The 121896-nt window shown below is 39.2% G+C and overlaps 4 protein-coding genes across 4 annotated transcripts; 2 read left to right on the forward strand and 2 right to left on the reverse strand.

Moving 5' to 3' along the window:
• Positions 1–4597: 4597 nt before the first annotated feature.
• LOC140227774 (uncharacterized) lies at positions 4598–12529 on the reverse strand. The gene is made up of 6 exons (XM_072308172.1): positions 12424–12529; positions 10294–10393; positions 9479–9592; positions 8569–8645; positions 7606–7738; positions 4598–6338 (listed from the first exon to the last, which is right to left on the reverse strand). The coding sequence occupies exons 1-6, from the start codon at positions 12527–12529 to the stop codon at positions 5696–5698; spliced, it is 1173 nt and encodes a 390-aa protein (XP_072164273.1). The 3' UTR covers positions 4598–5695.
• A 4876-nt stretch (positions 12530–17405) lies between these two features.
• Positions 17406–22188, forward strand: LOC140227066 (uncharacterized). The gene is made up of 3 exons (XM_072307497.1): positions 17406–17967; positions 18541–18779; positions 21946–22188. Exons 1-3 carry the CDS (start codon positions 17406–17408, stop codon positions 22108–22110), a joined length of 966 nt encoding a protein of 321 aa, XP_072163598.1. The 3' UTR covers positions 22111–22188.
• Positions 22189–33485: 11297 nt separating this feature from the next.
• Positions 33486–110813, reverse strand: LOC140227775 (uncharacterized). Its single transcript, XM_072308173.1, has 16 exons — positions 110446–110813; positions 92322–92485; positions 61309–61431; positions 58046–58185; positions 51691–51928; positions 45852–45991; positions 44595–44805; positions 42043–42250; positions 40978–41258; positions 39647–40156; positions 38279–38452; positions 36611–36806; positions 35977–36093; positions 34636–34725; positions 34068–34119; positions 33486–33554 (listed from the first exon to the last, which is right to left on the reverse strand). The coding sequence occupies exons 1-16, from the start codon at positions 110658–110660 to the stop codon at positions 33486–33488; spliced, it is 2928 nt and encodes a 975-aa protein (XP_072164274.1). The 5' UTR covers positions 110661–110813.
• A 4322-nt stretch (positions 110814–115135) lies between these two features.
• On the forward strand, positions 115136–120046 carry LOC140227978 (oligosaccharyltransferase complex subunit ostc-B-like). The gene is made up of 4 exons (XM_072308361.1): positions 115136–115298; positions 118299–118372; positions 119233–119450; positions 119746–120046. Exons 1-4 carry the CDS (start codon positions 115160–115162, stop codon positions 119762–119764), a joined length of 450 nt encoding a protein of 149 aa, XP_072164462.1. The 5' UTR covers positions 115136–115159; the 3' UTR covers positions 119765–120046.
• Positions 120047–121896: the final 1850 nt, after the last annotated feature.

Here is a 121896-nt window from a genome sequence, read left to right on the forward strand (position 1 = left end):
AGAAAGACTGCCATGTTTTCTGCCACACATGTTTCCATGCACAGATATTTCAGATGTAGACTCTTGTGTTTCTGTTGAAGAATTTAATGATGCATTTTCCCTTAATTAGGTAACTCTCCCAGACTCTATTCCACTTTGTAGAAAGCATAGATCTCACATTACCAATTTTACAGTGAACAGGTATTGTAGTGTTTGTGCAGTAAAGTTACTGCCATCTGTAAAGTGCTTTTCTTTGTATAACTGTTCTGATATCAGACTAGATAGACTAAAACATATCAATGATGACATTGTTGTAAACAAAGGGGATGTTGTATGCAAGCAATGCTATAGCATTGGTAACAAGAAAATATGTCCAAAAAGTTAGTCTAAAACCACTGAAAAAAGTCTCAAAGTTGATCATGGGGCTGTTGAATCAACTTTTGATAAAATATGCAATAGAACAATGCAGGGCATTTGTTCCTGGTGTAAATCAAACCATGGATTTCTTCTTACTGATGCATAGGACCTTTTTATGGACCTATTAAAGGAAGGATGCAAAGATGTTGATGAGTACAATAATCATTTTCGAACGAGTTTATGGTTAATGGGGAAAATACTGGCAAAATTTGGAAATGTGTTGTCAGTTCACACTCCCTGTAGGAAAAAAGGTAGATTTTTATATGTGTCTGATTGCACCATTAATCAGTTGTTGGATGCACTAATAACGCTCATTTCAAACTTGGGACTCTCAGGAAAAAGAGTGATGATGACCAAACAGGTACCGCTGATACCTCTGAAGCAAAATGAAGCTCAGGAAACAAATGTTGATATTGTATTCCGTAGACATATGTTTGAGAGCAATGAAAGATTAGTAAAACAAACATAGAGGAACACAGAATCACGCATCAAATGTCCCATGTCCCTTGATGGGTTTGATTTCAGTCATGCAAAGTTTTCATTTGATCCTCTAATATGGAATATGATATACCTCCTAACCTCAAATCTAGAAGAAAAGAAAGCCTTTAACAATTCTGTGCTTTCTGTGGCAGAGAACATATATCATTCCCTAATGACAGCTTTTTCAAAGGGAAGATTAGGAAGATCAGATGGACTTCTGTGATTTTCTTGTTACAGTTCATCTTGACAGAAACTTCAACATATCCTTTTCATATCATCACTGCAAATTAAGTTCGGAGACATTCGCATTTCTCTATACTGCTACACTAGAGGGAGTTCCACACCCCACTCCCTAAGGCCAATCCATGTGTCTTTTTTTCATTGTGTACGGATAAAGAAAGATTCCCCAAGTGCTTGATCACTCTTTTCAAAGAGAAGCAATTTGGCCCCAACAGTTCCTACCCTTTCTACATTTCTGATGGTTTCTCCAGAAAAGTACAGAAACTGAGAAGGGAGAAGCTCCCAGAACTTCGCAAGATTCGCAGTAAAAGCAAAACAAGTGTATCTCGCCTACCCTGCTATTATCTGTTTCAAACAACCATTCTCAACAAAGGCTGTATAAAAGATAAAGTTTGTTGAAAAGCAGTACTCACTTGAACTAACATTGATTTTTACGTTTTCATCTCCTATGCAAGCACAAGTACTGTTAAAACTGCTGAACTCACAACGAAATCTGACCACGGTCTAAACAGGGGACGCGTCAAAGCTGAGCAGAAACGTGATGCTCAAATCACAACAAAATCTGACCACGGTCTGAAAGGGGGATGCGTCAAAGCTAAGCAGAAATGTGATCCTGAACTAACAACAAAATCTGACCACCGTCTGAACGGGGGATGCATCAAAGCTGAGCAGAAACGTGATGCTCAACTCAACACAAAATCTGACCGCCGTCTGAATGGGGGACGCGTCAAAACTGAGCAGAATCTGATTGCGGTTTGAACTGGGGACAGGTCAAAGCTGAGCAGATCAACAATACTCCCCAAACCTTGGGTTGTGGGGGGATGGGGATTGGACGTCCCAGAAATGCCCCTAGAAACCAAGGACATATACCATCAAAATGGAGTGAGAAAGTCTTGTTGAGCTGGAGTCACTGGAAAACCATTTTACATCATTTGGCTTTTTTAGAATTCTATCACTTGCTACGTGACATTTATAATGTATGCACAACGCATTAAAGACACATTGTTTTTAAATCACATGGCCATTTTACATTTCTACTCACTTTGTGCTTTTCACGGAATAGGCTACCAGACATGACAAAGGCTGAGTAAATACATGTATATGATGGCTATTTGAAAAATCTGATAAAACATGGCGAACTGAATGACAAATTGCAATGTATTACAGGTATCACTCAATTGAATTATAACCTCTTTGTTTAAGAAAAAAAAATAGAGTGAAAGTGAAACTGCTCCAAAATGTGTACAAAATAAGAGATATTTTACATATTCATCTAGATGATACATGTAAACAGGATAATCAAATACAGGATAGTCAAAGGATAAAGGATGCTCAAATGCTTATTGCAAATAGTATGTTTTATTATTGTCAATTGTTAATGTTATATTTTAACAACAAATTGTGTGTTTTATTATTTAGAACAATAGATTGTAAATTAGGAAGTGGAAAGAGAGCCACAAAAAAAAAAAAAACAGTGGAAAGAGAACCACACTTACGTTTATAAACAAAATTGACGCTATTTTATTATGTTTCATATATTGCTTAGAAATGCAAGGTATTACTTGTAATGAAGGGGGAAATGTTGAATGCAAAGTAAATGGCAAGAACATTTTACACCAGGTTGATCAAGCAAATAAGAATATGTTATATCAAACTGATCATTATTGGAGATGCGTTTAATAAGCAAGCATTGAGAATTTGGATTTATTGTATCTGGCTCCATCAGACAGAGTAATCCATCTGTCTGACACTGAGTTGGAGACGCCCACCGAGGCTTATCAATAAACCCTCACTCCTCATTCACAACTTGTTGGAGTCACACTTGTCCTCCTTCTCCCTCTGTCTCGTAACTGCCAAACACTACATGGTGTCAGGAGTTTTCTTAGATTAATGTCGGGATAAAGTCCAAAAGTTAGGGACCACTGCCGTATTAGGTCCTCCAGGACTACTTTCTTTCAAGGGAAATACCGCGAAGAATTGGAAAGAGAGGCTGAGGGTTGAGGGCATATGAATTTTATAAGGCGGCGACAGAATTGACAATGAAGGGAGATGAAGTCTGGTATGCAACGTTCCTCCATGTGGCAGGAGCCACGGCACAGCATCTGATGGCGGTCTGAAAGGGGGACGTGTCAAAGCTGAGCAGAAACGTGATCCTGAACTCACAACAAAATCTGACTGCCATCTGAATGAGGGACGCATCAAATCTGAGCAGAATCTGATTGCGGTCTGAACTGGGGACAGGTCAAAGCTGAGCAGATCAACAATACTCCCCAAACCTTGAGATGTGGGGGGATGGGGATTGGACGTCACAGAAATGCCCCCAGAAACCAAGGACATATACCATCAACCTGGAGCGAGAAAGTCTTGTTGAGCTGGAGTCACTGGAAAACCGTTTTACATCATTTGGCTTTTTTAGAATTCTATCCCCTGCTACGTGACATTTATGATGTATGCACAACGCATTCAAGACACATTGTTTTTAAATCACATGTCTATTTTACATTTCCACTCACTTTGTGCTTTTCATGGAATAGCCTACCAGACATAACAAAGGCTGAGTAAATATATGATGGCTATTTGAAAAATCTGATAAAACATGGCGAACTGAATGACAAATATTACAGGTATCACTCAATTTAATTATAACCTCTTTGTTAAAGAATATAAAAAAAAAATAGAGTGAAAGTGTAACTGCTCCAAAATGTGAACAAAATAAAGAGATATCTTACATATTCATCTAGATGATAAACAGGATACTACTCACAAGAAAAAAGTTGAGTAATTGAATGTAGTTAATATCACATTAGAACTATTGTACCATTCCAGAAGTCATCACAACATGTGTCATAGTAAAGTCGAGACCAGACACTAATTAACTTCATTGACTTTCCATCAACATGCTCAAATGCTTATTGTAAATAGTACTGTATAAGTATGTTCGATCATTGTCAATTGTTAATGTTATATTTCAACAACAAACTGTGTGTTTTATTATTTTAACTTTATAGATTTTTTTTTTCTGTGATGTTTCTTTGTTGTTTTTGTTCCTTGATGTATATTTGATGGAAATTGCGTACTATTTATTGTTTGTAAGGGAATCGGCCTCGATAGGCTTCATACGGCCTTTACTGATCCCTCACGTGCTATGTTTGATTGTATATATTTCTCTTCTGTTTGTTTGTGAACGTGATGTTTTCTTTTTAGCATGTGAAATAAATTTGAATTGAATTTGAATTGAATTGAATTGAATTAAATTAGGAAGTGGAAAGAGAACCAGAAATTAAAAAAAAAAAAACAGTGGAAAGAGAACTACGCTTACGTTTATGAACAAAATTGACGCTATTTTATTAGGTTTTATATATTGCTTAGAAACGCAAGGTAGTACTTGTAATGAAAGGGGAAATGTTGAATGCAAAGTAAATAGCAAGAACATTTTACACCAGGTTGATCAAGCAAATAAGAACACGTTATATCAAACTGATTATTATTGGAGATGCGTTTAATAAGCAAGCACTGAGAATTTTGATTTATTACATCTGGCTCCATAATTGCCAGTAGAATTAGTTATGAATGAGCACAGGTACCAAAAGAAAATTCTTCACTCATGTTCGATTATTTAATATGTCTAATTTCAATATGATGACATCTATGCTTTGTGAGGTCGAATTGTTTAATTGAATACGACTTCTTGTTTATAGTGGATTACTTTTTGTGATAAAAGGGGAAGATGTGATGTACTTATCTGATTCAGCAACACCCCTCTGTAAGTACCACCCACAATAACCCGTCTGTCTGACACTGAGTCGGAGATGCCAACTGAGGCTTATCAATAGACCCTCACTCATCATTCACAACTTGCTGGAGTCACACGTGTCCTCCTTCTCCCTCTGTTTTGTAACCGCTAAAAACTACACCGCGCGCACTCAATAATTCCAAGCGCATAATTTTGGCACTCATTTTTGTAAACAACTTCAACCGATCGGCTTCGAGTACGTATACCCACATGGTGACTGTGACTGTGCGGCTACTCATTCGTCTTTCACAGAAAATGGTTGCCATTTCTGTGCTAAATTCAAGAATCTGTGTGGACCACATCTGTAGACGTTCAAGGTGTTGTATAAAACAGAGTGTATGGTCTTTACTCATGCAATGGAACAAGATTTCGGACTAGTGACACTCACTTTTTGTATACTAGATGTGCCATTTTTCTCTTCTTACAGACCAACATGATTGGATTGTGAATTCAACTCATTACCTGAGACCCAGGTACCAGTAATACTGAGAAATATTGTGTGATATATTATATATGTCGTCCTCTCTAGAAGAGGCAAAACACTCTGGCCCTCAGATGGGACATACTACGGAGGTCCCATGTGTGAGAGAGTCACAACCAATGCATATATAAGGTCTTGCTTCATTCATTCATCGCAAAGAGCAGAGTGCATAACCTGGTGAAGTGGTCTGTCCCAAGTACATACAACTGGATACCCATGGCAGACCAGCTAGCACAGCTGAATGTGGGCTATTCAGCCATCTGTCTAAATTTCCTGCAGAAATATGACACATCTTTACACAGGATTTAAGTTTCTATCCTATTCTTGCATTTCTTCTTCTTTTTTCTTTTTTTGACAATGACTTCTTGACTATCTGTGGCTGTGTGAAAAATATCTGTTTTCTCAGAGTCTTCCATCAAAATTTCATTGCATTCACTGCCTGGTTTGGACTTCTTTGCTTTCTTTTTCTTCCTATTTATTGTGTTTGTAATGCTTTCACCATTTATCATAGTGACTACTTTCAGTTTATTTTGTGCCTCCAGTGACTCTCTCCTTTCTGCATCCGCCATCTCACCTGAGTCACAGCTGAGTCTCTCCTGACCCTTGACCTCTTTCCTCTTTTTCTTCTTCTTCTTCATCTTCTTTGCTTGCTGGGCCTGGGAGTGCTCTGCTTCATTCGAAAATGACTTGTCAACCACCTCGGATTTACCTCTGTCCCTGATTATACTTCCATTCTGCTCTATCTCTGGAGCACCCCGTTTCCTATGGGTGTGGTCAGATCCATGTTCGGAGTCCCCAACACTATCAGTTTCTTCACTGCTGTGACTGCCATTCACCTGGGCGGTCCTTTCACCTGAAATCTCCGCCAACCTGACAGACGTGATCAAGATCTGCTCACCTGAGATGGCTGCCTCCGCAAGTCGCTTGTTCTCAACCTCAGAATCACTGCTGTGTAAAGAGCACAGAGGGGAAAATTTGAACTTGAAAGAAATCCAAGAAACAATATATTTGACAGGAATGGACATGTCATTACACTGTGTATTCCTAAAATTGAAATGACAAATGGCGTAGCAATTCTTTCTCTGTGAGAGGTAGTAATCCTCTACTGCAGGTTTTAACATTTCCACAAAACTCTGTCCATACTTGAGTTACATGTATCATATGTTGTTTCCAACTGCCTAATGGTCAGCAATGCAGTACACATGTGCTTTTTTTTTTTTTTTTTTTAACAACAATCTGAGTCGTGGTTGACTAGTCCAGGGACTAGATTAGTCTACCCTTACGTAGTGTCAGTTAACCCTACAAGGAAGCTACTTGTATCAGAGCAACACACGAAAAGGGTCAAAATCAGTGGACATAAGAGCAAAATCAAGCGCGCTGAGTCACCCTTTATTCTGTTTGGAACAAAACAGGGATTTAAAAGGCCATGACAATCACTGTATCAAAGGGACCATTAGATCAACCTGAAACTTTATTCATGATTATTGTAAACTTTCAAAGCTACTGAGCTGACAGAAATGTTCGCAAGCATTTTAATTTTGCAAATTTTACAAGAGTCATTTGCGAAATTGAGCAACAGTGTATGTGTTTTGAGATACAGGGTCACATACTATTTGATCAGTATCATAATAGACAAGATGAAAAGAGAGATACAAGTGTTGACTGAAACTCAAGACTAGGAAGTCCAATTTGAATATTCCTCCAAAATACATCTGAATATTTAACCCTTTGTGTGTTAGTTTGCAAGCCCTACTTGGTCAATGGCTTGCTAACTTTGCATATTATGCTCACGCACATACTAGTGCACAAGAAGCCAATCTATGAATTGCAATATACCACAGAACATTGAAAGCGCCATAACCATTATATTTTTTGTCATAAAAATTTACACCATAGCGAAGTTTGCATTTTTCTCTACAACTTTGCTGTGCTGTACTGCTAGCACAAATGCTTCCACAAAAAGTTATGTGGCTTTGAGAAACAAAATGTTTTAAACAACCGGAAAACATAATACACTGCACCTCCGGCACCTTTCGGGCGGAGGCATAAAAAGCGCTCATGCCTCGTGGCCTCAGAAATATGTGGCACACATGAGGTATATGTTGAGGCACACGGAGAGTTAAAGAATTATTGCGAGAATTGTTCATGTTTTCCACACAGGGTAATTCTTTAAATACCAAAAAATACACTATCTATCAATATCTCTCTAACTCACCTGTCCTCTGGGTCTTCGGCCGAGAGCTTCCTCCTCCTCTTGCGTCCAATGTAAGGCCTCTTCTGCCTCACTGCTGGAGGAGGGCTGGATGTGTCGGGAGCACAGCAGGATGTGGAGAGCAGCTTAAACACATCTGAATATTCACAGGAAACAACAAGGCTTTCATTGCATCATTTCCAGGGACATTAACATCAACATTTTAAAACAGCTTATCAAAAGATTATTAGGTATCAGGTTCATTACTGCCATGACGGCAAATTTGATGTGAAAAGCACCCAGCAAATGTACAGAAAAGGGCAATGAATATTATGGCTGGGTCACTTCATGTTACCCCTCCATATAGATATACACTCCCTATAGTACAGTACTCTCAACTGTATCAATGTATGGTTTCAAATTTAACACTACATTGCATACATCATCCTAAAATGTAGAAACACAGATCAGAATAGCACATCAACAACACAATAAAGCAGTACAAATGAAGAAATGTGGTCTAGAAATGTGACATTAAGCACACAGAACACTAAGTAAAATATGGATGAGGTTATAAACCAAAATACACAGCTCACAAAAACTATAAAATGCAGAAGCACTTAAAATGGAAGGTGCAGTAGATGTCACAGGCATTATATTCTTCTGAGTGCCATTCATGGGATTAGCAGAGAGGTAGTTCATATACCACACTCATAATCATGAGTACATCTTGTGGAAAATTTGCAAGGCCTTGGTAAGCCCAAAGAGTACTACAGGTCTGGCCTTCATTATAGTGATAATCCCAAGATTCCAGCTCAAGGGTTGTCATACCATGCACAGATAGCTGCAGGCATGGCTATGTTCCTCATCAATGGCACTTAGTTTACACAAAAGAGGAAATAAATTGCATGAAAGATATGTCCAATCTTGTAAATGGCTGAAAAACACAATAATTTTTAAAACTCGTGCTAACCATGAAACACTCACCATCATAGTGGTCCTGTAGGGTTGTGCCAATTTGTACTGATCTCATTGTCTCCTTTGGATCCACTGTTTCAAAGGATCTGTAAAGACACGATACTGTGATAACATACAATCAGATCATATCAATTCTCAGTCAGACTTGCATACTTTTGATATGCTTTATACATGCCAATAATTTGCCAGGCAAAACATCACTGCCCCCCCCCCCCCCCCCAAAAAAAAAAAAGACCAACTTTGAATAAAACTAGACATTCTATCTGTTCTTTGCAAAGCTTCCAAAGTCAATCAAATTCCATCTGTGACTGACAATGGACCTCAGAAAAGCTGAAACCCAATCTTCACTTCAGTCTGACAGTGTGAAAGTAACACTTTTCCTTAAATTCATTATTGGGATTCCTATATATCTGCTCTTGCCAATAATATATCTGAGTCCATCTGAAGACTTCAGCCAATGTTGTCATTTTCCTGGCAATCATCCCAAAACACAGACATACACATATTGATTTAAAACCATATCATATCTGGTACCATAAAGAAAAATGATTAATGAGACCCAAACCTTTATGAAGAAAAAAAAAAAGAGGTTAAGATAAGAGTGATAACACTTAATTGCATTTTTGGGTGTGTCGTTTTAAAATTTGCTTCAGATATGAGAAAAAAAAATGAATGAATTTAATTCCTTCTGTACACTTGTAAATATAATATGACGCTCCCATACATTATAATTTTTTTGAACACTTTTACCATTTCACATCAATACAAAAATCAAACCATGTACAAACACACAAGGCACACAAAGTTAACTGGAAAATCAACAACATAAAAAGAAACAATGAGATGTGTGACATAATAGTATTTGAAGATTCTTCAGTGTGAATTCCAGATATGGTTGGCATCAGGCATATCTACTCACTTATCCAAGAATGATGAGAGTTTCTTGGCCACAAAGCTCCTCATTTCTGGTGTCGCTATGACATTCTTGTGATCCTCATTGAATTGGTCGTGGTAGTCTTCTGCTATTTGCTTCCTGCAGAGGGGTCATGGCATGTCAACAAACTTTTGATTTTCTGACAAGCATTTCATATGATTTGTGCTGCCAATGGCAAGGTACATGACAGAGGCCATTCCATCATCATTATCTGCATTATCCCCAGAGAGAAACAACAATAGATGACACTTAGTAATGCCATGCAAGTTATAAACAGAATGAACATTTAAGTTTAGTAAAATGGCTGCTTTCTCAATGAACAATTACTGGGTCTGTACTGACTAAAACAAAACAAAAACATGACAAAAATATGGCATGACAGATAGCAGACGACAGGGGCTTCGTGTTTGTGAATTTTGCAAGTAAAAAAAACAATACAAATTTAACAACCCACCAAATATCCCCCTCTGGTTACAAGAGCACTACCTGGTAAGTATGAGAGCAACGATGTAATGTGATATCAGCTGCACACATGCCCAGCCTATCTACTATGTGCGCATGCATGCCTATATCCCGAGTGCATGCCAGTAGTATGATATTCACCTGCCTGATCGCAAATTCAACCACCATCCACACTGTCTTACAACTCCCAATTCCTCCAATTCATGACATATTATGCAAGCAAAATATTTGACATCTACAGTACTTTAAGGTAATATCTTTGCTGTAGACAATGGATACCAAACTGTTGCTGGTCTTGACTCTACTTCATGAAACATTACAGTATGGCATGCCATTACCTGATGCTGGGCTTATCAGTGACAACAGTCTTCGTTTTAACACAGGCATTTTGTCCCGACGAGAGTAGTGTAGATTTTTGCTGGGCCTGCCCATTTTGACCTGAAAGTCAAAATGTATTGAAGGTGAGATAGAATTGCACACTGCTGATCTGATTTATAAGCATCATTTGTGGTGTGTCTCCAGAATGAAATCTTAAAAAGCTTCAAATATTCAGGGTGAAGAATGTTCTCCATCTTGGAATGGACAAAAGAAGGGCATACTTTCATCAAAATGACTGAATGCCTACATAAAATCAATTAAATCAACTATCTCTTTGACTAAAAGTTAAAGTTTGGCAACTTCAAATGAAGTCTGTACTCGGACTGTGATTTTGTCACTGGTCACTAAAAATTATCCTCTTTATGACATTTGACAGGTCCCAGACATTTATTTTATTAATTTGTTTAGATGTTGGTTTTATTCATTCATTTACCCTCAATGACACAAGCCAATTAAACTTGATATTATCAAGAAGACAGATTATTGCAATGTGCTATGCCGACCTTGAAAGTGACATAACAATTAACTCTACTTGATTGCAGTCACCTAAAAAGGAAGAAGACGTTTAATATCACACATTCTACAATCAAGAAAATTAGATACGAGATGAAAATGTTACTCAAAAGGTATCAAAGAATTATATTTCACACACAGCACAGATGCATACCAGATGCGAGAAGCAAATAAACTCAGCACTGTAAACAAAAAATGACATAGGACCTAGTAATATTGAATTTAATAGATCTACTGTAGATACAACTACTGTATACGCCGAATATTTTGTGAGGTTTTTATTTTCGCAAATTTTGCAAGTTGGGTGCTATTCGCAAAATTAAAGACACGCGAAAATATCGACTCTGGTTTGTCTGATCCCGATGTGGATGTGACGTAGGCATACATTTCTCCATTCAGTACAGGACTCCATGATCGCGAATTTAACCACTCGCGAAATCATCGGTTATTCCTGATTTGCGAAAATTTAGACTAGGGAAATATATGGCGTATACAGTAAATGATGATATTTTCGCACAATATATTTTTTGCACTGAGCGGCTCAAAAAGATGTTCGCACCAAGCAATTGCTTATTTGTATGTTTTCATCTAATTCACAGAAATGACAGAGTATGATTTGACATCACCCTGCATGAAATTTAACGGAAAACACTGCCCGATCCATTCTAATGCACGGCTCGCATACCGCACACAAAACTACTTTTGTCCTGCATACAAACATGCACTCAAACGAATACCACTATCATACCGTACTTTGGTACATGCTCACACACAGACACACTCATACCACAGGGAAGCACTACTGACAAAGTACATGATTCAACCTGCTCAAAAATCGTGAAGATATCATCACATTAAAATCTCAGGTTTCAGAATTTGTGCTAACCAAAAGAAGTGCAAAATACATGAAAATTAATGTGAATATAGGCCTACTGTAGAATTTCTGCATCTTCACAAGAACATCTACAAAAGTATGTAAACTTTAGATCTCTATAAAATGTCTACTAGCTACTAAAATTACAGAATTTAGAAATTTGTATCACGCTTGAATTTATATTTTATATCAATCATAACTCATGAGATGACATGTGCACGTACGAATGCAAATTAACTGTATCGGCCTCAACAATATCACAAATATAATTGTTTGCTTACTCTACTAGGTGCCTACTAGATGTAGATCTAGACACTGCTAGTCTACTGTCTCTAACTAACGTTAGCTCTCACTCACTCTCCCTGGGGCAGAATAATCTTTTATTTAAGGCTTTGATAGAAGAATGGCCATGGAATTCCTCCAGGAAACTGGCTCCAGTATACAGTAAATTACTGCAACATCAGACTGCTCTAATGTCTAGCTAGATACGTATCGTATACGCAAGCACTAGACTCTAGATTCTAGACAGAGATTCTATACAAAACTGCTACTGACACAAATTTGAACATACGGGGCTTAGGCGTTGCATTTGGTCTATGTCCATTAAGTTTGGCTGGGTTTCTGTAGAACTGACAAGACAAAAAAAAAGTTTTAACAGCCTACAAACATCGATACATTTAAGGGTTTGTTCTCTTGGTCTTACTGAATGAATCATGGTTCCAAATAGCCGAAGACAGCCGTTCACTTTCGGCTTCGTCCTCCGATGAAGAACTCGTGTCTTGTTTCATCCTCCTCATGTGCGCTGCCATGTTTGAGCGTACCACAGAACTCTGTGGTGCGTAGGGTTGGACCTACTACTAATCGACCGCCTAATGTTTATTTGCTTGATAAGAATATTTAACAAAGAAATTCACCTAAAAAACTTGACCTACGTGATTGAGAAAATCCAGCTCTATCAAATGCCGTTGTTCCCTTTTCGATTCGAAGTTTCAGTGCAGAAATATCGCCGACGAACTTGCGTGGCCTCGTTTCAGCTCCCCGCGGTAAATCGCGTTTTTAGGATCGACCGCTGATTTTGCATTGACAATGCACGCAAACCGAGTTGTATTGAACACCGTGTTGTACGAAGCTTTTTAGAAGCCTTTTAGAAACTTCCATAGACATTACATTGTGCTGTCATTACGATTCGGTGAAAATATTCATTCGAAATTTTGTCCTTGATTAAAACCATTAATGAACAGTGAATTATCGCGTTTTCCCACACCATCCTAATCTACATTCAAAGCCAATCCATTTTTATGTGCTTTGCGCGCAGAGAAGTGCGTACTAAGTGTTCAGTGCGCGAATTATACGCGGTCGGTTTCAATAAGGGTGGTCGATATGTAGTAGGGCTACTATACGTACAACAGTAAAAACTTTCCGCTAGTCTGCATGCAGACCAGAACGTGAATGACTCCTTAATTTTGATATTATCGGGTGTTTTGAGTGAAAATTGGTCATTATGCCCATAGGATACAAATTACATGTAATCACAATACTTACGAGTACAAAATTATCCTTTTTTAGAGCTATAGATAGTGTTCCAGTAGCTGACCTTCATCACGCGCATCCGTCTTAATTAATGGGTCTAAAATAGCTAGACTATCATGACAAATGAATTTTATGGAATGCCAAATGTTTCGAGAGAGAGCGAGAGACAGAAGGAAAGAGGAGGGAGAGAGCGTCTATCTCTTCATTACAGTTGTATTTTTCTTTTATACTAAATAAATGAAAAACAGCAACTACATACATGTCTCTTTTGTACCTACTCCAATGACACCTCAAATCATCGAAATGATAATCAATCTGTCTAAATTATCAATCAAACCAATCCCTTGAGGGCCCGTTGCATAAAAGTTACAATTATGGTAACTTTGCCATCCAATGGTAACTTCCATGGAATTCTTGATTTTGATTGGCTGTTGAGTATTGTTGCCATGGTAGTTACCACTGTCTTGTAAGGCCTTTCCCATCATATATCTCATCATATACCAGTACCACTTTTCCCTATCTTCGAGGGCCCTCTGTGGATATCCATCTTACTCTCGAAATTGAAATTCAGAACATCAATTTTGACGGAGCTTTGCATTTTTGAATATAGACAAAATAACAATAATCATGAAATAATCGTGCAGATGGTGACCCGCTGTATAACTTGGTAAAATTAGAAATGTGCAAATAATTTCTTTTATTTTGCATTATCACTTAGTGATATCCCTCTACAATATCAAATCAACCATTAAGGGAAATTTGTTTATAACTTGCTTTAAGGATTGACTTCTAACCCCAATAATGCATGAATTAAGCATTGCGAAAGTGTTTCTGATTATCAGGTTAAAGAAAAATCTTTCCATTGGATACTAGATACAGAATTTTAGAATTTATAGTACAGTGCTATAATTGCAATGAGAAATAAGAATGTTTTCAGAATTCAATTTAAAAAAAGTCAAAATGAACGAGGATAATGAAATCAGCAGTTTCATGTAAGAATGTATGATTGGATGTCAAGGAAGCAGAACAAACTAAAATAAAGTATGTTAAGCAAGTGGTATGGTACAATGTGATGGATATTTCCTTAATACAGATCAGTGAAAATATAATTTTATGAGCTTCCTATGTCATCATCGGCCTAGTTTGTTCACCAGAAGGGTTTGGGGAGTTTCAGAGTATTGGTTTATTTGACCGAAAGATCAGTCTGTATCTGGTCGTCGGCAGAGACTCCAACCCCAAGCACCTTCTGATCTGGAGATTCTCCTGCCTGAAACCCCTAGCAAACGGGAGACTCCAACTTGATATGCACAAAGCGCACATTACACAAGTGCGAAGTTCCTTGCGGCGGGGTCCAGGGCCCACATAAGGGCCCTCGAGAAGCTTGAGGGTTCTAGATGCTCTCTCATGCTATCTAGGGCTTATTTTTCAACATACGATGACACTTAGTAAGAAATCATTTCAAGCGGGAGACACAGAGCCACGGCGGGAGAAATTGAATCTCAAGTGGGAGAACGGGAGATTTTGCAAAAAAAAAAAGGGGGGGGGGGGCTTTCGGCGGGAGATCTCCCGTCGAAAGTGGGAGAGTTGGAGTATCTGCGTCGGAAATATGTTCCGCGGAGACTGCGTCTGGTTTACGGACCCCCTCCTATGTCTCCGGAGGCAGATCAATAACGTCAACAACAACAAAAAATAAATAAATAAAAGACGTTGATCCTCCGGACAGACGGATCTTTCTGTCTATTGGTTTATCTGCTCAAGGACCATAGTAAATTCCACAAATCTATACATGGCACCATCAATTTAAGTACTGCATGATGTGAAAGTATGAAAATTGTCTGGAATTTCCATTTTATATTGTACCAAAGCTATGCAGTTTTGACATCATTATGGTCTCCTGTAATATACATTTTGGATACCTTCGCTTTCCATAGCTCAGTGAATCCACCTGGGTACACAGGAGAAAGCACGATCACTTGTCTCCGTCAATCCACCTGCCAAAGTAGCAATTCATTATGGCATGAGCAACGATGAGTAGAGTATTCTGTGCACGACAGGCCGTGATGAATAGTGACAGCAATTTGTAGCGTAGAAGGAGCACAGTGTATACCGTTGCGCCGTTGGCTGAATATGAAGAGAGCAGTTTCGGCTTCAACACCGGGATCGAACGGGGATTGCAAGGGACGCACTGCGGGACAGAAAGTAATAGGGCGTACCGACCGTGTACCGCTGTAAACTCATGAACTGCATGCTGCAAGGTGCGACTGCAACTAGTAAAAGGCAAGCTACCGCACCGACAATAATTTTGGTGACTTTTACTATCTGGTAGCTGCTGAAACAGGTTAGGCTCCTCTGAAAAGATGAAGCAGATTATATTGTGCATTTATATTCGCATAAAATCGCCCCGCCCCGCCCATCTCCGACTGATGATCCCGTTTATTTTTCTTGTTGCGTAACAAATAAGTAATTTAGGCCTTCTGGTGGCACCTGCGCCTGCAAGGATATGCAGGTGGTGCAGTGGTGATAGAAAAAAAAAGAAGAAGAAGAGAGAGACTTATTGACAATTCTGTTCCAATGTTGTAAATGTAGGTGATTGAATGAGTAGCTATGTACATGTAGCGGATGGGCATGTTGAATTTGTATGTGATTGTGATCAAGGTTTAGATCTACAGCAATGTTATCACATATGCACATCCGTACATTGTAGGGCAAGACTTCCTTATCCAACCCCCCCCCCCCCTTCCAGGCCCGCCCAACTCATATCCAACCACTTGCCAAATGTTGGTTTCCCAAGGAGCATGTTCGTAAACTGGCAAGATTTATTGTTTGTTTGATAAATTGAATACTACATCATGATCTGGGTATTATGCAACTTTATATTTCCACAGGAAGCCATTTAAAACGTGTTTTCAACAGAGTGGATATGACATTGAAAGTGTCATCTGTTTTTTCATTGCTGTGCTCTTACATGTTTCTTTTTTTATAGATGAGTAAAGGAATGAAAAAAAAAAAAGAAAATAGACATCACTTGGAAACTTTGTATACACATGTGTGAAGTGTACCAGTAGAAGGGTGTTGATGTGTATTCTCTCTCTTGTACTTGGTACTTGGTACTTGGTTGAGATCCCCCTGAATACTCCTACTGGAGTTTTGACTGGAGGTGCCGGAGGGTGGACATTTAAGCAATTATTCCATTAAGTAACATCTCCTTAAATTTAACTGAATCAGTTTGTGTGATTGCGGAAGTAGGAAGTTCATTCCATACTTTAATTGTGCGGGGAAAAAAATGAGTTCCTGTGAACTTCCAGTCTGGAGGATGGTATTTCAAACTGGTGAGAATGTCCGCATCTTCTTCTGATGAGCTTGGGTTTTAGTGTGTGATAATCAAATCTGTTATTTAACATTTTCTGAAAGCAAGTCAGACGATGTGCTTCTTGTCTTGCTTGGAGTGACTTCCATCCAAGAGAGTTCAGGGGTTGAGTGATGCTAGACTTCTTGCTGTAAGTGTTGGTGACAAAACGTGCAGCGTTTTTTTCTCAAAAAAAAAAGAGTTAAGAAAAAGGGATTGTCAAATAAAGTCTTATATTTTTATGCTGGTTTCTCTCACCCCACTTCCATGTGACATCAAAAGTGTGACTGAATAAATCATCATTCTGTCATTCTATTCTATTTGTTGATATCCAGCATCAGCAATGAAATGACAACTTCAAGGCGACCTAGTTTTGCTTGCAATGCGGAGGAACAGCAGACAGCTCAGCTGGTGAGAGTGAAGTTTGTTTCATGGAGATTCAGAGAGTGATGGGAGCTTAATGCAAGTTGTTCTGCAGTCATGAAGCAAACTGGCTGACCAGCACATGATGGGATCATGTACATCCATATCAGTCTGGCACTTCTTTTACAATGAACCTATCTCAACATCTGAAAGCTCTGCACTGATGCCTCTATTAATCATGAAATGGAATCAATACTGATTTGTTTCAGCTGAAAAGGAAATGAGACTGTAATGGTTCATCTCAGTAGAACATTGGCAATCTGCCAGGAAACCAGCTTCTGACTGGAGAGGACACATTCATATAATTCAACATAAAGTTAAATTAACTGATTCTTTTTCTTCTTTTTTTTTTTCATGTGTTAGGGTTTGAATTAACACAACAAAAAATGGAACAGATCATTGTTGATTTGTCAGGGAGAATCAACCTGTGGACCTACCTGTCCATGGTTAGTTGGGTGACCATGAACATTTGTCTAACTAATGTCAACAAATGGCTGTTTATGAGCTACGGCTTCCCATATCCACTTTTCATCACATCCTTGCACATGCTGTGCACGGCAGCATTTGGCTTCATCGTCATCCGCTTCACCCCTCTCGGAGCCGTGTACGGCGAGGGCAACGAACGGCTCAAACTGCCCCCGCACCTCACGCCAAAGATTCTCATCCTAAGCGTAGTGTCAACAGTCAGCATCGCATGCGGCAATATCGCCCTGAAGCACCTCTATGTGTCCTTTGTCAAGATGATACTGGCCATGACGCCGCTCGCGACGGTGGTGATCTCCAAAGTGCTGCTGGGAAGACAGTTTGATATCTTCACGTACCTCTCCATGCTGCCGCTTTGCTTTGGGTCCTTCTTGTGCACCGTTGGCGAGGTGAACTTCAGCATCTTTGGATTTGTTGCAGCCTTCACAGCCACATTATTACGGGCCGGCAGATGTGTCCTGCAAGGTATGGAGTGTCGACAGCCTGAATGTCGAGTTCATCAAAGCTAGCAGCTCTTAATTTCTCCCCACACCATTCCTACAGTGTAAAATGTGTGCAAATTTCAGGAGTGCGTTATATTATCGAAGTTTTGTTCATTTCTTTGTGTAAATTGAAAGCCATTTTAATGTAACTTTCAGTACAAATGTTTGGAAAGACCACTGTAAAGCAAGAAACTTTCATAGCATGAAATTTTCACAAATAGGAGCTGACAGTTTTTTTCACAGCATGAGACTTCGTGAATTGCCACTGGCGTTCAATGCAGATAGTGAAGACAAGAACTTTCATGTGCATTTTAATTTTGTGAATCTTGGCTCCCTCAAAATTCGCGATATCAAAATGCACACAAAAATGTATGGTTTTGTAGTATCTGGTAAGGTAGTTATTGTACTAATGGATAATGTGTCAATAACTTTGTCATGCAACTCTCGTTTCTATTTCCTACATGCTACTGTTTTTCAATCACTTATCCCCAAACTGATAAATGTGAAAACTCCAGTGCACTTTTACATGGATTTTTTTTTTTGGACATTCCTACAGGTGTTCTGCTGAAAGAGGAGCGCATAGACTCGGTACGTCTTCTCTACCACATCTGTATTCCTAGCTTCTTGCAGCTGGGAGTGGCGTCGCTCCTCTTTGAGGAGGGAGCGCTGTGGGACGAGCGGCTGAGATCCAGTGCCTTCCTCTGGGGCGTCATCTCACTCAGCTGTGCCTGCGCCGTGGGCTACAACATCCTGGCATTCCTGGTCACCTACTACACCTCACCTGTAACACTGCAGGTTGGCTCCAACTTGGTTTTTAACTTCTGTTCCAGTCCTGTGTTGCCTGAAGAATATATATGGTATCTCAAGAAATTTCACTTAGTTGAAATTGACTCAAAAATCAGAAAAAAGAAGTGGTTAAAAGTTTCATTTTGACTGAAATAATAAGGTATAAGAATTTTAAGTTTCATATGGTTTTATGTAACAGGCAGTGTTGATCACAATCACTGTACAGGCAGGTGATAGTGTCATCGCCTCAAAAGTGTAAAATTGGCTTCCACACAAATTTTCACTGCAGTATTTGAAATGGATTTAAACAGAAATTAATAATCAATTTGTTTTGATAACAGGGGTGATTTTAAATGAATGGTTGTTTTTTTTCCTTTTGATTGGAAAATCATTGACAAAAACTTTAACGAATGTATGAAGCAGTGCAAGAACTGTGAAGCAGTGACATCTATCATCCTTTCATTTTATCTGAATTATATATGACTGATATCAATATTCCCTGAAAACATTTGAAAATTTGGTATTCCATAATCATCATTACCTCACCCAGTTTGATGAAACTTCAGTTTTAGTTTCATATTGCTGTATTCTCTAAAGTCAATTTACCTGGAGAATTACTCCTTTTTCAGACGACCAATGAAAATGCAGAAAATTACTTTTTAAAGGGATGGTACAGTATTGGTGGAGATGAGAATTGGGCTTTTAACTTTTTGCGAGATACCAAGAAAACACTTATGATATAGTACAAAGCATACCATTTTAAGAGGAATTCAAAGTTTATTTCATGAAAATCGGGTTTGGATTGGCTGAGACATCCAAAAACAAAGTAAAACAAAGTGATCGTATTAAAGTGTGGGTCCCACACTTTAGTAGAATCGCTCTTTTTTGGATATCTCAGCCATTTCAAAACCAATTTTCATCAAATAAACGTTGAATACCTCATAGAATTACATGCTCTTTCATATTTCATAAGAGGTTTCTCATTATCTCACCAAAAATGTTAGAAACCTGAAATTAGGTCTCAACCAAAACTATACGATCCCTTTAAGATATTGTACTTCTGTGCTTGTTATGGGTCACCACAAAGAAAAAAAGGCATCATATCTGTCACAGCCGGTGAAAGCGTGTGATGGCTTGTTGGTCCAGTGTTGACTCAGACAAAGTAGCACAAAACGCAGTGATTCCGGGAATTAAGTTTAATTCCGGTGTTCCAAATTTGGATGCAAATATGGTGGTGGTAAAAAAAAAAAAAAAAACACAAACACACAGACACATACGCACATACACACACACACACAGTTCAGTCAATGCTTATCATGACACCTCAACTTCCACTTTTAACTTTGCTTAAATGCCGGCTTCATGTATCCCAATCTCCTAACTATTCATCATGTAGTGAAAACCAAGCAACTACTTTACAATAAGGCCATAATTGCATAAACTTTACTCTGGTTACCAACATAGGTTTACACCTGCTTCTTTAACACAACAATAACAAAAACTCATCGGTGTTAAACTATCCGTGGGCACAGTTTACAATTGGGGTTAGATTAAAGTCCAAACTATTTCTTTCAGGAATAAACAAAACCTGATATTGCCATGCTGAAGTTGTCTCCGTGGTCATCAAAAGTGAAATAGTTCGTGACATTCGCTGTGAAGATAGAGTGCAAGCCCTCGTCGAGGCGACGGTTTCCAACACGTAGTGTATGGCAGGTTCCTTCCCTGTCCGAAGTGGCCCGAGATTACATTCTCACGAGCTAGAGTTCCCTTAATCGGGTTGTCTAGATACACCCGCAGTTGACCCACGTTAATGCCTTCTACAGGAACGAAATCACCATGGCATTAAAACTATACCTACACATTGACCCTCTATACTAGACTAGCTATACCATTCCATATCAGTAAACACATATCCAAAATGGTTTAACAGTACAGCTATCACTTTGATGCCAACTGAAGAAAGTTAAATATTTTCACATGCTTATAATCTATAGAGAAATAACTTCTCTGCATTTCACATTATCACACAGTATTACAATACCCAATTCAAGCTGTAACAAATGGCATGTGCTATAATGAGAGGCAGTTCACATAAAATATCTTGTCACGTTTACCAGAATCACTTCTCCTTAGCAGAGTACAGCTTCAAATGATAACTCTGATATTTTACGACAAAAGGGAAATATATTAAAATTATTCACTTACAGTTTGACTGGTGACTAGAAGCTGCTGTTACCTGACTTCATCTCATCGGCTCAGGCAGTTACCAGCAGACTCTGCTGTCTAACTGCTGCAGCTGCTACTCCAAAATAATGGTCTTGCCTCTCCAAGATCTCGGCTCAAGTGACAAAATTTTACTACTGCTACTGTTACACCCTACTCAAAAATCTGAAGCTACCACTGACAAACAAAAGGGAGTTATCTTCACCTGGATAGGAACATGCCTGTGCAGAGAAATCAGGCCTAGCAACAACACATTACTGAAATACTGAAGTGCCAGGCTGTCAGTGAAAAGCAGCACTGTGCTGGGGGAGTCAAGTAGTGACATAGAATAGTGCTAATCATTCACCACTCTATGTGCTTTAGGCTGCGTTCACATAGAAGTATTCGGTATTCGCTATTCGCTATTCGGGCCCCGAATACACCATCACCCGCACCGTCAACTCACCATCCCATGCAGTGAGGATTTCTTCCTCCTACATCCTAGCAAATCTTATTAACAATTTCTAAACTGCATCAGAATGTCAGTCTACATGCTTATTTTTGCTAAAGGGCAAATCCAGACCAAAATTGTCATTATTTCATAAACGAGAGATGGTATACGCTGCAAGAAAATCAAACAAGTTCGATTCCCACTTTGCTATACTTTTCGCAGCTATTCGGTACTTTCGAATAGTGCCCTCCTATGTGAACCGGTGTGAGGAAATCCTATCGTTCGATTCAAGCTATTCGTGTGCCCTCGAAAAACGAGCCCGAATACCCGAATAGTATACTTCTATGTGAACGCAGCCTTACAGAGACAATAAAAACATATACTGACTTCATGAAAATGACCTCAGTGGCTACGCATTATGAATACGAACAAAGATCAGGGAAAAATTACTTGTAACAAACAACATTGTGATAGAGAATATTTGGTAAAGAGTGGTATGACTGTTCTTTCCTCCTGAACCAGGTGCTGGGCAACGTCAGCATTGTCCTGACCGTGGGGTTATCGCTGGTCATCTTCCAGAACGAGGTGTCCACTTTGAGCATCTTCGGCATCGGCTTCATCCTCCTCGGGAGCATCATGTACCAGGAGGCGGGCATCGCCCGGAGGTTCTTCCAGCGGTTTCTATGACAACCAATGTCTCTGTATGTGTATGTGTGTGTATCTGTAGCATATCTTGTCACATATTCTTCCTAATATCATCATTGAAAGCTTTGGTAAGAAATTGATTATTGATGATGTGTTCTATCAGTCATTATTTATGGAGTTTTGTACCGTTTTTGTGTGCAGTAGTGAAGTTGTATCTCATCTGTGATAGGAATTGTGTATCCTTGGGTTCATTAATGCATCCTCAAATTACTAGCCTGTGGGCAGCTGTTTCTTGTCCATACCTCATGTACATCAGCACAGGAAATGGACTTAGATTAATCTCAGCTAATGCATCCTATGTCTGTTGTATCTGCTAAAAACAGACTGAACTCAAGAGTGGTACGAGTATAAAGATCAAAGAAGCTGAAAATATAAGTTATGAAATCAGTCTGTGGTCTATTCTAGAGACAGGATGTTTGGTCACAGGCATGTATTGAACTTCCAATTCTGTCTATGTGACCTGCTTTGATAGTAGGCTGTGTTGTTGAAACACACTTAATACTAAAGAGATCTCCAACACGACACTGTTTTCTCATGTGCTCAATCTTTCATACAGTCCAGACTTTCATCTTGCACAGGTGGTAGTATCACATAATTCTTGATACATAGACAATGATAACATCCAATACCTAACTCATCTTAAGTCGTCATGATGGTCATATTTACACAACTTCCAAACAGAGATTGTGTGTGTAAAGGTATGCATGTATTCCAGTTCTTGCCTTGTACATGTACACATGTATATATTGTTTTGTTTTATTTGTCTTTTGGCAAGATTAATGGCTGATTTTCTGGCAATTTAAATTTGTGTGTATTTACTGATAATGCAGTATTTATGTACCATATTCACCCTGAAGGCCCTCAAAATAGGGGGAATGGTGAACATATGGTATTAGCAAAATTTGTTCCCTCAAAAACAGTCTTTGTGTGTGAGAGATCATCCTAATCATGGTGTATTCAGGTAGCACAAGTGCAAAGACAGTATTCTGGCAGCATGTAAGCTGGTATATCAACATATCCCTGAACATTAGAGGCCTATGATAGTAAGCCACTTTCCAGCTCTCACCAAGATTTTGAGCACTGTGTGGTGTACTTGCATACGGCAATAATACACTCACCTTTATGACTTACACTGAATTAACCTTGCATGTAATAATAGCCAGACCTTCAGATGTACCTGCAGGTATCACAAGTACCAACACATATACACCTTTTTTTTTTTTTTTTGTAATCCTAGTAAATGTCCAGGCTATGAGAGTACAGATGATACACAGATGTGGTTGATACAACAACAAAATTGGAAGTGATTTTATGACTGCTACAAGGATATTTTGCTCTGTATTAAGATACTAGTAGGGACTACGTTGTTAGTAATATTTTTCACAGTGCTGACTAAAATGACCTATCACATGTCCCTCTTTGCACAGAAACACTTACTGGAATCTCAGTGAACAATAGAAAGACAAGAACTTTTTATCAACAACTGAATTCATTTCCCTTTTTTAAACATGGCATGTGTACTGGGTGTGGTTAGTGCTACCCCAATGTTATGTACACTGTTGATGACTCAATTTATTATTATGCTACTCAAACTTCAGTAACATCAGTACTACTAACACAAATTCATTTAGGGTGCTTTGACATTTACCATTGATGCTAATCATGTGCATTATTCATGAAAGCATGATTGTAAGTATTTCTTATGTTCTGTGCACAAACGTTTTAGAAAACAGTACTGCCTATTTATGCCAAACGGTTATCTGAAAACCTAGATCAGGCTTACACTATTTAGGAATGGGAGTGTGCATGTCCCTAATTAGTGGACATTGGTGAAATGAAGCGAGTCAGTTATTGTCATGAAGTGTGGTTCTTTCAACTCTGTCAGATTTTGCGGGAGTGCTAATGTCCGAATCAATTTTAATCCACCACCAAGACATTGGCACAAAGGCTTCCGGGGGTTCTGACCTAAGGTGCTTTTTTGTTGTTGTCCGCAATCTACAATATGAGTGAAGTCTCTGCTTAACAGTATTCATAAACATTGCCGCCACCTCCATGATAATATGATCCACATCTTTACCACCACTGTTTTGTTTGTTTATTTTTTAATTTTCTATATGATCCTTACAACTGGAGTAGTTGAAAAGGAAAGTGTGGCTTATCAAAAGTGGAATTGGGAATGAAAGATTCAATCCTGTAACATTCCATCATTGGACATGTTTTGTATTGTTTTTGTATTTATTTATTTATCTATTTATTTATTTATCTATTTATTTATCTATCTATCTATCTATTTTGCACATGTAAGGCTGTAGTTGTTATGTTAATTACTCCATCTCTGTTGGAGGAGGCAAAGTGATGTTTGCCAGGGACATATGATATCACATCTGTAATACTAATGAGGATATATGCTCAATTTGTTAATCTAGAGTCATGACACAATCTATCTAATATAATATTAATACAGAGTAAAGTGAATTGAAGTGCAACCCCTGGTTCATTCTAGATCAAATGCCAAGTTAATGTATTCTCTATCACTGCAAATAACAGCCATTGTGCACAAACAAAGATTTCTACAAGTATCGCAAGCGGTTGATAATCTTTTAGTCTTATAAATGTTCTTTGTGGACAAGCACCAAGGCACACTGCAGAAACTTGTGTATGTTAATCTGTACAGTTTCTGTCCTGGTTCTTCCAGTAACTCCACCCCTGTGTTGAACCAGTGCATATACCCCTCCTACCCTAGCTTTGTCCATCAATCATGAATGGGTTACAATTTGATTTTCTTACTTTGACAAATCATGATTGACATTGTCACATTCAAATACATTTCATAAAGACTGGATTACTGTAAGTCGCAATAGTTGTGAAATCGGGAATACAGTTTAGTTATTTTTGTGCTTTTTTTGTTACATGGACATGGGTGTCTGCAATCTTGGATGTCAATCTTAATTTTTGTGTGAGCAGTGTAGAATAGGATTAGCATGTGGGCTGTGGAGGATGTTTTCTTGTATTCATCTGGCATCTACTGTATATTCCATATATTTTAGTAAGTCGAATATTTTGTGAATTGGGACTTCCTGACAATTTTGAGTGGTTTAATAAATTTATGATCATGGGGGCCAGCAATGGATGGAGAAATAGGAAAGTGCGTGCATTGATTCACACAGTATTTATAAGGCGTGCCAAGATTTGGGCTTACTACTAAACCGTATTATCATGCATCGTGGTCTTGTACTTTGTACAGTCTACCAATATGTGCATGTGTGCACTTGGCATTTATTTCCGGACCAGACTAGATATTTCACGTTTTAAAATTCACGAATAGCACCAGACTCGTGGAATTCCTGATACTAAAATTCCTGCTAAATATATGGTGTATACAGTATGCCAATTAGCACACATATGATGGGTATAGGCAGTGTGCTGTACAGAAGGAATTATACAGTCGGCATACATCCTATGTATAGTGGTATTTTGTGCAATAGATGATATATTTAGGATAGCAATGCATGCTGTTTGGTCTTTTCACACAAAGAAAACTTTAAAGACTGCAATTCCACTCATTAAGACTTGAGGTTCACATTGTGTCACTTCCTTTTGTCACAAATAAAATCTCCAGTCTCCATGTTATTCATTCATTCAGTCAGTCATTTACTAGTAGTTATTTTCATAGCATAATTATGCACCATTATTGTGCATTGTGTGTCACTACTAATTTTTGTACCGTCAACCTCTCAGGGTAAGAAAATGTGAAGAGAACTTTGAAGTTCTTGAAGGTGGAAATTGGGCAACTTCTGGTGTGCTGTATCTGGGTTATCAAAATGTGCAATGTGTGAATATTGTGGTACAGAACATTGTTACTTTACTTGGAATGAAAATCAATATCACTTACCTACGTTTTATGATTTTATCAGCAAGAAAGAAAATATATTCAGTTTCTTTTAATTTTCCTGAAAAACAGTTTATGTACACCAATTTTGCTGTGTACATGATCTTACAAATCAGGATAAAAATGTAAACAATCCCTTAACTGTCTTTTCTAATTTACTTGTTTTTCTAGTGTACACATGTATGTGCTGTCAGAGAATAAAAAAGGGATAATGTAGGTATCTTATAACTGTTTATATTGCTAGCTGTTGTACTTTTAGTGTCTAATGATGGTCTGTTTGTGTGTGGATTAATGCTGGAAATGTGCAATAAATGTTTTTTGCATACTATCTGGACGTCCCAAGTGTCATGTTGATATATCTTCAAGTGTGGCATGTTATTATGCTGGATTACTCTGTATCAGCTTGTGTGAGAGTGTTTATGTGTTTGTGCATATGTCAGTGTGTGTGTGTGTGTGTGCGTGTGTGTGAGTTTGTGCATGCGTGACGTGTGTGTATGTGTGTGTTGTGGCAGGTCATGCGCCGCTGCTTTGTTGTGGAGATATGACTTGTGAGCTCACACTAAAACTGCAGTTTTCTTCATTTTTTGTTTTAAAAGATTATGTACATCTAGGTGGAAATGTACATGACATTGTAAACATGGGAAAAGAAGGTTGCAAAACCTAGCAGGAGTAGCCATTCTTTTTTCTTTTTTGCATAAACAAATAACAAGGGTACTGTACAATATTGTAAGAAGTGCTACCCCTGTCAACTCAGGACTACACTGATAGTGATATGGAACAGACCTTGCACACATTGAGCAAAGATAGTTCGAAAAAAGAGATGTACAATGTACCACACAATTACAATTCACCCATCCATCATCTCATGATATCAAACTGTACTCTCCCTAGCATACTATGCATGTCAGTATTTGTGAATGTGTGTTTGTGTGTGTGTGTAAAATGTGCCCTTGTTTATAACTGAAATACTGTATCTTGAAATAAATTACTACTTCTAGTCTAAATCGCATTGATTTATATGAAGCATTCCATTGCAAGTCTAACATACATTTTGTTTTTACATCCCCCCCCCCCATTTATATTACCAACACCACTCGCCAAAATCTCACTCCGACCAATTCTCTGTCTACTACAGGCAAAGGACAGACACAGGGGCAAATGTGTTTTGAAAAGAATGATAAAACGGTTTACTCTCTCTTTCTCTCTTCAGTTTGTACACACAGACTCTATATACAGGGGGCTCAAGAGAGCATGCCGTTACACAGGACACGTGGAGGATACAAATGTGTTGGTGCAGGACACACAGCCCCATGCACCTGTTTCACACTGGTGTGTGGAAGCCTCCACACTTGCAATGCAAATTTTACACAAAAATATGACAAACACAAGAAAAACAAACAATCAAACCTCTGTTAACCTTAATGCACTCATACATTATACATATAATTGAGAAATATTTCATAGTGATGATGATAATAATAAAAAATAAAACAAACACTCCATATCCACACAGAGATCTTATTAATTTCAAGCATCATCATCATCATCATCGTAATCATAATCTTCACTTGGAGCGTCTTGTGTTGCATTCACATTATGATACACTGAAAGCTGCAACACGTTTGCATAATATTCTTTGTACAGGACAGTGACTTCGCTCCATACTCTCACATTGGCAGGTCGCTGAGATTCAAAGACTTAACAAAGCTTTGGCAAAGTTAGCACTCTTGAATGTTTTTGGAGAAAAAAAAAGGAGAGAAAGGAGTTGGAAAAAAAAAACCAAAACCCAACATATTAATCACTCCCAAACAGTCTAGGAGTGAATTTTCCACTGGAAGGCAGAGAGAACTGTGACTCAATTCCATGCATTATCAAAAAAAACAACAACCTCTAGGTACACTAAATCCTTCACACTTTTAGACTTGAAATTACAACAGGCTCTACACAAACTCATGTGACACATTCCTCCCACTTTTCTCCTTCCTAATTTGGATGACATTTAATCAATTGACCTTGACAGCATCAAGAAATGGATTGGTCAATTTGGCCATCAATAAAAAAATAAATAATAATAATAGAAGTAAAAATCTAATAGATAGTACATCCCCTGAACGTCATTGGCGGCCTCTCTCAGCCTGGAGATGTAATCCTCATTCAGTCCACAGGACATCCAAGCGGCAAATCATCCTCTTTACTGACACTACAATTCAGTATTAAAAAAAAAAAGGAATAAAAAAAAAATCTGTAAAGACAGCCACACAATAATTTGGTGTTTGCATATCAGTATGCACACAAAGTCTCAATAAATATCAATATGCGGTGTCTTTGACCACTGTGGGAATTCCCCTCTCCCATTACACTCACTAAAAATATGTGCACATGAGACAAAAATCATGTCTGACTGGAGTGTCAACCGTTACCGGAGAACAAACAAACAAACAAAAACAAATGGGGGGAATTCACCTCAGATCTCTGTTTTATGTTCTCAGAGGTTAGGTCCAAACTGCACGAGACCTGCATCAAATCTGGTACAAATTTAAACATCTTTACAAGGATGTGCCTCAGTCGGTAAGAAACATACCATGGTACATCTACATACAGAAGCATAAGCATGCTCTACAGCATGCTTTCATCTCAATCTTGCCAGGAATCCACAGCACTACCATCATGCAGTGTGACTAATTCACATCATTACAGAAGAGATTACATGCAATTTTGACCACAAAAATATCATAAACACAACATCTTACCAGCACAACTACCAGTTACTGATCGGCTACCTGCGCTTTTGTTCCGATTAAATACACACGTGAGGAAAAAGGTCCTGATAAGAAGCTTACAGTGAGTACACAAAGTGCAATGATGATTACTCTGTCGCAGAATTTCTCACGTCGCGGACACGACAGGAACGATTTGCATCTGAATACTACCATGTTTAAGTTCGAGCTGGTCTTAGGAATTCCATGCTCCAGTACTAGTACACATTACACACTCTGTCACATTGTACAAGGCATAATCTTTACAACCCCAAAAAAATAAAAAATACAATGCCTCAAAAACTGTGGTGCAGAAGCAAAAAAAAAAAATAAAAAAAGTGAACAAACCCCAACAAAATAAATATGACATACACAACATTAAAGTTAGAGCACAAGAGAAATCACTAATGATCACAAACTCCCATATGCCAGAATATCAGAGGCAATGGTATAAACCACTCTCTTACAGTCTATAGGTGTTAGTCCAATTTTCCAAAATATTTTACACAAAACAAAGCACAGAAAGCAGCAAAACAGGATTTCTTTTCTTTGCGCGTACTCAGACAGTCTACTATTGCATGAACAACTCACATCTACGCATGCTGTTCTGTGTTATGACACACAGAGCCTGCCAAAAGACTAAGATAGCATATTTTTTTAACACCAATACATACGCACACACACACACAAACATACACAGATTACACCTTTCATAACTTTTGAATGTGCCTCTGGACATGCATGCAAGGTTCAGTGCTCTGCTGGCTATGAAGTTGAAACACAGTGGGCATTTGGTTGGTCACGATATTCGGCCGTCTATTTCAGCCGCAAACTGGAAGGGGGTGCAGGGAGAGCACTCTTTGCTATCTGGGCAGTAAGTAACCAAACAAAGGACATCACAATCGTCAAAAAGTCTTTGCTCCGCAGGAGGGAATGTTTGACAGAAAGACACTACATGTTGTCGCTTTTTTTTTCCTGCTTTACAGCGGCAAACTCTACACTACCCTCCAGGACACATGCCCAGGTTTGGCTCCATGGAAAAGAAAGGTAGGAAAGGCGTGTCCATAGGCAAGCAGCAAGAGAGAAAGCTGGAGTCGGATTGGTTACTAAAGCCGTGTGTTGTCAATGGTCAGTACAAAATACACTTCAGTAGGATACTGTCTGCATCAGGCTCTCATTTCCTTCAATTCAAACACAGAAAACAATGATACTGAGATATGATATCATTATTATTGAAGGACATACACGATATTTGGCCTGATTTCATCCTCCTATTTTCGAGGCTCGTTCCATCATTTTTGGTGTTCCATCACTTTCTTGCACAGTGTCCATTGCAAGTCTAGTCTCAAACCCTCTGTCCATGCTTATGAGAGGGGTGAATGAATGTGGTATGAAGAAAACAATGAGGGTTCATCCTCTGTGAAACCAATGACATTCCTGCCATTCAGGATCGGGTCTGAATACCAAGACTAAACATGACTGTCTTTCAGTGGATACACACACACACTGACCATGGGCTGTAAATCCTACATCACTACACACAGACCCCATGCCATTCCGTTCTATCCCTATACACATCCCTGCATACACTTCTAATTTAATACCTTTCTTTGTGAAGCAGATCCCCCTGCCTACAGACAAGAATGAATTTTCATGACTTCTGCATTGACACCTCTCTCCTCCCCACCCCCATCATTAGGAAAAAAAAAAAAACATAATTGCAATTCCATAGTGCATCCATTTCCCCCTTTTATTATATTCTCAAAGATTCATGGCTCACCTAAATTTCATCTCATGCTCTAAACAAAAAAACAAAAAAAGAAAGAAAGAAAAATACAGGTACACCAAAAGAGACAATATTGCACTTATACTTCATCATGCTCTAACACAGCACGACGGTTCGTAACAAAATTTCCAACAATAAACTGAAGTCTTGGGTCCCTCCACCATCCTCGTTCCAAATGCTAATATTATCAGTTCATTCATTTTCTTCCTCCTCGTTCCTGTCACATCACTACAGCATGCATAGCATGTGCTTTTCTCAATGATGTCCAGAAATTCCCGTGCCATGACGCTCGCCCCTTCCTGAGAGAGAGAGAAAAAAGAGGGAAGTGACCACTGGTTCAGACCTCACGCAGACTTCGATCTCAACAGAAGAATGCAAACGGCCCAGGCAAGCATGAGGCTATAAGTGGCACCCTTGTCTACCATATTTTATGCATTACGTCTCTTCAGAAAATGTTGACATATTTCTCCTGCACTGCAGCTCAAAGGGTGCCAAGTTGCAGGTGCAAGGAAACGCATGGTATGAGCAAAAACACCCTTGCACCTGCCAACAAGATGCCCTGAACTTCACACTCATTATCATGGAACGGTAAAGTGGTCTATCCCTCCTTTTCCAATCTCGTGACTTTTCTAAACCTTTCCAGAATCCCTCTGTGTTTTTGTCCTTGTAATTCCTACCAGAGAACCAAGACTTCATATTCTCTCCTGTGAAAGACTCCAGAAGACACGATTATAACCATCTATGAGTCTATCACATCAGTGGAACTTCATTTAATTTACTTCGACTGTGACTCCCTGTCGTCAGTTAGGCTAAAATGGAAGCTCAAGGTGGCCAAGAGGAGAGGGTAGCCTGCTTTCGTGACATGCCTAAAATGCCAAATTTTGCTCTTTTTAATCAACTCTACTCAGAACAACACACATATCACCATACCTTTTACGAAAAAGCAGACCCTGTGTACAATGCAAACAATGCAAAACTAAAGTTTAACAAATATTCTACAGTATGTTCTACATGTGTTACACCGACACCTGATAGCGCAATATAGTAATCATGGACCACGTCAGCTCATTCCAACGCATTTTCCTCTAAACTTTGGACTAATCACTTGCAACAAAGATGAAAGCAACAGCTGTTTTACATTTCTCCACAATCCAGCTACAAAAAACACAATACAGCAAAACATCTATTTTCCCCCAACATACACTACCAAGAAAAAAAAAGGGAGAAAATTAATCAAACCAACAAATCTTGCAAGCACATACATAAATCTGAGGCATTGTTCTCCACTAATCCAAATGGCCGACAATAATGCTTCTGCCATAGAAGAGAAAATGTCCTTGCAAACATGTTTATGGTGGTGACTTCGTCAGGGCAAGTCCCCACATTCTGACATTGTTTGGCTTCAGCATTCTTCTACACATCTTGACATATCTTCATTGAAATCTATAATACATGCACACTGGCATACAGAGCCTATTCACAATGTTTTCTAGAATTCCATAATGATAACTATCTCTCACAGTTACAACAATATACCATTGAAATACCGTGTCAGCAAGTAAAAATATATGCCTCAATTAGCATCAACTATCTCATTGAGACCGACAATCTGTGCAAATGCCATTTCCTGATAGACTTTTCTTGTTTTTTTCTCTACACGATATGATACAACAATGCATTACGAAAAAAGAAAAGAAAACATGTCAAGAAAACAAATGAAACGTATCTACAAACACATCTTACATTCACGGAATGTGATGAGTACACGTACCTTGCCAATTTACAAACGCGGCTATTAGCACATCCCTGATAGTTCAATGAAATCCCAACCCTAGTGCGTGACAGTTAAATCACTCTCATCTTTTGCCCACAAACATGCAAAGAACAACAAATCCCTCACACAGTTACACACTAGATACTTCTACATAAATGGTACACCGCGTGCATAATAGGTAGTTATAAGGTATTCACAAGTTATAAATATATCATTTTTTTCTCTTTTTTTTTTCCATTTTGTGTTACTCGTATATGTCACAGTTGCATCTGAGGTTTTCTTTTTACTAATGGAGATAATACCACATGTCACTCCATCTCGTTAAAAAATACATTGGCGACACACAGAGCACTTGCTCTGTGTTACTCTGTTCTGCATCTTTGCAAACAGGCCAATACACACAGCCACACATACACACACACACACACACACACACAGGACCACATAGACACACATCTACTGTCTTCACTGCGCCAATGCTCCAGACTTCATCTGTTTGTTACTGGGGGGCATCTCATAATCAATTCACTGCACGTTCACACACGTTTTTTTAAGAGAATAATCCAATATTATCCCTGAGTAATACTCTTTCTTAATTTTCTTCTTCTTTTTTTTTTTGTAATCTCTCTTATCTGAAATGATTTATCGAACGGAGAGAAGGAAGATCAATGAAAGAAAAATAAAAAGAATGTCAACGAGGGATACGGGCAGCACCTTGGCTGCTTCAATTTCATCTCAATATATATATAGATACGAAGGTATCTCGATGGCTGTTAAAAGTCTAACACTTTCTCTTGCAGTGAGAAAGAGTCACATGAGTTTCACAATGGCCGCAAACAGACGGTCCGACTTTTACCGTCCATTTCTGCTGTGGCGGCACAAGTCGAACAGCAGAGTGGGGTGACTGGCCTGGATACATGACCCCAAAGACTCTCTGGCTGACATGGGCAATCATCTCTCATGAAACGTTTTATCTCTTCTATTGTTTTCCTTCAGGCATGCATCACATCTCCTCTCGCAGGTTTGGTATTTCGCTTTTACTCCGTGATATTTCTTGTGTTTGGCGATGCCATGATTTTGGTCCTTGTAAGGGCTCCCTTCTTCCATTCTCAGTGCAAGCTGCTTCGGTTTTCGCAGCGACGCCGCGGCCTTTCATACGGAACCCTCGCTGGGCATTCCCCTGGTGGCAGCTAGCATGGCCCGAACCTTAGCCCGCAAGCCCTGCAGTCATATTGGGAAAGGAGTGCCACAATTGACATGATGATATACGGTCAGAAAATACTTTGGCTATAGATGCCAAAGCTCACACTAACCAAACACTGCACTCTTTCACTAGGCATCACTAGGCCTTCACTAGTTGTAGAAAAAATGCCAAGCTAAGTTGCTTTGATGTAAAAATTGTATGACAAATTTATATCTTTTTTTCTTTCAAATGACCAATGGCTACATTATTGTAGAAGCATGACTTTCCCCATTCAAAACAGCGACAGAACTTACACCTTACTAGCAAATCCAGTAGGGAACACTGCTTGATAGTCAATAACCACATAAAATGCAAGATACACGTGACAGGAATAAATCGCAAGAAATGCTTTCATTGTACTCTGGCATTTGACAATTTATCAATCAGAATGGGCAGGCTTGTGCCTTTGAGCAGAATATGCGAACTTGGCCCAACTGACTCAGGCATGCGAACCTGACACATAAAATAATTAAAGCTATGTAGATACTCACACTGGTACTTGTCTTGGACTCGCTCTTTAATTCCAGTCCACTAGGTTGAATACTAATGTATAAATCAGAAAAGATAGAAGGCACGTAAATGAGACAGTGACATGGACTAAAAAGAAATCTTAAGGAGTTGTAACAACGTTTTAATCACATCAAACCACATAGATCATGCAGCCAATACAAAGTTTGTATTCACACTCCAGTTCTCACCAAGTCTAGGAAAAGCACTGTACACTGTGTGCTGTGAACCAGTACATGTACATGTGCACATCATTTTCATGTCACAATCAGAATTAATATTTTCTTGTACTGATAAATTTGCAAATAGCACCTGACTCACAAAATTTATGAAAATAAAACCCCTTGAATTACATGGCAAATACAGGAAGACATAGTCCAGAGCTTCAATCACTGAACTTTGGTTTTCCATAATACAGGTACACAAGATAAGAAAAACCATGAAAAGGGTCTGCTGACAGAGGGAGAGGCTTTACGGCTATGAGTGGTAGATTGGTGAATATTCCGAGACACACATGGTCTGTGATAAGAGAAGAATTTGCTCGGAGCTCACCTTCCAAGCCTTACTCCCGGCTCCCTGCTTGGTGATGAGACAGACATCTCCCTCTCATGGTATACCTCCATCATAGGGGGTGAAGCAGAGCTACACAGCCAGGAGGCAGAAATTCAGGAAGATATATATATTCTAAAGTGCTGGTAATATCTTACGCAGTATGAGAACAGACATCCAAAATAGCAAGCATTAGGTTTTGTCCTTTTCATCAGAGCTTTAAAAAAAAAACAAAACAAAAAAAAACTTAATACATCATAAGACATTAAAAAGAATAAGTGTCCTGTTCTCTCCTGTAATCATACACATCTTAAAGTGAACCAGTAGTATTATTAACCCTAAAAAGACTGGGGAGGGGGGCCTTTTAGGCCCCCCCTCGACATTTCGCGCGATTACTCTGCAACACGCAATGCTCTCGCCGCGATGCTCTATGACTTTTTTCTTTCGAGTTTCCCGCACATTTTGACACCAAATTTGTGACGCCCGGGGGTACGGTTCTGAAGTTACATAACTTTTTGTACATGCACGTGCGGCCGAAAATGGCTCAAAAATGTGATTTTGTGTAGAAAGTCAATGCAAATTGAGTTTTTTCACATGGTTCATATAAATATGCTTATTTTTACTCTCAATGGCTAAAATTAATTTGTTTAGGAGTATTATGCTTCAAAATGTGTCTGCCACAAATTTTGTTAAAAAAACAACAAAAACAAAAGGTCGAAAAAACAAAGAAATACATAAGAAATTCATAAAACAATAAAATAAATAAGAAATTAATTTTGATACCGAATTTTTTTTCAAGTACATTTGCTAAGAATGCCACAAAGAATAATTAGAGCTTTATTTACTGATTTAGATCAAAGAGTCTGATTTCTCGCATAAATTAGCGTAATTAATCAAAATAAAATAGAAAAAGACTATTTTGTAAAATTTAAATATATGATCTTGTAGATTACATCGCACACTACCATTGTGCAAATTTCCGCGGCAATCGCGCGATCCACGGCCGAGATCTTAAAGGGGGGCCCTTTAGGCCCCCCCCCCCCCAGTCTTTCGAGCTACCAAAATAGCCCAGTCTTTTTAGGGTTAAAGGTGAAACAGTTTCTATATGCCCCACCAAACTTGTCAATTTTTGCTCTAAAATGGACACATATGCATAGTAGGTGTGTGAAATAACGATGATAAAATAATTTCAGCTGGATAATACACTTTAGGTATGGCAACAGTATGGCACTCTGAGACCATCATCTGAACTTTGTTGGTACATAATGTTTTATGATGGATTACAAATCATGCCATAGCAGTATGCATCAATCTTCTGCATGAGAGTGAATCTGGCAAGCTCACCTTGCTCTGCCCATTATTGCTGAGGTGCTGGGGACAATGGTGGAGATGGGAGCGGGGGACATCTTTCTGGATCTCCTTGGCGACGGTGAGCGGGATCTGGAGCGTCTCTTCCTACGTCTGCACAAATACACACAGAGGAAAACTGAAACCTTCACAAACTTTTCATCTACACATGCGTGCAAAGGCCTCAGCCTTCTTCACCACTCACTACTTAGTATGGCCTGTTATTCACAAAGTTCACTCATCCATCCAGACCTTAGAATTAGTTGTCTCATCTTTAATCCTCTCTGAATGTAGGAAAAATTCTGATATTCATTTCTTTCCTTCCTTTCAAACTATAGTACCACACTACAGTAAGAATTGTGGCTGGTACATTATACTCATATGAATACTTTCATCCAATTAACTTCGGCGACCTTAACTTGTTTTCAAGTCTGCAGACAAGATTATTCTTTCATAACACCATAATACCTTCAAAAAAACATTTGCATGCAGTCATTCTGGGGGCAAGTTTAGTAGAGCACAAAATTCTTGAAAATGTCCACATCATAGACTATACCATGGTAGCAGAAAACATTTATATACAACATTCTTGTTTAAAGACTAGCACACATCATGTGTAGAGTGCCCTCACCTCTCCACTGCCCCTCGATTGACTGCTGTCTGGTAAGATTTGGGCACTGGGGGCGCCCTCTTGCCGCCACGGCTGTCGCCGTACATGGCGCTACGTGACACACCAGCGCTCTGAGCCTGCTCGCCTCTGTTTGAGCCCGACGGTGACCTCGGTCTTCCCAGCAGCCTGCTTCTCTCAAAATCATCTCGCTCAGAGTCTGTCAGAAATGTCAGTGAGATATTAAGTCCGAAAACATGACTCAAAACAGAGTAGGTCAGAATTCAGTGATAAAGCTGTACACAACAATGTGTATGACCTGCATTTTGCAGGAAAAAACCCTCTCTTCATCTCACAACTGACCGCAGGGCAAACTGCTTAGAATTCATAATATGCACGTTGGGCTAATAATCCTGTGACATTTACATTTACTTCGCTTTTAAGCATGCAGGCCCTATGCTAAGTATGCAGAGATTACAACTACGACAGACCTGACCACATCATGGCAAGCAGAGGAGTGTAACCTGCCCTACATATGAACAATGCGAGAGATATGGAGGCTCTCTCACAGCATGAGTTTGCATCCCCCCTCCACTTCAACCCCTAACATCAGAAGCAAAGTTTCCTTTCCTTTCCTTTCTCTTTCCCATTCTCTTTTCCTGTCTTCCACGGGTCATTTCATTTCTTGCGATTGTCTGCTCATGCTGCTGGTAAATCCAACTGAAAATACACTGTGACTCTTCAATGCAGTCGCTACATTGCCTGTGATGTTTCTTACCCAACTACGATAAGTTTATGGCCCAATACTATTAGTCTGATAGACACTTAAGTCCAGAAATCTGCCAAACAAAATGATTTGATCGGAAAACAAAACTATACACACACAAAAAAAAATTGTACAGATATCGAATTCTGATTCCTTACTTTCTCCTGTTATGCCCTTAAAATGTTTTACAAATTTGAAACTTCTTTCTTTTTTAAGGGGGTTGATTATTAAAGAGGTCTGAATAGACTGAGTGCATTTAAAGTCAAGAGGTCAGGGTCAAAGTCTGACATTTTATGATTATAGCCCAAATTGATGTAATATCTGGAAAAAGTGACCAATCTTGGGAAGGAGAACATACTAACAGGCTTGAAATCTTAGAATATGGAGAAATATCTAACAAAATCAAATCAAATTTGGCAAATATGAAACAATGGAATGTTGAATCCCAAATATGATTTGGAAAGATCTAATAAGGCCAGGATTTACAGTCGAGATAAGACTGAAAAAAAATCCACCCTTTATGCAACCACTTCAGAAGTATAGAACTTGGAGCCATCAAACCTTGATCCACAGACAGTTCTCAGCACTATGGTCAGATCAAATTCTGGTTAGAAGATTGTGATGGTTAGTGTTCAGGAAGCCTACCTTGTATTAAAAGTATTGCAGTATTCTGAGAGCTGAAAAGGAGTATTATTGGTGTAAAAACAATATTTTTAGCTTTCCTGCAACAGACATGACTTGTGTAGCAATGGATTTTGTTGAAGGTTCTTTCAATGACACTAGTATTTTTTTTTGGGGGGGGGGGGTGGGGAGAAGGAAGCAGTACAAAGTACTGTAAAGAAGTAACAATTGGCATCTATGTTTGTGCAGTAGACATTTAGATCAGTATAGGTGTAGGACAGACCGGTGCAGTGAGATGGACGTACCTGTCACTCCACTCTCTTGAGCTGCTGCAGCCGCCTGCGGCCGATCCTTGACCTGATTGAGGAAGAGAGCCAGCTTCTTGCGCCTCTCCACCTGCAGGCTGCGCTCCTGGGAGGCGCTGGCCAGCTTCTTCCTGGCAGCCGCTGCCAGCCGGTCTTCCAGACAAGGTTGACTCCCTGGGACCACCATGGTAGGGTAAGGTAGGGTAAGGTAGGATAAGGTAGGGTAGGGTAGGGTAGGGGAGGGTAGGAGAGGGGAGGGGAGGGGGATGGGGTAGGGAGGTGTGATGGGAAGGAGAAGAAGGGGTAAAGGAAAGATGGAAAGAGAAAAATCAATGGGTGAAAGGACAAGGGTTTGGAGGAACAAAAGAAAAAGTAAAGAGTAAAAGCAGGGAAGACCAGCAGGGAAGGTAGAAAGAAAGATAGGGGAGGGGGTGGGGTAAGGGAAAGGGAAAGGCCAGACGAAGGGGGAGGGGTGACAGGAAGGTCACGGAAACAGAAAGGAGATATGTACAGAGGGGGAAATTTAAAGGCAATACAAAGGAGAACAGGGAGGAGCAAGAGGGTGGAGCGGGTGTAGAGGGAAGGGAAAGGTGAATGAGATGGGAGGGAGAAGTGATGGGTGAAGGTCAGCGATGGGGACAGGGTGAGGGCAAAGGAAGATAGGGATGAAGGGAAGAGGTAAGTGAAGGGGTAAAGGGATGAAACATGAAGAGAACGTAGATGAGGGAGAGAAAAGGAGCACAGACATAACAAGACAGCACAGACAGAACAATGAGGGTGGGGTAACATCAAATGCAAAGGAAAGAGGAAGAGAGGAAGGATTTCCATTGTCAATTCAATGCACTGCAAAAGTTTGTGCCATCTCACTAAATCTTGAGACTTTATAGTAAAAAGTTGACATAATTTGGCAAGAACCAAGGACCAGAATGAGTAGCACTCCATCATTGTGCAGCTACAACTGTTCGAAATGCACTTGCAACAGACAGTCTTGCACCGTTCACATATATGGGCATATACACTATGATACAGTGTTACAAGCCACGTATCACTGCAAGTTTGAGAAACTGGCACTGGGCCCCAGGTCATTTCGTAGCAGATACAACAAAAAATTCAGTTGGGCACTCTCGATCATGTCACCATGCTGTCTCCATCGAACTACACCTCACATTTTAGACATACAATTTCAACAACAGATTTCACTTAAATTTGGGTGAAGACTGATGTGTATTTTTAGCTATCATGGATATGGAAATACCACCCTAAACATGACACAAGCAGTTTCCCTCAATATAATCCTATTCCTCATGAGACCGCGCAGAATGAGTGACATTTTGCAGTGAGGCAGATGAGACATTGAGGAAGACTTACCAGTGGTCCTTGTAGATTCCCTGCCGTCATCTGCAAACCCGCCCTCCCTTCCGTTTCCCTGATCCTCGCCATAAGCACTGCCGTACCGTCTGCTTTGTGTGGTGGCGTCCTCTTCCCCCATGAATTGCTGGACACCGAGTCTCCCCTGGGCCTCCATGGCCCTGACGTACGACGGATCCATGCCCCCCTCCTGCCCTATGGCAGTCCATTCTCTCCCCTCCCCACCTCCCCCCACCCTGCCCTCCTCCATGGGCCAGTCCATTTGTTGCCTTGGGGGAAATCCCCTTTGCTCAGGGGGAAATCCCCTCTGCAGCTCAGGGGGGAATCCCCGCTGCCCCCCTGCTGGAAAGTCCCCTGCGCGGGCTGTGGTGCGTCGATGGCTTCCTGAGGTAGATTCATCCCCCTCGCCCTCTTCCTCTGAGTCGCTGCTGCTCTCCAGCGGAAGGGCGCTCCGTCTCTCTAGGGTCCGCTCCTCTGCTCTCTTTGGCTTAATGGGAAACCTCACAGGCACTGGGGAGAAATAAAGTCAGCCACATGATACAGATGAGAACTGGCAAAGAAAGGAATGTCTAGAATGTTCCATCTATAGTGTTTGAATGATACTGAGGGATGTTATAGGTCTCTGGATGAAGTCAGGGCATTTATAACCTCCCTTAAAATAACATTTCAAATGCCATGAAGTCAGAATATTCTGTGCATTCTTCACAACAAATATGACTCTACTATGACATAAATTTTCCAGTACAGTCATATCATTTACAGTATCATATGCAAGCCAAGAACTAGTTAGCTACGAATAACAACAGTACGTAGCTTCAGTCTTTTCATGACTCATGCATGCAGCGTGTATCCAGACTGTGTATCCTGATTATTGAAATCACACGCTGTTTCTCGCATTTACTACTGTATATGCTGAATATTTCGCGAGGTTTTTATTTTCGCAAATTTCGCGAGTCAGGTGCTATTTGCGAAATTAAAGACACACGAAAATATTCACTCTGATCGCGCTATGAATGTGACGCACGTGTATACATTTCTCCGTTCGGTACAGGTGTCCATGATCGCGAATTTAACCACTTGCAAAATCGTCGCGAAGTTCCGATTCACAAAAATTTAGACTCGCTAAATATATGGCATATTTGTCACAAAAATGACAACGCAGACACACACACAAAAAAAGAAATGATATTTAAAACATCATGTGGACCACAGGGGTGAACTGAAATGAATGTGTAGTGAGGACATATATTTGCTATCACACTTTATGAAAATAAGGTAAAGAGAAATGTGATAATTCTATTGTGATGCTACTGAGTAGATTTTCCCCCAACCTTTCTTCTGCTTTTCAGCAGCATTCCTGTTCTCAGCGTCTGCCGCGTCTGCTCCCTCCTCCCGCTGGCGAAACTCCTGAAGAAACATGTCCTTCTTGGCGAGGTAGTAGGCGTTGTAGTTGTGCCAGGGCACCAGGAACTCAAAGCGGGGGTCGTGCTTGTCCCGCACGCTGGCCTCAAACTCCTCCCCGTTCTTGGCCACGTACTTGGCCAGCTTGTCGATGATTGGCTGGATGTCGGGAGGGGGCGGAACGATGGGGGGACGCTGGGTCCCGATTGCACTGCCAGACAAAAAATGTGATGGAGGTTTGGATAGTGAATGAGTTCTGATGCCATTTCATGCTCAAGCCAACTCTCAATGCATCCAAAGTTTGTTAGACTGCTTGGCCAAGTTAAAGTCAAGTAACATGGAAGATGCAGTCTGTTACTGGTATAACTACACATAACTTTTAATCAACTTAAACATTTCATTGGTCAGTTCAAATTTCAGATTTACAAAATTTACTCTATACCACAAAAAAAAAGCATCTTTTTTATTTTTTTTTTTTTTTACAGAACCACTATTGTCCATCACAAAATAGGGAATTAGCATTTACTTACATCAGCCCAGTGCAACGAAATTAAACATGCAAACGGCTCCACTTTTAAGTCACGTCCCTTAATTGCAATGCCATAATGAAGCAATGTCAACAAAGATTTTGATTTCTATCAACAGGAAAGATGCTTTTTGTCATTAAACAGAAGAAATTCAATGAACAATTAAGTTCTCTTCCACTGCCTAACTTTGAGGTAATCATATCATGCCATTATCAATCTTCATTTTCCTCCGTGCTACATTGCTTTACCACAAGTGTGTTGTGTAGCAAGCAAGCCAAGGGCTATATGCCACATGATATATATGTATGAGTAGCACGTTTTGCTTTACAGAGTTAATGACCTTCCAGCTTTCCAAAGTCAATATTGACTACAGTTAATGGACTGGAACAGGACCTTGTTGCGTTTTCCTTCCACATCCGCGAGTATCAACATGTGGCACTTCTGCAAAGCGAGGATAAGGCAGCTCACCTTTCATCAGCCGCAGGTGGCATTTCCTGGCTGATCAGTGGGGGTCCGAGCATGGAAGATGGGGCCGTGAGGGGCAGGGGCTGTCCCTCGTGAATGGGTGGGACTAAGGCAGGATGGTGCGGGGGTAGCACTGGTCCGGGTAAGGGCTCTGCGGCCAGATAGCCTGGCGGTAGGGGCCCAAGTGTGTGACTGATTGGAACAGGGTTGCCTGCTGCAGCAGTAGGAACAAGCACACATGGATACAAATATAGGAATTGGCTAGTCATTGATTGGACGTCTAATAGTCATCAGAGCTAGGAGGAGTAAACTTCTAGTACAGAGCATAATACATCCCTCACCCCTGGAAAAATACCACTGACAACAAAGAATGAAAGACACAGCACTGGGACAGTTCACTACACAGTCAAATAGCTCTCTGCACACACAAATACATTATGGAATAGACTTAAACACCAGGAGTTTGGAACATGTGTACCATGCAACATACATAATTTGTACATCGTTTCCAAGATAGCATTCTGGACAAGTCATAGTGCCACTCAAGCAAATGCCCACAGAACTCTTGACCACTTGTGAAACTAGTTACGTCAAACCTCACAGACACGAGCAGCATGCCGTGAAGGCAAAGTGTTGTTCAAATCACTGAAGATGAACGTTAGTTTTCCACTTTCTGCTCTACTCAAGCTGTGCTGTTTGTGTGGCAAACAGGTAATACTCCAGATTAAATCCCCGCATCACCGTGAAATGTTACAGTTTACATGTGCTACATCCTTTCCTGTAAAGGACAGTCCATGTATGTACTTTTCTTTTCCTTACCAAATTCTGGGCTCAATAAGATTACATGATACAAATCTTCTGCATTTAACACTTGTCTGGCTACATTGTCTTCCCCTAATATTTTTTTTCCCCTTATACTTTTTTCCCCTCCCGAGACTCTTCCAAACAAGAGCACTTGGTTACACCTTTGAATCATTCTCTGAACACAAAGTCTCTTATGACCAATGGCAATATCTCTGCCGACAATGCAAATGGCACTGAGATGATGGGGTTGAGCAGGTTAAAGGTAAAATTAATTCTACAGACAGTTCAAAATTCATCTTTCACCACTTACAATTTGCTTTCCAAACATCGAAATGATACCAAAGAAACTTGTCTGGCTGATGTGATTTGCCAAGATAATGAGTTGTTTTGGAGTAAAAAAAAGTGTGAAATAATTTTTATCACATACTTACTTACTACTAGTGACATTTTCACACAATATGACCTTGTACATTTGTGTCAAGTATATTTTCTTTTTCTTTTCTTCTACAATCAAAAGACATGATTGTATATATTTTGTATTCTTGTTTTGTTGTCAATAATTTCATAATGTCATCATTGAGAAATGGAAATATGAAATAAATTTGAACTTTGAAATTTGAACTTTGAACATACATACAACTTTTATTCCTGAAGCCCCCTTTAAGTTCAGTAGTGGGAAGGTAGAACGTTGCGTAATAATCAATCATGCTCTAGCAGTAGCATTTTCCAAAAAGCTGCATGCGATGCACTCCAGTGCAGAAGATCAGTGGATACTGCTACGGCACGATTTGTAATCAACTAAAGACAAAACATAGCAACCATGACCAGACATACTCTGAGATTGCATCACTGTCGGCAAACCATTTTAGCTAATATTTTGCATTTTCGTCGTTACTCAACCGAAATTGTGTTAACACAGCGTTATTTCACACAAATCTCATGCATACAGTATTGGTAAGTATTAGAGCAAACATTGACATTTTCTGTGGGCACATGAGAACTATGTTTTCTCTTTAAAGGGATAGTACAGTATTGGTGGAGGTGAGACTTGGGCTTTTAATTTTTTGCAAGATACCAAGGAAACACTTATCATATAGTACAGAACACACCAGTTTAAGAGGAATTCAAAGTTTATTTGATGAAAATCGGGTTTGGAATAACTGAAACACCCAAAAACAAAGTAAAATAAAGCGATCATAATAAAGTGTGGGTCCCACACTTTATTAGAATCGCTTTTTTTTGGATATCTCAGCCATTCAAAAACCAATTGTCATGAAATAAACGTTGAATTCCTCATAGAATTTCATGCTCTTTCATATTTTATAAGAGCTTTCTCATTATCTCACCAAAAAATGTTAGAAACCTGAAATTATGTCTCAACCAGAACTGTACAATCCCTTTAATATCAAAGAGAAAAGAAACTCTTGACAATAATATGCAGGGACAAATATCCATTTGTCCTGCTGCAATAATGCACCATTTATTTTGACTTTAATGTTTCATCTTTGCTCTTCTAAAATCGGGGGGGGGGGGAGGGGGGGCTTAGCAAAGAATAGCAGATAACTTTGTGCTTCACCCCTGACATCCTAACAAGTGGAAAATACTAAGGATGATTACAGAGAGAAAACTGTTGACAAAAAAAACAGGTTACAAAGACTTTCAAAAGGTTACTAAAAGACACACTATCACAATCCAATGGGCATATCTGGCCCCAACTAAAAACACCTGCTGGCACAGTTCTATGAGCATACCTGAGTTGGAGTGGTCAGGGGGTGGTGGGGGCGGGACCAAGAGGGGAGGCAGGTGGAAAGGTGCAGTGGTGGTCACCGGCGGCCCAGCATAGTAGCCCACCAGCTGCTGTTGCTGCTGCTGCTGAGGGTCCATCAAGAACAGTTCCCCCTGGATTGGCCCAACAGGGGGCGGAATGTGGTCGGGTTGGAGCGGCCCAGAAGGGGGGTGGGGCTGCCAAACAAGAGGACGACCCAAAAAGGATATGTCAGTAACAAGACAGCAACTACCACTGTATGGGTACTGGTATACACAGTAGTACGGGTTACAAGTTCACCATTGAACCCTTTTACAACACCCATGGGTACATCTGCAGTAGCAGGGTTACAAGTTACCCTTCAAACCCTTGAAAATATAGAATTTCCTTTCCTCCATAACCATATACTTTGCAGTCAACCTTGTATAGCACAATTACAGACTTGCGAGGCTTTGAAATAATCATCATATCTAACCACGGTAATTTTCTGTTTGATATGGTTACCACCAATTTCAGTATTCTTAAAAAAACCTGCAAAACTTGAAAAATCATTCAAATTATTGGATGTCAAACCAGAGTATGTTATGCCTATGATTTCTTCTCTTTTTTTTTTCTTAAATCATGGCTGCTACTTCTACAACACAGAATAATCAGCTGCTATTCTATGTTGATGACGAACAATTTGTCAATCACCTGCAATTCATAAACATATCTGTAACTATTCCATTTCACACCTGATGTTTCAGAAATTATTAGAGTTAACTTAAAAACATAGTGGAATTACACTTCTAACATCAGGCTTAGTTTAGCTCAGCTTATAACCAAGCTACTAGGTATTCTGTTCCTCGAAGGAGACATCTTTTTTCTTCTTTTTTTCTGCAAAGCTTCTGAAGGTTACCTTCATGACATTTATGACCACAATTTGTGAGGCACATGTAGACCTGGAATCATCAGTGTGACCTTTGATTCCCCCTTCCAAGAGTCTGCATGCATTAGGCCATTACTTCATGTTGCATGTTAATCACCCCTCAGATCGAACCCATACATGTTATCTACTTAAGGGAGCTTATCGTCGTGTGTATGTGGTCTACATTCACACGCCTACAAGACTGCGGAGGCATTAAATAGATTTGGAGCCAGACAGAATAACTTAAATGGCAAAAAAAAAAAGAAAGAAGAAGAAAGCCACAAGTCCTACCACCATCCCTGCTTGGATGATTGTTCGGCAGCAGCTGACTCTTACCTGCACTTGGGCTGCAGCAGGCTTTGGTCTGGGTGGGGCGAAGAGGCTGGGGTGGAGATAACCACTTCCCTCCATGTCGTCCTCATCATCATCACTCTGTACACTGTTGCTGTTGCTGCTTCTCCTACTGTTGATTTCCCCTTTAAAAAGACAAACAAACAAACAAATATTGGACATTAGATTACTTCAGTTCATTTTCCTATCCATCTAATACTAAGGATGTACATGGTGTATTGATAAAGTATTGCCTGCTCTTTCAAAACAACATTTTGTATGGTTTGTTTGGTTGGTTTTCTTTGCAACTTAAAGGATGGTAAAGTTCTGATTGAGATGAGGATTCAGGTTTTAACTATTTGTGAGATAATTAGATTCTAAGTGTAATTCAAAGTTTATTTGATGAAAATCAGTTTTGAAATGGCCGAGATATCCAAAAACAAAGTGAAACAAAGTGGTCTTAATAAAAGGTGGGTCCCACCTTTTATTGGGATCGCTTTACTTTGGATATCTCAGCCATTTCAAATCAAATTTTCATCAAATAAACTTTGGACTACTCTGAGAATCATATGCTCTTTAATATTTCATATAAGTGGTTCCCAATTATCTCACAAAAATTTGAAACCTCAATCCCCATTCTCAACCGGAACTAATCCATCCCTTTAACTGTATAAGTTTGGATGCGACAATGAAGTGATTTCCTTTCAAAGTATGTGTCAGTGTGTGTAGTTATTAGAGTAGAGAGAAAAGACAAGTGATAACCATGGGTGAATCAAACTTCAAGGAGTTCCTTCTCCCAAGACAGACAATTTCAGCTTTTGTTTCGCTTTGTTTTGTTTGTTTTAAATGAAAATAATTTCAGTTTTTGTTTTTCTTTCTTTTGTTTCTTTTTGTTTTGTTTTGTTTTAGAAAACAGCGAGCTCTCTGCTCAGCATTTAAACAGGTACATCTGGTCTTCTTGCTCTCTAGCATCATGCACTCGATTTGATAGAGCCACTTTGACTCCAAACATGGGACCATACATGACCAGATCCAAAAGCCCAAGGTTACTCGTTACCACATTCAGATTTTGTCTCATCCACTGTTTGCTTTCATACAGGGACAGGGAATCATTGCTACCACACACACACACACACAAAAAGAGATAAAAAAGTTTGATGAAAAACAGTATCTGGTTTGTTTAAGATGTCATGTTCACTCCAAATGCCTCATCTTGAACAGAAAATTTTCCCCTTCTTCCTTTAAATAGTTAGCACCATCACATTTCCTTTTAGAGAGAGTTGGCCCCACTAGACACTACTGCCAGGAGTGCTGGTAGTGGTCGGGGTGTGTTGAGGGGAGGTTGTATTGCAAAACCAGCGAGGAGACTGGCCAACCGAGGCCATCCGTGTGAGCCCCGCCTCAATCGGACACACTGTCTGTCTCTCATTATCACTGAGTAAATATTATGTCACGGCATGTTTGACGGGCATGACGGAGTTGTGCTGAATCCAAACACTGGGGGACTAAAAAGCGACTGCTTGATACGTTCCATCTCTGCACTTGTCCTCGACTGCTCTGTCTGAGGACACTCTTTCCTTTCAACAACCGAACTTTCCATTATCCTACTCTCTCTCTCTTTCGACTTGATGCTCATTTTGTAAACAGTGACTGTCCTTCACAGGCAGTAGACCTCTTTTTGGAAAATTTTCCCAAATGCAACCACACATCATCTGAAAACAGTGAGCAGTATGAGAGTAGTACGAGTTGGCAGCAAAAAACAAAACAAAACAGTACTCAAGTATCTTTTTTTAAAATCTATTCATCCCTTGAATGTTGATCGTTAAATGGGTATTACATTCAGTATAAGCTCAAAGAGTCCTCTTTTTGCCCCTCACATTTCACAGCTAAAAAAAAGAGAGAAAATATTGTAATATGCTCTGAAAATCAGTCATGACTGATTCAGTCAACCAAAAAGACTCCAGCCCGTGACAAGACCACAAGATTGCTTTTGTCCATTACTCAACACATTCTCATTATCTTTTCTTTCCAATCAGCTAGTAAAAAATCACAAAAAGGGAAAAAATGTGAGTCTGTCTTGTAAGCAATGACATGCTCTGTCACGAACTCAGTGAAGTACGAACCATTGTAGAAAAGAGGGTGGATATTTACTCAACATAACATAAATTTGCTGTCTAAAAATAAAATGATTGTACATAAACCTGAATACTGTGTCTCCAAAGCTATTTTTATTCACACATGGTTAAAAGGTCGATAGTACTGTCCGAAGGGTAATTATGTGATATGGTGGCAGAGCTCATTATTTGTTTAGCTCGTTGTAACCTATCCTGAAGAGTGTGTTGCCGTTGTGCCATTTCCAAACTCTTCTACACTGCCACATTCAAAAACCTTACATCGTAAAGATCCACTGGAACTATAGCAGAGCGCTTTACCTCTGTGCTTGGTACTGGAGGGTGTGACGCGAGATAACAAATACCTAATGTTTGGCTTGTTATTATATGCTAAATTACATTCAATAGCCGTCGGTGTTTGTAGTTGCTGTTTTTTCCAACTCTTTTATTTCTTACTTTTTTGATACCGTACCTCTTTGTTTCCAACGCATCTCATTCAAAGATGGCATGCATGCTTTTTGAGTACTGATACATACTTATATTTCGCAGAAGGGAGCTCAAGTATTCCTGAATGCCTTTTCCTTTTCTTCCTCTCAGTGCTTCAGTATTTTTACACACATGAGGTCACATGCAATGTCCATCTTGCTTGCCATATCTAGCTTCATTTGGTTGATTTCTATTGAAAGTGAAAAGCCACTCTACTTTGAATACTTTAAGTTGACTTTAAAACAAAGGCAGTTAAAAAAAAAAAAGGAAATTTAAAAGTGCCATAAGAATCACAAAGCCACAGCATCATCAACGCACTGAATTTGCATCTTATAAGTAATAAAGACAAGCACTGCAATTTCATAACAAGTAAAACTCTAATAGAATTTTTTTTTTGAATCCTGTGACTTTCATGCTATCCAACCAATGTGATTAATTTCACTCAATTCAAAAAATAACCTTTAACATGGGAGTGGCATTTCAGTTTAACATATTCTCCTCCCACGTTTTGCATTTTATGAGAGCTTCTAACTTACAGAAAGACGACAGGGACAAGTTCACATATGTTTACTCACATATCCCTCTTTCAGCTGAATTTAATAGATGAAAAGCATTAGTCAAAAACATTTAGATTTCTATGGATTTGCAAGTAAGAAATAATTATCTAACAATGGGTTGTCAAATCCATTAACAACCTTGTAAGCACATCACTTCATCATTATCGTAGCAAAGTTAAACAATTCAGTGCTGCTATGTACACAGACACTACATGCAATTCATTAGTGATAACCTGAGCTCGAGTATGACAAGAATTCATACACTTACGCCCCATATTTGTCACTCACACACCTTATATTTGTCACTTGCACACAGTAGTGTGTGACGGTGTGCCTATCACCGGCTTTTTACACACAATTTAGCCATGTCATCAAATCCCTGAGAACATAACAGCCAAATATTTTTGCAAGTTTTTATTTCATTCTTTCTCTTTCATCCTAATCACAGAAGCTTCCAAGGTGTAAAGGTCGTTTGCTTATTATACACATTGGCTCTGCCGGCACATGCTCGAAAGTCTGATAACTGCTATGTTGTAGAGCCTTCAAGAGAGTCCTTGTGTACATATGGACTCTTTCCACTGGCACTGCATTATCTCAACAGCTACATGTAGCTAGTCATGTAATATGTTAACATCAAGAGGATAAAAAAAAGAAACATCCTGCCAATGCACTATTGCATGAGATACAGGATTATCTAATGATTATGAAATGATAAAGGATATGGGCGTGCTCATTTGTATTTAAGGAGCATAGCAGTTTTCAATATAAGCATGGAGAGACAAAAATATTTCCCTTGTAGAAACATGTTAGCTGTTTTTTAATAGCCCATATAACCCTCCCCCTTCTCCTTCCCTTCAACTCATACACCAGCAGGCTGAAGCTAGATCAGTTAGCAGATAATGAAGAAATAAAGAGTAGTTCTGAAAATTAACATCTATTTTGAATCACATTGAGTAAACTCATGTCATAGATTGCTGAATTTAAAATGTCAAACATATTTACATTTATGTTGTCGTGTGATCCTGAAATAAATCAGCTATAACTTGCCAACAATCATACGCACGCTACCAAAAATCGCTGTGAGGCGTGGAAGCATGCACAGTCACATTTCTTTCCTGAAATACACTGAATTAAAATACTTTGAGCAAAAGTTGGCCATGCCAAAATTATTTTGTCTTCTCAAGTTGTAACTAATACTTGCACGCATGTGTTATATCTTTGGTCATATGCTTTATACAGCAGTGAAGTCTCGTAACTTTTGTTTTTTCTTTGGATGGCTTCCCTGTACCATGTTCTGCTGTTAGCTGGTGAGCAGATACCTTGAAGCTCCTGATTACCCGATTCTGCATAATCACAAGTAAATATGTCATTCTATCTTGTGCAGAGTCAAAAGTTCACAGTAAAACTGGCACGGAGAGTGTTTCTCACCCAGGACCGCCGGGGACACAAACATTGAAGCCCAGCCAATGTAAACAACAGAGAGCACAATGGGCATAAAGCCATTATCAATACCTGGGAGTACTGTCCTCGGAAGCACAGTGTGCAGCACTGAAAAAGCTTTACACTATATTTGACACTGACATCTGGCATCAAAACAGCAGGTGCCAAACAATTTCCAATACATAATTTTCATGCTTGGCACAGAGCATAATTCCACAAAGTTTACATATTTCAGTTTTTCAGTTTTCTGCATGTCCAACAGTACTAGCAAAATGGAGAAGATAGAGCTTACATCTATTCAGCGAACTGTCAGTGATTTATTTCCCACTAGAGTTTTCATCAACACCCAAAGGGAATCCCAGTTCTGTAAGAGAAAACATCCCTGCCTAGAAACACCTAGCCCCACCCTGGCCTCCTTCTGGTAAACTCAACATACAATTTTATACAGTCAACCTTGCCTAAGTTGGTCTAGCACAAGCCAGAAGATTGTCTAAGTCAGAGAAAAACTTTACCTGTGATGGATAGAAACATGTGTTAATTTTCTTGTGTCAGTCAAAATTCACGTAATTCAAATGATTTTTCTCCCGTCCTGCTGAATTCAACTTAGTAGGTGAAGTTGGCAGTACAGTAGGGCCGCGATTAACCGACCATCAATTTTCTGTTATCTGGACGTCAACTGGCTGACATGTTTTCACGTATTTTCAGTGCCAAATCTCACTCAAAACAAACATTGTGAGAATACACAACAGGACAAATTCCAATCATCGCAGTGGACTGTAACTTTAAAGTCAGTTAGTGAGACGATGTCAAAGACTGGTGCCCCTCTTGTCACTGGTACGGAGTGCACAGCAGTGGTTAAAGTAACAATACGGCGACAGTCTTTGACAAGTCGCAATATTGATCTCATCGTTGGTCAATGTTAATCAATCAAACAATACATGAAAGGATATGTTACATGCATTTCATTTTATGTTCCTACCAATTTCTGAAATATGAAGCATGACGATGCCATGCTGATAATCATAATATTGACTGGTAATGATATGTATACCCCTAGCATGATATGCTAGAAAGTGCTGTATTTGAGCATATCTCTCTTATCCGGCCAAATCGATAATCCGACAGCCCGCAGGTCCCGACATGGTTGGATGATCGAGATCCTACTGTAGTTGCACATGAGAGTTGATGCTACAGAGAGCCTGGACGGAGCTACGGTGGTGCACTCGAGTGATCAGTAGCACCGTTTCTCACCTTGTTTCTTCTTCTCCGGCTGGCTGGGTGCCCTCTGCGCCGTGGGAATGTACTTCTTGGTCTTGATGGCCGACAGGAGGTGCTTGTAGTAGGGGTTGAGGAAGTGGTCAAACTGGATGAAGTCAAACTGCGGGTTGTTGGCCTGCTTCGTCTTGACGATGATCTCCATCTGGGGGCCGTGGTTGCAGACAAACATGGCCGTCTTCTCGATGATCACATGCATCTTCCACGTCTGAGGCTGTGGGGATCAAAAAGGTAGTCCAAACAAGATTGCGTGATAAACTTTTTGGGGAACATTGATTTACATCTCCCTACTTCAATCCTCCAGTTTCTGTATGATTACTCGATCATAATATAACACCCTGCCCACCATTCTATTAAAGGTATACAGACAAAGGATTCAAGAGCACACTGACCAGAGCCATCTACTGCAAAACGAGAAATGTTCGTGTGCATTTTAATTTTACGAATTTTGCGAGTCAAGATTTGCAAAATTAAAACGCATGCAAAGGCTCTGGTCTACACTATACGCATTGAATGCCAGAGGCACTTCGCAAAAATTTCATGCTGTGGAAAAAGGCCGTCGGCTCCCATTCGCAAAATTTTCATGCCACTAAAATATCATGTTTTACAGTATGCGCATGACAGTTTGGCCAATTAGGTTTCAGCTGGTAGCAACAAGGCACGTGCATTCCTTTGTACATGCTTGCCTATCAAAGCATCATGCCGCCACAGACCTTGTTGAACAGAGATGGGCAGACTCTGTGTATAGATGGCACTAATTTTTTTATGCCTTTGGATCTGGCATGTTCTAAATCTCCAAATAAAACTGATTCATATGGCGAGTATGTTGAAAATGGTCAAAATAATTTTGTTCCTGGCTGGTTTAGCATCTAGCGAATTGTGATCAACTATTGAATTGGGGCAACAAGAGTGTGCACACCATGTCCTCCTGCAATCTACTTTCTTGACAGTTAGCTATAGCTAGCTTTATATCATCAATCTTTGTACTGAAGATAACAGCAGTCATCATGCCATCAAACAGTGCCCTCTTACATCCCAGTCTGTGTGCCTTTAAATGAGATGAGGATAGAAATCTGAGACAATTCTCCATTTTACCAACAATGTGTTACAACTGCTTTGCAATTTCTGGCAGATTTCCTTTTTTTCTTGGAGATTTTTTTTGTCCAAGTTTTTGTCCAATTTCACCAATATGATGCACAAGCCCTTTGCACTGCAAAATCTCTCAGTATCTAAACATTCCTAACTTTAGTTCCTGACAAATGATGACTTCTGACTTTGTCTTGGCCTTTAAACACAAGAGATCATGACTGATATTTTTACAGGCTCTGGCCCCATAATTACTCGGTCATCACGAACACTCTGCAATGTCTACAAGAGATTTTGAACAATGCTTTATTTCACACGCATTGCAGGGTCTCCTGCCATAAACACCCTCAAATTACCTTTCAATGGCCACTTCACAGCAATGTACTATATTAGAGGATGAATCAATCACTCAATTAGAACTGTTCAAGTGGATACTTTCTATGCATTTTGAAACTGAGCTCATGGTGATAACTTGGGTCTCTGTTCTACAATGAAAATTATTATCCATTTCAAATCATAATTGATCACCGTGACTTATACCTGACTTCACTGAAATAACTTTTGGATAAGCCTAGTTTCCTGATTTTGCAATTTAACCTGTTGAGGACGAGTCCCAAGTATACTCGGGCAGGTGTCTATGGGAAATGCGTGTTGTAGCAAAATCAGTCCGTCCTCAACGGGTTAACTGAAGTAATTGTTTGCTCAGAAAAAAAAAAACACAAAACAATACCATCAAACTCACAAAATGAGATACGTACATAAAAGCTGGATAAGCTGGCTGCAATGAAACGCAGAGTAGCGATGATGAACGTTACATCGAATGATCCAAAATTGTAAAAACCTTGCCTCATAAAATTTACAATACATACCATATTTATCATATGTTTTGATAAAACAGGGCTCTGGCATCACACCATTCCTATTCTCCGCCTTACATGAAATTATAAGTTGAAGTTTACAATGGCAGTAACTGTACAAGGTCAGCCGGATTCATACCTGGCTTTGATGTGGCAACTGTACTGTTACAGTGGAAACTTTTGAGCGATTGAATTGTCGCGCTTGACCAATTTAGGCGAACCTGATCACTTGTGTACAATTTCACGGACGACAGACTCTCTGTGCATTTGTTAATACTTCAAAAGCAAAGAATTTCTTGTTCTCTTGTTTAGCTTACGCCCCCCCCCCCCCCAAGATTCTGCACAGCATGCAATTTGTGGAAAATTCCACACCACACAATACTCTAGATTTACAGTAATAACATTTGATCATTCCACTGTTTGCAAGCCCTGACATTAGTCCACTCACTGTATTCTGATTTTAAGCATACTGTTATGAACAGGATTGCTCCTGAGAACTAAACAGCTTGCAAGAGCATTGCCCAGCATAGCAACACGTAAATACATATATGTACAGTACTCTACACAAACAAGAAAAATTGAATATGTCATTATAAAGTCCTAAGAAAAAACAGAGTATCAATTTCATAAATTTGAGTACATTATTGAATTGACCTTGCAGCTCCCAATTCAAAGATAATTTGACAGAGGAAGCAAAACTAATGCTTGTAAGATTTTTGCACACCCATGCACAGACTGTATAAAACTAATATAACATCAATGCCTTTTATTGAGATACAATAGCCCTCTATGCCCATGCAATTTGTTGTTGGGGTGAGGGTGGGGTGTCAAACATAGCTGGCCCATTGAGGTTGAGGACATATAATGGTCCTCTCCACTGTTAATATGTCTCTTCTATGTTCCCAGATCTGTCATACACGCGTAAGAAAAGAGTAGATATTGCAGGAAGTGACAGATGTGATCACTTACTGTACATGAAATGAAAGGCATGTCGTGGAATGTGTTCACTTTATACCATCTCTCAAAGAGAACCAATCATTTTTGTAATGACACATGATCTATCTGACAGGACAGATGACATGCGTGATTATAACTGAATGCACAAACAAGTATGGACATACGTTCTTCTCAATTCAGTTGTGCACATTTATGGTTTCGAAAGAAGAAAAATTTCATTGTAAAATGTTAATCTCATCAACTTGCTTTTGGTGTGAAGTCAATTAGAGGAAGAAGAATGAATTCATTTGTCAAAACCTTGACCGAGCAGAGCACTCTATGTGGAGAAATCATGTCTGGGAATTTCTGACTTCAGGTTTAGTGGGTTGGTTCCACACCGTATACAAGAATAGATATAAATATAACAGCAAATAATGTAACATTACACAGCGTACCCAACTGCGTAGGAAAAAAAAAAATTGTAACTGCTTCTTACAACTTTTGGGACTTCTTGGAGCTATTTCTATCTAGGCATCTTTAACCCTTTGTGAGCTTTGAGTGACGATTGGCACCAAAAAACCCCATTGCACTGCACACAATGTCCAAAGTACCTGGCATAGAAAGGGTTAAATGAGATGTGTCATTGCTTTCCATTGTTGTATATACACAAAGAAAACACACACAAACACTTACAAACACGCCCAATGCATTAACTGTGGGAAAAGATGCATCGATCCTGCGGTATGTGCTGGCAGAGACGGGCAAACTAAATCCAAAGCTATGTGCACGCTGACATTTACATGACCCCGTGACGATCTTGGCCGAGGGAAGGAAAACATGACAATGTGGTGTGAGAGGATAGCATCCCAACATGAACCAATCACTGGCAAGTGGCTGTCTCCCCCCCCCCCCCACCATCTTCTCCTGTCTGCTTAGCCTCACATTTCTCTCCTCTCCCTCCTTACTAAACCTTCCAACCTCCAACCCCCCCCCCCCCCCCCAACCCCATCTCATCGATACTAACCACAATATACCTCCCATTTCAAACTCAGGTCCATATCACAATGTCAAATCTGCATGACATCACTCCTTCTTCATTCCTAAATCTCAAGTCTTCTCCATACTTTTTTTTTGGTACTAATTCTTTCTCCCCAAAGATTAATTGTACCTTTGGTTCTCCTGTCTATGTGTCTTCTTCATCTTCCAGCAAGATTTTTTTTTTTTTTAATGTTTTCCATTCTCCTACGTCTTACCTATTACACAAACAATCCTCTTTCTGCAACCTCTAATATTTTTTTTTCTTACTATCTCTAGCATTCTAGCATCTAGCATTCCACTGTTCTGTTATTTGCAGTGTATTCCAGATTTTCCTACTTCTGTTTCTGACTCAAGTAGTGCCTGCATATTTTCACATTCTCAACACTGCCTCCAATAACTGACTACTTCCTGTTCCCCTTTTTCAGAGAATGCTGCTGTCCCATAACTTGCATTTTGCTACAATCTTCTTTCCCCTTTAGTTTCTTTCTCCCTTTCCTTGAATTCTTACATTCAGACTTCCCTCTACTGATATCCATGACATGAGATCACTGCGATGACTATAGTAGGTTCACACGCTGTTCCTGAGCTTGAAAGTTTAGGTCGAAAACTTAACTCTCGATGATTAGCTTGTAGTTTAGCACCATGTGGACGCACTCAAAAATTGGCAATCTTAAAGTTTAGTCAATGATTAGAACCATGAGACATCTTAGGGTTTACGCTCTCTCCACGAGCCACGGGGAGTCCTCACTCGTAGTTTCGCTCTGTGTGGACACAATAATCAATGAGATGAGCTTGTGAGTTAGCGTGAATCTCACTTCTTGTTCGCATTCAGGTCAACCTCCAGCTGTGCTATTTTGTATGAGCATAAGGTCATCTAGCAAAGACTCTGCACTTCCGGTGAAATCATCAAGTGGGATTCACTTGTAAGTTGTAACTTAAAGCTAAGGTGTGTGCGTGAACCCGCATCGTTAATTCACGAGTGGAGCTAATCATGGACAGTTCAAGTTTTCAACCTAAACCTCAAGTTTGGCAACTGCATGTGAACATAACTAGTGTGTATCATTTTTCAGCAGGCAGTCTTCACTTTGATCCATTCACTATGACCGAACTACCACGTATCCCTTTTCCTCTTCTTTGAAAGTGATATTCTATCCAATGTTTCTTGACATCTGAACCTCGAGATTGGTCAGATATAAAGACATCTGACCGACAAGCCTGAAATGAGATAGAGTAGGCCTACATACTGTGAAAATGAGAATTGAATAGACTTGGTTGTTTTCTCACAAAGTCTAGCAAACTTTAAAAAATTGCAGGTTATGATCCTCACCTCTGCCATTGTAAAACCTCAATAAATACCCTTAAATGATACTAAACATGCTCCTTGCTTTATCACAGCAGACCACTGTTTTCCAGTTCACTTTGATTTCATTTAGTGCATGCAAACTAAAACTGTCAAGTTTTTGACCAGACCCTGACCCATGACCTACATTCTGATGATCCCTAAATCTGGCAAGCAACCAATATAGTCATTAACACAATGTACTACATGTACATTATATGTGGCAGGGCATACATATCTCCAGTCAAGAAGTTGTTTCACGAGGGTACCACCTACTGGGCACGATGTCCCCTGCACCACACTTGACTGTGAGGGTAAAAAGTGCAGTTACCATGTCTCACACAACTTTCTCTCCCATGTTCAAAGGTTCCATTTCTTGGAATCCTCCAATACTTCCAGCCACATCACATAAGTCTACAGTCGACCTTTTTGACCTCCTCCTCCTCCTCCTCACTTTTTTTTTTTCAATCTCTCTCTTTTCAGTGCAAATCTTTCAAAAATACATCCCTCTCTCTTTCATCATCCATCGCTCTGGTCACAGTAATCTTTGATCTTACGCATGCCGTCTGCCCACATACAATCACACACAAGCCAGTTTGCCAAGGTACACTGTCATTGCCAACCACTGTCATCAAGCCCGGCCACACAGCCATCTCACCGGGCATAGTAACCACAGGAAAACACACAGATTGAATTACACTGCACACAGCCAATTTCGATTTCCACTTATAGGTTCCAGTTACAAGCGTAACCGGTACGATTACGGGTCGTGTGTATTCTGCCCACAGCAGAAGTGGGTGGGTAGGTACTACTACGTACACTGCTGTTCTGGCCCCTTTGAGAGTGAGGATTATTAAAAGGACACCTGCACTCAAAGACTAGTTTCTCCTACCCTTATAATCTAAGCAAGTCCTTGGTTTAATGACATGTCTTACAATCATTGCAGCACAAGGTAGTGTGGATTTCAGGATGTAGGAAGCACAAGCACTTATAGCGCCGCACGTGTTGATGGAAGAAGAAAGTTTGATATGTTTCTAACCTGATTTTTTTCACTTTCTCTTAATCATCTGCTCACCTGTTCTATTCCCGGTGGTAGCTTGAGCTCCGGGGGCGCTACGAAGGGTTCTTCTAAGTCGCTGGCAGGGGTGGTCTCCTCGTGCTGGTAGGATGGAGGTGGCTGGTTCTCATGGGACACAAGCTTGCGCTGAGCTGCTTCTGTAAAAATGAGTGGTCACGCATCAAGTCCAAATTGCATGCAAAATGAGTGTAAGATGACACACACAAAAAAACACATTCAGAATATGTTATTGCACAGCAGTAACACTTTATATCATATACGCAATATATTTTGCAAGGATAACATTTTGTAAATTAGGACCCATCTACGGCAATTTCCCAAATGGTTGAATTTGCATACTTTCCAATAACACTGATGGAATTTTTAAAAAAAAATAAAAAAAAAGAATTACCAGGGTACCATTCTTCAAGAAAAAACGTTAGCAACTTCCTACTCTTGGAGACACAACACAACGCATTTGCTGTACGGGAGACAATATCTTCATGAGTTGTTGACTTCACTAATATTGGCTGAATTTGCAAACTTCACAAAACTACCGCTAAAAACACCTCAAAATACAATGTGTATACAATATCAACTTATGCTTAAGTGGTAGATTCTTGTACATTTAGGATTGGATTGATGGCGCCTGTTGTGCTTTGCAAATTTCATCTGACGATGGAAAAAGGCATAAAGCTGAGAAATGGTTAGTCTATCACTTCTTGTTTCAAACTCAAAAAGTCAGTATGATATTTGAAGAGCAGCATCATGGCTCTTGCCAGACAAACTCTTGAGCCCTGTTCACACTGGGTTAGCAAGTAGTCAGCAACCAGGAATCCCCATTCAATACCAGCACTTTTTCCCACAACTGTCTGAACTCGAGAGAAACCTCATCACTCCACTGTACAGTGACAAATCCCAATTTAAAACCCGCGACCCTCCCTTGTGAAGACTCCCACAAAAGCACATGCATTTTATCGTCGCTGGGGCGACGACCCCGTATCTACAAAATGTCAAATGTTCAGGAGAGCCAAAAAACATGACGGCCAAAGCACTGGAGGCGAATGGGAAAGCCTTTCCTTTGACATGCCATGGTAGCTTCATTTTTGGAGTAAGACAGTTGGGATTTGGACAGGACATTACTTAACCCATTATTTGACCATTAATCCATAAAAAGTCATTTTCACCAAAAATGCAGATGCAAGGTCTTGTCACCTCAGCAACGATATGCAGATGCAAGTGCATGATTCCACAGTGGATGCCGGGATGGAATGTCCCAGAGAATTTCTGATACAGAGTGCACAAACAAGTAGGAAGTAATCAGGGTAATTTAAGTAAATTACTCAAAGTCAGAGATGACAATAGAATCAATTACAGGCAAAAATGAGGACATCTTCATGTCCTTCACAAAACTGAGTAGAGTTTACGACAATGTTGTTGAAATCTTTGGGCTGCCAACCCATGAATAATCGGGGCAGCACCAAAGAGCACTCAGGGAGATTCTTGGGTGTTACGTGCATCTCGCTATCAAAAATTCTTCCCCATTCAGGTGGACTTCTACGTGTAGGTTTTCTGGTCATGACATGAAGAGATATTCATATCTTTCGGGCAGCCTTTGGAAGAATGAAGGAGGCTTGGCAGCTTTTGGAAGAATGAAGGAGGCTTGGCAGCTCTGAAGTCTTGACACTTGGGGCAAGTGTAAACAGACTTTCTGGGTTCACTCAGGATTAGGGAGTTGGCAATCACAGCTTGGCACTGGAGGCTGCGTCCCTACCAATGCGATCATTCCGCGGCTAGACAGTAATATGCGTCACTTAGGAGAGCTGATTGATGGGAGTCATTGGAACCGTGCCAGCCCTACTACCTGTGTGCCACTATTTTGCTCTCACCCCATTTATACAGGGTATCTAATTAGAGCACTCGGGGAGAGCTCCTGAAGCGCTCCAAACCCAGTGTGAACAGACAATCTAGTCCTGAAGCACTCAAATGCCCCTCACAACACCAGGTTCAGAAGTGCTCTTGAATCGCACTAAAAATCTGTATAAATGGCCACAAATATTTGGAGCACTCCTAAAGTGGTATGCAGCATACCTACAGTTTGCATGTTTGAATTCCCCACACTCGCAACGGTTATCATGACATGACAGTTACGCCTCTCTCAGCCACTTCGGGCAGCGTCTCTCTGTATGAACAAACTCACATGGGCATAAGTTGAAGCGCTTCAGGAACGCTCCTGTGCCCTACTTTGTGAATACATGGGGTATATCTCTCTTTCTCCATGTCCTGAAGTACTCTATGGGCATAACGGACCATACCATGACAAGGTGCTTTTAAGTGCTTGCCTGATTGCCTGGGCCAAGTGAAAATCAAAGTCGGGCAAGCACTTTGGCACAATGATAAAAAATGCTTGCCCAAATTCAGCAAAGCAAAAACTTTTGAAGCCACCCTTTTTTTACTTATTTCCCCTACAAACCCACAAAGTCATCTATACAGAGACCCAAAGATAATGATACAACACATTTTAATTTCATTTCAGCAACTTTGCAACATTTATGTGAAGAAGCCCCAGTGCAATGCAACACCAACACTTGATCAAACAAAGTTTGTTACTGCAATTCATTCATTCTTTCAAGCATATGGCACAGTGTGCCTGGTTGATACCGTTTGCTGACTATTGCTAGTCGCCGCGGGCGAATGTGTTTAAGCGTGGGAATCAACGTGTGCTGTTTAATTCAAATGATCATGTTTTATTAAGCCCTTGACTTTATTATACATGATTTGCTATATAATTTTCTTATATTTAGGACTTTCTTTTTGGGCAAGTAAAATTCATGTTTGGGCAAGTGGTCTGCAACAATCTGAAAATCTGCTCGCCCAAAATCTATCTTTGCAACAGATGCAAAAAACATGAATTCTTGTGTGCAGCCACACACATACACGAAAAGGGTAACTCTAGCGATACGCACCACGATGCGAAAATCAGTTCTGATTGATTTCTTTTGAAACTCTTTTGATAATTCACCCTGTGTGTGTGAATGGTACATGAAAAACACCATTGAAACTTTTAAATACTCGGGTGCCTGGGATTACGCTCTGGTCATTGTTCAGGCACGTGCAGTCACGAGAGTCAAAGCACTTCATTTGTTGCCATGTGATTTTTTCCATTTGTGAATGCATGAATACTGGCACATAAAACAATTTTTTTTTTTGCATCAAGATGCAAAAACTGATAACTATTGCATGTGAATGCGGCTAATGATGTACTATAAATAGAGTCTCACCATTCTCATCCTCTGTTGGCTGCATGGGATCATAGTCTTCGTTACCAGCCCCATATTCGAATTCCACTGCGGAGTACCCTTTGTCTGATGTTATAGCCTCATTCAACCTCTTCAGTTCTTCCTCTGCACAGAAAGACATCAAAAGAAAAAAACGCAAAATTACAAAATAAATCTTCACTGAACCATCCCATCATAAGCAATACGAACAAAGTTGAATACAGACATGTTTACGAAACATCAAAATTCAAGTCATGCAAGTTTGCCTTCACAAAATCATCAAGAAAAGGGGGTAGCACAATTGTGGTGTTCATGAAACAATACTGATAATAGCTCGCTATATTATAAAGATTGCAACAAATTACACCGCCACACCCTCAACTAGTTATTGAGTAGACTGAGCCTCACACAGTCTACAAAGTTTATGATAATACAGTAAAAACTATATACCTACATAGCAGCCGTCTTCTTGGCCACTGAAAACAATCCCCCCCCCCCCCCGAACCATGTTACAGACCCTGACCATAGCCACTTTTTTTTTCATCTCCCTTGGGTGGCTGCTATAGACAGGTTTGAGTGTACTTAACAATCATAGAATGTGAACTCTCATATCTTTATAGAATACTAGTATACGTCAGATAGTGTTTCACAAATTCTCTACAACTGAGGTAAACATTCATAGCCATCTTGACCTGCCGAGAATTGCTCGATTGCTACAAATATTTTCCCTGTATTTCACTGCCTTCCTTTAGAAAAAAATCATTGCATGAGATGAATGAATTCACTTTCTGGTATGCTAGACAAAGGAAGATTTCAACACAAAGTCATGGAGGATGTAGTACAAAGAATGTACCTCAGTTAAAATAAACTGAATGGAGCCTTTTTTATGTACATTATTCGGAAAAAAAAAAAACACCATGGAAATCAGTAACATTCCACATATAAGCCCTAAAACAAACACTTAGATAAGGGTGACTAACAACACGATTCATGCCACCCTCACCACCTTGCTCCACAATGATGAATTACTGTCACTATATCAGTCTTCATTCCACATGATTTTGTCTGAAATCACACAAAATTTTCACCAATAGGCAGGTGGCTAGTTGAGGTGAGGTACAGACTGTATGTGTCTTTTCCTGAGGGTAGGGCCTTCACTCCATCTGGTAAATGAAACTGTCACCACAGTGTAGTTGGTAAATGTGCAGGTAACCTCATCAAACATTGCATGGGAAAACAACATACTTTAGACGTGCCCACACGCTCTGTTAATCCATCAACTGTACCAGCAGAATTGCCCCCAAAACCCACGCCCCCACCTCACATAAATGGAAAAGCTCCGACAAGGTTGCTGCAAGACTACTCCATTCCTCTAAAGCCTCAGAATTACCTTTTGAAGAAAAAAAAATACATACTATAAGGTTGAATTAGAACCATTCCAAATGATGACAAAACAGAACACTATTGTGCTGAGTGAGGCTAAAGAACTTTAAGGGACCTCAGAGCACAATTCAGAGTCAATCTGGATATGGGTAGATATGGAACTGGTATGATCATTTTATTTATCTGTCCAAGAAGGAGTCATTCAGCCAGCTAGTTGTCACAAAGCATTGGGATTCATGACCATGCTGATGGTAATGATGACAAAATTTTGTCTTCAGTTCTGTCTTCCTCTCTATCTTTGTCCTTGTCCCCATCTCTGTTTTGTATCTCCATTTATCATACTTCCATTTGTTACTGCATATCATACTCATCTATGTTAAAGGGGCATAGTTCCGGTAGTGTAAAGGGCGCTGTTGATGATACTGCCGATCACCATTAGCATTGATACGAAGATTACCGAAGTTGAGCTGTCATCAAGAGTAAAGTGCGTAGGTGTTGCTAAGTAACATTGCCTTCGTTGTCTTCTCTGCGCATCGCGCAGTCTGTAGTAATGCCAGGGTGCGTGCATATGTGCTTGTTATTATGACATCACAAAAGAAGTTTGCTAAGGCTGTCATCCCCCTCAGCCGAATCATGAGCCGAACTGTGATCGGACCACTGACTACAGTGGATCGGACTTCTTTGGACTCGGGGAAGTGGGCCAAAGTGTAAGCGCTAAAGAGGAGTCGATAGCGTAAGTCTCTATAGGAAACTTGAGCCATGCGCCCGCGTACGCATTTGACTAAAACACCGGGATCATGCACCTTTAAGGGCACACTCACCACAAGTTCATTACTTCTAGAGATGTGCCCTCAGCATGTTCATATAGTATACAAATAATGCATGGTCACAAGTGCGATGGTACAAGATTTCGCACGAGGTGAAAAGATAGATGCGCTCTATTCAATGAGGCGAAGCCGAGTACAAAATCTTGTTCCATTGCAAGAGTAAAGACCATACACTATTTGCTTCATGCAACACCTCTGACGTCAACATGTGGTCCACACAGATTCTTGAATTTAGCACAGAAAAGGTAACTATTTTCCATGAAAGGCAAATGAGTAGCTGCACAGTCACAGACAGTTGTGTACAGTGTATATGTACGCTAAACCAGTCAGTTCAAGTTGTTAACAAAAACGAGTGACAAAACTACGCGCCTGTAAGCACACATGTAATTGCTGAGTGTGCATGGCAAATGTTTGTTCATCGTGACATCAGAGCCATGCAACAGAACAAAAACTTTTGAGTCAATCGTGACAAGGAGTCAATAGAAATTGGTGAAATCAGAGACATGCGCTATCCATTTTTGCTTACACAAAATTGCACGGCTGACAGCCACAGCGTGCGATGGTACTCTTAACTGAATGTCAAGTGATGGGCGATCGACCAATCGGATAGTTATATTCTCTTTAGGCGTTGTATAAATCCCAATATTATTCATGTCCTTATATTGTTTGCTGGAAATAAATGTCACTGAACTGAACTGAACTGAAAGATCAACACAATGCCATCATGAGTTGTGAGTTAGAACTCCATTACACTGTCTCATTTTTTTTCTTTGCACCCACATCAATTATACTACTTGTATGTCTTTTTCAAGTCATGAGTTCAAGACAACACAGCACTCCCAGCCAAACCATGCGGCAGTTTGCCCTTCATGTAGCCAAACCCTGGCAGTCGATGGGTTCAGGTGCTCATCAAAATTTCAGGGAGTGCCTGGCAGAGATCGTGCTCCCTGGAGGAATTTGTGGATGAGCCTCTGGGACCGTGTTGGTCTTCGGTTTCACACGCCTCAACTAATCCTTACTCCATCCACCACCTCCGCCTCCTCCTCCTCCTCCTCCTCCTCCTCCTCCTCCTCCTCCGGCCCTTCATCACAGCAACAGGATGACGACAACCTTCATAATCAATTGGATGTGATGGGAACTTGGCCCCGCTTCAAGAGAGAGCATAGAATGCTGGACTTAACAAAGAGAAAAAGGGAAAAAAAAAGTTTGGGAGGGGTGAATACAAATTTTAGGTCAAATAAACACTGGCTTCATTGCCATGCCGTGTAAAGCAGCTGTGAGCCAAACTCAACCTGAGGATTCTTACTCAGCATAAACAAAGGGAAAAGTGCAAAAGGTCCACGCTTGAAATGCACCATACCTTTCTGACTTCTACCCCAATTTCTGGGATGCCTGCTGCTGATGACTATGCTTTCGATCACTCATTTTCTTTTTCATGAGTGGAGGGGGAGAGGGTAGTTCATTTCGCCTCACCCATTTCAATGCAAAAGGGTCCTTGACATTACATTTCATTTCATTGTTGCAACCTGTTTTCTTGTGCTTATGCATATCCCTGAGGTAGAATTGTGTTGTTGTTTTTTTTATCAAAAACAACAAAATTAGAAAAAGAGGGGTAATTCATTTTTGCCTTGTACTAGAAGACATCTGAGCGACACTGAGCTTCCACAATAACTCATTTTTGAAGTCATTAATAACCGACTGTGCTCAAACAGCATTGCCAAACAAGTGCAGGAAGACGCTGTTGTGATGTAATCTCCTGACAGCAGCCCACCAGGCCTAGGGTTCAATGTCAGAGCTGGGGACACGATGGCATATTTTTTCTCCCCCTCTTTTTTGTAGTCACGAAATTGATCGTTTCCTCGCTGCTCACTCCCCAACCTACAACGAAGTCATACGAACATTCCCTGATTGCTGAGCTGTCTCTGCCCCCACCCATTCCACCCACCCAGGGGCAAGTGCTGAACTTAGTGTCACCTCCACAGCACGACGATTGTCATTTGTATCATTCAAAGCGAAGGGGAAAGGGAAGCCACTGACACAGCTCTACACTACATCCTCTCTTCGAGATACAGTTTGTAGTGAATAGTGTTCCCATCGATTGTCAGTTAGATTGACACTAATTGGAACTCGATAGTCAACTTTCTCTGCCGCGCTATTCAGTTGAAACTCTGGGAACAAAAGGCCCAGACCTAAACACAAAAGATGCTCTTGGGGACATGTTTCAATAGACAACTGCAGTCACTTACATGTAGCAAACTTACAAGACTTGGTTCTTTTTGGTAAGCACTCGACAGTCAACCTTGCTCAAGTCAACCTTACATAAGTCAAATAATCATCTGAGTCAAAGCTATTTCTTCAGTACAAACAGACTTGGCTTCTAAAAGGCAAAGTTGACTGCACTTGAACACCCAACTGTTAACAAGCATTTGGAAAGCACACTGTGGATTAAGTTTAAATTTAAACTACCTAATTTATAATATGAATTGAGGGATATTCCTTTACTTTCCTTTCTGAAATGAAAATTTTGCAATCCCATATCATGCTGAAGTTGGCTTATGTGGAGTAAACGCAGTAAATAAACTGAAGAGTAAAGATATTTTATATGATCAAATTAAGAAAGTCATGGAAATTCAAAGTTTTTCATGCTTTCAGTCAATAGAAATATTAGGGGCAACCACAAATATAAATTCTCGGTATCGTCAATGCGCAGAAAACTTCTGCGCACGCTGAAGAGCACTGTCACAGATGCACTGTGGGATTCCTCTGTGCCCTTGTTGGTTTCCGGTTGTCTCATGCGAGTCGCAGTTCCCATACGTTATTCAACGGAGTTATTTGCCTGCTTTTCCGTTGTTACCCTTTTTTTCTTGGCTATTATTCAGCTTAAAAGAGTTGAAAATTTCTAAGTTTTACTGATTTGCAGTCACTAGAGTCATGGTTCACTACTGCAAGGCTTCAATGTGCTGGTCACATGATGGAAAGCGAAGAAATCTTCAACAAAAAGTACCTCTGGATAAAGACAGAGCGTGATCTGAGTGCATGTGCAGCCAAAACTGGGGCAAGTTTGTCCCGTGAGCTATCCCATAATACATCTAAAACGCTGTTCTGCGTACGGCACCTAGGTATTGGCGATACCAAGAATTGGAGAAAGATGAGGTCAGGACTTCACAAAGTCTCCCACTGATCTTTACATAAATCTACATTGAATTGCTTGTTTTGTTTAGTGTGGGTTTTTGTCATAAAATCAATAAGTTGTATCGCCATAATAACCTGTAATCAATAATTTCTAATAGCAGATTTATAAACACCTTGCATAGAGGACTCTCAGGAGGAAAGGAATTGGATTTGCTAAATTATCAACCAAAACTTGATTCTTATACTGTTGGTTCACACCAGTACGAAAGTTGTTTAAACGACATCATCGCCAGTTGCTACATGCATGTGTGGTTCGACCAATATCAGAATTCAGTGAAAACATTTGAAATTCAAAATGCTATAGTTTTCTTATTTCAGGCTCAACTTTTACAAAACCTCAACCATCCTGTTCATCTTGTATTATCCTAGTGTATAAATTTAAGTCAACTTTCACAAAGTGAGGATGAAATCATACGAAGCATTTTCTGTCATCCATTTTTTAAAATAAATTCAAAACAAGCAATTTGACAGAAACAAGCAGTTTCCCCCTCTGAACAGTTCCTATGCAAATTCCAGGATGTTTTTGATCTCAAAGCTTTTCTATGCAGACTTTAGCTAAGATTCACACAAAGTAACACAAAAAATAAATGTTGAAGGCCACAATGGCTGAAGAATATTAAACAATACGGATGTAAATATCTAGGACAAGTACGATTATATTTCATTACTAGGAAAAAGGTCAAATAAATGTATGGTTGTATGTTCAGAAGTCACTCATTTCACAAGTCAAATTCCTCTCACACACATCTTTAGATGTTCCTTTTTTTTCCACAAAATAATCATAAATGTCATAAAGATGGAATAAAGGCATGATTTTACAATTGTGTGCGTGTGTGTGTGTGTGTATGTGTGTGTGTTGTGGTTTTCTGAATTCTCCAAAGACTCAACTCACCGAGTGTAAATATTGCGTGCTCAAGCAACATTCTGAACATCCTGAACTACAGGTTGTATTTGTAACATGAGTTGATATTCATCACTTGCAAGCTGCAAGGTCTAGTCCAAAGCAGCGTGCCCCAGATGCATAAATAATGAGGGTTGTTAAAGGGGCATTCTAGTCCACACTCACAAGTTTATTTAGATCAAAAGTATAGAAATCATTACTTGCTAACAATTCATAATCTACAACTTTCCCTTTAAAAAAAGTAATCTGAGCTAAATCACTGCAATACTGTCAAATAATTTACACTATTTTTTTTCCAACTGAATGAAAAAGATAGATTCATTGAAGATTTGTACACAAGTAAATGTGATAATTGTTGGGTCACAGTAGGAACCCATCTATCATGCACATGATTGAGATATACAGTGTAGGGCTTACAACATTTCGTGAAAGCACTTTTAAATGTCTTCACATTCTTTGCAGATCAGTCTACCTTTTATCAAACCATCTCTTTGCTTACCTTTTTTGATTGCAAGCATGTGGGACAGTTTCTTTTTTAAATGTGGTATTTCCTCTCTGTACCATATACCTGCACCTTTAATCATTTTCTGTGCAAAATCTCCACTTTAAACTTTCTTTTTACCAGATGTGTGAACATGGCTTATGTTCCAAGAGGAGAGTATCAAGTTTGCATGCAATTGAGAAGTGCAGGCCCCAAATGAAGACGATTTTTAAAGGTCAGGGTCATTTCACATTAGCACAAGCTGCGGAAAAAGGACAGAGACCTTGAACGTGTGAAAAGATTAAAGGTACCAAGGCCGATCAATATGGATTGGAAGTTTTTGTTTTTAAGGCATTGTGGCTTTGACTCATGGAAGCCCGTTTGCATACAATTAAAGATGTCACAATTACAATGTTTGCTACATTTCCTCCTCCTGTCCAGTCTCCACCCCCCCCCCCCCCATCATAGATTTTTAATCTAGGTCAGAACATGGAAAACAAAAATATTTAAACTTTGTACAAGATGGCTAAACTGTGGCTATTCCCACATATTCTGGGGTGTGCACACCAACAAAAATCATAGACTTACATGAAAGACTGCATAAATGCTACAAACTACATGTACATGTGAGTACTGACATGGATATGGGGAAGAGAAAGGATGCGAGACAAATTAGCCCAATCGATGTGTCTGTGGATCAGACTTTAATGGCAGCCCCTTTCTGGCTGCCCTGGGAGGAGAGGTATCATCAGTCTCCTCTATAAAGCATGAATAACTCAGGTGATGCGCATTTCACACAATTACCAGAGATTAGCATGACCCTCTTCACACTTAATAGGTAATCTTGAAGGGCCGCTGCAGCAAAACTCACATGTACCTGGCCCTGATTGGCAAAATACTGTGTTGTGCTTCAAACAGGAATGGGTCCACTGTCAATCAGAGGGACAACTCTTACCACACAGAAAACAGAGAATAACATTGGCTTCATGATCACCCCCACAGTCAACCAAGCACAAGGTCATTCTGATGTGAAAGGGACGTCAAATGGAGAGAATAAAGGACAGCTCCTTCAGCATCTGAAATATCTTACTGCTACCAGGGTATTTGGGACAATGGCATGTCATCATACAGTATCTTGAAGCCATATGCCATCTTCAGGGGGGAAATCTGAACAAAAACAAAACTTGGAATAACAAACGAAAAAGGGCTGTGATAACTTGGCAGATCAAGGATAAGTGACCTAAATCTCACAGTGTGTCTGCTTGCGTGCGAAGTCTGCTGGGCAAAGGAAAACTGGAGATATTCAATAGGGCGCTTGAATGTCACAATCTACCAGGAAGTGTGCAAGAGAAAAACACACAACTACCCTGCCCACCATTTTGGCCAGAGTACTATTCCAAGTGTCAACAAAGCTCAGGAACACTCTGCAGGGTTGTGACACTGACGCTGTAAACACCTGTCAGAAGGCTTGTGGTGCAAGAAACACAAAACTTGCCATGGGGTGAGTGCAAAGGAAAAATGAATTTCACGTTGTTCACATCGGTAGCAAACCATCCTTATTGGACTCAACATCTGCAACATTCAAATAATGTCAGTCATCCACTATCTAGGATAAAAGCAAACATGAGGCACAGGCTGGATACACTCCAACAATTCACTTCAAGCGGGATGTGCGGCAGTAGAAAACAGTAAATTAATCCAGTATTAATGAAACTACTGGAGCCAAACGACCTACTGGCACTTTCCGACTCTTATCATGTTCTGCCCCATTTACACTGATAAAATACTCGCGGACTACCAACGTACCAAAATGAGGCCTCCGTAGGAGCTTCCTATTCCCAGTTAGCGCGGGGAAAAATGCAAACGCCAAATGATGCCAGGGAGAGTTACGATGGAGCGCCTCTCTGTGCTGTCTTAATGAGATTGTCTGGTGGCACGCCTCTCTTCTGAGACCCTTCTTATATATCCAGTGCCAAGACAAAGTTAATAGACTGGTTGCAAAACCTAATAAGTTTGCCGACACTGACCTACCGACAAGCTCATGTGGTGAAACAAGATGCCCAACATGTGAAGCGAGTAAAATGTCTTTCGTCCCTCTCTTTGCAGGCCTCCCAATTTCCACCAAACCATCGTCATCAGTTGGGAAGTCGGGATGGGTGCTGCATGAATGCGCAGAAATTTCACTGAACTACAAGACCAACATTTCCAATAGGGATTTGTGTCATCTTTACCAACATGGCTCCCCCTTTGGGCTGCCCATATTCACACACCTAATCGGGGAGGTTCCACGGAGCAATCAGAGAGATACTTGTGTGTACAAAGTAGCGTGCATCTCATAGGGCAAAAATCATTCTAGAAATCTGGGAGCCTCACATTTTCATGTCAGGTAGTGAAGATATATTCAAGCTTCCCTGGGAGTTTCTGTAGAAGCCCCATTTACACACACACCTGAAATTAATGGTTTTCAAAACTCCTGTTTTGCAACGCGATGCAAAAACCATGAATTCCCCTGTATGGACGCACACACACACAAAAATATTTGGTTTATAATTACATTTCGCGTTGCGATGTGAGAATCAGTCCCACCGGAGATTTATTTCTTAAAACGTCATGATAATTTGCCATGTGTGTGAACAGCAAGTGGAGTTTATATCAATGATTTTAACAACATACTGCAAATTGCCACAGGAGGTAAGCACAATCGGATGCCCGGGATCATGTTCTGGTCATTGTTGGACTTTTGCATCACAAAGCAAAGAACGATAATTCCCAATGTGTGAATGGGGCTAGAATTAGGGAGACTTGGCTGCTCCACTATGATAGGTCTTAACCAAGTCTTGCCCCACTGCTCCTGTGGCAGTCCTAATTGGCAGAGCCCTAGACGGCCATTATTACCAAATACCAGCTGATACTCTTCCTTTTCAGACCCAGTAAACCTGTGTGAAGACTACGAGCTCAAGGTTGAACCAGGGATGGCAATGAGAAATCAGAGCACACCTTGAATCTCTTGTTCTTGCGTGTTTGCTCCCATGTGGTAATCAATTTGGGGTACCATTAAAAATGTGCCTTCCTCTCAGACTGTTCACATCAAGTGACTCTCCCACTGGGGAACATCCTCATAACAACTCGTCAATGTCAGCAACCCCCCCCCCCCCACAACGAACAGAAAAATATGCCCCAGTCTCGTGCTGAGACTAGTCGTACCCACAATATGGCATATCATTCTATCTTCATGAATGAAAAAAAGACCAAAACAAAACAAAATACAACAAAACAAACTCATACAAACTACCAGTAGCAAAGTTTTCAATAAAAGCACAAATCCCAAGTCCCAGTGCCTTACATTTATTGTTGTTGTGACTGGAATGGAAAGGTGGTACACTTTGTATCGCAACCTTTGTCGTGCCCTTCGCTCCAGCCCGGATGTCAATTGGATTTATCTTGGCCCATTCTGAGTGCTATTTCCCCTGTGAGGGTAGATAACTCCCTTTGCATTGTTTCCTTTCCGCTTCCCTTTCCTCTCAACCCCCCCCCCCCCCAAAAAAAAAAACAAAAAAAAAAAAACAACATCAGATCTTCTTTTCTACACAATAAAAACGCTCTCCCAATTTGAAATACCTCCCTAGACCCAGCACACATTCACTGCAAAAGCCATCCGAAGATTCTGCAAATCCTGGTCAACCACATTTTGTGAAAACGTCTTCACTTACCTCCATACAGTGCTCTGCTCAACTGAAAGGGTCAGTGAGAGCAGATTTAAGGTGCAAACTAATCCTAGCATTCCATCAAAAGGTGCAAACATTCTCTTACATTAATTAGGTTCAGACAGTGATCCCTAACTTTGAGGATAAGCTTGTGGTTAAGTATGGGGCGCCAAGTGTCGCATGGTTTCTTTCATCATAAAGTCAGTCATTCATCATGAAATGACAATTTTGTGACAAAATTGACGTAGTCACTTGTCAACAAAAAAACAATTTCACCACGAAATTGTCATTTCACGACGAAATGACCGATTTTGTGACAAAAGAGACCATGCGACACTTGGCACCCCATACTTAACTACAAGCTTTTCTTCAAAGTTAAGGATCACCGTCTGAACATAACTTATGAAGGGAAGTCTTCATCAAATCCCATCTAAGTAACAGGAGTACCCAATTACCTTCAATCCCATTATGCAGAGACATTTGTTTAAAGAAAAAATGGCAACTCTCATTTCATACTCCTATGGAATGGGCACTACACAATAAGTATTCCCCCCCCCCCCCCCCCCCCCCGGCTTTCAAAACACATAAGCAGCAACCCAGGGTTTAATTTTCAAACTCAAATATCATTGGCAATTTCAGCTGCTATAAAATTTTTCAAATGGTATGCTGTTCACTTCTATCGAAGAAAATTGTAACACAAATGATAGTTTGTGTAGCAGTGGTATAAAAATGCATCTCAAATTGCAATGCAATTAACAATACCAGGGCCCTGTTTTATGAAAGAGTTATAATTGATTACGTGATTTCTATCATAAGTCTATGGCAGCCTGTGTGTTATGGAAATTTAATCGATTTTATCTTTTGATAAAACGGGGCCTAGGAAAATTATTCCTTGCAACCTTTGGGTATTCTTTCACGAGCATTCTCCAAGCTCAAATCAGAATACGCATACATTACTGTGAAAAACTTCTCTATTCCAGGAACATCTCCCATACTCTGTTTTAGACATCTTTTACACTTCCTGAATATAATATGTGTATCAGTCACACATACCAGTGACAGATATCTGATAACCAATAATTTCTACTTTGCGTGTCAAGTTGATTCATATTGTACCAGCATATTCACACTGCCTTCAATTACACATCTTTTTCATAATCAGACACCCCAGCAAATGAGTATAATAACGAATGAGCAGAGTTTGGTGTGGTTTCCAGAAGAAATACACAAGCTGCATTTTGAAATTACATCTTCACTTTAATATATCCAGAATGGCTGCATAATTACAATTTTACCACTTTAGCAGATTCTTATGGTAACTTTTTTTTTTTTTTTTGTATGTATACATACATAAGTCATTTGGGGGTCACACAAATTTCCCCTCCAAAAGTGCACATTTCCAATTAGCTTTTTCCCCCCCTTTTGCGGCCTATTTTTATTTTTTGTTTCGATTTTTTGAATGTTTTCTTTGGATGGTGATTTCCTTCAACACAACACAGCCTTTGGCAGCATGAATTACCGTTATCCCATCACATCATATATCATGTTCACATTCAGCCTTCACAGTGCACATATTTCCTTGACTCTGACATTGACAAAGTCAGGGCATATGTGAAAATTCCAGCAGGGTGGATTCTGATCACGTTCACAGTTTTTGTCTGCTCTGCAATGTAGATGGGAGCTTTTCTACTTTGTAAAAGACATTGAAGAAATGAAAAAAAAAATGTATACATTCATATACACACATACATAAATGTAGATTATGTGTATATTCACATTAAGGACAAGCCTTACAAATACCTCCACGATCTTAGGTCTTTTATTTTGAGAAATACAACCCTCTGTCCTTACATGTTATCATTGCTTTGTCATTGCAACTCTACAACAATTTGACGCAGTCAATATATCCACATTTCTATTGCTTCCACATCCAAAAGAGGAAATGTGATGAATATTTGTATTCTTTTTAATGGGACTCTCACAAGAAAATGACCTCATGACCTTGATATCTACTTTTATACAGACATGATCACACCTTAGTACATGTACATCATTATGAAGTAAAAATATGAAATCATTTAAAATGCTGTAACATACTTATGGCTGCACAGACCTTTTTTTTTTTCCATAGAAAACAAATAATCATAAAATGACATTCAGGCATACAGAGTTTGCTCAAAAGTGCAGTCACATGTCCCACGCTGATTCATTGCATCCAAACACTTGTCTCTGCTTCGATAGGAGAGTTGGAGATTAAAAGTATGCAAATGAGATAACGAGGCCAGAATCAGATAACTAGATATCAAAATGTCCAGCAGTTTTCATTTATTTTACACTTAACTCTTCTCAATCATATTTTTTTTTTTTTTTTTAATGAGACATACAGTTTAGACATGCACTGTAAAGGAATTTGTCTTTGACACAAAATTTCCAATTTAGGAATGTAATATCCAATTTTCATTCGTGTGGCTCATATATCCAGTGTGATCATGTTTGCTTCATGATAGTTGAACACATGGTCACATGACAAATGGGACTTTGTGGTTCGACAGAGCATCAACATTATGCGGCTTTAGTCAAAATTCATTATACACATAATGATACAAGGTTGCACTTTTACAGGTTCCGGCAATGGTTAAGGTGTAACAGAAAAAGCACACATTCAAGCATGCCTAGAAATATGAAATATTAGAACTGTTTGTCTGAAGGACACAGGAAAAGAGGCTTTGATGTGGGTAGGCACTGTTAATTCCAAAATAAACATACAAAATAGGTTTGCCAAATCATCTCTGAAGAAGGTTCAGGGAATATTTATCTCAACCTCATGGAGTATTTTGGATCAAAATTGCTCCTATAACATGATACAGCACTGCATGTTTAAGTATGTAATACGTATACTCAAGATATTTTGCACACTCATGAATTTTGTTTATTATATATTGCACTTATTTTCAGCAAATATTCATATTAATGTTCTGTTGGAGAAAGAAAATGAATCAATGAATCAATAAGTGCAATTTCAATTCATTATCAAGATGAATTGAACAAAGGTAAAATTACAATTGAGTGAGTTTCATTAAATAATGGCAGAGAACAAGAAGGTTTAAATTTTCATTTTTTTTATTAACTAAAATGTTTTGTAAGAATGTTTTGTAAAAATGCAAAACTTAAAATGCAGCATTTAACCTTTATCTTTGCTAAATCAAATGGACTCTTCCCAGGTTTGTTTGTATTTTCTCTCATTCATTCCAGAAAATATTCTAACTAGGGGTGCATTCATCTAAAAACTTCCTGCCGGAGAATCACGATCCTAGATGCATTTGAGGCATTTTTGAGCAATAGATAAATGCAACCGTGTTTCAAACACATTTTAGAAATCGTATGCCAATTTGAAACACCATACAAAGGACGATTTGAAGCATGTTTGAAACCATGATCACCGTACTGTGAGTAGATTTACACAGTGCCGTTTTGAAATGGCTTTATATCTCCGAACTGCCATGGTCAACTTCCAGTATAAATGAAGTTTTTTACAAAAAGCGTGCGCACTAGTTGACCTGTACTTCCTACATTGAATGGCGCACCCTAGCACCTCCGCAGTGGCAACACTCAAATCACAATTATATGATGTTTCGATAAACGTGAGAAGCGTGTTTCACATCACATTAAAAAATGTCACTCGAAACGCATTATGAAACATAATTCTCTGTCTTGAGTTTGGATAAACGCAGCCTAGGAGTGGACTGGAGATCCTTGGTCTCGGAATGAGCAGGTTAAAAACATAGAATTGGGACCCCTGCCACAACTCACGTCGTCATGGAGACTGCAAAGAAACAATGTAATGAGCACTCAGCAGAGTCTGCAAACAACAGCTGCTCATTGTGGCCAAGTACAAGCACAGCAACAGACAAGGGTACCGCACTTTATGCTGTGTTCAACTATGCTACAGTGTTTACATTGTAACATTACACATACACTGCCTCATACCAAGAGGGTGGGGCTTCCACCTTACTTGCTCACACCCTTCCTAATGCAAATAATCTGGGGTGTAATTTCACTGTTCTATGTGATATTGGATGCCATCATCTTCAGCAAAAGCAGTTACAAGAAAAAAATTAACAATCCCTTTCAATTTACTGATATCTATGAAAACATCACATACTTTTGTGTGCAAAAGCACATTGTGCTTTATATTATAAGAAACAACTTTCAATGCTCTTAATTGTACAAATACTTTGAAGACATTTTAACACTCAACATAGTAACACTACAGTTGTATCTGGAGGTTCAAAGAGATATTTTTAATAATTTCACAGGGGACTTTTTAAAGTACTTAGAACTGCTTGTGGCCATGGCAATGAAACATGTTTGTTGTGAATGCAATAATCATAATACCATAAAGAGTTGTAAGGTTATTTCTCACTGGCAAAAAAATAAAAAATAAAAAATAAATAAATAAATCAAATCATGAAGACTGCTTCTGTTGTGGTTTTAATCAGAGTATGAACATTTCCTCCCTTCATTCTTTTTTTTTTTTTTTCTGATTTGAGAGTAACCTTCACGCTGCATCTGTGCCAGGCGTTAAGTGTATTTCTTTCACATGATGACCTCTTTCTATATCTGGTGGAATGGGCAACAAAAGCCACTTATCCACTAGGTTTAGAAAGTACAGTGACCTCTGTTTGACACACAATAGTCTATCTACCGTATACCTTATTTCACAAGTTAAGGAGACACCTGAAGTCTAACAGCAGTAAGGACTTTGTTTTGTGATGGGAAAAGCAGCATAAATTCCATCAGTGATCTTGTCAGTAGTGTTCTTCGATAACGTTAGACACAAAAAAGAGTATTTTGCACAAGAAAAGGCCTCGCTTGGAGAGAAGATTATGCATTCCGTACAGCAAGTTTTGGCACTGATCTTTCACATTCAGTATGCGAAACACTTCCTTTCACAAACAGGGACCAGAGGCCTAGCTCTGTAGCAAAATTTCCTTCCGCTCCCCACATACACAACAACAGGTTGGCATTCTCACTGGTTCTTGACCAGGTCAAGACAAATCATAACGAAAGTCCATGGAACTGTGTAAGAGACTGCACAGTGCACAAAATTGGGAAAACACAGTCACTGCAGCACCTTGGAATAATAAATATTGCATTACTTAAAATGATTCCATGTTGGCAGACCCTTTAATAGTCTTCATTGTCTGGAAAAGATTTTATAGTTGCTCAATTTTGTAGTATTCCAATATTCTTGCATTACATTTTGTACAAGTCTACTGATATAGGCCTCATGATACCTCAAACCTTTAGCTGAATTACTGAAGAAATAAATGACTTTCAGTGCAATTAATGCACTGCTCATCATTCAGGGGAGGAAAGAGTGGATGAAGTAAGAATCACCTCAACTAGAATACAACAATACAATGAGAAATGAGAAATGAGAAAATAAGTACATGTAACTGAGGGGCACTGACTTAAAATCTTTAAGGAGCACTTGCATCTTTCTGGATGTCAGCTTACAATGTACAGATACACTGTATGCATCACCATGGTGACAATTTTCTTTGGTTGTATGTAGTCATCGACCTAATGTGTCATCTTGATTAGATATACAGTGACATATGTGTATCCTTTCTTAATATGCTTTTAGCAGAATTCCACAGAAAATGTGTCAATCAGTTATTCATCACATTACTAACATCTCCTTACCACAACCCAATGAGGTGTACAGTGTATGCTTGGCAGCAAGGAATACAAAGATGGCAACTGCTTTTCGTGCGCACTGATGTCATGTCAAAGTTCATTGCCAGTGCTCACATGATCATAACTCTATCAATATTTGCTTCATTTTCCTCATTTTTTTTTTCTCAGCCACTGACAGCCCTTGTTTCAAATGCTTTCTTGGAATATCAAGTTATCCAAGGGGGTACGGTAATCACCCCAGAGTGCACTCATCGCCTCGGCATAAATATGCCTCATCGTGTCAACATGGGACCCGCCCAGCTGTGCGTAGGCAGCTCATGGTGCCACAAACAGCCACAAAGCAAGAAAGAAGGTGGACAGTCTGTCAGACCCTGGGATTCCATGTCTCCCAGAGAGGATTAAGAGATCTTGAGGTCAAGACAGCTACGATGTCGACACGAATGTTAAGGCAACCAATGTTCATCGGATGTTGAATAGCAATGTTAATCATGTTCATGGGATGTAATGTGCAGTCTGATCATAAATCTGAAGTTTACAGCAACTGTTTTTACTGATTGGTGGAAGAAAAGCAAAGCTGATGGGGGGAAACAAATGATCTGAACAATTAGGTAAACCTTTTCCTGGGGCCCGTTGCATAAAAGTTACAATTATGGTAACTTTGCCATCCAATGGTAACTTCCATGGAATTCTTGATTTTGATTGGCTGTTGAGTATTGTTACCATGGTAGTTACAATTGGATGGCAAAGTTACCATAATTGTAACTTTTATGCAACGGGCCCCAGGTGATAGCTTTAATAGCATTTTCAGAACATTAATTTTCACCAAGGAATTAGCATTTTACCCCCCCCCCCCCTCCCAAAAAAAAAACAAAAAAAAAAAAAAATGAACAGACCCAGACTTCCACTCATAATTTGCACATTTGAATGCAAGGCAATGGAAAAATGCAATGCCATGTAATACATTCAATCTTTTGTATCTGCTGGAGTATCCAGACCATTTCAATAAGTTTACATAATCATTGTTATCACAAAATATTCCCACTTGAGATCATCATTATGACTGTGATATTCAATTACTCACAAAACCGAGCAATGAGGAAAGACACTAAAATGGTTTCTTTTCATATCCACAAAACAAATTATTAAGGGCAATGAAATGTAGAAAACGGTTGCACAATTATCATCCTATAACCTCATTTGTGCTATGGTATCATGTGTTTCATCATGGTTTCATCACCAAAGGATGAAGCTTAATAGATTTATTCAAAACGTGTCAGTCACTATGTCCTTACCTTTTATAACCCTGTACACCTGAGAGTTGTGATCATGCATTTTAACTCAAGCTGTCCCCAGGGGACTCTGCAAGGCCAAAATGCCTGCATCATAAAACTTTCTTACCACATGCTTGTTCCGATACCTGTGAATGTGACAGGTAAGGGCTACACGGGAGTCACACGCATGAATAAACTATAAAGGATGAACACAGATAATCTTTAAAGGCAATAAATCAAGCTTGTGGCAGTTTGCTTTGAAAACATGCCCGGCTTCCTACTGAAGTTATCCATCACAATCACAAATACATTGAACTAATTAGTTTGCGGATGATGGTGTCATCACCTCACTAGGCTACCGCTGCACTGCGCACAAATATTTACTCAAAGTTCACTTTCATTTTCATATCAATTCAAAAGGAAGTTACCCTCCATATTAACATTTTACTCAGAAATTTTGATTTGATAGTAAAAACAAAACCTGGATGCAGGAGTAAAGCTGCTAAGTCATTCATAAGAGACTGGCTTTTATGGCATTTTCATTTGAATCATTCAATTAATTCACATGAAATTTTTAAATGTACCACGCAGCAACTGCCTATTTTTATGGCACAAATGACTTAGCTCTGTGCATGTCTTCATGGACATTGTTTGTTTGTTTGTTTGTTTTGTTTTGTTTTGTTTTGTTGATTTGTTTTTTGTTTTTTGTTTTTGCTTTAAATTAGGTTGAGCATGAAATAGACTGTCCATCAGACATGATATCAAATGCACACACTGAGTAATAAGTCAGAATTCAATATGGTCAAACCTGCCTCACACACACTGACGGTCACTAAAGAGTGGTCTCATTGTACAGACTGCCTTTCCTAGTGGCATCTATGACAGCTTGGATGATACACACACAATTATGTGAAAGTTGATCTTCATGTGACTGAGAAAGACACAGAGACTATTATGGCAATATTGGACTTCGGCATTATCCCTCCAAATGCATCCAAATTCTTGTCATGTTTCTGTTGCTGTGAGTTCAGGCAAACAAGCCAAATCATGGACACAGGTGAACAAATATCATCTTGGTGACATCTTCTGTGTTTTTCATGTTTTATATACTCACACATCATACCACACCATTTAAAAAAAAAAAAAAAAAAAAATCTAGAAATGTCGCTACGGCGACTGGTATGCCTCCGCCATAATGCATGATTCTCCTAATAGGTCTATATCTATAGGACATACATGTGGACAATGTGTGATGACTGTTTCACATAATTGGCAAAATATTAGAATGACATGTTTGTCACAAATGTGTTGAATGTTCCCCTTCCTTGACCTAGGTTTAACTGGAATAATGGGAGAGCATTTATTTGGGGATTTGAGGACTTTTACTTGACTCTGATCCATTTATAAGTTTATGCATTGAGTAATTTTCAAGGTATGGAGAAAAAGTGCAATATATTCTATCTGTATTGAATAGTAAATTGTTACCATTTTCACGTGTCCTTTGACCCTTGACCCTAAAATTCATAAGAGAATCACTGTCGGGCAGAACATGCATAAGTAATGAGTTTCAAGATAACTTGAGCTACTTCCGAGATATGGAGGTCGAAGTAAAGTTCAGCACTTTCACTTGATCTTTGACCTTTTGACCTTTGAGGCAAAAAAACAAACAAACTTCCCAGAGAATCTCTATTGGGTAATACATGTATACATCAAGTTTTAAAAAAAAAATCCAGCAGGCACTGCGTAAATATGAGGGAAATAGTAAAAAAGTTGATATTGACCCTTGACCCCTGACCTTTGACCCCATGACCCCAACATTCCCTAGATAATCACTGCCAGTCAGAAAATGCATACATACTATGTTCCATGAAGATAGTTTTAACCATTTCCAAGATATGGAGGAAAAAAAAGGGAAATTTTAATATTTTCACTTGACCTTTGACCTTTGATGTCATGACCCGAAACTCTCACCAGAGAATCTTAATTGGGTAGTACATGTATACCAAAGTTTCAAGAAAATATCTTTAGGCATTGCATAGATATGAGGAAAATAGTGAAATTTTGAACATTTGAGCTTGACCTTTTGACCTTGAGCATGTGCACCAAAAAGTTGATAGGCACAACTTCACCCCCTCATACACATACATGCCAAGTTTCATTAGGATACCTCAAAAGATTTTTTAGTTATGCTGTCAAGACCAGTGTACCACAGTAATTCTAGCTTGAATAATGCACACAAATTCCCCCACTCATCTGCCCTAAGCACATTTGCAGCACACTGGGCAAGTTTACCCTATTCACTGTATATTACCTTGGATGTATTGTTCCTGCTGCTTTCATCTTGCCTTACCCATCTTTTTTCACAGGTTCCTTTCTTTAATCCACAGAAAATCCATCAAAACATATCATAAAACAGCCTGACAGAGAGGAAGTGTTTAATGCACCATAGAGCTGCTAATGTTTAAGGCGGGGGATATCTCATGATGACTTTGCTAATGCTATCACAGAGATACACTTTCTCATGGCTGGTCAGAGTCCATCTTCCTTATTCATATGAAAGGTCATTACCAATTAAAGCACACACTTCACTCTTCACAAATCAAGTCCATCCCCCACAAGCAATTCATATGATTTGGTGTTATATCACTTTTGAATTCCTTACTATTTCATGTTAATGCTACATAAAATACATGAGAAATATATGTAAATCATTCTCTCTCTCTTTTTTTTTTCAGACCTCAGTTGTTCACATGTATACAAATTTTGCTTTGTTTGCAGATTTTTCAAAGGTCTTCCATTTTATTGGATTTCTGAATTCTTTTACTGATTCTTTACTTGGCCACAAAGATTGAAGTTCTCCTTTTTCTCTCAAATTGGCAAATTTGTACATTTCTTTCTGATTTGTGGAGTTTGATGAATTTAACCATTTCCCTCCAATCTTTCTCCAATAGGAAATTTAGGGTAATTCAAAGGTTCTAATTAAATGACAAGATAAAAACTTCTGCCACAAAATGCTTCCAGTAAGCACAAACTATGATCTTGAATGTACAGTATCAGTCTCGGGCAAATAAGTTATTTTTTTTTTTTTTTTAAAGGAAGAAAAAAAAAAAGAGTTACTGGAGAGTTCCCCTTTTTAAACCACTATGTGAAGTCCCTTTGTGCCACAAGCAATTATTCAATCCTGGAGAGCCTTGTCGTATTAGAGTCAAGAGGTTTCAAGTGGTTATAACGTAACTTTACACAAAGGGAAAGCAATCCCATACACTTGCACATGTACATCTGTATGCACATTACACAGAATAATACACTTGTACATGTCATCACCCACCTCAAACATTGATCAAGCAGGGGGGTTTATGTATGTTCATGATCAAAGGCAATAAGAACCTGCATGAAAATAAGGCATTTCAGCCTCTTGGATGTTGCAACATCAATTACAATGATGATGACGCTAATAAAAATTTCCATACATATCCAGAAGCAGACAGTCCACCATCTGTCAAAAAAAAAGATAAATAAATAAAAATGTTTCAAAACTGAGTATGATGATGTAATACTGTCACTATCAAACCACAATGTGTTCGACATTTATATACTATTTAACATATTAGGAAGAAGCCTGGAACAGCTACAAAAAGAAAAAAAAAGTAAGGGAAGGGGAGTGATCACATTTAAAGTTCAGATACTAGTACACCTTTGAGCACGTAGCCATGGTTTATACTCCTGCTACACATACATGTCTCAGTCATTGGCCCGAATTCTCAAAGGTGGAATAACTTTATTACACCGCTTATTCCGCCGATTTATTATGCCTCCTATGCAAATCAGGCCCTCGTGACGTAAAATGACGCGATTTATTCCCCGGAATCTATTCTCAAAGGTGGAATAACTTATTCCCCAGCATAACTATTCCGTAGAATAGTTATTCCAGCTTTGAGAATTCGGGCCATTGCCTACAATCTTCGATGCTGAAAAGGGTTGTCAACTGATTCACATAAACTAGCATGTGAGGGAGAGGAAATTAGCACAGAAAGTGGTGCTATAATTTTGTACTTGATTATTTGCTCAAATGGGGATACTGCATCGGCCACTTTACAACTGTAGAAATAATTGTATCATGAATGTGTCTCCATTCATCTGGCAGAGTTCTTGCTTAGGTGCTTTCATGTGATTGCATCCAGAACAACACTCACATCTATTATATGCTAATTATTCTTGATGCAGTTCTACAGAGCATACAAATGTAGTATCACAGTCTTATTTCACTCCTCTTTTAGCACAGCCACACCTTCTCTCTTCTTCTTTCTAATCTTTTCTTTCTCACTAAATACGTGACTCGACTCCCGGGGTTACATCATCTCGTGCCTGGAGTTATTGATTGCCGACATCCAGATGATGGCGAGGATCAATGGTGAGCCTTGATGGTGCTATGGTGGAGGCCAGCATCCACGCGGAGTCCAAATTTAGTTGTTGGCAGTATCGACGTGCTGAAGCTTCTTCCAGTGCCTACAAACAGCCATTCATTTTAAGTGCAAAATGTGTTTGACTTATCCCCCTCATTCAAGAGTCTATACTCAAGGCAACACCTTTCCCCTTGTTATGCAAATTATGATATGAAGTACCCAGGAAGTGTACCCCTTAAAAATATCTTCCTCAAATTTCGCAAGAGGTGACTGTGCAAGAATGTCTTGAATCAAGCAGTGAGAACATTAATGAGCAGCTAAAAAGGTATCAGCATAAATGTGTACACATTTCTCCAAAACAGTACAACAACATTTCAATTCACATAGAATTGCAACATTAATAAAAGCAGCATGCATTTCTTCTCAGTTGAAAAGATTGATGTCACGTACAAGTGTACTTACAATTGTACATTTCACCCAACTTACTTTTATCAACAAGCTCCCTTGAACGTTCATAAATGTTATTTCACTGCAATGTAAAGAAACCATTCGGGCACTGTCCGTGTCACTCCTGATACAACTCAGTGTCTCATTATGGTTGATTGTTTGTTTGATGAATTTTCAGTTTTTGTGTACAGTGTGGTACCAATGGGAGAGTTCTGAGGATAAGACATTGTCACCTTGACTACCAGTAACTAGCATAGCTGCATGTGACAGCTGAAAATATATCTGTATAATGAAAATAGAAGGATAAAAAGAAAGTGAAAGTTTCTATCACAATGTTTGCTGAATTTCAAACTCTTCATCAAAGTCGAAAGGAATACAAACAGAGTGGTGCTTTTCATCACAGATATCTCCTGGACCAAGAATTTACCTGTGCTGCACTTACGACTCTGTGTGCCGTTGATGTCATGATCTCTCTCACAGTGAGAGCCTGAAATCTTCCACGCACAGAATGGTGTGGAAATAATCAATACACTGCCTGCCCACTTTCATCACAATCCCTCCCTTCCTCTCTCTCTCTCTCTCTCCAGGGTGTTCTTAGAAGCCGTGCCACAACTCTATTCAAACACCACTAATCTTTAGATATACACGTGGCCATGAATGCACCCTAGATCCATTCAGAGTGTTCCCATGGCGACTATTACATTGATGGGACCACAAAAAAAAAAAAAAGATGGGGGGGGGGGGGTGGGATATAAAGCACAGCTCCACAGAGCCATCTCAAATGGGGAAAACACTGTGCAGCAAGTCATTGAATTTACGCCAAGATTCCGGAGATGGTTGCCAAAGAAATTTGTGCGGAAAAATTCTACTCTAAAAAAAAATGCGACGATTAATGGGAGAATGATGAAGGATTTTCAACGACGACTCAATTCTACCACCTCATCCTTGGTCTTTCTATACTTCCTGCCACTCCTTTTCCACCTCCCTGCTGTGTCTACTTCAATAGCGTGGAACTGGGTCACTCACTGAGCACATTTGTTACTGCAGGTCTTGGAGCAAAGGCCAACTGCCTCACATTGTTATATGTGTATTTATTGTGAAGTCCCCTAGTATTTCCTCTCCAATATGAAAAGGAGAGGGGAGAGGAAAAAAATATGAATGCTGTAAATACCTTGCCAAGCTATCTCCATCTTCCAAATCAAGTTCTTGTTTCATTCCTTTTCTTCCTGTTGCCATGGCAATTAACACACAACATTGTGGCAATAAATATATTCAAAATGTCCATGGTAGATAAGTACTGTAGTCGCCAACCTCTATGATATACTAGTATATCAACATGTTTGAATTACTGAAACTCCAACAAGGAGCAAAACCCTTTTACAGATAAATGGTATGAAAAAGGTTATTATTCTAATGAGAGACTGTCATATAACCAGCAAATAAAATGCGCAAAGTGGTTTGTAGAGTGAAGTATACAGACTTCTACGTAAAGAAAAAACAAATACATGACACCTCAATGTCTGCTATTGAACTATGACTGTATGTGCTAGAAAAATGCAATCTGCTGCTGCAAGCTTGTGATGAATTCAAAACTTTTGATGGGAAAGATATTCCTATGATTATGAACAGGCCACCCCCAAGTAAGAATTTGTCTTTTGCAAACCATAATGTACCATCACTACACACATTAATAACTTAAAACTTAAAATTGATGCTACCATTTAGCTTTGGTAATTGTTTTTTTCTTTCAACAGATTCTAGATGTTCATGCACATACAATACATTCGACATTGTACACTGTGCAGATCAGCAATAAGAAGTGACAGTTATATATTGTTCACAAGCAACTACTGTAAAACAAGATATATTTGCGGCATGAAATTTTCATCAATCGGAGCCAACAACCTTTTATCACAGCATGAAAATTTTGTGAATTTCCACTGGCAATCAATGCATATAGTGCAGACAAGAACTTTTGTGTGCATTTTAATTTCACAAAATCTTGGATCTCAGGAAATTCACAAAATTCTAATGCACTCAAATATTCCTTGTTTTACAATATTTGCAAAGATACTATGTGAATTTAAGAATAAAATTTATCTCAAATTACATCTAGTTATAATGCAAACTCTTAATAAAAAGTCACAATAAAAATTATGGTCTCAAGCAATGTTCACTTGCACTCACTCTACAAAATGTCCTCTTACACAGGACTGTACACAAAAAGGTATGGCTAGCATGTATTTCTACTATCCTTACGCTACATAGTGGGCTTGATGCCTACATGGAGTGACACGCAGCAGTGGGTCTCTGTTCATTTTCTACAGACAGATTTTCAAAACATGGAAGAGTTATCCCATATTTATTTTCATCTTGACAGCATAAAGTCAACGTGGCTGCACTAAGCATCCATCACAAATGACCAGGCGCTGCAGACAGGATGAAAAATAATGTCCCCCTTCTGACATTTCTAGTTCGGGCACGGCAAACCTTTTTTCCCCCCACTTTGCCCTGCGCACCCGTGTTAAGACATCAGGCTGGTATGTTTATAAAGCAGGGTTCACAGAAAGGGCCGGCAGCCATTGCTGGAGCAAACATGGTGTGGCTGGCTGGCTGGCATTCAATCAGCGCAGTGCCCTTAGACGCCTGCCTGATGGTAAAGGAGAAAAGCTTTGCACTAACACAGTAGGGACAAAGAAAGGGCAATGACAGTGGCACAGTCAAGAGTGGTCAGGAATGGTCACGAGTGGTCAGGAGTGGTCAGTCTATCAAGCCATAAATGGTTGCACCAGAGTCGGATGCACTAATCAGTGAAAATTGACAAATCATAGAAGAGTAAACTTCAATAGTTTTACCCGACAAAAGCAACGGCACATTTCAGACTAACTAAATAATAAAAAAAAGAGCATAGTATCGTTTCTTCAGGCAGTTAAAGTCCTGTCAATCTTTCCAGTGCCCTGAGAGAGGTTATTCATTCACATTATCGGAGCATGCCATAATATTGATATCATAATCTGTTTAAAAAGACACAAATTAGCACCGAGTGTAGAGTTTGTAATTACAGCAAGAAAGAGTTGTAAAATGTAATACTTGTCTAGATATTGATAGGTATTATATGATGTAAGACATCATTAAATGTGCTTCACATTTGTAATTACAATTAATCACCCCACTCCAATCGTGGTCACTCAAAGTGGATCGTGTGCTTCAGACTTCCTTTCTACTTGACCTACAATGCATATAAATTTGTGTCCTCTTCCGTATGGATTTACTCATCTTCATGCAGGCTCACACTCGTGCTAGCGTTTCTCCCCATAATGGCCGAGAGATTCAACCTCCTCCACATTCTAATAGCTAGCTGACTCACACCACAGCAGAAGGCACTACCGCCACCGCCACCGCAGTGACGCTCTTTGCAGCCAATCAAACCAATGACACAGCACAAGCTCAAGTCGGTGAAGGTTCACCAGCTACAGTGCATCGTTAGTCTGAAAATATCACAAGCGTGGCTTATCTCTGTGGCCGAAAGTTGCCATTTCTCACATGACACGCACACTCAGCAAATGTCAGGCTGTCAACGAGGTGTATTCCAACATTACTCCCCTCACGACTTGCTAATCATGCTGTCACCATTGACAACCATTACCACAGCAACCTGCTGGCACAGTTTCAATAATAATAAGTGGTGGTTGTGAAAGAGTTAAGCTTGGAGCTCAGGTTGCCCACAATGAGTCATTAGAAGTAAAAGAGATAAAGACATCCTCAATTATTTTTTTTAATAAAATAAAGGAAAGACAGAATTCGGGATTTTAATATTTGTTTTCCTTGCATATGAAGATCAAAACAATAATTTCAGGACAAAAAAGACACAAACGATGAGATGCCTAAAATTATATTCCCAAATCATGTGAAGTGAGTAGGACAGCTGTGAACAAATGATACATTCTGTGCTCAAGTACAACTCCTATAGGCCTACACGTATATCACAAATTTCCACTGTTTCTATAAACATGTTCATCCTTGATTACCATTCCTATCATCTCTACATGACCAGGGAACAATCTATATCTTGCATCACGCATAGAAGATGAAGCTGAATTCAATTCCCTTCACAATGTATTACATGGGAGAAGGAGGGTGGGGATACTGTATGTCTTGCCATCCACTGCCCGACTATGGAACTGTTGCCTTGTCTTTTTGTCCCATTATGGATTCTCTTCCTGTTCCCCCCCCCCCCTGAAATTTGCAGCCTGTATAATTCAATTCACAGCTTCCCCCTCTCAAATGATTCTCAACACTTCACAGCCTGCAGTGATAGATGCATTAATTTGACCATGCCAAAATAATCTGCTCTGCAAAGGTTTTAAAATTGTAATATAAAATAGCACTGCATGCATGCATGCACTGCCAAAAGAAGCATCAATTATTCAAATGTGCCAATGCTTGTAGAACATCCCTTGCAGTTGACCAAGTTTTAGCCTGCTGCACTGGGGGAGGTGTGATGCCATCTTAAAGACGACATCTCTTCAGCACACAAGACTTTCGTGGCAGGCTGTGGACAAAGACGTAGTTTGAGGAGTTTGGGGGAATGGATGGCTGCTTGATAAGCAAAGCAGTGTGATTCACAAAGCCGTGCCCAACTCCTTCCAAAATGTCAGCTCTGGTGAAGGTCGTAATGAAGAAAACACACACATCCTCCGTTCGCCAGACATTTTAAGTCGATCCCCTAACACCCCCTGCCACGCATGAAGAGACGATGCGGTGATTTTCAACCCCAGTCGGGCAAGGCAAGGAAGCCATTACATTTAGAGAGATAAATTACAGGTAGCAAAGGCCTCACTCCTCAGGCACAATTATCAAAAAAGAAACTAGTTAACTGGAACCCAAGATAGCAATTCCCCTCATATACTAACCTCCTGAATTCATACTCAAGGCATCACATTAATTGGCGTGTGGGTGTGGGTGTGGGTGTAGGTGTGGGGGAGGGGAGTTTCTACTTGTGTGAACAGTAACATAGCCATACACTGTCTCCCTCTGAGTGCAAGAGCTCCCAGGTTATGACAATCAATATCTGAATTCAAAGAAACCATCTATACAGTCAGACTGTTCACTATTCATCGTAATCCTACCTGGATGCTGGGTGGGAGTCTGTGAGACGATGCGGCAGCAGCATCACCCCTGGATGACATCCAACGGAGGCATCAAAATCTCCGTAAATGAGGACTCCAACCTCGCTGGCAAAAAGACAACTCATGGCAATGAGTAGTCTGGAATTCCTAACCCTTGTCCTTTCTTTCCTCCAACAAGATGGACCAATAGAAGTGGGAAATGGAGGAAACAAGGGAGGAGGGATCTGAAATGCTCAGATGTGAAATCATGTTTGTCTCTGTTCAATAACTTTATTGACAAGGGGGCAGGCCTGTGTAATATCATCATGGCAATATCACTTCCATATGAAGTCAACTAGCACTGTAATGAAAATATGCCTGGAAGCCAGGCTAGCAAAACTGGTTCACCCATAGTAGCTGGATAACATGATCTGTGCAAATTATGCTAATATGTCACACGCATTGTAGCATAAAGAGGAAATCCAGCAAAGTTTTCTTTCAAGGAAAAGGCTTATTACAACAATCATCTAAAGCGTTTTCATGACAGGGAATAGTGTGTCATGATCATAATCCTTGTAAATGAATGCAAACTGAGAGGCAAATGTACAGAGATACAGTTGACAAACTTCTTCTGCATTGGGTGTTGCCCAATGTACATGTGTATTACAGACATTTGACATTTACCCTGATATACATACAGTATACATCAGGTTCTTCCATTTGAAAAATGGCTGCTCTTTCAGACACAAAGACAGTAAGATAACCATTCTCACATCTAAAATATACAATGTATGCTCTTTTGAGTGAAATGACATGTGACTCTGAATGATAAGATGGCTCGTTTCTGTTGGTTTGGGGTTTTTTTTAATAACTCTGAACATGTAGGCCCGAATTCACGAAGGTGGTACAAATGAAACCATGGTTTAAACCATGGACAAAAACCATGGAGCACCAAGTCTCGCACAGAACATTTCGTTACGAAATTGGTCATTTCGTCGACAAAATGATCGTTTTGTGAACGAAATTATCATTTTGTGGACGAAATGTTCATTTAGTTACAAAATGTTGTCATTTTGTTACAAAATAATCATTTCATCGACGAAATGACTGATTTCGTAATGAAATATTCCATGCGACACTTGGCACTCCATGGTTTTTGTCCATGGTTTAAACCATGGTTTCATTTGATGATGATGATGATGATGATGAAGTCTTGTATAGCGCCGGTATCCGCCAAGTCAGGCGCTCATGGCGCTTGCTCCAAAATAAATACATAATTCAGCTTAAATTTCATGGGTGTACAGCTTGCGATATGACAGTTAAAAATAAAAAGAAATAGTTCCAGGAAGTAATTGTCTCCAAATTGTACCACCTTTGTGAATTCGGGCCGTATTGTCTCAAATATTAAACTGCAAATCCACTTCCCTAAAACATGCAAGGCAATACAAATTGTATTGGGCAAGTGGAATTATGAGCATTGACTGCCCAACTTGTCCTTCTTTACAAGCATAAACATTTTAATATGGATGTGGCAGTTTAACCTGAAATGACTGCAGTAATGAATACAAATCAAACTTTTACACGTAGTATGAAGACATGTGAAACATAACAGAAACTAAGCCAGTGTGTGAGTAGCTTTGCAGGTAACAACCCAATATGTTTCTGTTCAGTATGAAACAGAACTACTCTGTGAGATACAGTTACAAACTCAAGATAAATGTTAAAGTGAATGGAACTGATCAGCTTCACGTGGCTGCCAACGAAGCGATAAATGCTTGTAACCAAGCAATCGAGGGATCAACAGTTTCAAGTCCCCAATAAAGAACTACAGTACTGAGGATAAAGTGCTCTGCCTACATGTACATTTGTATTGAGCACAACCTCCTCTGTCATGGGACCCAAACCAGGGGCCTCGGGACTGATAAGTCCATGGTCTCCAGTACTGAGCAGCAATTAGCTTCTATAGCTTTCACATTGTCAGACGGTACATCCCTCCCTACAACAATAGTCATTCTGATAATATGTAAATTGACTTTATGGAGTCAAGAGCAGAAGAGAGCTAGCATTCCCAACCATTTCTTCCCTGTGCCCTGTAATATTGCATATCAATGCTCAATTATATTGCATCATTCAGCAAGCAAACACACCACACACACAAATATAATTTAGTGTGTGCATGTGTGTGTACTACATAATGAATATTATGACTACATGATAAAGAAATAATGTTTGCTATAAAAAACACACACACATATATAAATGCTACTACACATTAGCCGTGGTCACACTAGCAAAAGATCGCGAAGTTTAAGATCATGATCGAGATCTTTTTCCAGTGAGACTGCAGCTATATCCCTAGTTTGAGTGGGAAGTTTCATGAGAAGGTTGCAGTCAAGCTGGCTAAACTTCGAGATCTGTTAAGATTACGAAACTTCTCAATCTTTTGCCAGTGCGCCCATGGCTAGTGTTTGATAATGCTTCCCTTCCACGTTATAAATCATCCCATTTGACGGGCTGTCAATTTTCAGAGTGGGACACACAGAATTTCATCAGAGCAGCTAAAGTATTATAACTTAGCACATAAGGAGTTCCTCCCCACCCCCCCCTCCCCTTCACAATTGTTACGACACATGCAGAGCATTCTGAAGGCACAAAGAGTAGCATGCCTTCTTCACAATACAGAGAGCTTTGAGACATAACATCATGCCTGTGTTGAGTGTAATACTTAATGAGAACAGGAAATGAATCCAAGAGTGTATTTCCATTTTCATTTCACGGCAAAAGTGCATGATTCTTTTCCTGGTTTTGCTCCTTGTGACACAAGCCCTTTCCTTTGCGTCATTATCAGTCTCAGATTCAAATACTATTACTCAATGACACCAAAACTTTGCCTAACTTTGTGAAACCCAAATGTTTCTGTCATTCCTCCACATCATGAATTGCCACAACAAAAAGACAATTTGAGAAGGACATCATCTTCAATGAGAGTTCTTGATTGATTTCAGAGGTTCTACTTGCCGAGTCTAAAAAGGATTTACATTTACAGAAGGTCGCCCTCTTTGGTGACAAGCCCCCCCCCCCCCTAATTCTTACAAATTCAATCTCCACCTGGAAATGACCTTTGTCATTAAAACACATGTCATGTATCACCACCAAACAGCAATAAGCCAAGAATGACCTTTTGAATGTTTGCACTAAGTCTGAAATGCTGAATTTCAAATCACCTTGGATTAAAAAGGGTCTAATTCATTGTGCAAATGTTGAATGGTCCTTGAAATTTGACTGATGAGTACTGTAAAAGCCTTTTCTGCGAATTTTGGCTCTGAATTCAACACAAGAAAATATCGCGGACAAACAGGCATTAGTGCACATAAGATATCCTTGGTGTCAAATCGCAAAAACATCTCGTGAAAATATCTGTGACTTCCACATTCCCGAAAATATTGGTATGCAAAATTAACAACTTTTACAGTAATATCTAACCACGCAAGTTGCAATGGGAAATCATTCCGCAACCCCTGTGTGCTGCTCTACCAATGAGGACTACTCCCTCCAAAGCAGCGGGTGGCCAAACTGTCTGCCAGTCTAGTTAGTACCTTGTCTGGTCTGTTCCTCCAGCAGGTCTGTGTGCAGCGCCATGTAGCGTTCCTCATCACAGATAGCCTCAATGCGGGCAGCCTCGGCTGAGAGATGGGTCTCCTCATTCCAGCCGGCCCGGTCAAACTCTGACAGGTCGTGGAGGTGTCCTCTTCCATCGTATCTGGAGACAGACAAAAGAGGAGGGCAAAGGGGAAAAGAAAAGAAAAAATTTAATTTCTATTTCCTAAAATATCTGGTTCTCCTGTGTGAAAAGCACAAAGACGTGGGACCTTCGCAAGTCTTGCCTCCATCAATGTCAATAATAAATAATGGGCATCAATGGTCCTTGCAACTCTTACAGGAAGGATTAAACTGCAAATGATGAATGCAGTGTCAGATGTCAGCAAAACATACTCTCAGTCACGCAAACAAGTAATACAATATGTACTACTCATGCCGTGTGCAGTGTGACTTTTCAGGGTGAGTTTTAACTTTTAGGGGTCTTGTACCACATGCTACACTGGTCAGAAAACACAACCCTTCATCCTGAAAGACACAGTAACATAGATTCCAGTACAAAAATCATTCCTTCTAGATTACAGCACGGCAGCCACAGATATGATGGCTTCTTCATCATAGACACACAGGATTTACAGATTATGGGACTTGTTCATTTTTTTAGTTTCCACATATAATGTATTTTTGATCACCAGAGGTATTACTCTTGACTCTTCTGGGAACAAATAATCACCACATCCTGAGCAAAAAGCACTTGGTCTACTGCATATCACAGAGTAGAGCTTAGAAGCATTGACATATGATCACTTTTAATAAAAACAGTTTTTCTACTATGGCCAATCAACTTGAAATGAAAATCCTCATTTCAAATCATCATTTCTTTGTTTTTTTTCTGTGAAAGGAAAGGCAAATACTTATTGTATATCTGCTCATCATACATTGACAAGTTTCAAGACTGATTAAAATTTCTGCAACAAACTGATGCTAGATACCTGTCAGATATTGCAATGCAATCGATCCTTGACATTTATATAGCAATCTCTCAGGTTACAGGCAAGAAGTAAAACTTCAGTGGCAATAATCTCCATGGCAACAAGAAAACAGCAACCTGTAATTCATTGCATTTTTTTTTTAATCAAAAGTGCAGAGACTAAGAAAATAAAATGGCAAGTAGATCAAACACAATACCAGCCATTTTGCAATTACTAACATTTATGCTGTAAGAGATATACTGTAATCAGCTGAAAACTAAACAGACCATTAATATCTTGGCCTGGATATACTCATACAATGTACATAATCATCTCCATGGCGACAGTGGCCTTGAGAATCAACTCTCTATGCACTTACCATCATTGTGTCTTTGTGTGTGAGTACTTTTCCCCCTCATCTAATCATTGTTTGTTAATACCTGAAGCACTTCCTTAAAAACTTTTGACACATAGTGTTGGTGTTGGATTAGCTACACCATTTGTACACACTACCACTTGTCTGACAGATATCAAGCTGAAATTTGAAATAAAGAAAATAAATAAATAACTAGAAATGTCGCTACGGCGACTGATGCCTCCGCCATAATGCATGATTCTCCCAATAGGCGTATAGTACAATGTCTTCACAATGTGTGATCCATGACAGTTTCACATAACTGATAAAATATTGATATGACAGGTTTGTCAGAAATGACTTGAATGTTCACTTTCCTTGAACTGGGTTTGCTATAATTATCGAAGAGTGCAGGTACACATATTGGGGGAATTGAGAATTTTTACTTGAATTCTGACGGACCATTTTATAAGTTTATGCATTGAGTAATTTCCAAGGTATGAAGAAAGAGTGTAATTACAGTACAAAATAGATTTTTTTTTTTTTTTGGGGGGGGGGGGGGCATTGAAACCTGGCCTTTGACCCTTAACCTTTGACCTTTGACATTCTTGCTGGAAATTTCCTGGAGAATCTCCATTAGGTAATGCATGTATATATTAAGTTTGAAAACTAATAATGCAAGTATTTCATATACTAACATATGAGGGAAATATTGAGGAGTTGACCTTGACCTTTGACCCCATGACTATTGACCTTTGACCCCTAAATTCCCTAGATAATCTCTGCCAGTCAGTACATGCATATGTACCACGTTCCATGAAGATACATCGAATTGAACCATTTGTGAGAAAAGTGATATTACAACATTTTCACCTAACCTTTGACCTTTTGACCTTTGACCTTAAATGACATGAAACTCTCTCTGGAGAATCTTTATGCAGTAGTACATGTCTACACCAAGTTTCAAGAAAATACCTTAGGGCATTGCATAGATATTGGGGGAAATAGCAGCACTTCTAGCATTTGACCTTGACCTTTTGACCTTTGACCTCTTGTCAATGTCACTAAAATCTACTTAACTAATTGTCCCATCATACATCATCCTTGGACCAAATTTGGTGAAAGCTGCTTCATCCCGTTTTGAGTTATCACGTAAACAGATAAATTTCAGGATTTGACCTTGATCTTTGACCTTTGACCTCAGGCTGATTTCGCTAAAAAACTAATCAAGTAATTGTCCCATCATACATCATCCTCCGACAAAGTTTGGTGAAATTTGCTCGATCCAGTCTTGAGTTATCGCGTAAACGGATACAATTTCATGATTTGACCTTGACCTTCGACCTTTGGCGGATTTCACCCAAAATCTAATCAACTAATTGCTCCATCATACTTTATAGTTGGACCAAGTTCAGTAGAATTCAAGTCAATATTACTCAAGTTATCGCGTAAACGAAAGCGGACGGACGTACGGACGGATGTACGGACGGACAACCCGAAAACATAATGCCTCCGGCACCACTTCGTGGCGGAGGCATAAAAATCAGGTGCTATTCGCGAAATTAAAGACACACGAAAATAATAACTCTGATCCCAATATGAATTTGACGTACATGTACATTTCTCCGTTCGGTACAGAACTCCTCAGTCGCGAATTTAACCACTCGCAAAAATATTATTTCAAATGGTAACAATGTTAGGAGCTCTGTTACATCACAGCGCAGTAGATTATATTTATAAAGTAGCTGCGCTATACAAATTTTCAATAATAATAATAATTATAATAATATCCTGTACACTCCTAAGAAAACTGCTGCACAAAACATAATTTGTGCAGCAGTGGTATACTGCTCAGCAAATTGCGATGCAATACCAGTAAAATTATAACCTGGGTCGAGATGTACAGCCAGTTAAATTGTGTGTAGTTATGGAAGAATAAGGGGGCAATTTATGACAATTATGATATTAATGATTCTCATAGGCATACCAAACCACTGCATGAATATTCATCTTGGGAACATACGATTACAAACTAATACACCAGTGAGCAATGCACTATATTTATATGTCATGCTTCTCTGTCACTGCGCAAGTTTTGGTAATAGGATCTTAACTGTATTCTGTAATTACAGATCTGAGAGATGAACTTGTGGTTGCATACAAGCAGTCTAGAAAAGAGAAGGATAGTAGACTCGAAATATGTGTGAATACCTTTCTACTTGTCAGAAAATGGTAGGCCTATATCTGCCATGAACATAAGTATGGTGAGAGGCAAAAAAAAAAACATTTCTTCACTTTTCATTCTCCATTCTAACTACTTCTGCTTTCTAAGATCCTCACTGACAGGTTGTCCAGTGGTAGAATAAACTTGGAATTACAAACCACCAAACCTGTATTTGAGAGCAAGGGACAGGCCATGGTAATCCTAACCACAACAAATGCAGATTAAAGGAAGAAAGAAAAAGGCACAACCGAAATGATGCTTCCCCTTTAAAACTGCACTGGAACATGTATGTAGCCTCCAGGGGATGCACAGCTGAGCAGAAACTGAATTGGATCAAAGGTCACTTATTAGCATACAATCACTCGTAAGCACGGCTGATTGTAACTTGTTCTATACAAATGAAAGGAAGCTGGCACACTTAACGTTGCAGACAGGGACCTGTTTCTTTGACACAAAGCCACTCGACCTGAACCTCCACCTTGCCGGCCGGCCGGTGAACCGTTGCAGGCACCCAGCTGATGGAAAATAACTCACTGGCCAGTAGTAGTGCTCTTCACTTTCTGTAACCTTGTGTCAAGGTTATTTACTGTCTGCTCTCTGTGTACAAACAATCCATACATTAAGTGGACTTGGCCAGGAAGAGACTTAGCCTTGCTTCCAGCCTGATTAACTTATCTCTTCCATGGTAGTGATGCTATTCACAATTTTGATAAACCCACAAGCCCTCTTTTCTTGTTTCCTTTTGTTTACTGACTTTAAAAAAAGCACTGCACCTTTTTTTATTACAACTGCCTAGAGCATATACTAGCATGTATCTCACCTACCAGGTACCTCCACACATAGGCTTAAAATGAAAAATTAGCATTCAAATCAAAGAATTAGCATACTGTATACAATACATTAGAAGTAACTTTTGTCAACACACACACACAAAGTATACTCAGGACAGTCTGATAGAAAATATGGGATCTCAAGCTCTGCCACATGAAGGCAATGTTTTAATCACTGTTCATTAAAAAATTTTTGTGCTTGGTTTTTTGTTTGTTTGTTTTTTTTTTTTTTGGGGGGGGGGGAATATGTGTGCGTTGGATTTTTTTTCATATTGAAGACAACTTAATCATTGCAATGTCAAATTTGAGAACGACAAGATCACACCGGAAATTATTTCTTTAAATGTATATTTCCTTCTCTAAAAAAAAAAAAAAAAAAAACAAAAAACAAAAAAAAAAACACCTTATGACTTTGGGCTTGTCATTATGACTGCTGACCTGTTACCACTCTCGTTTTGTACACACACACACACATATATGCACACACTCTAACATACACACACATGTATGCCTTGTTTACCTTAACACCTTCACACCTATCTCATACAAGTGAGAGCATTCATGTGCACGTGCGACATCGTCACCGCCATACAAGTATGTAACTACAATGTCACAGATCAAACATGCACATACAATGTAGATCACTGTCGAATATACACACTTTGTAGATCACTCAGTTGCAGTGGCATCTGTCAATTCATTTAAAACCTACATCAGGACATGGGCACTCACTTTTGAACTCGGGAAAAATTCATAAATACTGATTGACAGGGTATGGCACAAAGCACATTCCTATGGTTCTCATTCCCCAGCAGGAGATATTCTGGTAGTATTTATAGAATCAAAGAGCTTTAATGTTCACATCTTTTTTGATCAAAGAGTGAAATATAACAGTGGCATGGTGCTGTTCTATTTGAGCAAAGCATTGTAAACATCAAACTTTGAAATGCATGTAAACATCATTTGATCTAGTACCTAGTATATCAACTTGACATTTTATACTTCCATTTATATTATACCGGTTTCTATTAAGTTCCCTCTATCATTTCCACTCACAAAAAGTCACTGTCCTTAAAGAATGACATTTAAATCATATTTCTTTTAGACCAAAGAGGAATTCCATCTGTTTACATACAATTGTACGAGTGTGCACATACCGTGCACACTTCCATTCACCAATCTCTTGTTTGCTATTGACTTTGCAGTCTTGATAAAGTTGTGCATTATTCGTGATCATGCACTTACTAAGCAAACATGGCATGAAACACTTAACCTGCCAGCAACATACAATAGTCAAGTCTGACAGACAGACTACCAGTAATTTTCCATGGAAATCGACATTCATCTCGCCAAAAGACCTCGGTAAAGACTCAGTAGACACAGTTTATTTGCTGCGTGGGTGACAAAACCACTGCTAGATATATTACAAAAAAAAAAAAAGGTAAGAAAGCACACTTTCAACCAACAAAAGGGGGAAATGAAGTTGAAAAAACAAACATCGCAATCAAGGTCACCACTTTTCATACAAAAATGGCGCAAGAATGGAATGATTGCAATCAATGTTATGTCCTCTCTCAATGTGTAGTGTTATGGATATTCTCCATTCTGTATCTCTCAAAGGAAGATATGTGCATTGTGTGAATGGGAAAATACAGTGTACAGTAAATACTAAATATAGACCATTGACACTATTATCAGTCAGAGTTCAAGTTACTTTGTCATAATATTTTTAGAATTTGTCTTTCATATATTTTTGAATTTCTTACATCTTTCTGAGTTGAAAAGAAAAAAACCAACAACAAATGAAATACAATGTATACATGTACTAGGAAAGATACTGGAATAATAGAATCACTCTGGAATTGCACTACAGCAACACCAACAGTTAACTCGTTTCTATCAAGTTTACAAAAATAGCATCCCGAATGTCTGTAATAACAATAGCCCACTTTATTTTGCAAAGGTAAACATTACATCTTTAATCTTCCTGCATATATTCGTTATTTGAAACAAGCGATGATCTTGCCTGAGATATGCCTCAGTCTTGCCTGCCCTGCAGTAGCTAAATACATAACACAAGACACTTTCCAGCACACAACAGAGAATTACCAGGTTATGAAATGGAACTGATTTTGTGAGTCAGCACTAGAGAAACCCAGCTGGTCTCAGGTGCAAGAGGTCCATTAATTTGAGCGGTCAAATGCTGTGAAGTACAAGAACTACACCTGTACCTCACACGTATTTGTTGAATAACCTCATAGACTGTCATATCTTACTTTAGAATCAGTGTTGGAAAGCTCACCACTTGCCTCCTCACATGGTCTGTCTACTCCTCAATCTTCTGTAATATCCTGGGGTTGAGATTTATCTATAAATCTACACTTGCAGCTTTCTTCATTTTTAGAAGGGTGCTGCATTTTAATTAAAGGACAAGTTCACCTTCATAAACATAAGGATTGAGAGAATGCAGCAATATTAGTAGAACACATCAGTAAAAGTTTGAGGAAAATTGGATAATCGATGCAAAAGTTATGAATTTTTAAAATTTTTGTGTTGGAACCGCTGGATGAGGAGACTACTAAGGCTCGTGATGTCATATGAGTACAACAGCATAAAGAAAATGTAAAGAAAATTCAACATATTTCACTTTTTTCGCATAATAAAAGAGCATTTGACTTGCCTCTTTCTAAAGGCAATAGGAATAACATTACCCATAACATATGTCAGTAACGAGTCAAGGGAATGTGTACTTTTTTTAAAAGATAAAATTTTGTGAAATTCTCTTTATATTTTCCTTATACTGTTGTATGCATGTGACATCATACACTGCAGTAGTCTTCTCATCCAGCAGTGACTGATTATCAATCTAAACAAGCAAGACAATGGCAATCCAAGTGAAGTCAGACAGAAAAAAAAAAAAAAGAAAACTAAACAGAATATAACAATCTAAGTGACAGAGCACTGCTGGCAACCTTTTGACACACAAATTAGTACTCAGCATCTCTAAAATTCCAATTGTTCTTTTTTTTTTCAACCAGCAATCTTTTCAAATATGTTAAAAACCTAATCATATTATAGTCTATTTCAATGACAGGATTCTTGTTCTTTTCTGCTCAAGCGGAAGCAGTGAAAAGGGGAGCTGGCTTCAATGGTTTCACATAAACATATGTCTACACCCTGGAGAGATAATCATGAAAGTTTCACTGTATGGCAACTAAATGCAGTGGCTCAGAATATTGCCACATTTTTAGGAGGCAGAAAATGAAAATTTACAAGTGTCAGAGGATTCTGCTATTATAAATCAGATCCAAGATGAAAGGGTGGATAAAATAGAGTGTATCTTTTAAACTTTATCCATGTTTGCCATTAAAGAACAGAGAAACCCAATATGCAATAAATGTGTGGAGTGATTGAATGCAGAAACAGTAGAATGCAACTATGAAGTTTGAGGAAAATTGGACAATCCGTTCAAATATGATGATTTTTGACGTTTCAGTACTGCCATCACTGGATAAGAAGACTACAGCAATCTCTAATTATAGTTGGACAATGATAGTGAAAAATATAAAGAGAATTCAATATATTTTCATTTTTCTAGAACAATGAAAGAGCAATTGGTGTACCTCTATCAGAAGGCAGGGGGAATAATATTACCATGAACATGTCAGCAACAAGTGGAAGTGATTTGTACTTTCATTAAAAAATGAACTTTTGTGGAATTCTCTTTATATGATTTTCTCTATATGGGCATTTCCGTGAGTTGTGCGACATGACCACCAAAATTTTACCCGCATATTTCAGGACAACTGATAATCTTACTTTGTTAGCCATAGTTTGAAGTGTGTGAAACCAACTTTACCTTTAAGAAAAGTTCCCTTTTGTGCATTTTTATACCTTTTGAAACCAGAAAGCATTTTTTGACCTAAAAATCCCTAAAAATGCATGTTTGTTGCTCTTTGTGATTATTTTTTATATTTGAGGCTCAAATCAAACTTTGTTTGGTTTTACAAATCAAAAATATATTAATCTAGCAATAAATAAAGTGGAGACCTCGATATAAGATATTACTTCGGACACCAGCGTGCTCTTACATAGCTCGAGAAGCTGCTGTAACGTGAGTTACCGAAACATGAACTTTTTAACCTTGCAATTTTACTATGCCCAACTGACACATGGTATTTTGGATTATCAAATAACTATGCAGCACACATCCAAGAAATATGATGGGACTTATAGTCTTTGCTTCAAATTCTCATAACAGAGGTCTTAAAATTGTAACGTGAGTTACCATGTAACGTGAGTTACCACAATGTAACGTGAGTTACCGACATGATTTTTCTTTAATACCAAGAAATGATATGAAGGTTGTGATTGTAAGTAACCAATGAGTACATGATTACTGAACTCTTGTATTAAGATTCTATTTCCAGTAGATTGTTGGTCTCTCTCTATCACCAAACCAACTGGTCTACATGTACAATGTATTAATTACACATGTTCATCACATGTTAACTTCTGAAAGAAACTGTTCCATATTTACTATTTAATATTACAGTGCATGTATACTGATCTGTTACGAAAGTTGTTAAAAGACATTTCTTCTAAAGCTGCAGGGACCTTGTTCCAGCAAATTATCAAAATTTTGTGATAACTATTAATAGCCTCCTGCATGATTGGGATAATCACTGCATGATTACTCTTGAAAAGTTCTTGTTTTTGTAATTCAAGTGATTACTATTTGACATTTCATAGTTTATACCTACCTGTATAGACCAAAGCCATTGTTTATGAGGCTGAAACATTTACATGTATGAACAGAATTTTAAGATTGGAGCTCGCTTCCTGCTGTTTTTTCTGAGATTTTTGAGAACTGAACATTGTGAATTTGACACGCTTATGTGTTTTATACTATTCTACTCTGAGGTTTTAGCTATATTGTTGCAAAATCCTACAATGAAACTTTTCCATGTTTACTGTAATTTACTTTACATGCTGATACCAAAAACTTGTTGAATGTGAACCTCATTATCAGACATTTTCTTTAAGAGCTGGACAGTCATGTACCTTAAAGCAAACTATCAACACTTTGCGATATTAACAGTTAGCCTCCTGATCACAAAATATTTACTATTCATGTTTTTCATTGGGATTTACTGCTTCAGTCTGCTTGATTACTCTAGAAAATACTGGTATACTTTTTACGTGTATGTACAATTTAAATAATGGCTACTTGACATTTCATAGACCAAAGCCATTGTTTTTTAAGGCTTAAACATTTATGAACATATTTTACTAAACTGATCAATACTGGTAGCAGATAACTAAAATTTATCTGCAGTTTCTGTAATTCAATTCTAATTTCTGTACCAGTTTAGTATAAGAATTTGTAAACAAATCAAACATACAAACAATTGATTATTGAGTAATTCAAACAATTATCAAATAATTGGAATATAAATTGCATTGTTTAAAAGTTAAAAGATTTATTGAAATATTCATTTCTGAACCTTTAAACTCTCCACAGACTACTTGTACAGGTCTCTAGTCTCGTGACTCAGTGTATTAAATGGAATAGTTTATGGATGACTTGTTTTATCTAGATAGCCTGAAATCCATTTAAATCTAGTAAAATAAAAAAACAATCAAATCAAATTCTCAATTAAATCCTCAATTTCTGATGCATTTGTTAACTGGAAAAGAGTGTAATTTAATTAAATAGACTCTGTTTCATATCATTTTGTTGAATACAATTTTTGTCTCAATACAAATGTAAGCTTGGAAAACGACTCAATTAAAAATGAAATTTATCTTCAAGTTGGTATTCTAAATGTAAAGTTTCCTGCCTTTTGGTAATCTCATGGATAAAATGGGAGTAATTACTGTCAGATCAATGTTCAAATCAAGTTAGATTCTCTATTCATGGAGTTGGTTTGTGAAAAAAAAGTTGTCTTGGTAAGTTTTCTTTGGATTATTAAGACAAAAATTTGTCTTGTAATCATGTGGACAAACTGTAACGTGAGTTACCGTAACGTGAGTTACCGCTTCACATGACGATACCTGGAGAATGTAAGACAATTTGAATTTTTACCATACTCGGTGATGTATGTTGTTAGTCCATGACTTTGACACAATAGACTTTAAAGTCTCTCTGTTTCTTGTTTGAGGAAACTTTTGAATATAAGACATGCCAAATTTTTGCATGTCCAAATTATGTAACGTGAGTTACCGACATTTGTAGTGTTTTTTCTCATAGTTCTCATAAGAGTCTGTGGATGTAATGTTGCTGTGAGGTAGGATGGAGGTGCTTGATACTCATTCACATATAGTAACTCATATCACTAATTAGGTTTTAAGGATATTGATCTCAACGACCTAATTTTGAGTTCAAAATGTAACGTGAGTTACCGTGGAAATGCCCATATGATGACATAAATGGTATCCCGGGGTACCAAATAAAAATCAGCCATTTTGTTGAATTATTCATTTTTTTTAAAAAGGTTGTACCCTGGGTGCCAAAAAGAGGAAATTATTTTGGTGCTGGAGCTACAGATAGCGCGCGCTAGCCACTGCACTGCACTACACTAAAGCACACGCTAGTGGTATCGCAGCTTTCATGCACGCATAGTATAACATGCAGTGGCATGGGAAGGACTATCTATGTACACGCACACAGTGCATGCATTTTTCTCTGACTGTTCTCGAATGGACGTGAGGTGGCGCTACACAACGCGGTAACCCGGGGTACTACGGTACCCCAGGGTAACGCGTGGTGCATCATATTGTTGTCCAACAGTGACATAACAAATTCTTGCAGTCTTCTTATCAAATAACAGCTGTACTAAAACTTTTAAAATTCGTAACTTTTGAATAGACTGTCTGATTTTCCACAAACTTCACTGATGTGTTTTATTGATATTTCTGCATAGTTACAGAATTGTACTCAATCCATAAATGTACTACCATGCCATATTCGGATTTCATTCTCCTTTAAGTAATGCCCAAAATAAAGCTAAATTCCAAAGATTGGACTTGTGTTCTTTTCTGCTCAAGAGGAAGCAATGAAGGGGATCCAGCTCCATTGGTTTCCTCATCAACCCACGGCAGACACCCAAGGGGCAAAATTCACAAGTTCTGCTGGGAGTAACTCACTATATGTGTGCATACACTGTGTAATTCAGTGCTATAGTTATGTGTCACATAGGTGCCATGTGTCGATCCATACAGTCACACACATAGATGTAAAGGCCTTGGTTAAAAAATCAACAAAAATATAGAAAATAAAAAAACTACCGGTACCCGGTACGTACAATTACAGTAGCTTCAGGCAAGTAAAAGTATGAAAGGTGATAATTTTACTTGCCTGAAGGGCATATTTGAAGAGAGAAAAAAAAAAGTTAAGTGTGGGAGCCCTGGTATTTTGACACCTTCTATTCGCACACACACAAAAAAAGAAAGACGATACAATGTAAAACAAAGAACATGGAGATAGTTACAAAAACGCAGTTACAAAAAATACATCAAACTTCTCAACCTACTGTAGTCCTATTTATTATGTTCCCTTGCAACTTCCATGCGCAATTAATCAACTGTGTGTACATGTGTAGTATACACACATAATCTACCTAAGTATACAAAGTACACACACACACACACACACACACACACACACACACACACACAAATGAGACATGAAATACAGTATGAGTGGAAATTGATGACCTTTTATAACAGTTCGCAACCTGATCAGCAGTTACTCAATTTAATCTACACCTTTCCTTTGACCCTATTCCTAATGCTAATTTCATACCAGACAAACACAAGATAACATATCAATCCATGACTCTTAGGGAAAAGAAGAAAGCATAACTTTTCATGACAATCTGAAAGTAATTAAACCTCAGAAAATAATCACATCTTATTTTCAGGGACTTCTTCTGCCACTCTCAAGGGTCACATGCTTGTGGGTAGCACATCACTAACACGAATTGATTAATATGAATTACAATTGTAGTTGCTACTTCTTTTGAATATGTCTCCACTTACACAAACTGTTATTGATAATATGCTGTTATCTTATTTATACAAATCTACCAAATTGTCCCATAAAAGCAAACAGTGTACAATGCCAGCCAGTGATATTGATGGCTTCAGTCATAACACCTACAGGTACATATTGTAAAAGTACATGTGTATCCTTGACTTTATAATATTTTCTCATACATGTACACTTAGTTTCAATGACTCTATACTTAACCCTTTCCATAAATTCCAATCTTTCACAGAAGTTATTCTACAATCTACGGCTATTCATCAACCACATTCTGCCCCAAAAATACACACTAATCATCTCTACTGTGCCTGCAAATGAGTGTATCAGCTTGTGGGATGCATTATGGAAAATTACTGAGCATTACACGCACATGTGTAATGTGTCATTGTACATCGCATTAGATAAATTCCTTTGTAAACAATAGACAGTGATCTCACGGGTAGTTTACACTGTTGGCTGACAGTGTTCTTTGAATTGTACAAAATCAGTTCATTGAAAAGCTGTAGTTTCTTGCTGGCCCCTTTGCATTGGTTAGGCTAGTTTACTTATTGCTTTTAATCACATAACAGAAAAGGCTGTTTTGTTTTGATCTGTGGTTCGGTATTGTGTGTATGTGTGTGTGTTTGCTTGCTTTTGTTTGTTTCAACAGCATGTGAAATTAATAGCTGCATCTATATGCCTCAAGAATACAGGAAACTAATTCTTAAAGGTCCTGCTTACCTTTGGGAACAGTGATTTTAAAAATTTTCAAGATATGATATTTAATGCACATGTGTAGGTCTGTTGCACCACAAAACATCCCATCATATAAAATTTTCGCGATAAAGTCTGAAATGTAAGGAGATATCTGTATTTTTCTCAATAAACCGTAACTGTAGATGGATTAGTCTAGAAACATTTTTGTTATAACTATTGTTCACATTTTGTACATTTTACAATACTTAACATCGATTCTACCGATTCAAATCTTTACAGTAGTTTGTATCTCTAACTCACATTTTAGAACTTTTTTAAAGCACTTATGCTGGCTTCTTGTTTCATCTGCAAATGGTAAATTATGCCTTTAATCTGCTACAGCATAGACCTACATGCAGTAGGTCCATGGTTACAAATGAGATACAGTACATTGTACCTACAGTTATGTACATGTACATGTAGATATCACTTTCCATAATACAGTAAAACTCTAGAAGTTCCATACTTGACATACAAATTGTAGAAAGCTATTTTTTGATATCTCTTCGTTGAGAAGCCCAACTGCATACTGTGTCAGCAAAAAAAAAAAAAACTCACAAAAAAAAAAAAAAATCCATCATCCCCTCATTTTATCAAAGAAACAAAACAAAAAAATGTTATGTCCTGGAAGGTCAACAATGAAGTTATGTATTTTTCACAATGTCCAGTGTAACCTAGAGAACATTCTCAAGGTTAGAAAGTGATGTACAGTGTAGTTAATACAGCAACAAGAAAACAGGTAGGACCTACATACAGGTACGGTTTCACATAACTATGCGGTCAGTTTCTATCATCAAATACTGTAACACATCAGGATATAACGTGAGACGATCCATTTCAGACAATGGAATCTAAACAAAGAGATGAGAAATTGAAGTTTCACTGGGTGAGAGAGTACAATAGGCTGGTTTTCTTTCAAGGTGTTTGAATAAATCTTCCTCTTTCTTTTATTCTGAAGGCCAATATCAGATCCGATATACAGCACAATCAGAGAAAGCAAGGAAGATGGCTGGCATGGTCCACATATTTCACACTGCATTACAGAGTGTCTCCTGTCAAAGGCTACAAGTTTACAACAGTTGGACCCCTGTTTGGAGGGGGGTAATCATGGCTGTTCCTGGGGCAGCTTGAGGTCACCCCAGCCCAAAAGAGTTACTCACACAGCAGCTGAAAACCAAGCAGCTCAATGCAGCACTGTGAATACTCGCATCTCTTCTACATATTAGGCAAAGCTCCCACTGGTCTTCAATGCATTTCTGCTACTCATTCAATTTGTTGCTTGTTGCAGTAATCCACAATGCATTTCTTTGGAAGTGAAACAGTGGCGTTTGTGAGCCAAAAATAAATGTAAGGTACCAAACACAAGCAACGTGTCTGAAACTGCCTAATACAATGTACTCCAACATATTCTTGCACAGTTCACTACAAGTTTTCAGAGGTTTTCTAAAATCTTGTACTAAGGCTATAATGCATCTTTATACCTATTTCTTATTGCCATCCCATCATGAATTTATCATCTGTATTGTAACATTCACCCATCATGGATGTTAAATTTCAAAATCATGGTCCTACACAATCTGTTATACCACAACACACAACACATCATTCCAGAAATTGGAAACACTGCTACAAGAATTGCTGATAAAAGACAACATACCGGGTAGTACCAATATCAGTTTGTAGTGACTTTCCGTAAGTGTTCTTCTTTTTTTTTTAATGTGTGTGTGTGTGTGTGTACTTTTGCACAGGTCTTGGTGATACACAAAAATTAGAAAGAGAATACTGATAGACAACCCCAAAGCTTGTCTAAGCTGAAGAAGCTCTTAAACAACATCCAAAGGTCACCTAAAAAAAAAAAAAAAAAAAAAAAAAAAAATTGGATTGCACATAAATGCATCGCTAGAAGGTTCCATACAATTGGAATCAGTACACTTCTGAATTAATTCTCATGGAAGCCCAATATTCCTAAACCAGATTTCATACATTACATATGATGCATCACGCGTTACCCCGGGGTACCATACATGTAGTACCCCGGGTTACCGTGTTGTGTAGCTCCACCTCATGTCCACTCGAGGACAGCCAAAGAAAAATGCATGCACTGTGTGCGAGTGTACATAGTCAATCCCTTGTGATATGCCACTGCATGTAATACTATGCGTGCATGGCACACTGTGCTACCACTAAAACATGTGCTTCAGTGCAGTGCAGTGCAGTGGATAGCGCGCGCTAGCTCCAGCACCAAAATAATTTCCTCTTTTTGGCGCTCAGGGTACTGTAAAAGTGGTTTCTTTCGCGCACAGAAACTTTCGTGGTTTCAATCGGTGCCGACTTTTTCGCGTGTGTTTAAATTCGCGGTCGGTAATGATAGCGTTGTAACAAGCGACGAGTTCAAAACATTTTCGCGTGATGTTAAATTCGCGGTTCAACCTCAAAGCGCGAAAATAAAACCACCGCGACAGAAACCACTTTTACAGTACAACCTTTTCAAAAAAATAAATAATTCAACAAAATGGCAGATTTTTATTTGGTACCCCAGGATACCATTTATGTCATCATACACTGTATACATATGATGACATAAATGGTACCCTGGGGTACCAGAAAAAAATCGGCCATTTTGTTGAATTATTTTTTTTTTTTTTTAGGGCTGTACCCTGGGTTACCAAAAAGTGGGAAATTAATTTTTTTGTGTGTGATTAATTCTTCAACATTCAATTATGGCCATTGTTCTTGTAAAAAAAAAAAACCCTCTTCATCCTGTAGTTTTCTCAATTAATCCCTGAGCCAGCAGGGTCGTAATAATGCCATCTGCCTCCGCCTTATCCCCGGCGTCACTGGCCTTCTGAAACACCTCCAGAACATCGGCGGCCCCTTCCTTCCCCAACTTCCGAGTGGCGCGAAGCGTCGCGTTTTCCAGCCTCTCCTCTCTGGAAATTGTCCTTCTTTTCCGGCCCTTTCCTTTCAGTGTGGCATAGCCCCCATCACCTGCTGGCATTTTTGCAGCTTGATCCTAATTGCGAAAGGATATTTTGTTCGGCACAAAGTGCACAAAGCTTACGAAATTACGGGATCGAAACTACGTCTACGAGATCGTAACTTTGGCACAGCTAGCGGGCTATTATAATAGTGCGTGTAGTCAGTGCATGAAGCGCTATACTGAGTATCGCACCGTACCAAGAGTACAGTGCGCATACGTAACGCAGTAACTCTGCGGTTGTACTCGAGTGAACGTGAGATGGCGCTACACAACGTGGTACCCCGGGTTACTACGATACCCCGGGGTAGCGCGTGGTGCATCATATGCCATGATTCTATTTTGCATACATGTCACACAGATCTACAATAAATCTAAATTGTTGTTCCTCTTTGAAAACTTTGTTGTCATGTTGTGCTGTGCTCTGTGGCTGTGGAATAGCTAGAGTAGAAACTCAGTAGCACCTCTAGTACTTAAATCCCAATCACTGAACTTTGTTGAGGGGCAATCCAAGGGTTTAGGGACCACACACTGTTTTGACCTGAAAATTATACTCATTCATATTTTAGGTTACAGAAATATATTCTGTCATGTTTCCACTTTTCAACGATGCCACTGCCATCCAAATTCAGCAATCATTATCGAAATCACTGCCATAAATATTGCCTGTTACCTACAGAAACTGCACTTGCTACTCGCTCGCTACTCCCCAATACAAATATACACACGCAAATGCACATCATCTACTGCAATTAACCAGCCACTCTGACAGAAAGCTGGCATCTGAAACGTGACATTCTTGGGCCCAGCAGTGAGAGCTTGAAAAATCAAACACATGTCCCCATATCGTACGCAACTTTTGTATGCACGTATCAAACACAACTTTGAAGAATCAACTCAAACGCATCTTTGCTTTTGATTCTGATTGAACACAAAATTTCGGACGATACTTGCATTTGATGTGAAGTTACAATTTAGTATCGCAAGTCCATTTTCTAGCATACCAATGCCATGGGGCCCGGTCGAATAAACGTTACAGAAGCAAACATACCCTGGCAGTGACAGTTCATGTCTTTTGCTGGCTAATTTCAGCAAAACGATGAGTAGCGAGCGAATCTCAAACTGGCATTCATAATTTCTGCATGCATGCACTCACTACTCAGTAACGTTTATTGCAATAATTTCATAATAATGGCCAAAGTTGCATTCTAAAGACATCATACAGAAGATAAAGCATGTGAGAATATAACTCTGTAAACCAAAATATCAACTGGAGTAGGCCTAATTTAAAAAAAAAAATTGAGGTCAAAACTGCATGTGGCCCCTAAACCCCTGCCCCCTGGATTGCCAGAAGGACACAACACTAACATATTTAACACTACCGTGATTGGCAGTCTGACACTCTGAGTAAATTACAATAATTCTCTGGATCTCTCCCACGTGCCACTACAACAGTAGGCCTACTAGCTTTTGATACTAGCTATAAGCATCATGTGCACGTGCATGTGGTCTGGTACTGTCCATCCACTAGGATAGGAAGTCTGTTGGGCCGGGTTGTGGTAATGGTGCTGTGTATACCTACTCCGTACTTGTGTGTGTGGCACATGGGTCTTTGACTTAGTTGAGGTTATAACGTTACTAAGTCTGAGAACAGAAAGTAGAACTTCAGTCTCATGTAATGAAAGTAAAGTTCTATAAACACAGGCGTGAACTTTAAAGTAATAATGGTTAAATAAGACGAGGATTACAGCTAGTAGAAGAGAGATATCAACATTAACGTTAAACTTATTATACTGTTGATGATGTAGACTTTGTCTATAGACTAGCCTAGAAGGTTTTATTGCTTTTTAGAACCTCTTTAATAATGTGTGACTGTGTCCCATCTGCTGAAACTTTCTAACGTTTACTAATTACTATTAACTCAGTACGACGTCATTACGATTTTTTTTTAAACTTAGGTGACCACTTCAATTCTACTTACCTATCAATCATAAGTGTTTTGTCACCCATCCATGGGATAAGATGACCACCTCGGTCAATTTCCCTTGCCCGGGCATCATCGCGGAACAACTTGCAGGCATAACCCACTACACACACATCGTCCAATTCCTCTTCGCGCGATTTCTTCGCATCCTCTTGCCTCTTCCCAGCCGAATATTTCAGCTTCACCCTTGATTTACTGGTGATTAGGGCCATTTTCACCCACCCTCAGCTCTGTCAGATGATCTTGGAGGGCCTCATGATGCTCCCACCGTCGCCTGCCATACAGTTTGTGTATGTTTTGCTATGAATCTAGCTCGATATTTTTGTCAAAAGATGACAGGTCGTTACTGACCCGATACATGAACACGCACCGTAGTACCGGTGAGTAAGCGCTAACGCTATAAGCGCTGTCGATTGCGCTCGGTAGATTTCCACCACACGCTGCCCCGGCGCGAGAGCATCGCAAAATTGCGTATGAAGTAGCGCGAGACTAGCATGCAGCATGCATCCGATCCGAGGGTTGGATGTGTATGCATACGTGAAGTCTGTGTATTATGTGTGTGTACTTGAGTGTGTACATAAAATCGTGCGTTACACGCTAATTCCCGTTCATGGTCACCATGCGTGTGCTCGGAGAAGCGGTACGGGCCGGTTCGCGCACCGGTGCATCACCGCCCGAGAGGACGCACATCTCGTAACTTCAGAAAAACAAAATACATCAACAGTGAGTAGTAGAAAAAAATTATTATGTAGGCCTACAGTGCATTTTTCCCCTTTTGGATTGAGGTTTCTTCTTTCAAAGATCCATTTACGGCATCAAAACGGAAGCACAACTAATATCATACAGCAATTTTGGAACACAGAGAAGTAATCAAGTTACCCACCCCCTTCCTTTTTTTACCCCGAAATAAATAACAATCCGATGAAACCTTGAAGTGGGAGCGCGGGTAAGGTGTTTTGTGTTGTTGTTGTTTGTTTGTTTTTTCCTTGTCAGCTGAAAAACCCGGAAGTGGCACCTGCAGAAGTTGCGCTGAGGGACTTTTCTTTTTCTTTTTCTTTTTCTTTTTTTGCCTGCTAGGCTGATGAAACCCGGAAGTGGCACCAGAAATGTAAACTGACCCCCCCCCCCCCACACACACACACACTTTTAAAAACGTGGCGCCTTGAAGTGGAGTCACTTTTTATGACATTTCATGCATCAAAATAGTACCACACTACTAGTATTTATGAAATGATGTCACAACGCAATAGGTCTATTGTGAACTATCATCTCTGGCCACTTTTTGTTCCCAAATTAAACAATACGTAAAATTATGCCTACTCTGCGTAACTTTGCTTCTGGTGGGCCTAATTGGTAGGACTAGGCCTACTATTCATTGATTGAGAAAAGTCACAAGGTGAAAAGTAGGTCCCTAATATTTTGGAGTCGCCTCTGCCCATAATTCTTAACCAGAAACTCTCAGGGAAAAATAATTTTGTATAATGTCCTTCAATAATTAAACCTTGTCCGCTGATTGGTCTTCATAGCATTAATTAAGTGACAAAACATAACGCTGGGCACTCTGTTACAGACAAGTGCCGATTGAGAAAAATGTACCACAGACGTCATATTCAGTCGTGCCCTATTGATATACCATGAATATGACGTTATATTCGTGGTATATAGGCCCTATTCATCAATAGCAAGTGTAAAGTGCTACTGTGGTACTAAATAGATCATTTTGTAAAATCAATTCTATACTGCGCGCATATATACACTGGTCGTATGCTGCAAAAAAAAAAAAGGATACATGTATTATGTAACCAAATAACATTACTGAGTGACATTTAATGTAAGTGAAAATGTTGTGTTATTTTTAAAAAGATTTGTTTGACCAGGATGAAAAGACAAATATAAATCATGCACTCCTCCGAACCTGTTATAGTGAAATTATGGATTTTTCTCCATCTCAACATTATAATCAATAATAAAATACACAATGTGAATGAAAGTAAGAATTAATATCAATAGAAACAATAATAAAAACGGGGTAGGGCCTACATAATTCTTTTGATGGGAATTGAAGAAGTGAGATTCCTCGGTTACAGGACGTCCCTATCATGAGTGCTCTCCCTGTCACCTCGGAATCATTCTGATTTCATGCAAAAAGCTGGCATCGCAAGGTTTGGATGATTTAGGCTTGCTCAAGTTCACTAGTTATAGTTGTCAAAGAATAACAATTGAGCAATCTGATATGCAGCTACATGACATAACGGAGAACACTGGAAATAAGCTGCTTTCACGTTTCAATCATCACAGTGTATACTGCTTATATGAGTACCCATCACGCTGAAAATGCATGCATAAACCGTTGTGCACTATACTGACACAATGATAAATTATTGGGTCGCTCTCTGTCGATCGAACCTGTTTATAAATGCTCTTTGATGGACAGAATTGGTATGTGCTTGTTCCGTGTGTACACAGTCAAACATTGTCTATAATATAGCGGTCACCCGAGGACGAAAAACAAAAATGGCCCCAAGGGGAAATATGGCGTTAAACAGTATAGGTTTAGTGGTCGTATACGGCATTGGCCGCTAATGACAGGTAGCCGCTAAGGCAGGTTTTACTTTACTACATTTTAAGATATGTATAAGATATAAATTTGTTTAAATCATGTTTTGATGCAGACTGTATAGTCAGGGTCTCAGGGAGGTGAAAGAGAGGCTCTTTCATCTCGCTGGTTTCTTTCAGTGTTAGCACGATATGTCCCTCCCTTTCCTTTCTGTAAATCAGGGTCTATTAGTAAATCCTTACGGACAAATCTAACATAGAGTATAGACCCCTATCTTTATGTAAAGGACCATGCAGGATGTATAAATGAAGATACAAAAATGTTTGTGATTTTATTCATGGCATAGCTATCACTAATGATAGACCACTCTAGACCTCGGGGCACCCAAGCGCACACTATCAGTCAGACCGCAGCTCAGTGCATCCATCCACCGGCGAGCGTATCCGTGTGTGTCGCCATCTACGGATAAAAACTGAATAGTGGAAGGGAACCGAACCGTGGTGTATAGAAATACAGTAGAGATCTGAGTGGGTGTATAGGCAAGGAGGTACCTCCTTGGTATAGGCCTTATATTTCGATCATAGACCCTACCACAAGTAGGGTCCATGTTTCGATGGAAGCCGGGTGTTGATTGTACACGTATATGTACTTACGAAGTCCTCTCTGTCTTCATTCAATTCTTTTTCTGAATGCCTGAATCAATCCCTCCCCCAACCCCGGTTCCGCTTCATAGATGTGAGATAGCACATTTTTTGATTGACTATTTCCCAAATACATTGTATTCTATTTAAAATGCCTATAATATACGACATCATCTCACTTCGATGTTTTACACCCCCCCCCCCCAGCTTGGTCCCCAGTTTATGCTTTCAAAGAGATAAAATTCCGAATATTTCATTTTTTAAAATGTGCAACAGATTTGTCATTAAAAGAAAAAAAAATCTTAAGTTCCCTCATGTTAGAGGAGGATGACCCCTTACTATCATCCCTCCCCTTTCTATAGATGTATGGGGAAACTACTCCTCCCATATTTCCCATGCTTGGTCTTCTTCCACAAACTACAATGATTGGTGAATTTCCATAGTCCATCAAAAGTGGCCAGATCGTAGAACACTTCTTTTCAAAAAAAAAAAAAAAAAAAAAGGAAAAAGAAATGCATAATATCCCTCAAATGGGATGGGGATACAGTCCTTTCGTTGCTTGACCCCCCCCCCCCCCCGATTATACAGTTTTGGGGGATTGTAAATTTTCTTTTTATCCACATCGTTTTGTTTATTAAAGAAGAAAAAAAAAAGTTCCGTCGTGTGGTCGGTATACCCTTAGCTCCCACACCCCCTCCACCTTCTATACTTTTAAGACGCACATGCGAAACAAGGGCTGAGATATCGCTACTTGGACATTCACATTAATTTGCCGAATATTTATGTTTCTTAAGTTTTATATAGAAAAAAAAAATCAAAATATTTCACCAATAGTGTGCACCAGATTGCTGAATTTCAGGTCTGAAAATGCAAAATTTTCCGTGTGGGAGGGCAGGGGGATACCCGGGGGATACGCCCTCCCTCACACAGATCTTTCAAGTCCCCCCCCCCCCCCTTATCGGATAATCTGTTCTTGTCAAAGTTGTGGTTTTTTTTTTTTTTGTTTTTTTTTAGTACCCGACTCATGTACTTTCATGAGTGTACCGTCACCACTGGATAAGAAAGGCTTCAACAGTTTATGATGTCTCATAAGTTGAACGATGCCGGTATCGCGGTACCGTACAACCAAAATACTACAGAGAATCTCTCTTCTAGCCTGGAAGAGTCACCCATTATTAGAAGGCAAGGGAATGATATTGCTTTCTTACCCTCTATTTCTATGTAGTTGAATACTGAGTAGTCCTCGACCAGAGGATAACATGATAAGAGAGAGAAAGATGGAGTGGGATGAGGCAGGGAGGTGAGTCTCTTCCCACCTCCCTGGGTGAGGGGAGGGGAGGGAGAGAGAGCAGTTTGCCATTCGTCATCGAGGATTGGGGAGCCTGGATTAAAGACTATGCATTCGACGACGTGGCTTCTCTGGTAGGCACGCACTACTACTGTACTGTCCATCGATATGTGTACTGTATAGCAAAATCGCTAGAAGAGCCTCTCCGCGCTTACTGCATGCAAAATGGAGCGACTTTACTCAATCCCGTTTACAGTCCTAGAATGCCCTCATCTGAAGCTGAAGAAGCCGTCATGGATTCACGCACCATCAGCGATGACAGTCTATTTCTTTGTCTTGGCTTCATATTTCTTAGTAACAGGTGGTAAGTTGATGTTTTAAGTCCATTACGATGCTTCGATATAAATTTGTTTCTCTGAATCTCACAATTGCCCCATATACTAAAAATTGTGTAAGTTGGTTGTAACCTGATCAGTACAGCTACATACAGCCTACAGTCGTCTAACTGTCATGTAAATAGAACTCTAAATTTACATGACATGAATGATGTAGATTCTACAGTACAAGAGTAAACCGACCAGTTTATTCGACTGACTGTCAGAATCCGTCTGCTTATCACTAAATCACAAGCCAGCAAATTATTGTCACAACATCATGCATCAACAGTCAACACTACAACCAATGACAACAGCAACACATGCTTATCGCACCCTAACTGCGACCAGCCCCAACACGCAGTGTTGGGGCTGTGCATTGTAGCAGATATGATCATGACAGGCGAAGTATAGCGTCCTAAATATCAATATGAAATCGCAAAAATTCTGTAATATGAAGACTTACAGGTGAAGTTATAATGTTGAAGACTGACTGCGTTCAACTTTTGGTCCTGCCAATATTCCATTTCTGCTCGAATTGATGAGTTAAATACGACTCGGTCGAAAGGAACTTGGGAGAACGACATCTTATACAGTCAATGGATTTGAAACTTGTGCGCATGCGCTGGCCGTCAATTCATCTGTACAGCTGTAGCTTTATGGCAAGGCCGTATCATACTGTTGTGGCAAACCCTCTCGCTGTATATTGCATTGCTTTCTGGGTGGGTACGCGCGTGCAGGCCTTGTCAGAAGGCTAAAAGCATTGCGACTCCGCCCAGCACATGAATATTTACGTGCGCAGTGTACTGCATATTGATTTCGAAAATGGTGAATGGGATGGGGAGCTAGGAGATGGACCTGTATTCTGTAAAAAAAATGTTTTTTCAAGATCATTGGACCAGTGTGAACAAGAACAAGGTGAACGTATGGTAGGAATTAGATAAGAATCTTATGTATACTATAAAAGTAAGTTTTTTTCTAGTGAAATTCGAAACTTACGGAGGCGCGAAAATCTGTGATAGACTGTGTATGTTTTTCAAGCTTACCAATATAGCACTCTATTGACTCAGGACGCTCCCACAGTGTGTAACTGTGTACACGGAGCGTCCCGGGGTTAATCGCACCCTTTCTTTCATACACGTCACACCACTGTGCACTGGCATGGCATTGCATTGCCATCCACAACAGGAAAGCCTAGAGCCTACCTAGCTAGCCCTTTATAAAGGTCTTTAGTCACCTCCAAAAATCCATCAAAAATCCCAGATTTCACCATCAAAATTGCAAAATTTTTCCAGAGCATGCACTGTTAAAGTCTAGTGTAGTGTTAAGAATTGGGGTAGCCCACAAAAAGTGCTAAAGAGTAAAAACTTTTTCAGCAGCCCTGCCATTAAATGCGACCAGCGCATTATAGGATTTTGGATCTGGGAAGGCTTAGTATCGCTGTTGTGAAAAATGCGTCAATTTGAATACTTACTGATGTACATACCAATTATTGACAACAGGATACGGGAAACGTAATAGTCTGCTGATACACACTAGTCCATTTCTGTCCAAATCGTTGACTTTAAATGACTCGGGAGGAATCTGGAGAACGACAACTGCTCTGAAAGATGGTTCGAAACCCTTGCGCTTGCGCGAGTTGGTAGCAGTGTAGCGTTTTTGACCAGGCACTCTTGGTGCGCGACATCGTGTGTCGCCCGATCGCTCTCTGCTAGTGTGGGCGCATTTTACTCGAATCCTTTTTGCTAACCACTGCACAGTGGGCAGCAAAAGGGCCTTGTTCAAAGGCTAAAATCAAATTTGTGTTTCTTTTTCACTATACAGAGATAGCACTCTTTTGACTCGGGGCGCTCCCACAGTATAACTGTTAAGGAGCGCCCCAGGTTACCCTGCCATGTACGCGTATTGACATTGAACACGCATTGCGTCTGTTTGAATTGTGGCTTGGGTTGGTCGCACTCTGGTCAGTTATCACAATGATATATTTTTGCATTTTCTAAAGTCCTGTGATGTATTTAACAAAATCAACATTGCAATAATAGTAGTTTGATATATTCAACATACAATGGTGTAGATATTGATTTGCATGAATTATCTTTAGTTGAATAAATATTGTAAAAAGCTTAAACAACTAGATTCTGGACAGCTTACTCAAGTGCAGTAAACTAACAGACAATGAGAATTGAGATTCTGTATGAACAGCCTTGAATATGTTAAATGAGATGTGAATGAAACAAGATGGTTTGTTTGCCTTTAATGATTTGAACGTATTTCTGTATGTGATTCTCAAATTTCAGGACTTTGATTCATAATTGACTGTATTAATGAATACCCACAAATAGATTTCAGAGCATTATATAGAATCTATAAATTGTATATGTTTGTTGAGTCATGATAAAGACCTCTAATGTGTAAAGGACAGGTTCACCTTCCTTAACGCTAATCATGCCCCTGGATGTTTCATGCAATAATTCTGCAACGCGAGAAGACCTCGTCACGAGGCTTCTTGGCTTATTTCTTTCAAGTCTCGCGCAACTTTTGAGACCAAATTTGCGATGTCTGCGCATATCTGTGTAGGGTTGATAGGCATGTGGATTGAGTAAATGCTGGAATATTAGCAGAACACATCAGTAAAAGTTTGAGGAAATCAGACGATCCGTTCAAAAATTGTTAATCTTGAAAGTTTCTGCGCAGTCACTGCTGGATGAGATGACTACTACACTTTATGACAATTTAGTTTCAATTGCTAAGAACCATATAGGGAAAATGTAAAGAGAATTTCACAAATTTTGATTTGTTGGAAAAATATAATATATATAATAAGGGTAATAGTATCCCCCCCCCCCCCCATCCCCCCGCCTTCTGAAAGAGCAAGAGCTGGGCCAGCCTTCCCACTCCATGGTATCCACACACTACTGGGTCTTTAGAATCCAGGTTCACATTTGCCAAATTTTGAAATGTTTATGCTTTGCTGTTTTTCTCCACTTGAGGTGTCATCTATGACGTTATCGTGGAACCACCTAGTGTAGGATCAACTACAGATGAAAATGGACACCAAAAACCAGTAAGTTGTCTTTTCCACCCTTATATCTCATTTGTAGTTTAAAGGGTGTGTACAGTTCTGGTCGAGGTGTAGATTTAGCTTTTAACGTTTTGCGAGATATTCAGAAACCACTCTATGAGATGTCAAAGAGCATGCAGTTCTAAGGGGTATCAAAAGTTTATTTGATGAAAATCGGTTTTGAAATGGCTGAGATATCCAAAAACAAGGTGAAACAAAGAGATCCTAATAAAGTTGGGGCATGTCGCCTTTTATTATTAGCACTTTTTTGGATATCTCAGCCATTTGAAAACCAATTTTCATCAAATAAACGTTGAATCCTTCTTAAAATTACATGCTCTTTCATATTTCATAAGAGGCTTTTCATTATCTCACTTAGGAATGTTCAAAACATGAATCCCTACCTCAACCAGTACTGTACAGTCCCTTTAACCTCAATTAATGTGAAGCCCTATTCTTCAAGACTTTGCAATTGTCGTTTCATCATTACCCTAGAGTCTTAGGAAAAGCCAAAACAGTGCTACCTTACTCAGCATTCTTCACATTTCTCTGAAGTGCTACAATGTGCAGTGGACTCCCGTTATAATGCAGTCCTCGAGACCGGCAGTTTTCTTTTGTTCTATCAAAATTTCGTTATAAGTACATATATATAACCGAACGAATAAACAATAAAAATACATAGAGCGGATAATGTTGCAGCCTGAATTTCTACTTTGTCGTAACCAGAATTTTGTTATAACCATGTTCATTGTAATGGGAGTGCTCTGTAATATGTCACACGTTTTGTCCTGAAGAGTAATCACCTGTGATATCTGTATTACATAGCATATGAAATATTTCATATTGTCTTTTCTTTTGAACAGGTGGCTTTCATGCCTTACAGGGTGAATGGCCAATACATCATGGAGGGATTAGCTTCAAGCTTCCTCTTCACAATGGGCGGCCTGGGCTTTGTCGTCCTTGACAAGTCAAATGCAACTATAATGCCAAAGCTCAACCGCTTCCTTCTCCTCCTCGTTGGATTCATCTGTATAATCATCTCCTTTTTTATGTGCCGGGTCTTTATGAGGATGAAACTACCGTGAGTATAGATTGCAGAGGTGTAATAATTTCCATGACAAAGTTGAGTTCTGCATGTAATGGTAAAATCGACCTAAAATTGTCATCGTTTAATTTCTTATTGAATTAGAGGTTTCTTTCTTCACAGATATCAGTTCATTTTTGTTGATAAATCATACCATGTAAGTTTTGCACTACATCAGTATAATAATACACCTTGCATGTTCTATCTCTGTGCCATTGAAATTGTTCTACAGCAAAGTAAGCTATGATGGTTACATATCTGTTTTTCCTTTGTTTTCTCTTTTCTCATACAGAGGCTACCTCCAGGGTTAAGCAGTGGATCTTTCCAAGCTGTCTTGTTTGTCATAGTATTTCATAGACGATATTATTTTTCTCAAAGTAGATCCAGTGTAGCAAGTTAAACAAAAGATGCACACAGCTGGTTTAGATTCTTTACTTTTCTTCACCCATCAGAGTAGTAACAGCTGAAAGTTGTTCAGTGAATCTTTTCTGTTTTGACCCTGTGTCATTTCATTTTATTTCCTTAACTTTACTGGTTGGGATGATTTTCGTGGATGCCAGTTTAGACAAAACTCCAATGATGTCCACAAACATCACACACTACAATAGATTTTTCAAGTATTTTGATATTGAACCAGTTGTGTTGTCAACTAGGGAAAAGTGTTTTCTAGGAAGAAGTGCCTAAGTTTGCTCTGTAGATTTCATGACAATGAGAACTTAAGGCATTATGTCTATCATTCCACAAATCGCGCAGTCATGCAAGTCCTCGTATGTAAAACATAATGATGCAGTGGTATAATTGTGACTCGTAATTATAGTTTTGTTTTGTTTTTGTTTTTTTACTTGCCCACTGGTAGCAGTCATGAGTAATTGGATTGCTGTTGTATGTGCTATTGTTGCAATGAACAATTTTAGTATGTCTTTTAATGCAGCAGGCCGCAGAATTAAACCATTTCTAAGGTAATAATCAAATGCACCTGTTTGTTGGAATTGTTTTGAGAATGAATGCCAAATTTATTGAAGAGCTGCATTTCTTTCATAGTCCTTTTCACCAGACCACATGTCTCTTGCATCTGTTCTTTGCAGTAATTGGGAGAGATTGGGACGCCAATGCAAACACACATAAATGTTTCTGGGAAGTTGGAAATTGTGGAGGCTGTCACAATACAATCGTTTCAGAATGTTTGTACAAATTTTGGGAATGTCCATTACAAATGGCAAGCAATTAGTTTGTGATTTCACCTATTGTGATAACCACCTTTTCTTATCTGTCAGCGTGAAGTTTAAATGTAAGCATTGATACTTCTAAGGGGTTTGTCAAGCCTCCTGCAAACCTGTTTCAGTGATAACTTTTTAGTCATGAATTATGTGCATATGATGTGAATACAGTATCGTAAAGTGATATTTTCTTCATGGACAAGTATCATATATACAGAAATATTTTTTTCTCTCATTCATGAGTGTCACAATAGACTCAATATAATGCACCAAAAAAAAAAAAAGAGAGAAGAAAATAATGATAAGAAGAGACAGACGTAACCCAGGGGTATATCCAGGATTTTTTCTGGGGGGGTCGTAATCAAAATTTTTGGACCTTAACCTTTGCGAGGGAGCGGAGCGACCGAGCGGGGGGAGGGTGTGGGAGGGGGGTGTCCCCCCTCCCACAGTAGGGAGTTTTTGAATTTTATATCTTAAAATGGGGCCATTTGGTGCATACAAAAGTGACTTTTTCAGCATACTTAAAAAAAAACAAACCATTTATCATGTTAAATTTGGTGATAAAACCTGTGTTGGCCACTTGTAAGTTCGTTAATCGGTAAGTTGAAAACTGCATAAGTGCATTTAAAAAAAGTTGCTAACTAGCTAACCTTACACCTTCCTAAAGTACATAGACCCCAGGGTAAAAAGCCCTCGAAAAACAGAAATTGTCTTTTACAAAAAGTGGACCTTTTGAAAATTTTGGGGGGGGTCGTACGACCCTCCCGACCCCCCCTTGCATACACCCATGTAACCACTGTGTACATAGACCAGTGAATGATGTATCCTGGTAGGTCATTATGCATCACAGTAAAGTACAAAATGTATATGTTTTGCACACACTCACAACACACAAAAATACATTATTATGTGCAAATTAATGCTAAAGCACATGTATTGTGTTTCTTTCTTGAGTGTACATGTTGTCCTTTGTCTTTGCATATAACGTAATTCATCTTTCAACTTTTGGTGATACTGTCCATGAATTTATTCCTTGATGCTGCCTATTCATGTAGAAATGTCAATTCTTGAAGGCAAAATATCACAAAAATTTGGCTATTTCAAAGAAAATCTATTTCTTTTTGTCTTTTCTGGACATGGATTGGGTCAAGTATTATGTATGTCAAGTATTATGGATGCACTGTTGTTACCTGTATTGATACTCTTAAGATTTGTTTGATTCAATT

This window comes from Diadema setosum, chromosome 4, assembly GCF_964275005.1.
Source record: "Diadema setosum chromosome 4, eeDiaSeto1, whole genome shotgun sequence".
Lineage (NCBI taxonomy): Eukaryota > Metazoa > Echinodermata > Echinoidea > Diadematoida > Diadematidae > Diadema > Diadema setosum.

Bases quoted from the DNA above. Each gene is read 5' to 3' on its own strand.
- LOC140227774 (XM_072308172.1), bottom strand. From the start codon at position 12,529: ATGGCAGCGCACATGAGGAGGATGAAACAAGACACGAGTTCTTCATCG. The intron at 9,593-10,293 runs GTAATGGCATGC...ACCCCTCTGCAG, and splicing joins ACTGATAAGCCCAGCATCAG to GAAGCAAATAGCAGAAGACT. The intron at 8,646-9,478 runs GTGAGTAGATAT...GTGTCTTTACAG, and splicing joins CTCTCATCATTCTTGGATAA to ATCCTTTGAAACAGTGGATC.
- LOC140227066 (XM_072307497.1), top strand. From the start codon at position 17,406: ATGGAACAGATCATTGTTGATTTGTCAGGGAGAATCAACCTGTGGACC. The intron at 17,968-18,540 runs GTATGGAGTGTC...ACATTCCTACAG, and splicing joins CGGCAGATGTGTCCTGCAAG to GTGTTCTGCTGAAAGAGGAG. The intron at 18,780-21,945 runs GTTGGCTCCAAC...CTCCTGAACCAG, and splicing joins CCTCACCTGTAACACTGCAG to GTGCTGGGCAACGTCAGCAT.
- LOC140227775 (XM_072308173.1), bottom strand. From the start codon at position 110,660: ATGGCCCTAATCACCAGTAAATCAAGGGTGAAGCTGAAATATTCGGCT. The intron at 61,432-92,321 runs GTACTAACTAGA...CTTTCTGTGCAG, and splicing joins GGAGGAACAGACCAGACAAG to AGGAAGAACTGAAGAGGTTG. The intron at 33,555-34,067 runs GTGAGTATCTAC...ATATGACTGCAG, and splicing joins AGTCCAAGACAAGTACCAGT to GGCTTGCGGGCTAAGGTTCG.
- LOC140227978 (XM_072308361.1), top strand. From the start codon at position 115,160: ATGGAGCGACTTTACTCAATCCCGTTTACAGTCCTAGAATGCCCTCAT. The intron at 115,299-118,298 runs GTAAGTTGATGT...TCTCCACTTGAG, and splicing joins ATATTTCTTAGTAACAGGTG to GTGTCATCTATGACGTTATC. The intron at 118,373-119,232 runs GTAAGTTGTCTT...TCTTTTGAACAG, and splicing joins AAAATGGACACCAAAAACCA to GTGGCTTTCATGCCTTACAG.